The sequence below is a fragment of the Rissa tridactyla genome, chromosome 7 (genome assembly GCF_028500815.1).
Source record: "Rissa tridactyla isolate bRisTri1 chromosome 7, bRisTri1.patW.cur.20221130, whole genome shotgun sequence".
NCBI lineage: Eukaryota > Metazoa > Chordata > Aves > Charadriiformes > Laridae > Rissa > Rissa tridactyla.
In genome coordinates, this window is record NC_071472.1 from 23285371 (window position 1) to 23403599 (window position 118229).

The window sequence follows — 118229 nt, forward strand, 5'->3', positions numbered from 1 at the left end:
GCTGTTGATGTGTCGTGTCTTACCCCTTGGCCAGGGCCAGGGAAGGCAAGTCTGGTGCAAACAACTCCAACACCACAGTAACAAATTAAAACACCCTCAAGAAATTTCATTGTGGTTGGAGACATGGATGTTCAGATAATTTCTCTGAGGACAGAACATGAGACTCTCAGAATAAAGGAAAAGGGCAGATGAACCAACTCTTCTGAGCTGTCAGAAATCTCCATGGCCTACAAGGCCACCAATAAGAGACACAGAGAGGCTGACCTGGCAGCTGAGGCAGAGATCTGTGCAGCTGAAGTCCAGGTTCTTGCTTCAGGGCAGTAATGCAGTTATTTCACAGCCTATGGGATGGCTCGTGGGCTGTAGAAAACTCCTCCCCACTTGGCTGTACAACAAGTAGAGGCCAGACATGTAAATCATGTAATAAGTGTGGTTTAAGGACTATTACTCCCTGCATGGCTTGAACTGTTCAGTTGAGACAGGTTTGGACCTGACTTAGCTAATGAGCAGTTCCAGCGCAACTGTGGGTTTGCAAGAGCCACCAGTTCACAACATTTCTTTTGACATTATCAATGCTGAAAAAGATTCGATGCCGAAATAGCACTGTGACATGGAAAAATAATGAAACGTAGGTTATTTAGAGTCATGCAGCCTCTGTCCCTCAGGCACACAACTTCTTTTCTCTCCTTTCTGTACCACGGTCAATGCAATGAAATTAATTACATATCATTTTCTACATGTTTTTCTATCAGCCTTTTTATTTCTTTTTCCCACTTTACCAATGTCTGTAACTTTTTCCTTGTGTAGAGAAATACTGAGTAAGTGACAAAATGCAGTTTTCTTTCTGGCACTTGATAAATTGTCAGAAAACAAAGTATTTGAGCTTCAGAGGAGGGCAAGAAGCTCTGAGGTAAAGTGGAAAAAACAAAAACTTTTAAAATCTTATAAACAGTAAGGAAAAAAAAGTGAGTAGTAACTAAAATGTCATTATTTCCAGCTTTATATTCACCCCATTTGGTGAAGAGAGGTAAGCAGCAGTTACAGAAATGTCCTGCCCTCCTCTCCCTTCTGCAGCATGACAAATTTGATATGCAAAAGCAAGTGTAGGTCAGGTGAAGTTAATCAGTACCTTAGAGGTGTTTCTGAGCGTTTGAAAGTTTGCCAGCCACTCCCTCAGTTGGCTTGGTTATGTCGCAGGGGTTACTTGATGAGTTAAACTTTGCTGGGTTCAAGGGAGTGCGAGGTAAAGAGTTGCTTGCCTCTCACACGTGGTCACCAGTGCAAGAGCACAGTAGGAACTTTGTAATTTGGGTAAGAAGCTGCATAACTGGGGGATGCCGGGGGAGGAATGGAGAACCACAAGGGAAGAAGGGCTGTGCTGGACGGCTGCAGCGGGAAGGAGGGATGTGATGCCAGCATGACTGTTGCCTGTGGTTCTGTGGCCCCGCTGGCATGATGTACGTGATCACAGCAGACCACAGTGACGGTCAACACTGGCAGCAAGCGAGGTGCCAGCTGGGCCACTCTAAGCTTGGTGGCAGCATTAGGAAGGCAGCTGCAAACGCTTGCTTGTTCAAAGAGGGCACCAGTCTTTGATTACTGGCCAGGATCATCCTTATTTGAAATCCCAATGGTGGTACAAGCCCTGGCCTGCACTTGATGTTTTTCAAAAGGCTCCAGCAGGGCCTATCCCTAGTGGTGGCCTGAGAGGTCACGGCGGAGATGCGTTTCTGTCCTCCCCGGCCAGGGAGCTGGGCCTCCGCCAGGCCCTCAGGCTGCCGACGCAGCGCAGGCCGCGGGGTCTCCATGGCAACTCGCGCCCCCGCGGCGGGGAGGTGCCACCCGCGGGCTGACTCCCACCGTGCACCGCGGCTGGCGGGAAACTACAGCCCCCAGAAGGCTTTGCGGGGAAGCACGTCCTCCCAGCAGGCACTGCGGCTTCCCCCTGCCGTGCCACTACGATTCCCAGCAGGCTGTGCGCGCCCGCCCGCCCCGCGTTGCCGGCTTGTCTTCGGTTCGCATCGGCTCCCGCGCCCGGTGGCTCCTTCCCACCCCTTGCTCTGTGGAGCCGGGGAGCGGCTGGGGCGAGGGGACGCCGCTGTTCTCTCCCGGGGGCTTGGCCGGGTGCGTGAAGTCCCGGAGCCGTGGCGGCCTTCATGTCCCAGCGTGCTTTGCGCGGCGCCACAACAAACATGGCGTCGGCCGCGGGGCCGTGGCGGTAGGCGCCGGCCCGGCTGTAGGCGCTGGCTCTGCGCGGTGAGTCGGGCTGTGCGGTGGCGGGGGCCCGTGCCCCGACAACCCCGGCGCTGCGGGCCGGCCGGGGTGCGGGCGGTGAACGTCGGGTACCGGTCCTCGTCCTCTCCTCGGTACTGGTGAGAGCGCGTCTGGGCCCAGCTCCGTGGGGGCTCCGGGCCCGGAGCACATGGGAGGTGAAGAGAGGCAGGAGGAGCCGGGTGAGATCAGTCTGGAGAAGGGAAGGCGAGGTGGAGACCGTGCTGCTGTTGGCAGGGCATAGGTGGAGCCTGATTTTGTAGGGGGTGTACTGGGGTAAGATGAGAGGTGCCATCCCTAAGTTACAACATGGGAGGTTCCCATCAGCGATAAGGAACACGAGGCAGGGACTTCTGCGGGGTTTGGGACTTCCTTTCATGACGGTATTCCAACTTGGATAGGGCAAGGCCCTGTTAAGCAATACGATCTAAGTTGGCCCTGCTTTGTGAGGGTGTTGGACCAGAGACATCATCCAGAAATTTGTTCTAATCTATATTGTGTGATCTTTTTTTGAAGGGAGCAAAGCTGCTAGCAGCAGTGCTTTGAGGATCCAGAAATAAGGAGCGAGGGAGGATTTGGCACTGTCCTGCTCAAGTGCTTCTCTGGAGTGGTGGGTGGGTACAGCAGACTGTCAGTAAGATGATCGCTGTCTCTTAGATATGTGCCTTTTTATGGTGAACAAACCTACTAGGAGCAAGCTGCTGTGCATTTGGATGAGGAATACAGGAAGAGTCATGATCTTTGGATGGTTAAAGACTAAAGTGCAGTAGGCCTGACTGAAAAATAAGTGAAGGCTGAGAGGCAATTTAAAAACAGTGCTAAACCTGGCAAATATGTCTTGAAGCATGGGAGGTAGGACCTTTTATAGGCTTTGGGGTTTTTTGTAGGTGATCAAGGTATAAGAGCTGTAGTCAGAGAATAAAAACCTAATGCAAAGAGGTCAAAATTATTTCTTTCCTTTCCATGTTCATTAAGAAGAATCTCCAGCCACATAATTTTATTTTGTGGGGATTTATAAGGGGATATCTATATATGAATTCCTGAAGAAGCACTGTAGAGCAAGTGTAGTGAACACTGCCATGCTGCTTCACAGCCATCTGCTCTGACCATAGCTTTTTGCCTCAAAACTCCTCTACCGTGGGAAGGACTAAAGTGAGCTTGATGTAATGCTGTTTTATAAAAAGAGTTTTAGGAGATGCCTGAAGAACTATTGGTTGGTTGAATGAGGAGCAGTAAACTACATTTGGATTTTCAAAAGGCATTCAACATGGTTTGCCACCAAAGGCTTTTAAAGAAATTAATCTGACACAGGAGAAGGAAGTTGTTGCTTGATGAAATAATTGGCTAATAAGATGGGAAACAGAAGATCAGCTGTCACAGAGGGGAGTGAGGAGGAGGAGGTTTTTTTCTGTCTTTGCTAGGGCCTATGTTCAGCATATCATAAGCTGTCAGGAAAAAAAAAAGTGAAAGCTGAGCTGACTAGTTTATCTTTTCTTTACTGCAATATATCAGTTTATTATCACAGTGTTATCAGTGAAGCTTTGAAGTCTTTATGCTTGTGGATGGCTGAATGATACAATAGCAGGTAATATTAACTGTAGGTGACTGCAGAGATGCAGCATGGGGCAGAGACAATCACAACTTCACTGTTGCGTATATATGCACATATTTATGTAAAGTGTGTATATAATACTTGGGATTGAAGTGAACATACAGGAGTGAGACCTTGGGGTAATAATAAACATTTCTTAAAAAAAAAAGCAGTTTAGTGCTTAGCAGTTGTACAAAAAGAAAACAAACGTCATTATTTACAAATACAGAAATTATATATAAAACACAAATTATAAATTTTATTTATATTATATATATATTATAGATATACAGCTGTGGTTAGCACACATCTTGAATGTTGTAGGCAGATGTGATCCTCACCTCAGAAACAGGTAAAGGAGAAGTTTAAGGTGTTCAGAGAAGGCAGATAAGGATAATTGAAGGTAGGGGGGCAAGTTCAGTTTTAGGAATGAATATGTCTCTGTGGAAGCTTTTGTCTGGAAGAGATATCTAAGCAGAATCTGATAAAGATCCGCAAAATTGCATGCGGAATGAAGTTTAATTGGGAAATGATTATTCACTGCTTCAGTGTAACTCATTGATTACTCACTGCTAATGCAAGAGCTACAACTTCCCAAATGAAATTATGGAGTGACAAGTACAAAACAAAAGGGAGCTAGCTTTGGGAGTCCTGGTACATGCTAAGAGGTCGCAAGGCTTCCAAAACAGACTGAAAAAAGTTCCCTAAGTTATTTGCCAGTGAGTTTCTGGCTCAAACATCTGGAAGAACAGATAATATTTTCATAAAATATCACTGTATTTTTGACTATTACACTCTTCCTATCTGAACTGGCCAATACTGGAGGCAGGTTCCTTGTCCACATGGATTTGTTGAGAGTGCAGGGATTTTGATGAGTTTCAGCAGCCTTACATACCTTTCTTGCAGGAAACTGGGCAACTTGGGCACTAGTTAATTATGGGTGTCTTAGAAGGACCTGTTTATTTTGCTCTGTGTGGTTTTGCTTATGCAAATTTCAAATGTGATGTATTTGATTCTAGTTAAAATTCCCTTCAGATCTGTGCTAACAGAAATGCTTTTCATTCACCCTTTTTTTGTTATATTAGTGCACAGTTTTGCATGTATTGGACATTCACTTTTAGAATGAACAGAATAAGATGAAAAAGTTATAAGCAAATTCTTCACTCAGAGCTGAAACAGTTTGTCCTGTTTGTCTTGGAGGATTAGAGGTGGATGGAGTCAATTACATTTTTTTTATAGTAAATAGATTATTTTATATTTTTTTAAGGACTGTTTTGCCTTCACAATGTTTGGGGACTTATTTGAAGAGGATTTTTCCTTTCTTTCAAACAATCATTGTGGAAAAGGGAAGAAAGCAAAGCCCAGAGATTCTGAGCCTCCAGCTCCCAGGGATTTCACCAACCTAAGTGGTATTAAAAATCAGGGTGGAACCTGCTACCTCAATTCCCTTCTGCAGACTCTGCTTTTCACACCCGAATTTAGAGGTAATGTGTTTAAAGTCTTCTTAAAGTAATGTTGGAATTTATTTTTTTTTACAGTGACTTGCATTTCTAGTTGTATATTAAAGAAACACCACAAACACAGATTGTTGTCAGGAACATTTTCTTTCAGTTCACTTCAAATAAGTTATTACAGACTACTTGGAGCTATTGGTTTGTAGAATTAGTATTGCCACTTCTGCCCAAAATATAAGTGTTACAAACATTAAATTTTCTTACAGGTAGACAGTCTGCAGTTTGTGTACGTAAGAGAGGTTACTGCTGGTCATAAAGCGTCATTCATTTTTTCAATGCAACCACCACAGTTCAAAAAAAAAATTTAGGTATTTTGCTATCTGAATACTTTCATGCTTATGTATGCTTTATTGCTATAGCTTGAACCAGTTGTGTAAGGATGAATGATGCTCAGAAATGTTACTTAATGTCTTAATTTGCAAAAAGGAATAGCATCAAAATGCTTGACTGTTAAAATACAATAAATCTTTAAAGAGGAGACTTTTTTCTTTTTTTTTTTAAATAGCTGTTTTTCTTTACATTTACAGAGGCGCTGTTTGCTCTAGGACCTGAAGAACTTGGGACTCTGGATGATAGCAGTAAACCAGATGCAAAGGTATTTAAAATTTTCTTGTCATTAGTCACTGCTGAATGTTGATTTGGAAGAATATTGTTTCAATTTGCATGAAGCTTCTTAGGAGAATGAATGAAAGCCGAACTTTGATGGTAAAAGGCAGTTTGATTGGCTGATCCTTGATTTTGCCCAAAGTTTTCAGTGCCATAAGCTTTTGCTTCAAAAGTAAGATCACAGAATGTGTTGGGTTGGAAGGGACCTGTAAAGGTCATCTAGTCCAACCCCTCTGCAGTAGTCTAGTCCAACTCTGCAGTAAGCAGGGACATCTTTAAGATGTTGAGCCTATTTCTGCTGAAATTGATAGCAGAGGTCATTTTGTCTTCATGTGGTGCAGGAACAATCTCAAAGTCTGTACAGTCCTTTCTTGTAAGAGATTTTTTTTTTTCACCCTGTAATTAAAGCTACAGTGCTACAACTTACTTGTTACCGGGGGGAGCACAGGGGAAGTAAATGCGTTCAGCCTGGATAACTGCACTGATGCTGTCTTGCTGTCTGAAGGTTTAACTGCCCTCCCATGTACAAGATGGTATGGGATTGGAATTTAATCTTTGTTTAAAAAGTGCTTATAAAGTTGACTACAGAATTTAATTCTTTAGTTAAAGTGACACAACTGGGTACTTGCAAAATTTTTTTCTTGATAAGCCAAAGATAAATATAGGCAACTGATTAAGCTTGTTGACATTAACCATTCTTCTTCCCATCTTGTTCCACCCCTCCACCAAACCCCTTTACTGAGCAAGGAGTAGCCTGTGCTAAATCTGTATGTCGTGATGCCTTGTAGCTGAGTTCTTAGGGTTTAGTGTTATGAAAAAATCAGAGGAAGTTGTCCTTTTTTATTGTGGTGATGGCTTAATTTTTATCTGTATAGTTTTGCTTTATCACAAAACCTATGTTCCATGATTGTATTTGGCTGAGTAAGGTGAGGCGCTGTAGATTTTTGGGAACCAAGTCTGACTGATGTTTTGGTGTGAATTGAGTAACCTATGAAAGCCATGGAGTGGTGGTTATGACGAGTTTTGTAAGAAATTGTTTTTCTTTTATTTTTCTTTTTGTTTAAATGATTGGTTTGAAGACTTTCTGATCTGCTGGGTATATTTTGTTTTTTCTTTCTAGGTTCGAATAATTCCATTACAACTTCAACGGTTATTTGCGCAGCTTCTGCTCTTGGACCAGCAGGCTGCATCTACGACAGACCTTACCGAGAGCTTTGGGTGGAACAGTCATGAGGTACAAAGCACTAACAGTGACACCATCACTGAAAAACTTTTTCCTGAATGAAGATTTTTTTTTTTTGAAGTTTGACATTTAAGAAATATCTTAAAATACTTCAGGCTGCAGAGATAGTGTTGAACTGGGTCAACTATTGCTGTATACTCCACATGAAGTAAATGCCAATTGTTTGCAGTGAGAAACAGAAGAAAATTGTTCTGTTAGATACAATTTCAGTAGCTTTTCCTTTGTTTTTACAGGAATGTTTTTCTGGCAGTAATTAGGGTTCTTGTCCTTCAAACACTTAGATCCTTACTTAAATTGAACTGTGTAACTTGGCATTTAGTCTAAATCTACCCAAGTGAAAGTGTCTTGTGTGGGTTATAGTTTACATAGCTACTAAGACAGCATAACTAATTAAGAATTATAAATTATAGTAAAGGTAGTAATTTACAACTCAAGGTAGTAAATGGGTATTTGCTAGAAATGGGTATGGGTAAGTCATTGAAGCAGCTGTCTTTGTCACAGTTTATATGTTGTTTTTAAGCAATAAGCAAAGCAGATGGCACTACTTTATTTCTTCAAGTTTGTTTTTTTTTTGATCATGCAGGAAATGAGGCAGCATGATGTGCAAGAATTAAATCGGATTCTGTTCAGTGCTTTGGAAACTTCCCTTGTGGGGACTTCAGGTCATGACCTTATTAACCGATTGTACCATGGGATTGTTGTCAACCAGATTGTTTGTAAAGAATGCAAGAATATCAGTGAGAGACAGGTAAAGCCAGATGATTTCCCAGGGTAGATTTCTGTTGAGTTTGTTGAAGATATTTTAAATGTTCCTTTTTTTTTTTTTAAACTCCAAAAATAATTACATATTTCTTGAGTGTCACTGGTGGCCTTGTAGAATCTAGGTAGTGTGTATTGGTTAGAGCGCTGCAGACTTGAAAATGTGAAAATTATGCATGACTTTGTTGTTAAGTCTTTGCTGGCATTTTTGAAATCACCTACATCAGGCTGTGACTCAGAGATGAAAAAACAAGTGTTATTGCTTCTTCTGAGTTGGCAAGCGTTGCCTTTAGTAGATGTAGTTAGCAGAGAGCTGAACATATCTTTACAGTCTTTTATGCTCTTCATAATTTAAAAAAGTCTGTTTGTTTTTTTTTAATTAATTTCTCCTCTGTGGATGTATGGGGTTTTTTTCCCCATCAGCAATGACAGCAAAATGAATGCTTACCTCTGCTGTGGTGGATGGGATGAGCATCTTTCTACTGTACTGTGAACTTACACCACTTACTACCTTACTTTTTCTTGTACTTCTGCATAGGAAGATTTCTTAGACCTAACGGTGGCGGTAAAAGGTGTTACTGGCTTGGAGGAGGCCCTGTGGAACATGTACGTAGAAGAAGAGTACTTTGAAAATGAGAACTTGTATCAATGCGGAGCCTGTGATAAACTTGTTGAAGCTTCAAAGGTAATGCCTTGGTGATTCTCAGTGTTGTTTGCTAACAGTTAGGAACTTTGTTTACATTGCTGTGTCTACCCTCTAACTCCAGAAATCAAAAATCTGTATCTTTAATCAGGTGGTATATAACAAGAGGATGCCAAAATCTGACCTGTTCTTTAAACCTTGGCAATTATGTCAAGAAAAGCTCATGACTCGTTTCTTGACTTTAATGTTGTTGCAGTCTTTAATCTAGCTAATGGTGGATGGGGTGGCATGTAGTTTTGAGAGTATTGCCTTATTCACGCACCTCTACAGGCACCTGGCTTTGGACATTTCACAGGATAGGCTAAAAGATAAGTTAGAATATAAAAAAAGAAAAACAAACAAACAAAAAAAACAAACCAAAAAACAAACCCCATCAAAATAGCTCCATGTAATGAAGAAAACCATGGAAATTCTCTCATGAAGAACCCAAATGGGAGAGAACAATAATAAGCAAGTGTTGCTCTGCCCAGGGAAATGGGATCTGTTGATCAGGGTATCACATTGTGTCCCTGATGCAGAACAGGTTCTTGCAGTGATATATTAACACCTTAGTAAGTGTTTTCAATATGTTTTGTAGTGCTAGAGCCTTCAGGTAAGTAAGAATGTATTCATGCAAGGAACCATCTAGCTCTTCTAACATGCAAGACGCTAGGTGTGTTTTCACAGTGTGTGCCTGTGTTGTTTCCATTTGCCAGCTTGCTTCTGGTATAACCGCCAGCACTTTGTGTCCTCTCTCAGTGAGCCGTTCAGCCACATGCTAAGCCAATGTCTTCCATCTATGGGCACCACCAGGAGTTTCCCTCCATCTGAGAGGCCAGGAACGAGGAGGATAAAAATCTGGGCAGCAGGTGGACAGCAAAGCCGCAAAGGCATGTTCCTGTGGTCAGAATGTGGACTGTGAAAGTCTTCTCCTTTGGGCAGTAGCTTGAAGATGCTTTTGAAGGAAGCCGATGGGTTTGAGTTGTGCTGCTTTGTCATAATCTAGTGAATGACTTACTGCTTTGATCTCTGCTCAGCTATGGGTGAGAACTGTTGGTTTTGAGTTGTCTTTTAAAAAATTGCTTGTATAGCCAAATGCAGTGACCCTTTTCCTGTGCTGAGTCATCGGAGTTCCTCAGTGTTCAGTGGAGAACTGTTGACATTAAGCCTGTGATGTTTATTGAGAGTGGTCCCCAGGAGCTCAGGGACACCCAGACTGGAATACTCCTATGTTTGGCCTGGTTCCATGCCTTCACCCCTGGTCACATTTGGAAAGCTTCAGATGCTTGACACTTGTCTACCTCAAACCAGGACAAATGGTATCCGCCAAGGGACCTGTGTACGTGACTCTGAGTGCTTTGTTAAATGGTGGTTTGGTTGGTAACACTGGTTACTGTCTGACATTGCAGCCTGCGGCATCCTTGTGCTAACAGCCTGTCCCTGCTTGTTGGTTTATAATAGTTTGGACTGGTTTCCCCAACATAGTACTCGAATTTAAGACTTTCTATTTGTCTCCTCACCCATCCCCTTGGCCAGGGAATGGCAGCCCAATGAGAACTTTACGAGAGTTGTAGGTCTTTGAATTGCATTTTTCAAGAATGATACAAAGTTGTGTTTGGTTTTCTTCTTTCATGCTGTAAGTGGCTTGATTATAAGGGCTGATTTGTGTTAAACTTTGCTGGGTTCAAGGGAATGCGAGATAAGAGTTACCTCTCAAATGTGCTTATCCATCCAAGAAGCCAGTGGGAACTCTGATACTGGGTAAGAAGTCACACAGCTGGGAGATTCCAGGGTGTGAATGGACAACCTCAAGAGAGAGGAGCTGTAGCAGGCAAGAGGAACGTTGTTTCAGCATGACTGCTGCTTGTGGCTTTGTGGCCCTGTGGGCATGATGTGTGGGATCACAGCAGACTACAGTGAGAGTTGACACTGGCAGCAAGTGAGGTGCCAGCTGGGCCACTCCAGGCTTGGTGGCAGCATTAGGAAGGCAGCTATCTAACAATGTGACCACCTGCCCGCACGCAGCCTGTTTCAAAGATAAGATGGCCCATACCTACCCACTCCATTCCTCCCTTCCTTCAGTACTCTGTGGGTCTTCAGATGTTACTCTTCCCACTTTTTTGTTTTGGCCTTTAAAGATATTAATAGCTAAAGAATCTTGTGTTCCAGAACTTTAACAAATTTTAATCGTGCAGTCTGATTTTTTCACCCTGAACTTGGAAGAACATGCAAAATCCTTTGTGCCACTAAGCTCTGCAATGAAGTCTTTGCAATTGACACAAATGAAATACCTAATTCAGGGGGTTTCCTAAACCCTGTGTGTGCTCCTGGGAGGCTCTCCATTGTGGCTCTGCAAATGCAGAGTGGGATGAAGACACTGGAAAGGCTCGGAAGCATGTCCATTGAATTTACACTTACATTCAGAGGTGATACAAGATGGTTGGTTTTGCTTCGTGCTAGGGTTCCTGATGTGCTCATGCACCAAGTTGTTCGATCTTGATTAATATTCTTCCTTGCTAAAATGGATTGTGTTGTCTTCCCTGCCTTGAAGCCCCTCTCCTGCATAAATGAGGAAGACTTGTAACGCTTGCTTGGTTGTTCTGTGGCTGGCTGTGTAGGGTCTTCCAGGATACACCTGCCCTATGCTGCTCAGGCACAGCATTGTGCTCATTTACTGTAGCCCACAGATCTTAGTCAAGGCCCTTTTCTTCAAGCAGAATGGCAAATCTTGAGCAAAATGCCACTGTGATATATTCTGGTGGCATTTTTCAGACCGTTTCTGTTGCATTTGGAGGCAGCCCAACATTCACACAGCAGCAGGCTGCACAGTACGTGTGGGAGTGATCTCATTTTCTGGACAATATACACCTGTCAGAGATAGTTACATTACAGATAGGATCATTTCTGACTTCCACATTTGAAAACACTGTGCCTGTACGAGCTCTGACCTGTCCTTGGGGTCACACAACCCCAAAGAACTGCAAAACTCCTCAATGGTCATTGGAATAAACCTCAGGTGAAGTACAAATGTTGTGTTGGGAGGAGATGATTAGGATGGGCTGGAAAAGCCATAGCCCAAGCTTCAGTTGAGGTCCTTCCCTTGCAGCAGAAGCAAGCACGTAGGCTATGTTTGTGGGTAGAGCTTCATTCATAGGTATTTTTTCTTTAGGGGTGGCTTCAGGGCCTATGCCAGGTGCTGAGTCCCCCACTGTTCAGCTGGGACTGGGGAAGCTACCGCGTGTTGCTCTTCTGCAGCCCCTGCTGCTCAGCGGGAGTTGAATTTGTGGTTTTTCTCTGGGCTCCCAGGGTCTGCGTGGGGTTGTTGGTGGTAGGTGCTGTGCAAGGGGCTGACAGCAAAGTTCCTGGGAAGACGCTGTATAGTCTGACTTCATGCGTAAGCACAAACCCAGGGGTTTGAAGCAGTTGCTTCTTAGTATAAAATGCAAGAAAATCCTCTCACAAAGAACATTCGGGCTATGGAAATGTAATTACTGACTGGAATTTCAGCAATGCCCTTCTTCGTTTTCTGTAGGAGGATGAAGTATGGTACCGGTGATCACCATTCATGGAAGGTGTAGGGCTTTACACAGGGGAAAGATCTTGATTGCTTTCAGGATGTCAAGTTGGTAGGGAACTTGAGAATTAAGGAATACATTTTAAAAATGAAAACATTGGTTGTGTCTGCCTGTTTGTAACAAAGCTTTGTTGTGAAGTAAAGAGTTGACCATAGCAAAGTGGAAACATTATTCTCTATAACCGTGTGCTTACAGCTTTTCAAAATCATTTTACAGTCTGCTAAACTACGCAAGTTGCCACCCTTTCTCACTATTTCTCTCCTGAGATTTAACTTTGACTTCGAGAAGTGCGAACGATACAAGGAAACAAGCTGCTATACATTCCCTATCCAGATAAATCTGAGGCCTTTTTGTGAGCAGGTTTGTGCTGTTATATTTGTTAAAGTTTCTATATAATCTGCAGAGATCTGATATCTTTTATTTTGCATTTTGTCAGGGTAAAGTATTCGAGAAACTTTGGGGTTTTCTTCTGTCCCTGATGCCAAATTTTTGGAATTCCAGTTTGTTTCCAAAAGACCACCATTCTAACTGAATGGGAAAATACCTTGTAGCTATGCAAGGGGAAAGGGTATAATAATTACCTAAAACTTAATCTGACAATTTCTTGAAAGGAAGACTATCACCTGGAAATTGAAATTAAATTTGGGATTGTATTGTCATTGTCTGATAATATCATGTATAAATTTAGCTATACATTTTTTATGTGCCTGTAGTTATTTCATTTTTCTTAGGAATCTGTCTTTGCATTCATCCATAGGTATTTTGATTATAAACAGCTACACTCAATGACAATTTTTGATCCTTAAAATATATAAAGAATATACTTAATAGAGGCACTGTTATTGAAAAAGCCATTTTTCTTATTGAGATGTTGCAGAAGCTTGGAAATTTCTCAGTGTTTGCATCTGAGGAAGACTTTTTTTTTTCTTTTCAGTTGGTTTCTTTATATAAATGTGTTGCTTTTTTTTTTTTAGTCTCTTAAACAAAATAAGCCTGGTTATGAACAAACGGGGTGAACTGTTATATTATTTGCATCAATGTTTCATTATTTGAAGTTTCCAGTTTGTTCACAATCATGTCTAAAAAGTTGCTTAGTAAGCCTGTTCCTTTTGTCTGTGGTTTGTGTCAGTCCATACTTGTGTTCCCCAGCACTGAAAAGCCAGTTCAGTCTCCGCACGTGCGAATGTATACTGAGAAATATCTGAAGCTATGCTGATGGTATAAAACTCTCCTTGTGTGAAAGAGTTACTGATGTGTATTATTGTTGTTATTATTGTTTTTCTTTTTAAAGACTGAAATGGATGATTCAGAGTACATGTATGAGCTCTTCTCTGTTATTATACATAAAGGTGGCTGCTATGGAGGACACTATCATGTTTATATCAGAGATGTGGATGAATTAGGAAACTGGCAGTTACAAGTAAGTCCTAAAGGTTTTTCATCCTTGCTTGATGTGCCTCATTTTTCAGAGAAGCATTAAAAGCTAGTGGATAAAATGTACATCCAAACTAATTAATATTTTAGCGAGGCATTTGGTCTCTTACCTCATTGGGAAGGCTGGTTTTCCACAGTAGGTGGTCTCTATGAAGATTTTGTAGCAAATTTTAGCTTTTGGATCTGCTAAACTATCTCACATTACTGGGCTCACTATAAATGAATTAATATCTTTGCTCAAGACTAGCACAGTCATTTTAGTGGATGACGCTGGCTGTCTGTAAATAATGCAAATGCCTTTTCTGTTTTAAGAAAAAGCCCCCGATAGTGAATATTCTGTATGACAATATACAGTCTGTAACAGGTGTCAGAGACAGCTTATCAGAACTTCCTTCACGCTTCTAAATTGTGCATACTAATGTTAGTACAGAATAGATTAGAAAACCGCTAGTTGTGTGTGAAACAACAGTATTTGTGAGTCTATTCTGTTTCTTATACAGGAGGAAGAGGATAGGCTGATTGAAGATAAGCCTTTAAGAGTTACAGAAAATGCCAAAGAAATAGAAAATCCATTGGCAGTCTTGAAAGGGATTTTATCAGAGGTATGGTATGTAAGGAGTTTACTGCTTTGATTTTGATATTAAGAAACCTAGAAAGGGTTAGTGTATGCAACAGTGGGCAGGTTTAAGTGTACAGAACTCTTCTGAACTTATTGCGAAGCATATAAAACTTGTAACTTTACCTGACTTTAATACTAATAGTGTCTCTTCATACAGAAAACAGCCTTTTTTGAGTATTTCTTAAGTTGCTCACCTAAGCTGTTGCAAAATGTGATGTTACCTTGGCTTATTAACAAATAGGAATGATTTAAGCACTTCAGAATCGACTTTTGTAGCCTTTGTTTTATTTTTTCTGTAGGAAGAATCTAAACAAATTCCCGTGGATCAATTAGGGCAGAAATTATTGGAGAAATATGGGGTGTCCTGGAATAAGAAATACCGAAAACAATGTGGAGCGTTACGGAAGGTAATATGCGTGTATGTTAGTTTGGTTTTTACGGTTAAGATAACTTTACGTTTATATTCCTGTTGAATGGTCAGTGGATGGTAATTGAAAATACTGGCACTTGGACTAGCGAGATAGAGGATGTGTAAGAGGTTTGTAAGATAAATTAGTAAACTGGGTGACACAGAAAAGACTCTTAAGGGACTGTCTCCCTGAAGGTGCAGGGTGGTTGGTGTCTCCCCCATCTCTCAAGAGCCACGTTTTGGTTTGTGTAATTTGGACACCATGCTTGTTTGAAGTATCTGCTACAATGAAAGCAGAGAACAGAGTGGATAAGCTGGGCAAAAGTCGATGAGGTGGTTTTAATTTCTTGAGATGCCACAATGGATAGCGTTAATTTGGGTAAGGTACAGCTCAGCAGACCAGAACTGAGCTCAAGATCCCTGCCTGGCAAATAGAGAAGGGAGCACTTCTGTGGATACCGGGGAGAGGAAAGTACCAGTGTTAGAGAGCTAAACTGGTTGGGCTGGTACTCTGTGTGTCTGATAAAGCAGATGCTTTTTGATTGCCTATAGAGCATCCATAGCTCCCTATGCTACCTTTCCAGGGACAGAGTTTATGCACTTGTCAGAAGTGTTTTAAAAGCACTCTAGTGTCTCAAGCAATCTTTGAAATTCAGAAGTTAGTCTGATTTAATTCATAGTGATGCATGTATGTTAAAACCAATTCCTTCGCAATGTCTCGCATGATAGTTTGAAGTTTTATGTGAAACGAAGCTAGCAAAAGCATATAAAACATCAGGCAGATAAGTGGTGGTAGGAAAATTACGTTTTTCTGTCTAAAGTGAGGAGGAATACATGAAGAAGCATCATAAACCTAAGGTTGAAGGGATGGGGTTTGTGTATCAATTTGAGGATGAATCTGGTGAAGTAGCTAATGCAGGCTGCTATATTTAAAACTGGGTGTCGTCTTCATCTTGTCCTTGCTTTCCTTTTAGTATTTGCAGAACCATCCTCAGATATTTCAGTTCAGTCCTGATGAAAATAAGGTTGGTTTGAAGGAAAAACACAAGCTCCTGTTTAAGTCAGATTCTCAAGGACAAACTCTCCAAAGCCCTCTTCAGAAGAATGTCCAGTGGAATTCAGAAAAAAACCCTACAGGGCCAAGGGACAATTCTGCTGGTTGCCATTGGTTTGATCTGAATGATTCAAAAGTCCATCCGATCAAGGAGAAGGATATTGAGAAACAATTTCAGGGTAAAGAGAGTGCCTACATGCTGTTTTATCGAAAATCTCAGTTAAAAAGACCGGCTGAAGGTACACAAAGCTCATCTTGATATTTGGGGGGTTCCTTCATCAACAGTTTGTTTTCTGGAAGGCAAAGGCTGTTGGGCCTTTCTGTCCTTTACAAGAACTGAAGATACAGTTTTCTTTCTAGTGCCCATTTGAAAAAAGGGTAAACTAAGATACACAGAGGTTACCTCCAAGGAGGTACTGACCAGTTAATTGGCTGTGGCTGACACTAACTCTTTCCTAGTACGCTTCACAGATACTAGCAGAACATCCCCTACTAAAACAAATACAAGTTGTTGCTAACAGCATTCATGTATCAGTTTCCTGTGGGGAAAGAGTGATGGGAAGAAGTAAAAGCACTCGTTTGTTCTTTGTATCATCTTGCAGTTTCATTTTCTCTATTATGAAAGAATGCAATGTCATTGCTCTGAATTTTCAATGATTACTGTACTGTAATGTCTCATCTTGATCACTTTTCTTGTTTGCCAAAACACATGTGAAGCAGCTGAGGCCAAACTAGCCTATATTATTTGTTGCAGCGCGAGGAAATCCAAGGTACCAAATTCCTGAACACCTTCTGAATGAAATGAATGCTGCTAATACTGAGCTGCAAAAAAAGAGGTATATTCATGTAAATGTACCAATCTCTTAAAAAGCATTCTTGATCTGCAGATCTCCCAGGGGATATAAAATGAAAGAAACCTGTGTTGAGCCAACTACTAAAATGATTCAACATCATAGAGGTTAATTGAGGAATACAACTTATACGTCCAGATTCTGCCTTCTGCTGGTTCCCTGCCTCCCTGTTAGTGGCATAACTGTAGGCGTTCTACAGAATTTCAAGGGAAACTTATATACAACTTAAAATTGCACCATTTTTTTGTGAAAATCAGTGCAATTCTGGAAGGAGAATGGAATATGTTATCTTAATTATGTTTATAGAGGGAGTTCTCCATTGGGAGAAGGGTGAATGACTTGCTTTGCTGTGGAATGCCAGATAAATGGTATCTTTTGCCAGAAACGGAGCCAGGCTCTTTTCAATGGTTCCCAGTGACAGGACAAGGGGCAATGGGCACAAGCTAGAACATAGGAAGTTCCGTTCAAATACACGGAAAAACTTCTTTACAGTGAGGGTGACAGAGCACTGGAACAGGCTGCCCAGGGAGGTTGTGGAGTCCCCTTCCCTGGAGATTTTCAAGACCCGCCTGGATGCAGCCCTGAGGGATGTGGTTTAGGCAATCCTGCTCTAGCAGGGGAGTTGGACTAGATGATCTCTAGAGGTCCCTTCCAACTCTGAAGATTCCGTGATTCCGTGAAACGTGGAGGAAAAAGCTAGTGGTATTCAGGTTGGTTGAAATTTTTCCTTCTGTTGAGGAACACACAGAACCAATGATAACACCTGAATGACAGTTAAGCTATCAAAATAGACACACACATGAGACACAAGTCTTGTGTGGTATCTCTGTACTGGGCAAATGTCACTCTCTTATTTTTTTTTAAATGGTATATTTGCTGCTACGTTCAGCTAATAGAACTGGATACAGGTATGAAGTTGGAAGGCAAGGCTGTGTCTGTCCTGACTCAGTTTCCATGAAGTTTTTCTCTCTCTGCATTTCAACAGAGTACTGATCTGGAACACAGCCTGAAAAAAAAACCTTATAATTTCCACATTGCTAAAGATGAAGTTTGCCATTCTGTTTAGAAAGGTAGAAGCAAGATGTAGAAACACCCAGAATGTACCGTTATAGTGCTTATGTGGAGGATGTGTACACTAGCTCTGTGTTGTACAACATGTAAATCACTGTCATCTTTGAGCACCTCTTTGCACCCCTTAACGGAGTGGGCAATGGGACAGTGAATTTAGCCTTGAGGGTATCGGTTCCAGGACAATTTGAACAGAAGCATCTCTGAGATAAGCTATCCATGTGTTGGTGTGAAACTTTCTAGTTTATTATTGTGTTATTCTTTCGAAGAGCGGAATGTGACTCAGCAAACAATGGCATTGATTTACATCTCCATTTGAGCTCCTGTTATAAATTTCACAATGGGGCTTTGCATCCTTCACTTACTTGGAGAGAGAGTGTTGTGGATTTGACTATCGATAGAAGAAAAATGCTAGGAGACCTTCGACAATCAGTATTCCAGGTATTTCCTATATTAAATTAACTCAAACACTTCATTTTTACATGAGCTACAGCAACATTTAGTATGTATTTATCCCACAATTTTTATCTCAATGCGACATTTTCAACAGTAAATGTCATTTTAAGAGGCTAAATACTATATGGATTTACAGTGAAGGAAACATTGGTTTGAGGTCTGTTCTTGAAGTATTGAAGAAGCCATGAAATTGACGAAACTAACTATATAGACTTTAAAGTCCTCATAAGCGAATTATTTGTATTTGGGCAGCATGTCCATGCCATCATGGGTATGGATCGATGCTTTGCAAAACTCCAGGCTTATTCTTAACATTTCAAGTTTGATAGATTTGTGTTTGTATTTTCAAGGAGCTAGCTGTGTTTAACAGAAAATAATCAGAGTAGTTGAAGAAAAAAAAATTAGTTAAAAGAAATATTTAGCTAATAGAATATTTTATTATATATATATAGAATATTTTATATATATATAAATATTATTTAGAAATATTTATTGAACATGGTATCTTTGCATTTATTCTCTAGTATGATGCAGGAATATGACAATTGGTCAAATGCATTTTTGTAGATATCTAAATCAAAGCTAACTTAATGCCAGGAAATGCTGCTTTTCCTGTACCTCACAAGCTTTTGGCTAGTGTCCAGTTGAAACTTCTTTTTTTGTCTGTCTGGTGTCCAGTCTGAAAGGTCAAGTCCTAAATGCTTGACTGTTTTCTGTGTAACTAGGCTTGTTGAAGTAAATATTTGTGACTTGTTAAGTGTCAAAGTGAGCTTGGCAGCCAGGCTATAACAGCTTTAGCGAGGTTGTAATTTTGAGTGATGTGAATTGTTGAATTGTTGCTTGCCATTGTTTTTTTTATATATATATTTATTATTATTCCCAATTAGATGTTGGAATCTTGGGAAGGAGACATGATTCTCAGTATTGCCAGGCCTTTACCAGCAGGACTGCATCTTTACCAGATACTTGATGGTAAGACTACTACATACAAGGCTTCCATGTTATTTATATGTTGTATTTACTGCAGACATTAAGGATTTCATATGTAAAACATCTTGGAGATGCGTATTACTGAACACTCTTCAAACTCAAACTTACCTGCAAGTCCACTGCTGTTACTTAGGACACTTTTTATTAGTGAAATGGAGGGGTTTTGAGACCTTTATGTGTAATCTTTGCTGTGAAGTGCAGTAAGACTGCAGCTCTTATGCAGGTTAAACGCATTTGCTGACAAAAATGTACCAGTCTGTATTTTGACCTTGATTTGCTTATGAATGTTTGCTTTCGTAGTATTTACCTAATAGATATAGGATAGGATAGAAGAGAGGAGCCAGGGTGACATAAAAGAAAAACGTAGGTTAAATCTAAGCTGACGTAGGAATTTTGTAAAGGAAAATGTTTATATAAGGAGGACTTTAATTTATTAAGAGTACATTAGTATTTTAAAATCATGAGTTCTGTCTCCAGCAATTCTAGGTGTTAGTCTTCAAAAGCCTATTCAGCCGCTTTTGAATTTTATAGTCTTTGTGGCACTCACAGCTGCTGTAAATATTCTTCCACATACTAGTACCTGTTCTTTAAATGGCAATGACTTTTAAAAAGTCTGAATCTGACCTGTAGTAGGAAGGTAAAAGAAACTGCAGCAGGGGCATTAGTATTGCAAAGAATGAGCTTGGGACGTACAGTATGTAACTCGGTTATTAAATCCAAGCTTTTTATTTTAAATCTATTGATTCACTGTTAAATCTCATGTAGATAATCCTGACCAAACAGCTTTGCCAAGTGCTAACTTGGGCCTCAGTTTGCAAGGGAAATTGAGTTGAAACCTTTGTGCTGGGGCCCTCTTTGCTGTAAGGATGTGTACCCACTTGTGTTGCTCTTGCTACATGAGTGAACCCTAACTTAGCCTCTGAAAACACCGATCACACGGCGGCTTTCATAATGCTCCACTTGAGCCAGAGCAGAATGTGCCACATGTTGTTTCGTGGGGGGCAAGAACTTGATGATTTGCTCTTTTTTAGGAGATGAGCTGACGCTGGATGGCATTGGGCTGGCCGATGGAGCAGACATCTTCGTGTGGAATGGGAAAGAGGTAAAAGAACCAAATACCCTCTCTCCTTGACAATTCTGAAGTGACAAGATGCAGTCTCCAGACACAGGTTTGGAAATGTTGATCAGGTCTGCGGATATGCTGCTGACATACCAACACTGGCACTGGGGACACCGCTTCAGCCTCATCTAGGATACTATGTTTTTACAGCTTGTCAGCATACCTTGTGTGATGTACAGTGTGCTGCCTGATAAAATTATAAACGGAATTATACTCTGCAGAGTGTGATATGGTCAGATTGAGAGGTGCCCGTAGATATCCAGTGCCAGTTACATTGGGAGTGTATTCTGAAAATATCTGGTGCCTTTTGGAAGGAGATTGGTTGATAGTAATGCATGAACAAAAATTTAATGCCCTGTAAAATTAGACCTATGAATGATTACTTCTGTGTATGGTCTCCCTGATATATTGTGCTTCTTTTCTAGTGTTGCATCTTCCTTTTAATATTAAGGATTCTGTGTAACTTTCAAATGCTTGCTTCAGTGGTTATGCAACACAGCATTTTATTCCATCTCTGTAATGGAATAAAATTTTACTTTTAAAAGACTCTTGTTATAAAAGTATACACTTTCTTTCTGATTTATCACCCACCCCCAAAACCCAAAAGAAAACATCTAGTAACAGAGTTGTTCTTGTTGTGGTTATACTTTTAGTATGGTCTTCACTAATCCAGCTTCCTGACAAATTGCTTTGGTCAAGGAACTATATTTTTAGCCTAGGTTGAATATCAGAAAGGCCAGATTTTAAAATCTAACTCTTTTGATCTGCTCAGTCGTGCTTTTGGGCAGTTCTTTAATATCTTGATGGGCTAAAGTCCTCTATTCTTAACCTGATGGAGACCAAGTGTCCACTGGTTTCCCAGCTACTGTTACTGATATATTTGCTGTACATGCAGACTTGGAACAGACCTTAACGTTATTCCTTCTCTTCCCAACACCTTTGACTTGCTGTAGTTGTTTGTTCAGTAGGCATTTGGTCATTGTTTGGTCATTTCAGTAGGCATTAGGAGGCTCAGTAGGCCTCCTCCTAATGAGGAGAGAGGGGCCGTCTTTGTGTCTCAATAATTTTATTGTTGTTATTTATTAATGTCCAGTCTTTTCCGTATTTTATTGATCACCTCTGCCTCAATCTTGCATTCCTTACTTCAGGTTGGTGGCACGAAGGTAATGACGGGCCCTGATCATGAACCTGTGGTTATAAACGTTCTTCGTTTAGCGGAGCATAATGAAGGTGGGAAAGGTCAGCATTTCACAGAATCGCAGCACGTCTTTTCATGCAGCACAAGACTAGGTGATCTGCGCAGAGCCTTAGCACCGTCAGGAGGAATCATCTTAAAGAACGGCTCAGGACCAGATAAAGAAGCCAAGAACTGGGAAGTTTTTCTTGAAGAAGATATGAAGGAAACAGTCAAAAGTGTTGGTCTGACGGATGGATGCTCAGTGCTAATCTTAGACAGCCATGACCAGAGGTAACCATTTTGATAAGAAGTATAATTAAACAAAAAATAAACTTTGGCAGAATCTTTGTAATTAAATTATGCTAACTATATAGAAATTCTTTTAACTAATTGTCACTTTGAGCATTTTAATTCAAGATAACGTAATCTTAAATTTTGGGGATCAGGTACTTAGCAACTATTAGATATTTCTTCGCTCTTGAGGGACTTGGTGTGGGATGAGAGACCACAGCAGTATCAGAAGAGTATGCAGCTCTGCTGAATCTCCCAGTTGAATCTGAAGTTGCTATGGGCAAGTTTCTGGTCTCATTTCACTTCCCAGTGTTTAGCCCTGAGGTTAGGTTCCTGTTTTCAAAGACGTGTATATGTGCTTGTTACGTAAATTCTGACTTCGTAGTTGAAGCAGTATTGAAAAATTGAGATTAAATCAAGCAGTGAGGGTTCTTCACCAAAAGCTGTTTCTGTGTTTATATATGGTAGAAGAGAGACATAGAAAATCTCAAATTTTAGTTATGACTAGGTACGCTTTTACATATTTTTTTTCCAGAAGCCTTAAATCCAGCCTCAGAAAGTGACTTAGACTCTGATGTACCTTCAGGAGCTCAAGTCCTATTGAAAGGCAGTTACCAAAACATAGTCTGGAGGTGCCTGGACGCTGCCTGAGGCCTCTGACTCTTACTCTGCGACATGCCATCACTATTAATGACCTAGGCATTATCAGTTTATTTGAGAGCTTTGGTATTTAGCAATCCAGCCCAAACAACGTGTAGTTTTCCTGTCTTTGGTTACCTTTGCACTGCTCATTTTTACAGCTTCGTGGATGTGTCAGGTGGCAATTTGACTGCTTTTACATACGACATCAGCTGGCTCCAAGTTAAAAACTTCTGCAGAACAGATGATGAAGAGAAACGAGTTAAAATTACTGCCACTATTGAAACAGTAAGAAGTTTGATATAACACGGCCTGTTTCCCTGAAAAGCCCAGTGCACTTGGGCCAATTAATGAGGAGTGGGTTTAGCCCTCAGGGCTGAAGTTTTTCTGTGATCAAAATAGTGTGCAACCTGGAGTTACTGTTGCTGGAATACTTTGCTATGTAGTAAGACTGTAACGCTCGTAGCTTAAACTAGTGCAGTCTACATTAGTGTGTTTTAGTGTGAAACAATTTTCTTTTGGGACCATCCTGTAAATGTATGTTTGGTGAGGCTATGTCAGTAAACAAAAGCTAAAAGAGGAGGAAAGTATTATTTCTTGCTTTCAACATAGGATAGAAAAAATACTGGTTTTCCCCAAGGGGTGGACTTCTCTGGTACGTCTTCTGCCTTTTAAATTATTTCTTGTCACAGAAAATATGAAGTACTACTTAGTTTTGCTGACAAAATTACTATTTGTGAAATATTAGTCTTTTGATAGATCCAAAAATTAAACACCACTTTATTTTCTTTGGAAAGCTCTTTTTAAGGAAAATTTCGACAAATGTGTTATGATATCAGTACCTTTATTTATTATATATTGGTACAATAATATTAAGGAAATGTTTTCTTAGCTATGTATAGTACTAAGAGGAAAAAGAATGTAACTATGATGCATTTCTAGTGAAGGCTGCCTTTTGTGGATTGGCATTTGAACAGCAGATGTGTTACCAGCATTCGGTATTAGATAGAGGTACTAATATTGCTTTCTTCTAGGTGATGTCAGATATCAAAATGAAAGCAATACGGGAGCTTCAGCTAGAGGAAGAACTAGGTAAGTCTTCAGTTGCTTTGGGTTTAGAACTGATAATGTTAGAATTTAGCAGTTGGCTTCCTGCTTTTTGCATCAGTCTATTCAAAACAGCAAATCCGTTGCTATTAGGAGTTTTTTGAGGAAGAAAGGGTGCAAAGGACTTAAAATTCATCTGATTTTGGATGAAATTATTATTTTTCCTAGCTTAAAAAAGAAATCAGTGTAAGTCTTGATTAAAATACATTTTATGAAGCTCTTATTTTTCAGAAGCTGTTTGAGTAGGAATAATCTATTACACTAAGAATTGAAGAAGACTTTTTATTACCTTATTTCTTTTTTAAGAAACTCCAATTTTCTTTCCTTAAAGCTTTTGTGGTGTCTTTACCTTTTGAAGCACTTGGGTAGTTTCATAGCATTTTACTGATTGTGGCGAACAGCTGGCTTCGAAGAGAAAGTAATCTTTTACTGAAAGGATAAAAACTAAGACTGTTCACGAAGTCTCTAGGAATCTCTCCCCAATTGTACTTTTGATGTAATACCTCCAGAGGGAGGTCTCTAAGATAAACCTCTTGTTGTCATTAATCTTAAATATGTTATCTGTCTAAAATTCTGAGCCAAATTTCTTATTTGTATTATTTAATACATTTCTCTCTTTCCTGCCTTTTTGTTACAGCAAATGACAGCTGTCTTAGACCTGTTAATGGAAATGGGAAACTTCTTTCTCCAGGTAAATTTATTTATTTAATCATCTTTCTGTACAAAGTTTTATTGGGAGACTTTAAGCTTCCCTCTGTCCTTTCCTGGGAGAAGTACACACACACAACTCCTACTAATTTCCAGGCTTAACTGAAGCAGTTATGTGGCTTGTTTTTTTCCAGATTTACTGTTTATTAACAGTACCAATACAAAGCTAGAGGTTAAACTTCAGTGCTCAGCTGGGTTTTATTACTTGCATTCCTAATGAGTAAAACTGATTAGCTCACCTGCTGTGGTTTATTGACCAGTGGCCATGTGCTTCAAGACTGTGGGAATTAGCAGAAATTTATTTTTCTCATTTTATAAATTGAAAAGTCTCTACACAATCTGTTTTGAATCATATTTAGTACATTACAGAGCAACTTTCTAGAAGTTCCAGGAAACAAAATCTTTGCTCCATGTCTTTTTAACTTATATTTCCTGAGACAAAATGGTGTTAGTATTGGTGTTAGAGTATTGATGCACAAGGTTGGATTTCAGAACAACTTGAGCAGCAAACTTGAGTCCTGCGGTTATGGAAGAAGCGCTATTAGGTTCCTGTTTATTGGGAGAAGGCAGCTTATGTCTGTAGTTTATGAAGCACATGTGTATTTCTGCTTCCATAAGACTGGAGGAACATGCTCATGCCATAGCCTACTCTTTTATTTGGATGAGCATGTGATGCCACTTGTCACTATGTAGCTGTGCTCCTGATGGCCAGCATTCAGCAGAAAAGGACCCCCAACTTTTGCTTTTGTGGTTGTTGGGGCAGTGGTGGGAAACTGAGTGGATCAGCTTTGTGCTTGCTGGGAAGCATTTTCTGTGTCTTTGCTAATATATTGCATTAGTAAAACATGGCCAGGAAGCCAAGGAGAGATTAATTCCCCTCCGTTCAGCACTTGTCAGACAACATCTGGAATGTTGTGTCCATTTTGGGCGCTCCCCAGCATGAGAAATAAGCCTTTACAAACTAGAGCCAGTCCAGAGGAGAGCACCCAGGATGGTCTGGGAGGTGGAACATATGAGATAAGAGGGAAGTTAGGTTTTTCCAGCCTGAAGAGGAAGAAGCTTGAAGGGAGGAGGAGTAATTGCCATCTGTAACTCCCTAACGTGGATCTGTAGAGAAGGCAGAGCCAGATTCTTCTCAGAGGAGCACGTGGAAAGGATTAGAGGCAGCAAACACAAGTTTCAGCAAGGGAAATTCCAGCTGGGTATGGTGGTGGGGGGGAAAAGGAATTCACATTGGGAGTGGTCAAACAGTAGACGCGGAGCCCTGGGAAACTGGGGGATATCCATCCCTGGAGGTATTCGGAGCTTGACTGGAAAAAGCTAAGAGTGAACTGATTTGAATTCAGAGCTGGCTCTGCTTTGAGCAGAGGTTTGGACCAGACAACCTATAAAGATCCCTTCCAATCTGAATTCTCCTGTCACCCCATATACCAGAAGTGATGGGGAGAAACCTTCATACAAATATGGCTTTGCTTTAGTCATGGCAGGCTTACAGAGCTGATGTCAACACTGTGGAAGCAAAAGTTCTCTAAATGTCACCAAACATCTTTATCTTACTCTAAAGAGCAGCATGATAGAACGGATGTTTTCAGGAAGCGTCAGCTTATGATGTTCTCTATGTTTTTGTCCTCTCTGAAGTGCCTGAAGATTATACTGTCAAGGAAGCGGAACTGAAAATGGGAAGCTTGCTAGGGCTGTGTCATGGGAAAGCTCCAACTTCCACTCAGGTATAGTAGTGCTGTGTCTGAAGAGAGTCTTGTACTGCTTTTTATGCTTTGCTTACATTTCCCAGTTTTTTATCTTGTAATGGTTGCAAACGGCATGGAAAAAAATGCTCAGTAACACTGAGAATTACACGTATCAGCATGAAGGCTCACACCATTTATCTCAGTTGCAGAAGACCGAGAGCATATACATGACCAGTTAATATAGCTCATTTGACTAATGGTAAATTATTTATCATTCGTCTGTTTGTTGTTGTCCAAATTCTGTGCTCTGATGTGTGTAGGCTCTTGTAAAGAGCATAATGTAAGAAAAGGGAGATCTTGCTCTTGATATCTGCAAGTTTCAAATATTCAAGAAAAAAAGGTGTATGTTTCTAAAGATCAGAGTTCTAGCAGGTTTTATCTCTCATTTGCAGCAGGAAAGTAGATGTACAGCTGGTTAATAAAGCTCTACTGATGGCCATAACTCAATTCCACGTGCTGCTTTGTCCTGCTTGAATTGTTTGCTTTAGCCCATAGGAGTTTCAGTGCTGTTTGACTGATACAGGCTTGTTGTACTGGTGTATGTGTGCATTAGGAGCTGTTATTTCACAGTATTTCCATACTTAAATATGTATTCTGATGGCTTATATTTGCTTTTTTAGCTCTTCTTATATTTTATTGTTGGGAGTGACCAAAACACAAGCCCTGAGATGGAGATCATTGTGGAAGAGACTGCCTCTGTCAAAGAGGTAAGTCTAGCTGCTTTCGAAAGCTTTTGCAAGCTTTTGCCATGATTGGGTCAGATCTGCTGCTTCTGAAGAGCTTTGCCTTATACCCCTGTGTCACTTCAGGCCACCAAGTGACACAGAGGCAAAGGAAGTGTTTCAAGTCCAAAAGGCCAGTGGGGCAAATGCCTTGATCTTTCACCAAGTAGTAAAGAGACATCCTTGCTTTTTTGCCAAGGATGAACACGGCCCGACCGCTTCGTGCCTGGCTAGCCGCTCCTTTTTTAGCAGTCCTCAGCGTGATACTCAGTCGTGGCAGAGCCTGGCGCACTTCTGTTGTAGTTCATCAAACTCTGAATGCACAGAATCGGAGTGAGAGGAGTGAGGAAGAACTGTGCAGAGAGCGAAGGAAGCAGTTCTTGGTACTCCCAGTCCAGACTTCTGGCACAGAGTGCCAACATCTATGAGTAGTGCCTGGAAAGCGTTGAGTTTGTATGTTTGATTTTTCAAATGTGCATTTTTTTCAAAAGGTGCGTTTTCAAACACTGGGACAGAATTTGTTCAAGTAAAGCAACAAACTGACAGTATAGATTTATTTTTTTTCAACAGCATAAAAGCTGACTCACCTGACATCGTAAATTTCTTGCCTGAAAACAATCTTATACTTGAAGGGTTTAAAATATAGCTCAAACTCCCAATGTTTATATAGTTATATTGTTTTTAGGAATTGACTAGGAGTCAGTCACTCAGTTCTTACGTTAGAAAATTCTCTTATAGATTTGCAGAAAACTTTATTTCCCAGCCTATGCACTGAGACAAGTCTCACCGTATGTTTCTTTTTTTCAGTGTCTAAATTTAATGCTGGAAAAATCTGGATTGTCAGGTTAGTTGTATTATATTGTTATTTTTTTTCTTTTAAAGGAATTTCCAGATTTCTAAGATGGCTCTTGCAACGCTAAAACTTACAAGTCCTTAAGTTTGTTACAGTGATCTATGTCATTGTAATGCGAGGAGAGGAAAGAATTATAAACTTGCAGTCTTGCCCTTTTGAAAGCTGGCTGTGCAGTTGCTCTTGAAAATAAGTTTCAAGCTTTCTACGTAATCAAAATAGGGCAAAATTCACAGACAGAACAATGGTTCTATCTTTATTGCTTTGTTTTATATTACTACTTTGAAAAAATTGAATTTGGCCTTGCATAACAATTTGTGATCTGACTCCTCTCATTCAAAGAAGTGTCAGACTTCAGTGGATTTTGATGGTTTTGTTGTTTAAAAAGACTTCAAGGGATTTTTATTTTTTTTTTCCCCCACAGAATTTATTGATGAGATGCCTTCTGGGCTTGGGTTTTATTAGTTATGAAAGTAAAATTTTGTACCATGCAAAGAATAAAGTGCATTTTCATCGGTTATTTTGGTCAAATTAAAAAGTTCAATTGTATTTGTTCCTTCTGTACTTGGTGCACTTTCTGTGTAGGTGCTAAATCTAAAGTATTGTAGTTTCTGGACTACACCATCCTTTTTTTTTTCCTTTTTTTTCAAGTAGGTAGACACTTGGAGAGGGGAAGTTGGATTTTTCCGGATAGTTTTTATTTTAAGGAGCCTGTCATTGATTCAAATGTTATATTGACACAGAAATTTCATCATCAATTCACACTCAATGTTTCCAGACTTTTTTTCCATTCTGAATATTTTTTCTCCCCCCCCCTTTTTTTTTTTCTTTTTGGCCAAGTGTTGTCAACCCAACTCCTTCGCTTTCCTCTTAAACTAGGGAAGGTGAGGAAGAGACATTTGTACACGTAAAAGAAGACCATTTGCAAACAGCAAAGTGTTTCTAGGGTCTGGGGAAGGACATGAAGGTGGTATTTCATTCATGTTGTCAGATATGTGTTTAAAAAAAAACAAACAAAAACTAAGCAAAAGAACTCCTTAACACTTACTAAAAGTTTTGCAATTTTTTTTGTGGTGTTTTTGGTGTGTTGTTTTTTTTTTTTAAAACAGTGTTGTTAGCTAATTAGTTTTCCAGATGTGTGTTTTTGTGTTTTGGTAGGTGACAACTGGCATTTGAGAAGGATTGACTGGTGCTATGAAGCAGGAGAAGCGTTAAGTCAGGAAGTAAGAGGATCCTATTTTTGACTTGAATCATATGGTAGTTTATTTACTGTTTTTCTGCAGAGACTTTCCCTGAAAAGAGCTGCAGTAAAGCAAACGCGTGATGGTTTTGTGTGTGCTACATTACTATCCACCCTGTTTTACTTTCACAGGGCCTTAGGAAAACAAGTGTGGGGATACCTGTGGTTAAAATGTAAATCTTGTGCACCTGCCTTTTAATTTCAGGGACTAGGATTAAGCCGTATCTATGTAGTTTTTTCTGAAGTCTAGGCTCACAATACTTTAAAGATACATCTACAAAGATGTACGGGGAGTTCAGTTGGTGAGATGTGGAAGTGCAAAGGATGCTCTGGAAGGACTCCCTGCAGAGCAGACTCCTGTAGGTGTAATACTTGTGTGCTGCTGCGAAACGGTCTCCAAGCAAGGGATGTTAAATGGATATTTCTGTGCTCTTTGGCAAAGCAAAACACCTTGGACCTTTGGCATGCTTGGCTTAAAAACCCACCAATGTATACTTTAGGAAACAAAGCACAAGAACATGTAGACTTACAAGTATGCTGTGCTTTCTCTTCCTACAGAACGCCACTTTGAAGGAACTTAATGTCTGCAGAGGAGATACTTTGGTTATAACAGAAGGAAAGCTTCCACCAAAGGTAAAACGAGTTTGTGTTCTTTAGTCAGTTCTCAGTGTCTGGTAACTTGAATATGCCAATAGTTTCTTTTATTATGCTTATTTTAGAAAAATTTCAGTTGAAAAATTCTGGCCAGCAGTTAACGAATAAAGCTTTTTGTAGTTTTACAGCTTTTCTTGATTTCGGTCAACATTTATAATGTTCTTTGTCTGTATTTATTCTTTTTTCACCTTCTGTAGTAAAAGGCTTGTCCACTGCAGCTTCTTTCCTAGAAGTATGTTAAGGTTGACAGATCTGGAGGAAATCAGTGTTTCTGGCACACAAGGTTCTTGTGAAGGCACAACTGCTATACTTAGGAAATCATAAAAACAAAGGAACTTAAGTTTTGCCTTCAGTTCAGATTTGTACTGAGGATGGCATTTGAAAATGGAGGGCCCTGCTGGGAGACCTTGTTGTCAGGGATGATTGTACAAATAGGATGCTTTGCTAACAAACCTCAAGCAGTATCATAGGATGGTTTGGGTTGGAAGGGACCTTTAAAGATCACCTAGTTTTTATCTTTTACTAGACCAGGCTGCGCAAAGCCACATCCAACCTCACCCTGAACACCTTCAGGGATGGGGCATCCACAGCTTCTCTGGGCAACATGCTCCAGTGTGTCTCACCACCCACGTGACCAGAGGCAGATCCCTCAGCCTGCCCTCGTGCAGTGTGCCCCAGCCCCCCACCATCTCAAAGGCTGTGGGCTGGGCCCACACCCCAACCTGTACTGGGGAGACCAGGAGGAGACAGAGGAGTCCAAATGCAAAGTTCCAAATAAGAGATGAAGAAAGCATCTTTACTGTTCTTTTTTGTTGTTTATTGTTTTTTTTTAAATAAAGCAATGCCCAATCTTGGAAAGAACTCTAATGAAGCAGCTAGAAGGCACCTTAACACCGAAGGCAAGCACTTCTTCCTGGCAGACCTGTGGTCTTCTGCCTCTTCAGAGGAACAGCTGTCTCTAACTTCTTTGCTTGATCTCTTGCTCTTTGTGCACCACCACAGAGGGTCCAGCTTCATCTTCAACCATCCTCAGAGTGAAGGGACCCAACCTCCAGGCCCCAGGGACGACAGTGGTCCTCTGAGGGACAACTTCTGCCACCTTGGCTGCAGAAGCCGTGTTGTCTGGTCCTTTTTCTTGGGGCTCAAAGCTGAAAAGACTGCACCCCTTCAGGAGAAGCTGGGGAGTAGGGGAATGGGAGAGAAAGCCAACAAAGTAACTGCTGATTGCCAGGAGGTGGAATGGGTGATCCCACAGGATGGCTGGGCACGGACGCCGGGCCTCCCAGCTAATGCCAGGCACTGGTCAGGTGCTGCTGCACTGGTGTTGGTGTGGTGTCATGGAGTTGAGCCCTGGCATAGTGAAGAGATACCAGGAGAGCCATGCTGGAGATGGATCCACTTCCATTGGCTCTTCTCTGCCTTCGGCTCTTCTCTGCCTTCGGGTGGATCTACCTCCATCAGCTGCCTGATCGGCATTAATAGGCCTTGAAGCTCAATTGCCAGCTAGTTACTGGGGTCCTTATAAGGCCCAGAACAGAAGGCAGTCAGGTGCCTTTTAACATCAGGAGGCCACTGTGATGATTACATGTTGCCAAACATGGCTGTTTTGGGAGCTGTGACCTAAAAGATACCCTTAATGTGCGAGGAAAAAGAGGGGGGCACCTTTGCTGGGGATTGCTCCCCTCTGCCATTCTGCTGCCCCTTGGCCACAGGGACTGCCCACCACCTCCCCTTGTGTGGTCCAGGCTCCAGCCCCCTCCTCATCCCATGCCTTGGGTGCCCTTGACAAGATGGTGGCAAGAGTGTTCCAGGAGAGTTGGAGATCTTCAGTGACCCCCCCACCCACCTGGTTCCCTACAAGTGGTGCAGCCCACCCCCATGTCCAACAGCAGCTAAGAGGCAGCAAAGCAGACATTGCACAGGCAGGCACAACCACCCTGTTTAAGGTCGCCCAGCGCTCCCTAAAAGAATTGCCAAGTGGTGCATGAGCTGTTCTTCTCCGTCCCCTGGCCCGGTCCCTGGAGTGTGGCGAAGTACCATCTCTTCTGCACTGAGCTGTGAGGGGGCGAGGAGCAGAGGACCTCGCATCCTTGGGGCTGTGCTGCGGTGTGATGGGAGGAACCTGTTGGGAGAAATTTTTTGCAAGTGACTATCTTTGAAAATAATATCAGTCAAGTCTTAAAGCAAATTTGAACTATTAAACATTGCCAAAATATTATCTTCTAAGGGATGGCTCCAGGGGGAGTTACAGGAGGCCACCAATGTGGGTTACTCCTGTTGGCATGTTATAGGACTAGTTACAGCCCTAATTTAGTTTGACAGCTGTGGTATACCCATCTCCATTTACATCAATCCCCTCCCTCTAAACTTGTGTTTTCATATAGGTTGTGGTTTTGTGACTTATACCAAAGCTTTTTCTGCAGACCCATAGCGGTATTACAAAATTTACCACTCATCCAACAAATTTTAGAGTTCTTCACTGATACTGTCATAAAGCCTCTGATCTTTACGCCCTGTAGGAATTACTTAAAGCTCAATTTTTGCCCTGCATAGACAAAATCTCATATAAGTGACTGCCTTCACACCCTGGCATATTTTCCTCAGGCTGTGACCCAGCTATGGCTGTGGAGGGGAAGAAGACAACTAACCACACTTACTGCCTTAATGAGCAGATATAACCAGCATGGAAAAACATGGCTCTGTACCCTTATCGTGGATTAACTGATCCACTTCAGTTTTAAGACAAAAGCAGAAATATATTTATTGGTACAAAAAATCGATTTCACAATGTGCTACAGTAAATGTGACACTGATTTAACAAAATTCAATAGCATGAGAGACTCAGTTATTTACTGTGTAGAATAGCAGGAGAAACAAAACTGCCAGGGAGACCCTCCCGTTGAATCATAAGGTTCATAAAGGACTCCCTTGTTTTGTAAACTCCTTCTCAGCATCTAGGAGTGGCTGGACCTAGTCCTAGTCCCAGACTTGGTCAGTGGTTTACGTCTTAAAGATCATATATCCACAATCCACATATATCCACAGTCCACAATCAAAGTTTAGCATGCTGTTAGGCACTTACCGAGGCTCTGTTGGTGCAAGAAGTCCCCACTCCATCCCTTGGTGTCCTTCCTCAAGGAGCAGATCCTCAAGAGCAGATCAAGGTGAGATCACAAAGCCTTCCTCTGCGCAGGAAAGCTCAAGGGGCCTTGGGCTGGCCACTATTTATAGAGTAAGGATGATTGACTTGTAGTAATATTTGCATACCAGCCAGACATCTGGGTCCCTGTTCCAGACAGCATTTGGCTACCATGTTGCCATCCATCCCCCAAAGTCCCGGTGCAGCCATCGTAACTCCCACTGCTGGTTATGGAGAGTGGGAGGGGGTATATAGGGCAATGGAAGTTGAAACAGAAAGCTATAGGAGTTTCCAAGAACCAGTGGGCAGACAATGTGGATCTTAGCAAATCCATGGTGAATAAAGCTTCATAAAGTAAACCCAGGTATTTTTAATACATCTGTTCTCAGGAAAAAAGAGAAGTAGGATAAGAGCTTACAGCAGCAGTGCAGGGGGTGTTAACAGCCCAGTTCAGAACTGCATCTGAAAGAAAGCAAGCCTCTCCTGCTTGGGAAAGGGGAGGGGTACCAACTTAGTGTCCTTTTCTGGCCATGTAGAGCAGGTAAGAAAATCGGGAGTTTCTGAAGCGGCAGAGCAGCATTGCAGTTGGTGAGCTTAGACAAATACAGCTTCCTCTGGCTAGGCCATATCTGTGTCCAGATCTTCAGACAACAGAGCCACCGAGTTGCATTGCTAATGTTGGATGCCAGGACATCTGATAGAGCCAGGATGGCAATGTTAGGCTACATGAGGCTGGATTTTTTTTTTTCACTTTAGTCCCTGTAAAAGTAGGAAGTGAGAGTTGATGATGTGTGATCTTAGATGAATGTTAATGCCTTTACGAAAGTTCAGATTTGAACAAATCTTTTCCTTGTTCCTGAGATGAAGGTTGAATTTTTCATTGTCTTTGTTGAAACACGTGAGCTAGCCGGTATTTTCCATTCACTTTTCAGGGTTTCCTGAAAATACCTATCTGGTGGCTCAAGTCTTCGAGTCATATGAAACGTGGAGAGAATGCACAAGACCAAGTCAATGGGATGACCTGCAAGATGGATGCTTTGCAGGTGTCTCCTGCAGGAGGTAAGCTTGATCGGTTTTTTGAAAGGAACCGGTTTTTGAAAGTGTGGCCTGATTGTCCGTGATTACACTGAGGGCTTTGAGTCAAAATCTAGTCTAAAGTAGTAAAATCCTTCTGAAGCCTCTGAGTCACTGTATAAGTTTCAGCAAGTTTATGCTGAAAGGAGCCACTTAAGAAACAGATGCAATTTTTTACAAGGCCACGAATGCTGGGTGGTACTGTTCTGATGTTTCTTACCGATATTTGTTCAAGGGTAAGACCTCCGCTAAATTCTGAAGCAGGGCAATTTATTTGTCAGTAAATAAAATGGCTCCTCTATACCTGAACATGGTGGCAGTAGTGTAAAGCATCTACTCAGTGAGCGTGCAGGTGATTGGCTTTAAATGCCAGACTCCTGATATCCCATTTAATTCACTTCAGGCTATGTTGCTTTTTTAGAAGCTGTAAAAAGGAGCGATGAGTAGATCTTATGTAGAATGAAAGACATTACAGACAGTATTTTAACCTGCATTTATTCTTCTAAAGTTCAAATAAAACAGCTAGGGTAGGAAAATCAAGTGCAGGTTAAGAAGGAAGAAGACAATGAAGTGGGAACAACTGCAAATTGGAAAATGGGAAACAAACTGATTTTTCCTTTCTCCAGGAAGAATAATATTCTTCCTTTGCTACCGAGTCATGTTGCAGAGCAGGATCTCTCTCCTTTTAGAAGATTTATTCATATTTTTTTCCTTTTCTCTCAAATGTCTTCTGAGTTTTACTTTCTCCCCCTATGATTTCAGTAGCATAGGTAAGAGCAGATTTAACTTTCCTTGGAACACGCTCTACATTTCAGAGTCCTAACCAATAACTTAATACTATCTACAAATGTGAATGATTGATATTAGTTTTAAAATTTGCAGAATGGGTTCGGTTGGAACTCTTCCTATTTGGCAACTAACAGAATGTATTTTATCAACTACATATTATGTTTCTTGAACTGTCCTCCAAAAAGAATTGAGGTCAGGTCCCTCTTGTAAGTGAAATCTCACCTTGAAGAGACTGTTATCTCTTAGGATGATAAACAAAGTTATGTTGAGTCTTCTGCTGTTTCTTTCTTCCTCTCATCTCTTCCCCCATCTAAAGATTCACCAGAATATATCCACACAGACATGGATCTTTGTTACGCTGGCAGCATAGAAATAGCGGGAGAAGCTTCTTTGGAAGATCTGAAGATGCAGGTTAGATGTTCTCCTGTATTGGAAATGTACAGCAACGCTGTGATTAATTGAGCTCTATTAATACCTATTTTTTATTTCCTTTTCCCTTGTCTCCAGTATGTTCTGATATGGCATTTGCTTATATGCCATGTTCAGTGGTAAGTACCAAGAGGCAGTTGGAGCATGTAGCTCAGAGACTTCCTTAGTATGTCTCCTGCAGTTGCCATTCTACCTGTCATGTGTCCTGACCTGCAAAAGCCTTGTTGCACTTCATCTGGAACTTTGGCTTGCAGCCCTATCTTTATTTCACAGCGTAAAAATTATTCATGAGAAGCACACACATACAAGCACTTCCTAAAAAGCCACTTTCCATTTCCACATTGTTCCTGTATTAGTTTTCTGCGTCGGCTTCTTTTTTTTTTGTATGTTGAATCTAATGAATAAAGAATTGCATTTGATGCACAGAAGGTCATGTTTGTCATTGAGGAAGGTGTAGCTTAGTTTCTTTGGCCAGAAACTAAGGTGCCTTTATATGCTTTTTTTTAACCATAAAAGTATGATTTTAATACACTAAAACTCAAACCAAAATGGAAAAAAAAAAAACCTGCAAAAGCAAAAAAAAAAAAAATCAAAAAACAACCAAAAAGCCCACCCCAAACTCACAAAAAAAGACATAAAACAGTCCTATCATAAGGCTCTTTATTGTTTAGCCGGTTGGCTGTTCTACTTAAAGCGCATGGGGTAGGATGTCTCACCTGATTCTGATCCATACCAACACTTACTATTTTGGGTACGACTTCAGTTTAAGTCTCTGACAAACTAATGCTATGAAAAACTGACCGTTTGCATCTTGTGAACAAGGAGAGTTGTCTTAGCATGGAAAGAGTATTGTATCCTTGATAAGGGCTTAAAGGAGCTTGCTCAGCAGTTGGCTAGAGATTGGGGTCATGATTCTGTCAGCCTCATTCCCTCTCAGTTATACAAATTTTGGTTAAAAAAGAAACTCAGTACTTTTGAAACGTAAGTTAAGTTAAGAAATGTTGGGAGGGAGTCGAGTCCAAGTTGCTTTGAGATTGAAAAGCAACTATGTCGATCATAGCCGTTACCTGTAAGTCACAAACAACAGCTGGTGTGGAATAAATCCAAATACCTTGCCCTATTTCTGATTGCTTCAGTATTGCATTGAGAATTAAGAGGTTTGTTTTGTTGTGTTCCCCACCCCCACCCCCACCCCCCCCACCCCCCCCCCAAGAAGACTGGCTGCTAAAATTATTGAAGAGATGTTTCTTTTTTCAGGCTATGACGCTACCGTACTGCCAGGAGCAGATTGTCCCACTGCCCTCATTTCTCAGAGCATGGACGCTGGAAAGTAAGCACCCGGGCAAGCTTTTACGAAACAACAAGCAACAACTCAAGTAGGTTTCTTACTGACTGCTCAAGTAGCATTGCATTGGATTGTGGGGTGGACTGGTGGAGAAACAGTCAAATGTCAACGTAAAGCTCATTTCTGATTACTTCAATGTTTTACCAAGCATCTTTTTTGACTTGAGAGCTGTGGAAGGGAGAGGTGTGAGCATAAGTTGATCATACCGTGCTTATTATGCTAAGCTTCATTTTAGACATTCTTAAATGCCATTTTTGTACTTCTCTGAGTTTTTCATTTTTGTTCCAATAACTTCTTGCTTTGGTTTTCCAGATGTAAGATGCGCTTACAGGTCTACTTGACTAAAATAGTTTTTCTTCTCGGGAATTTAGAATGTGTGACTGGAAATGTGTATAATCTTTGTTTTATTTTCAGTGACTATAAGCTGGGCTCCCGAGTGGAAATCTGCATAGAAGCTTTGCAAAAAGAAGAAAATTTGGGGTAAGATCTCAAGATACTTATTTCTTACAGCGGTGCCTTTGAGATGAGACTTAATTGAGCAGCTTTAAACTGAAATGCTTTCTGTCAGGACTTCAGGTAGCGGTATGTGAGAAGACTTTAGGGGTTATTTTTTGTTTTCCACAAACAAAAATAAGGGAGTGCAGGAGGGAGTGAAAACTGGGAATTCTGGAAGCATGACTCACAAGAACGGTCTGTTTTCTCTTCCTGATGACAGCCCCCATGAACTGCTACTTCGAGTCCAGATGGGCATACCAGGGGAGAGGGACTACTATGACTCCACAGATCTGGTGTGGGATATCTCCAAAGAGTGCACGACCTGGGCGCTGAGGCAACGAGTGGCTTCTCACTATTGTCTCCCTGTAGATAAAATTGAAATAGCCAAATACTTCCCTGAAAAATTTGAGTGGCTGCCAATATCTAGCTGGGTAAGCTCTGGTATGATGGAATCCAACCCTTATTTCGAGAGACGTATGTGTTGGTTTGTGCTGCAGTTCTTAAGCAAACATATTTAAGCAGATTTCTGAAATGTGCCATGTACAATCTCCTGTTTTGATTTTATTCAGACACAGCAAATTTCAAAGAGGAAACGGAAGAAAAAGCAGGAGAGTTTACAGTTGGCGCCTTATCACCTGAAAGATGGAGATATCATTGGGGTGAAGGTAAATTAACTTGGTTTTAGTCGTTGCACAAAGATTAGATTCATCCACTGCATGCTTTGCAGTATCTGAATTTCTTTCTGCTTTTCCTGCATCCTGCTACATCTCTATGAAAGTACTGGTATGTGAATCTGGACAGTACATTGTGTGGGTAGGAAATTTGTTGCTACTGGTGGGTTTTCCTTATCAACCCGATGGAACTTTCATGCTTTTCCCCTTATATCTCGGTACTGGCACTAGAGGGCAATACTTCAGAGGCTCTTGGGCTACTCTCAGCCAGTGCAAGCAGTCACTTTTCTGTTCTACATTCGAACACTATCCGGAAGAAACTGGATCTTTTTTTCTTGCCCTCACTTTATTGACTTTTTTTTTTCTCCCAACTCTGAGTAAAATCCAAGAACAGTGCCCTTTAAAAACCATGTTGTAAATTTAAACCATTACATTGTCCAAAGAGTTATTACAGATCTGTTTCATTATTTAAATAAGAGTTACAGAGGAGCATATTGAGCTCTGAATTAGCAATAAGGCTTATGTAGGAGACTCTGAAAGAACATACTTCCTGGGGTTTAAAACAGTATGCAAAAAGGCTGATGACCTATCCTGATACATTAGGCTATGGAGAGAAATCTCTGAATGATGCAAATTTACTGTTCAATGCGAAAACTAGAGCGGAGTCTAAATATTTTTTCTGCCTTTTTGAATCTTTGCCACCTAGTTAACTTGAAGTTAGTTGCTATAAAACTAGTTTAAGGAAACGCACTGAAAGTTAATTGTGTGAACTGAGTAATGTGGGACATAGTTTTGGGAGATGAAAATTACAAGTTAATATACTCAATCCTTTTTCACAACAGAATCTTCTCCTTGATGACACTAAGGACTTCAGCACAGTGAGAGATGATGTTGGAAAAGAGAAACAAAGGCAGCTTGCATTAGAAAAAAAGAAAAGGTATTGAGTATTTACATTTATTTTTCTTTAGAAATATGCAAACTGTTCTTTGCTGCTTTTCAGACTAGCTTGACACCTGGATAGTTTTTTGGGGACAGTGCTAGCTGGGTGCTGTCAGAGCACACAACTCCAGTAGTCCTGAAGGAAGTGCTCGGGTAATTCAAATTCCTGGCTTTAAGTGCCACGTTCCTACACCGAGCCTTATTTTTTCCTCTTGCAACACACTGCAGAATTTGTCATGGCCTCTGGAGTTGAAAAATGAACCCCTTTGCTGCGCTGGCCCTGCACAGGTTGTAAGTGTGAGCTTGCAATGGCACTCTTACAACTATGTGGAAATCGGGTTCCAGTCCAGGCTCGTGCTGCTGTTGGTGCTAAGGCTCAACACTAATATTAGACACCTTAATTTTTTTTTCAATAGTCGTCAAGCCGAACGCTTACAGGACCATGTTTTCTCTGATGAGAAGCTGATTAAGCACCGTAAACCAGAAGTGGCTCTTTCTATCAATGTGGGAGTTTTCAGATAGCACCAGGAGATGATTTGCTGACCAGACCATACTAGCCATGGACTCAGTTGGAATGGAGTACCTCAACTGGACCAGCAAGAGGGTCTGCCACAAAGTGTCTTCAAGAATCACTGAGACAAACTGGATACAGGATTCAGGATAACTCTGATTTTCTTCTAATCTCTCTTGGGGAAGTGCTTTAGCATCCCTTTATCAATGTGGTACTTACTCTCAGGCTAGGTAAATGCACTTTATCCATGAGAAAACGGATTAATATATTGTATAATGTTTTGGGGACTGTTTTGTAATCACCCTAAATGCTTTTTTTTTTTGGTGTCGGTCAGATGCTGATATCTTGCACCATCACTACGCAATTTGCTGGGGTTTTTAATACAGTCATAAACATATCTTTTTAGAAATTTTTTTCCATCTCTGATCACTGAAGTTACTAGCGATATTGGAATTTGCTTCTGTCTCTATAAAAACCGAAGTCTGTAGTAGCTCAAGTCAGATTTCAGGAAAGAAGGAAATGTGGAAATCTCTGAATAAAGTGTACTAAGTCGGCTCTAAAAATGGCAAGTTTAGAATTTGTCAAGCTCTAAAACCTGAAGACTTCTTGTGATACGGAACAACAGTGCGGTAACTTTATATTGTAAAGTTTCTAGGGCTTTTTTGTTGTCCATAAGCTTCATTAACAAACAAAAGGGAAGGAAAAAATTGGCAGAGCTGATGTGAGCGACCCAGAGATTGGTCTGAAGTGGGTTTTATTGTACTCAAGAAAAAAGGCTTGTATTTATTTTCAGCACTCTTATTCATTCAAATGTATTCTGAATGATAAAGTGAAAATGGAAGATAACACCCAAGCATTTCTGGGCAGCAGTGACGTGCTGGTGGCACCTAACGTGTTTGCCTTTTGCAGCTGGGAACCTGTGCAGAGGGATTGCCGAATCGAGTGAAGTCTGGTATCAAACACACTGCAGAGCCTTGTTGAGCTACATAAATGTCCGGAAACCTGTTCCGAAATGAGCAAAGCGTGAAGTATCCTTAACTAAAACTGTCATAATGAGAGGACAAACTAACAGTCACTTTTGGGTAATATCATAAATGTTTAACCTGTTTTATATATGCGCAGTAGATTTTGTAGTAGAAAATGCCAGTACAACAGACTCCTAAAATTTTGGCTAATGTGAGAAGATCTCTCGCTTACCCTTTTAAACAATATTCTGGTATTTCAGACAGCTCCAAGACAAAAACTGACACTCTCAGCTAACAGGAAAAAAAAAAGTCAAAAGCACCTTGAAGCATATGATTAGTATTTATTTCTTTGCATATCTTTAAAGGTGAGCAGGTGCTTCTGTGCTTTCTTAGGTCGATTCATTTGAGAAGGGGATATTTAAATTTCCCCGCTGTTTCGGTTGTAGGTAGTCTTTATCTCGAAATCCTACTTTTCTGGATAGATTTTTGTGACTGAGGTGAGGGCAGCCAGCTGCTTTCCCCATCTTATTTTGCATCGCCTTCTTCCATATCAACAAGTGTTCTTGCGAGCCAGGGTTTACAGAGGTTACCGCAGACTGATTACTAAGGTAAGCAAGAACGGTTTGTGTTTGCAGATTGTTCCATTGCATTGCACTTACTTTGCTGTCCCTTTAATCCCTCCAGTTCCTTACTGGACAGCTGTTCTTGAGCTCAGCCTTCCCACCTACCTTTAATAACTCTAGTCTCTTCTTGAAAACATGAAGTTTTGAGAAATTTTAATACGGATTCCAAGAACTGACGTGGAGATTTGAGTATGTGCCTTTGTTAAAGTGTCAATGTAGCAGCGCCTGCACTGAACCAATCTTGGGTTATTTCTAATGTTGGCTCAAAGTGCATATTTTTTTTTCTTAAAACTATTGTGGGTCATTCCACAATGAGAGAGTTTATTAAAAATGGGGGCGGGGAGAGGGAACACCTTTTAAAATGGAGTCTTTGTGATTCCACACTTTATGATGGTTATATTGCAAAGCCTGGAAAAGCTTTCATCTTTATTTTTCAAGTGTTCTTCACAAAATAAAAAGTCATTTCTACATGTCTGTTGATTTGTCTTGTGCATGTCTCACCAATACACGTTATTGGATGGGCTCAACTTTCATTAAGCTTTAATTTCCAAGTCTTTTTCAAAGATCTTTGTGCAAGGAGTTTCCCCAATCCGACTGGGGTTGCGCTGTGCCAAAGACCTATGTTCATTTGGAGGACTGGGTACAGGTTACTTGATACAGGTTGAAGTGCTTTTTAGCTTGTGTTTTTTCCTCTTTTTCAGAAAGTATGGTGTAGTATCAGCTGCTTGTTATTTTTTTTTTTTTTGTGTACAAACATATTAACCTGGTCTATATTTCAAGGGAACCAGCATAAATCATTTAGAAGACGGTGGCTCTGCATGGAGTAAGAAACACAGATTGCTAAGGAATGGTTATCTTTGCGTCTGCCCTCGGTGTAGTCCCTGTAAAAGAGCAAGTGTTCAGCTCTGTGAATCTTATTATGAGAAAATTGTAGGTTTGCTTTTTCTTTTCCTCATAAATCCTTCCAGTTTGCTTAAGTGATTATGGAGCAGGCTTTCAAACTAAGAGATCTATGGCTTAAAAAAAAGGCGGGGCCGGGGGGGGGGAAGAAATTGTGCGGTGGAAAACTCACTGCAACAAGTACAAAGTCACTAGGTGCACACAAGAAAAACTCAGAAAATGTATTTATGATCTAAGTATCCTTTTCAGAATGATGCTAATTGGAGTAAAGAAGAGTTTGTACCAGCAAAGAAAATTCTTTGCTATTAATGATAATCGTAAAGTCATTGAGCTAAACCGCTACTTAAAAATCTGCGGGCAGTGCCTAGTTCGGGGTATGTATTGCGCCGTGGGGTGCACTGAGTTCTCGTGCCCATGGCTTCTCTGTGGGAGGTCCATGAGGGAAGGCGCAGGGAGGGGACGCGGGTGCTGCACTGCGTCTCTCGGCGCTCCCGGCGCTGGTGGCTCTGTCCTCAGAGCTCTGTGTGCAGAAGCAGCTTCGCTTCTCTCATGTTTTCAATCACTGCAGAGAAAGCATGAAGATACTAAACATGACGGGAAAGTTTACTACGTCTGCACAGCTTAAGGGCAGAAGCTAAGGTCACTCTGGATCAGTAGACTTCTAGCAGGCCTTTAAATTTTTTTTTCTCCAATTTTATTGAGTAGTTTTGACTAGTTATGTTGACTCGGCAACAGGTTTTGACTGCAATTAGCGATTAGCTTCTAGAAAATATTAAGCCACTGATTTGGGAGAATAATTTTTTTTCCCGTTCCTGTTTGGGTTTTTTTTTTTTAAACTCTTACTTGGACAATTTCATTAACTCCAGTTGGTGGCAGAAGCGTATATAATGCTGTGTTTTAATCGGTGCTCCAGCAACAGAGTGCAATTAGACCAGTTCATCTGATGGAGTTTATGGCACCTGCATCGGTGTCCTGCAGGTGTCCTTTGAGGTTCGAAGCTTTGTCTGTGTCCCAGGCAAAAGTCTGTGTGCTGCCAAAGTGGAAAAACTAGAAAAGAAGAGTGTGAACCCAAATAATAGGATTGGTGTTAGCCTGATTGTCTGCGGGAAGGCGTTGTTCTGTTACCCACAGCTCTTGAATCTGGCTCATCCCAACTTGCTGTGATCTGGGGATACAGTTCTCTAAATGTTATTGAAGTGGGCAGTCAGGAGAGGGGAGTGCAGAGACACCAACCCTTAGGAATTAATGCCCTTCCTCACGGAATATGTATTTTTAAACTTTGGTTACCTCTAGGGTGAGAAGTATTCTGCAGTTTGGGTTACGAAGCAGAGCAGCAGTGTGCTCAAGGCTGCAAATGCCTTGAGCCGAAGCAGGAAGGGGTTTGTTTTTCCAAACTTAGATGGCATTTGGAAACTCCACCAGCAGAGTTCAGACACTGACGACAACTCTCCCCATGCTTTTACTGCACAGTTCTTTGGAAATACTCAACAATGTTTTTTTCCCAGAAGTCATTTACACTAGATTTACTTCATTGATGTTTATAAAGGGCTTTAAGCAGAATTTACTGCTGAAATAGATACAGCATTTTTCAAGATTCTCTTATAGCCTCTTCCTTCAATGACATTTCTGTAAATTTGAGATGACTAAAAAGGGATCAGTAAAGTGCCCATTTCACTCACAGGTTGAAATACCTTCTGGTTCATAAGTGTACATCCTGTTCCTGTATTTGCCAGTTAGATCAGCTCGAACTATCATAGAAGGATCTTGAGGAGGGGAAAAAGTACAAGATATGAGCAACTCTGGCTTTGTGGAGTGAGGTGGTGGTGAATAATTTTGTGAGGATAAAAGCCTTGTAAAATGGTGTTGATTAGCCTTTTCATGGCTGGAAAGAGTCTGGAAGCACCAGACTCGCAGCACACTGTATGTTTATTAAGGAAGTCTGCTTCTGAAAACCCACGACGAGTAGGTCTCTACGTGCAAGCCTTGCCTGGTAGCTCAAGGTTATTGCCCGTTGTCCCCTTTGTACCCAGCAGTTTGATGGTAACTTTGCCTTTTGTGAAGTTGTTGGTCACAGTTTGGTGATGGGCCTTTGCTCTGCTCTTGGACAGAGCGTTTGTTATTCATCTGACGACAGGCTTGGAGCAAGAGGCTGGTATTCAGATGTTGTGGCACGGTGTCATGTAGGCAGGACCAAACTCTTAAAGGGTATATGTTAGCCATCAATAGTGGTGACATGCTGTTCATTGCTACTAGTGGAACAAGACTGTCATGGTTCTGTTTTTAAAACAATGCTAGTGGGATTGTATGCCCAACTTTAGCTCCAATTGCGAAACAACTTGTATTTTTCCAGTTAAGCCATTCCTTTTGAAAGTCTGGGTTATTCCTACAGCTTCAGTGGTCAAAAGAATAAGAGCTATTACTTGGAGCAACGTGAATTCAATGGGGGGAACACATAGAAAAAAACCCCAAAAAACACTGTCCTGATTATTCCCCTGAGCCCAGAGACAACCACAAAGAGGATCTGAGGGATGTAATGTCCATCAGGTGCCAATGTTGTTATCACTGCTGGAATGCTGTCGGAGTTAGATAGTGTCTTAGTGATGGGAAACTGAGCTTGTGATTGGCTGAGCTTGCCTCGGCTACTAACAGCTGGTTGGTATGGTCAGATACAGAGTTTCCCTGTTCTGTCTGAGTTGTCCCATGGTAGATGCTTGGGGATGAGGACAGAAACCCCAGGCAGGTAACTGGGAAAGCCTGATGACTGGCTATTTTTTCATTGTATCAGAATACTACCTGTTGTTGGAGTACATAAAATGGTATTTCCATACCAATAAGTATGTGTGTATGGAAGTGTCTCCCAGTCCCCTCTCCCAGGAGGAACTGTGATGGTGTTTTGCAAACCCTGTTGTACATCCCCAGAGAAGTGGGAGAAAAAAGGGAATTTCAAATACAACTTCAAAGCTGTTCAAAGTGAATCAATTTCTGCTTTTAATATGGCTTAATTTTTTTTTTAAATATAGCTTAACTTACCACCAGATTGAGCATGATAAAGTCCTTCTGAGCCATCTGCTGAATCTCTGGGCTAGAAGCAAATGCTTTCCGTAAAAGAAAGAGAAATACATTATTTGAGTGGGGGAAAAAATGTCTGGATCACTGCTTTTCATGGGTTTGCATCATCTTATATTAATTCTAAATACACCAGTAAATGACTGGCACTACTTTCTGACATGCGCATTTCACACAAAGTTTGGAGGACTTGATTCTTATAAAGTAAAGTGCAAAAGACGTTTAGTCCTTGAGAAACTGAAGTGCTGATGTATAGACATATTTCCTTCCCGGTGGCCGAACAGGTCATGAAAGCCTATGCCTTGGCTTTATTTGGCTGTCTGCAGCCCCGCACTACAGAGTGTAGGAGTTCTCTGCACAATTCATGCTATTTGCATTTGGGGGAACGAATACTTAGAGAAGTTTCCTAGGAAATGGTGGGTACAGGCTTCCCTGACAAACCTCACTTTGCTCTCAATATCCTAGGAGGTTATCAAGTGGTAGTGAGGGGTCTGATACACTCTTGGGCAGGAGGCCTTGTAAGAGTAAGAGGAAAGCGTGTAAAACGTATGGTAGCAGATGCTCTTGTGAGACAGAAGATGATTTGAGCTTTCTAATGCTGTAAACTATTGCACTTCTAAGGTTCTGAAAATGTGCCACTAAAGGCATGTTGCAGTCCCTGTGAATCAGTGAATATGAGGCTACAAAGATGATTTTCTCAGTGTCTGACTCTCCACGCCTGCAGGATACCTGTAACTTCAAAGCCACACTATAAAACAACAGAATGGAGACAGGGTGATGGCTGAGCTCTCTGGTTTGAACAATTCTCGTCCAAGGTCCTCAAAAAGACTAGGTCTCCAGACTAAACTTAAAGCTATCTGTTTTATGGTCTTAGGGTACTTCTTTCAATTCCAATGCCTCCCTTTAGGTCCACAGGGATTCATGGAGACTTCATGGGTTGCTAGCTTTTGACTCTTCAGTTAAATTGAGCGGTGCTTCCTCGGGGTACTACCTCTTCAGCAAAATAAGTGTGCCAAAGGCCAAATTTAACAAAACCCCTGAGATTCCTCAGGCATCTCAGACGCCTGTGGCAGAAATCCAGATAAACCACATGATTCCAAAATAAACAACCCTCTTCCCTAGAGCAGCTTCTTCCCAGTTATCTTGCCTCCTCTGAGACTTCTTCTGATGCCCTTGCATGTAGAAGCTGTCAACACCTCCTCTTCTTCCCAGGCTCACCAGATCCGATAGTCACAGCCTGTCTGGGAATTTCATCAACCCACCAGTGTGCTGGGCTGGGGGAAGACAGAAATCGCTTCCCTGCAACCACCCGTTCTCAGGAGCCCAGGTGTAATTACCCTGTCAGTGTGGTAGCCGTCCACTTCTCTTCCTCTGCTGAAAAAAATAACCTCTTTCCTTGTCTGAACTAATACCAGTTAAATGAGCTTTGGTAACTGTGGGAAAGTAACGGAAGATTGGCAAGGAGGATTGTAAATATCCTCAAGTGACTTGCATTGTGCTGGAAAACACATATCACGCTAACCATTGTTTAGTCTTATGTGCTTAACAAGTAGAACATCTGCACTTAGATAACATAGGCCTGTGATGGACTCAGAGGCACCTTAATGAACATCCCTGCCTTGCTGTAGAAGATCAAAGCACAGTGGAAAACTACACCTGCTTGAATCCCTGATATACAGGTGAGAACAGCAGGTTCTGTCTGTCTCTCTCTCTAATGAGGACTCTTTCGCTGTCAAGGACACCTTTGCTCAGTGGTGCCTCTGCCCAGGCTCATTTGGAGATCCCCTAGTCCGTGAGGCATCGAGATTAAATTTGTTCTTTGGCTTTCATCTGTGGTGGTGGTGTTGTTCCTGCATCCTGCCTGTTTCAGCTCGCACAGTAACGTGTCTCTCTTTGTTCCCAAATCCGATTCATTCTTCCAAAGTTGTATAGCAAGACAGGCAAGCTGGAACTGCAAGTCCAAGCATGACAGCACAGCCGCCATGTGGCCCTGTTGAAGTTCAGCTTTCAAACATTTAACAGTCACGACCGGCCAAGCAGAAAAAGCAGAATTTTCGTTCTCAGGTTCAGAAACCCGGTCAGGAAGATTGGCAGCGACGTGGAGGTCAGGTTTTTGCTTGTCGGTGAGGATGCAGGGGGTTGCAGGGAGGGTGTCGTATGCTGGCTGGTGGGAATGGGCCCGCAGGAGATGAGGATGGTACTGGGAGTCCTGTGCTGTTCCTTAACGGCCGTGGCCTGGCTTTCCTAGGGAGCGTGACCTGGGCTGACGTTGGCTCCTTCTCCCCCATCCCTTACTCTTACTTTTTGTAGTTCTTTATTTCAAGAAAAAAACAGACAAACAAAACAAAAACCCGACCCAAAAGATACAATCGAAGTTTCGGAGCACTGAGTATTCAGCTAAGGGGCTGGGGTGTGACTAGGTGTGCGGGATGAGAGGTTGTGGGGCTGATGCCAGGGAATCAGGTGTGTGGGGGTAGAGAGTTAGTAGAAAGAAACTAATAGACTTCATCAAGAATGTATACTTTCTTGATTTAAGAATTTGTTGCCTTTCTGCTATTATTGCAAAGCAGCATTTTGTTACAGACTGCCTAAAAATCACTTAATCACAGGTGAACTCATCACTTGCCAAACTTTTGGAATGCTATTTGTTTTGTTACGTTGCACTGTTGAGTTACTTCTTTTTTGTTTTGTGTTGTTTGTGTTTTCTTTTTATTCTTTGTTGGAGAGGGAGAGATGGACTAGGGACATGCACAAAAGTGACAAAACCCACCCTCCTTCTCATTTCACTTTCTACACGTTAAAAAAAAAAAAAAAGGAGTTTGCCTATGGCAGAGGGCTTCGAACTAGATGGTCTTTAAGGTCTCTTCCACCTCTAATCTTTCTATAATTCTATTATTCCACGGCTCCTCCCTCAGGCCCAGGGCGAGGGAGGGCAGGGCCCGACCGGGCCGCCCGGCCGGTTGCTAGGGCCGCGTTGTGCCTAGCAACCGCCCGCCCCGGCTGTGCGCCTGCGCAGTGGCGCGCCGTGCGCCGCGGGGCAGGCCGGGAATGCTCAGAGCCGCCGGTGGCGGCGGCGGCGCGGTCCCGCCGCCGCTATGAACGAGGCGGTGGTGCGTCGGACGCAGGAGTCCTTGGGCCGAGTGATCCGTAAGCCGCCGCTGACGGACCGGCTGCTGAGTAAGCCGCCCTTCCGCTACCTGCACGACGTGATCACCGAGGTGGGCCGGGAAGCGGCCTGTGGGCCCGCTCCGCTGTTGCTAGGCAACAGGGCCTCCCTGCGGGCTCGGGCGCCCCCTGGCGGGCGGGGGTGTGGCCGCCGCGGGGCCGGGGGGACACCGGCGTCCTGAGCGCTCCATCCCTGGGGAGGGGGGACCCTGTCACCCCCCGAGTCCTCCATCCATAGAGAGGGGGGACACCCGGGGCGCTGAGCGCCCCATCCCCGGGGTGGGGGGACCCTGTCACCCCCTGAGCGCTCCCTCCCCAGGGAGGGGGAACACCCGGGGCCCTGAGCACTCCCTCCCCATGGAGGGGGGGGACCCCGTCACCCTCTGAGTTCTCCCTCCCTAGGGAGGGGGGACCCTGTCGCCTTTCCGGGGCCTGCCCAGGGCTGGATTGTGCACGCAGGTTGCTGCTGGGGGGGTTACGCTCCGGGTAGCAAGTAAATCTCGGAGGGTTTGGGGTAGTGAGTAAATCTCAGGGGTTTCAGGGTGGCTGGTGGTGGTTATGGCCAGATGAGGGGCCTGACTCTTTTCCTCAGTTTTCTGTGCCTTTGATCGTTCGTGAAACCTGCTAGTAGGTTGTTTTCCACCCTCCATTTACAAAAAAACAAACCAACAAAGTCTTAATTTTTATATTGGCTGATCTGCTGCTTTTATATATAGTCATGTGTAAAGAAATCAACACAGGAATAATACAGAACCGCATTTAAAATGCATATGCTATTGTTTACCCTGTGAGTCTCCTGGATTCACCAAGCATCAAGGTTAAAGATGGAATTAAATAGGAAGGGAGGCCTGAGCCATAAGCAAGGATTAAATCTTGTTGTTCCAGAGCATGTTCAGAGACACAGCAGACCTCCAAACCCGCTCTAGAAATACTTCTAAATGAGGTATCATCTCTGAAAGCAAATAAGGCCAATATATTTCCTATTGCCACACAAGCTTTATTGAACAGAGGCCTTCAGGTGTTCTTAACTTACTCCGTTTCTTCTGTTTTGAAGGTAATTAGAGTGACAGGTTTTATGAAAGGACTTTACACGGATTTTGAATTGAAATCAGATAATGTTAAGGTGGGTATGAAACTTCCTTACTTATTTAGCTTTAATGTTAGTATTCTTTGAAACTTGCTACAGGGTACTTTGGTCTTTTCTGTGTTCAATGTCAAGTACCTGTCTTTAGTTTTGTGAGAAGAAATTGTAAAAGCTATTGCCTGGTTGGTTATATATATAAGTGTGTGTATATATATATATAAATTTGGTTATGTTATGCAATGCATGAGGTGAATACCTATAGGTTGCACTTGTGGATGTGACACAAATAAGCTGTTGTCTGCAGAGAACTATTTCTGCAGAAATCTCAAAACAGTGAGCGTTAATGTATGACCAGATCTTGGTTTACAAAATACTGTTGTATTACAGATGAAAAAAATCATTATGTATCAGGGTTTCCTTGAAGTAGTAGTTAGGCATTGATAAAAAATCACAGACACTGGAAATCCACACATAGTTATTTAAAGAGTTTTGTTATCTCTCAGTGGAATGTATGGTTTCATATTTATGGTTTTATATATGAGTGTGTATACACATGTACAGATATATATACTGTATACATATATACAGTAAATGTTCTTGCTTAATATCCCAGGCATTTGTCTAGTATATGCATTTCACAATAGTTTTACTACAGTATACAAATGGCTAATTACTGAAAGAGGAGGTTAATGTTATTACTGAAAAATGCTTTTCTTAAGCACAAGGGTGACTTTAGTCTCTGTTTGCTGCTCTTCTACTGTGCACCTCTGCTGAGCCAGGGATGCTCACTTCTCCAACTACCGACTTGACTGGAAACTTTGGTCGCTTATTCATGGCAAATAACGCAGTGTTTGTATGTTGCTAGTTAGACAGCTACATCTGTTGGTGATTGTTTAACATAGCAACTGAAAGTATGAGGTCTGTGAGCCCGGCTTGTCATCCATGCAGCCAGTTATATGGAGGTTTTATGCACTTCTTGCAGCTAATTATCTGTCTGATATGTATGTTTATTTCTGTGACTGTTCTTATTGTTGTCAGGATAACTCGAAACTAAATTAGTTATACAATGGGTTGATTGTTTTTGTTGGTACTTTCCCTGTTGAAGCTTGTCAATAGGTTCTGTGATGAAGAGCAGCTTAGCACATGCTGCCTCATCTTTGGAGAGCACAGTGCATTTTATTTGTGGATTGAAAAAGCAGATTTCCTAGCAACTCCTGAGTAGGTCTTTCTTTGTGTCTACATACTGTGATAGCTGTGAAGTTGCACCGATCTTGAGTACCCCTCTGAGAATTTCTTTCACAGTCCATGAGATAATGGTTTTCAAGAGTTCAGGCAGAGGAGATCAAAAGGCTGTAGTATGAGGGAAAATGTCTTTAGCTTGTGTTCTTTCCAAAACACTGGTCAGGAGAAAGACTTGGCTCTCCCAGGATGCTTCCTTATTGTGATTTCTGTTGGAGTTGTACAAAAACAGGAGAGTAATCTTTATGCGGAGACCAAAATGACCCACAGAGTCTGAGAGCAGCAGCCAGAGTACACATTGTGAATAGCTGTATATATTTCTGTGTGATGGTGATCTGCTTTATGTAGCACTAGGTAATGATGCTCATCTGGTGTAATGATTTGGCAGTAGATGCACAGACTTGGAACGGGCAGGATGCTTTCAGAAAAAATAAAAGGTTTGTACCCACTGTGAAATAATCCCAGTGCTGTAGTCCACAGTCTGCTTGCTGTGGACTGGGAAAAATGGACAGGTGCTCTTTGCAAGCTGGCTGTGCTGTTGCAGATCATGAGGTGCATAGACTGAAATTAGTAAAGCCCAAAGCTCATGGTCCAACCTCTGTGGTGGCTGGGGCTGGCTTCTGCTCTGGACATCCCCTTACGTGCTACACAGCATTGTGCACGCGTACATGCAGCAACCATCTTAATTTCCAGTTTCAACTCGCCTCTCCCACCGGGGACATAGCAGTGGGGTCCTAAAGTACTCGCCGTTTCTTCTGTGCTACCTTTTATGTCTCCACTGTTGGGATAACACATATTGCATGGATAGCTGGTCCCCTCCTTCTGTATAGAAAGAGGTGGGAGGCAGGCTAGAAGCTTCCGACGAGCCAAATCCGGCCCGCAGAGCATGCATGTTTATCTTGCTGAGTTCTAGTTTGTGCCAGAGATGTACAGTCAAAGCAATCAAGGAAAGAGAGATGGAAGGGAAATAAAAAGCATGAGGACAGGTACGTCGGATGGTATTGCTGTCTGCATGTTTATCAGAAAGGTTTGTCTTGTTAGGTCTAGTAAAAAGTTGTTCTCTTATAAATGGAAAGACTGGATATCAGACTTGCTCTTTTAATCTTCCACATCAGCTTTATATATACACACAGAAAAGTCTCCATATTTTTGTACGTATAAAGTCTTATCACTTGGAATAGTGGAGATATCTTTGTTTGAAAGCTACCCAATAAAAATATTTTCTTAAGCTCTCAGCACTGTTTCAGATGTTTGTTTCTATTTTGATAGAACTTTTATTTACTGATGCAGGAAGGAGCTGTAGATTTCTCATTGGGTTCATGAGGATTTTTTATATGGACAGAACACACTGATAACCTAACTGCTGAAAATGACAAGGATGTAGGAGAAAATTTTTGATCTTTATTTGAAAACTTGTTTAATTTAGAAAAGTGTCCTTTCTCCTTCCCTAAATTAACAGATTGTATACATCCTTGGAAGGATGGACAACTATTTTAATAGTTGCAGTGTTTCCTTCCTTTCCTTTTTTATTTGTGAATGCAGGAAGCGCTGGTGAGGGTGAAGTGTTCCTGATGTTAATGGAGACAATCTGAAAATCCCAGCTATGTGGAAGTTGTTTGTTTTAGTCCTTTCGGAAGAGTCAAAGACGGGAAGTACCCTGACTCTGGAGACTGTCTTCCCACGCGTTTAACTACCATTTACGTGCTTGCAGCAGAACCCAGTTCTTGTTCATGGAGAGTGGCTCTGGGATTTGAAATAACACATGAACAGCTCTCTTAAGCTCCAGTGCCACAGGACTAGACAGTGCTCCCCGATTGCCTGTAAAGAGTGTTAGCCATGCTCAGCTGAGGAAATCCTGGCTTCTGTTGCTTTCCTCTGTATCAGTATGCCTGTCAAATTAGATCCAGGTCATTCTGGATATGTGCACCTGAGATACCCAGACAGTAAGTGCAGTGCAAAATCGGGTGTTTTACCAGATAATTACATCTGCTCCTTTCCTGAATTAATTGAAATGGCAGTGGTCCACTTTTCAGTTATCAGTTTGAATGCTGTAGTTTATAATCTTTTGAACCAATGCTTATTAAAACACGCATAGAGAATTCTTCTTACATGGGCTTACTTTTGAACAGGCTAGTTAAATACTTTCTTATCTACACTTATAACCGTAAAGGATGAGTGAGTAGACTTCTGTGCTGGGCCTGATAAATATTCCTTGAAATTTATTATGTTTTATTAATAAAACCTTTTTTTTCCCCACCCCCTGAGTATTCTGCAGCTGCAGAGACTTCACACCATGATTTCATTCTCTGGGCCAGGAACCCTCCAATAAAATTTTACTTGGTGGGGATTGGTTTATTTTGTCTTTCTTTTTTTCTTATAGTTTTGCATAATCACCAAAAGCCATCATCTCTACTGAAGGGCACTTGGGGAAAGTTGTTTGTGAAGTATAATTATAAAACTAAAACACATCTGGTAATTGTTGAGATAAAAATACGTGCCTGTATCCCTTTCCCACCATCTTTTGTATGTTTTCTTTACTCACTGTTAAGTCTGGTTTGTGAAGTATGTGTACGAGTATGTAAGTCCCTCAGTTTAGACTCTCATAAGTCCCATAACTTTGTGACACTCTGTGCTGGAAAATATTGCTCTGAAGGACAATTCTTGCCCTGAATATCTAGTGTAACGGTCCTGTTATAACTCTAGTGATTCTTTTGGTAATAATTGCAATCATTTCTTAAACAAAACTTCATCTTCTTTAACATGTAATGCTTGAAAATAGAGTGCCAAGGGTCTTACAGCAATCTTAAAATGCACTGGACCTAAATGATAAACATATTAAAAAGACAAAGTTATACTTTCGCTTTGGTCATTCCAGTTCAGTGTTCATCTGTTATGAAAGCTGTCATTTCTTAATCAGAAATAAATAACTATAAATCAGGGGCAGCCTTCTTTCCTGGCCTTACAAACCATGTGCTGCTCTTGTTGTATGGCTGCCTTCTGCAACTCTTCCTCCCATCAGAGTTTTTCTAGTCTAGTGGTGTGTGGAATTATTTTGGCTTCTCAGTATTATTTCTTAATTGCTCTTTTACCAGGATAAAGATGCCAAAATCAGCTTCCTTCAGAAGGCAATTGATGCCGTTGTAATGGTAACAGGAGAGCCGCTGTCAGTAAAACCAGCACGTGTCGTGGCTGGACATGAACCTGAAAAAACCAATGAATTTCTTCAAGCAATTGGGAAGTGCTGCTTAAATAAGGTATGATGTCACATATGTATTTTATATACATGGAGATATATTATCAGAGCTTACTTGCAACAGACTTTATTCACACTCATCTGCTATTTTTAATTACACAAGATAAATCTTGGGTCACCACTTATAATAATAACAACAGAGAGATAGTATATGATTCTTAGCAGAGTTTGAGTCAGGTCCCCAGGCAAATATGTTCTGGATATTTTAGTGCTTTTAACATATGCTGGTTTTTATTTTTCACCTTATTCATTGGTCATTTAATAACATCTATTCGGTTTGAAGAAGAATGTGAAGCTTCAGAACTTTTAAAAACTTTGGATGCAGACACATTAATTATATGAACAGATGCTCCCAACTTTGACTTTATCTCCTCTAAAATTTCAGTTAAATCTCTAATTCTGTAATGAAAGTCAGTTTTCCAATGTGCGTGGAGTTCTTTTGTTTTGTTTTGTTTTTTTAAACTTGTTTGAATATGGAAGTGAGGGAAAGGAGAAAGTTGATAACCTGTTAAAAATAACTGCAGGGGCAGTTCTTAAAATCATTGTTGCATTCTTAAGGTAATTGTTTCGTTAAAAGCAATGGGAAATCTTTGCTTATAGGTGTTACAGAGATTTTTGAATTACAAAGGTATTATCTAAAACCCTTAAATTAATGAATGTGCAGAAATTGTGTATATTTAACTGTGAAATACTGCAGTGTTTATAGGCTGTCTGGAAGTCTAGTTCGGATTATCTTTTGTCTGATAATCTGCTCATTTAAATTTATGTTATTTTGTTTGAAGTAGCTGAGTGCTATGAGCTTCTTCCTTACGAATTGCTTGAGATCAGGAAGGGGGAAGCTGATAAACATATGCACAGATACTGGATAAGTTAGAAAATGTGCTTGATGAAACAGCTTTGTAGGATGTTGTGATGAGATTTAATACCCAGAAGATATAGTCTACCTATTTGAGCTAAGATAATTAGCCCCTTGGCTTTTGTTACGCCTGATGTGCATTGTGGAAAAGATTTCCTTCAGTCTCTAGCTTGATACTTTTAGTGCTGAGCTGAGCACACTGCTTGGAGTCAGGTAGTTCAGGTAAGTGTTGTTAATGTACAGAAGTTTGTGTCCAAATGTGAAAACCCACAAAAATTCATAGTTTTGCATTTACAAACCAAGAGAGAATCAGCAGTCAACCCCCAGGGCAATATCAGTTTTAGGGATCTAAAAGCTGTTCCTGTTTCAGGAAGAATTCCCTGACAATGTGATGATTTTTTTCTTTGCCACTTGGACAGGAAAACATGTCGATAACTTACTATGTAAGTGATCTAATTAATAATTGCTTGTGGTTTTAACAAATGAACTAGATGCAGAAGCTTTTTGAACAGCATAACTGCAGCTTATTGAAACTCATTCTTAATGTAGCTTTCCTTTCTTTAGAGACTGTTGCTGATTGAGCAAGTATTAGGTGAAAGTGGAGTGGCCTAAGAGTGGATGCAAATACAACATAATGTGGTTTTAAGAGCGTTTAACCAATCTAGCACTCGTAGTATAAGGATTTGATAGTCATTTACCTTACCACTTTGAAAAATATTTCAGTTGTTGCAATGAGAATTGCTATTGTGTTATAATACATAAAAAGTACCATATATTTTTGTAGCTCTGGCACATATAATGAAATTATTACAAGAATTACAAGGAGGTGTTTGACATAAAAGCACATTATTATTTCTCTGAAAGGATGTTTCCAAAAGAGCAAAAATAAAAGCTTTATTAAAAAAACCCTAACCAATCCTCCTCCAAAAAACCCAGGTCATGTTGATTACAGAGTTTGGAAGGAAGAAGATATTTAATAAAATAATTTACTCATTTCAGTGATGTTTTTCTGTTCCTTGCAGCTGTCCAGTGATGTTGCTGTGAAAAGGATCTTAGCTGGGGAAAAGGCTGATGTTAAAGGGAAGCCTCCATCCTCTAAATCTCGAGATAAAGAAAGCAGAGAAGCCAAACCAGAGGAACAAAAAAGCCATAGAGATAAAGAGGTAGGTATTTGCAACTTTTGTGGGGTACAGAGACTCCTGCTTTCTATGGTTTGGGTTGGTTTGGGTTGGGTTTTTTTTTTTAGCTTGCATTTTTGTCTGTGGAAGGTAACTGTGTGATAGAGTTGCCAAGTATTGGAATTAATTTTCAGTTTTTAATTTCTTTTTAGGGTAGAGGAGAAACTGAAATTAAAGACAGAAGCTCAAGCAGAGACAGAAAACCCAAAGGAGATTTGAACAAGAGTGAAGAAAGAGAAAAGGAAAGTGATAAACAGAAGAATAATGAAGACAGGCATAGAGACCCTGAAAGAGACACCTTTAAGGAAGGAGAAAAACAAGAAAGGGAAAGAAACAAAAGCAGAACAACCAAGCAAGGAAAAGAAACAGAAAAAAATAAGGGAAACGGAGACATAGAACGAGAAGATGATCTCAAGCGTGATAAAGGACAGGAAAGAGAGAAAAAAAATGAAGGAGGAAGAGAAAAAGACAGACTGAAAGGAAGAGACAAAGATAAGGCTAGGGACAGAGACCGAGAGAAAGACAGAGATAGAGGAAAAGATCGGGAAAGGGATAGACAAAGGGACAGAGAAAAAGATGGGGAGCATTTAAAAGAACATGGAAAGGATAAAGCAGAGAAAAAGGTAATTGAAATGTTACTTCAGAGAGCAATAACTTCTGGCATGCTGTGGTAGCGACCGAACATTTGTTATAATGACCTTGCGTGTTCGTATTCTCTGCTCATTTAACAATTAATTACTTTAACAGCAATTACTCTCATGAAGTGAAAGTGTTAGTGTGGATTTGTTCTGGTAAGAGTGTGATTGAGGCTGTATGTGTAACTTCATGTCTCTCTCATGATATATCTTGACTTGAGCCATAAGACTTTGTTGGACTGTGCTTCCTGAACACGTAATAAGTGCTTTCTTTTCTGAACTCTGCATGATTATCTTTTTTCTTTTCTTTTTTTTTTTCCCCCTGAAAGAACTGTTGGGAAAGCTATCTAGATGAAATCATTTCCCTCTTGCAATGGTGCCCTATTTGCGTCTTTGAGAATGAACACATCCACTGTTTCCCCATACTGCAGGCCTTCTCAGACTAAAGGCCTAAACTGCCTTAATAGCCATCTCTTCACTGCCTTTCATTTTGCTGTTCTTTTAATCTTCTCTCTTCCTCCTCTAAATATTTCCTGTTCTTGTTTTCTGTTGCGTGCTGGTTTGTGGTAGAAATTTGGAATTAATGGACGTCAAAGGTGCTTGTGTTAAGGAGTAGTTTAATTTTGTTAGATGTGAGAAGGCACTTCTGTCAGTACCTGTCTGCTGGCCTTAAGAATTGTTGCCTTCCTAGTATCGCTCAGAGAGAACAACGTTTAACTGTAGATTTTACTTGGTTAGTCTCCTGTGCCAGGGAGGCAAGGTGAAGAGGGCAGGTAGATGGATAAGAATACTGTTGTAATATGTTCAGTTCTACTCTATGCTAATTTCCCCTTTCACGTTATTCAGGTAAGTAGCTCACTTCTCAGCACACTAAATCTAAAGCAATTAATTTCTTTTCAGTCTGCAGATTCTGAGGAATCCACACTTAGGAAAATGCAGAGGCCAACTAAAGACAGCAAGTGCCAGCCGGATAATGAGGTTAGTAGCATAGACAATCTGGGGACTTGAATATTGAAAGCGTTGCATTTTAGAATGATTTGGGAGCCTGCATGAAAAGAATGCAGGATTGAAAGGTAGGCAGATGACAAGTTTTAGGGCTGTAAAAGAGATGCTTGTCTGGCTGTTTGGCTTTTTGGTTTTTGGGGTTTTTTTTGTATTTTTTTTTTTTTAATTTCTCTGAGCTTGGACAAAAGAAGGTCTACTCAGTTTATTTAATTTTCCAGGTTTATTTCTGTGTATTGATGTGTTGGGTACGTCAAGAAAAATATTTATTTGTTCAAAGTTTTCTGTTTATTCCTCTGAATCTTTCCTGGAAAGCTGCTGCTTTTTTTGGGGGGGTACTTCAATGTAAGTTACTGTTTTGGAAAGAAAATCAGTCCAATGTTGTGTCTGGGCCTGTGTTTTGCAGCTGGATGATGGTAGGGCAGAATAGCAACTCACTGATTGCCTCTGAACAGTAGCTGTTGCTTGTGATACCATTGTGTCTCCATCTGCTGCTTCCTGATGACCTGAGGCAATCTGGGGAATTATGGAGCCATATGGCTAAATGTTTAAAGAGTGAGACTTCAATAAATTAACCTAAAGCAGCTCAGACTAGGAAAAAATAGGCAGGATCCCAAGTCTAACAGGAGTCTCTGAGAGTCTATGGGCCACTGACATCATCCTGTCTTCTGCATGAGATGACAAATTTATAGCCGTTCATTGACTGAAATCCAAGTAAACTTTTTAAATTATTGGCACTTGGAGGGAGAGCTTATAAAATAGTTTTTAGCCTGAAGCAAGTGTTCATGGCCAAGTTAAACTTCCTGCAAACTGGGTCTCTAATGGAAATTCTGAGCCTCATCCCAAACTCTCGTAGTGCTGTTGGGCACCACAATAATACACTAGGGCAGTAAAGTTTCATTTCCCGTCTTAAGTGCTTTTGGGAGGGATTCCAAGGCATGTGGGCTTATTACCTTAAATCTAGATGACATGCTTTTCGTCTACTTGCTTGCGTAACAGTAGATGGTACTTAAGTTTTAGGTGATGAAAACACATGCTTTAGACCAGTGCATGACAAATGGTCATCTTCTTAAGGCTGTGGAAGAGAGAAATGAAATGAAAATGTTCCCAATGAATTTTTAGAGCGGGATAGCTGCGCAAAGGGATTTAGAGGAAATTCCAGCATGAAATAATTGGAAAGTGCGTCTAATGGACTGGGGCTGATCTTCTTGTCCTCACAGTAGTTTCACAGCAGGGTAATGCCTTTATTTCCAGGGATTTACCCTGATTTAAACTACTAAATCTCCATTTAAGTCACGTGGCAGTGAAACAAGTGTATTAAAAAAAGAAAAAGGAAAACAATTTATGTCTTTATGCACATGAAGAGTATTGAATCATAGTTTGTAGTCTCTGCTGCATAATTAATAAATCTTCAGGATCTGTCTTTAGCTTTTTGTAAATATAGTACAAGCGAAACAATTTGAAGCAGCCCCTCTCAAGCAGTGGCTGATATGCCAGTACCTGATGTGTCACCTTTCTGCCCTGAGGATTATCCTCTTCTTACTTCTGGTTTGTTCTTGTCGTGCTCACTTACCCTGGCTCCTAGTCCTGCTCTCTTTGTCCTCATGTTCCTAGCTACAGCTTCTCTTTCTTTCCAACCCTGCTCTTACGTGGCTTCACATCGTAATGAGTTATTTGTCATCATGTTTCTTCTGTATTTGAATTAGGCCCTTTCTTCAGACACGCTGCTTGGCAGCATAAGGACATGGAAACAGTGGGGGGAAAAAGCACTGGGGTAATGGGAACTTTATTTGACATCTCTGTGGAATATTCAGGCTGTTTGGCTTCTATGCTGCATTTACATTAGAGAACAAACTAATTTGGTTTTTGGTTTTGTTTTTTTTTTTTTTGTTTCGAGCTCTGCATGTACAGCAAAGCTATGACTTAAAGTTTAGTTCCTAGCTTTGCTCCTATGAGATTAGGAGTCTAAATAAGATTCTACCTGTATTCATAGAAGTCAATTTTTCTTACTGCCAATTATCAGAGGCTAGTTTTAAAATGCTACTTAAATTTCGACAGGTTGACTTTTTTTTCTAAAGTTTATTTTTCTGCTACTAAAGAAACTCTATACGTTATCCAGTATGTAATCGTCATCACATGGGTATCTATAATTTTCTGGAACTAAAGGAAAGCGAGTACAAGTAGGAATTAAGAGGAGACATTTGGCTTACACATGGTAATCAGGAGAAGACTGCTTGCTGTCAAGGCTAGCTGTCGCATACTACACCGTTTGTGATCAGAGCGAGTTGAGTTGTATTCTATTAGCTCTCAGTCCACCTCAGGTAAAAGTCTTGTTTAAAATGGATGCTTCATAGCATGACTGATTGACCTTCTAAATAATAAAGACAACCTTGTCTTTTGACAAGAGGTTATTCAGGTCATAGAGCTTCTGAGCGTATGGTGCTGTTTATATAAAAGCGGCTGCAGAACAGGTATGCCATTTTACCCCTAAGGCCAAACACATTGGAAAAGTCTCTTCCATTTTACAGATGTCTGCTGAAACTCTTGGCTAAAACTTTTTGTAATATCCTGTCACTTTTGGCCACTCTATAATGACTTTTATTTTTGCCCTACAAACTGTATTGCTCTGGAACTGGTCACTTGAATCAGCCTCTAAGTCATATCTAATGAACTTTGATTTCTGTTGGGACTCATCTCAACTATATAATGGAACAACTACTGAATAGAAAAAAGACATAACTCCCTAGAAGCAGTAGAGAGAATCATTCCATGGAAATCTGCTGGACGTGGCTCAACTATTTTTGTTCCAGTGCTGTGAATGACCCTTTCTTTTTGGTGTCAGTTATTCATAACTGGCTCATATAATAGAAATCCATCATTAAAACTTACATTTTAAAAAGTGGGATTTTTCTAATAGTTCTTTTTGTGTTTGAAACGTTTTAATTAGCAGATGCTAACACAAATAGAACACCATCTTGCAAGCCTTCACTTTAGGAAAAGATAATTGATCCATATTTTCCTAATAAGTTTTATCACAACAGCAGTCAAATTGACCTTAGCGAGTAGAGATTTTTCCTTGGTGCTGTTGCACACCAATAAATTCTACCTGTTAGTAATGATTGCCGTTTTAGGAATAAATACTGGAAATAGAGACAGTTTGAGGGAAAGAGCAAAGAAAGCCTTTGAAGGATACATAGCTTTCAGTAAAAGCATTAGAAGTGAGCTGTGTTTATTTGTTAAGGAATAGTCTGTTGCACAAAATAAAAAAAAAATTAATATATGCAGTTGCATTTATATATGTAGTTTTATTTATATAAACTTATACACGCACACATTTTTTACAGTATACATGAAAATATACCTCCTGGCACTGTGGATCTGATTAGAAGAAAAATATTGTGGAGGGTTAATTGAATTAGATTCCTATCCACAGACTTAATTCTTGTTTATTATTAGCGAACTATCAGTGGATCTGATGAATTAGAAGGGGAAAATCCCAGTGGCCAATCAGTATAATGTGTTGTCCCCCTCCCTTGCTTGGGTAGATGAGTTTTTCTGCCTTTGACTGTTGATGCATGGAGTGGCCATGGCTAGAGGAGGTGTTTGTAAGCATGTACAGAATTCATTGTGAGAGCAGTATAAAAGTCACTGATAGAAGCTCTTCGTGGCATCCTTTCATGAATACAGAGGTTAGTTGTTGCATGGAAAGGGGAGGAATTAAGCTTGGCAGGATGTCTTTTCAAAGCATGTTCCTCTTCTTGACCTGCTGAAACATTACAAATCATTCTTTTGTTATGTCTTAAAGTGAAAGTCAACCTATTTAAAGGTTAATAATGAGGACAAAGCAGGAGAGTGGACAGTTTACAGCAGGCTGCATTATCCTCTCCAAATAAAAACGTAATTTCTCAAAATGGGGAAGTGTGCATGCATCCATCTAGGATTCCACTTTAATATGTTTTTTCCAGGATGGTGCTAGATGAAGTGTACGATTTCTTTTTAATGGCTCCAGTGACTGCTTTTCAAAGCCTTGTAGACTCTGAATTTGTAAGAAGAAGAATGACCTATTTTATCTCCCTTTGGAAAGACTCAAATCATAAATATTGTGGGATTTATGTTTTTGTATGCTACCATAGTGATTAAATTTTAGCTTTTACTTTGCACCTGTTGCCAGTGTGCACATGTGGCTCAACAAAAATGTTAATTGGTGTTTGTAGTCACTACCTGACATAAATAAATGACTGAATCCACTCCTCCAGAAGCCTCAGCACCTATTCTCAACTTCTTCCCCACCTGTGCTAATAATTACATCACCCAAAGAGCTGCTGAAGTTTGAGTGTACCAGATGTGGCCTGTGGGCCCACAGAGCCAGACTCTGACGGTATGCGAGCTTTACTGTTGCTCCTTGCATAGTGTTGTGGTTGTGAAAGATGGTAGTAATTACAATGAAATAAGATTAAGATTAATCACTTCAATATTAGCCATGCATTTTGGACTTCTGTCTGTTTTTCTTTATAACATGCCAGCATTTTCTAAAGAGTAAAACAAAAATATTGGTAGCTGTGGTTGTGGGTCAAATAATAAGTGTAATAATCCAGTGAAGACAGTGCAGGTGAAAACTGCTTTATGTCGAAGCAGGAAAGTGTACTGTCCGTTTGGCTAGATTTTTGTGAAGCGCAGGATGTAGGTCTTTTGGCTGATTGAATACCTGAAATTCTGAGCATGGATGTTAGATTACAATCATGGAGGTGAAGGAGACGTAGTTTCTAAAGCACCTAAACTAACTATTGAAGGTGGCTTTTGCATAGACTGCTCACTTTCCTGTAAAGCACCTCCAAACAGGTCAACTTCTCAGTTTATCACAGTTGCATACTGTGATTGTCTGTTATTAAGATGCATTTCCCCTTTGTCAAGAACTTCTGTTGAGCTTGTGCTCAACAGAATTTATATGCATTTTACAGCATATTAAAAAAAAAAGCAACATTTGCCTTCAAAGCAAACTTCTCACCGTGTTCCTGACATGGCACTTTCACTCCCCTCCTTCACGTAGCAGTGTCTCTGGGGCCAGTGATTGTAATAAGCTCGTGGAGGTGGGATGTTTCTCTTGCATGGTCACCTAAAGTAGTTTGAGTAAAAATACTTACCAGTACCCTGTATTTTTAAACATCTTGTAATGTTCTTTTTGCATTATGACATGTATGGTCCATTGTCCTATATGCAAGATATTATGGAAAATGAATGATTTACATTGTGGAATTTGACAATTTTCTCTTACAGATTATTGGAACCTATAATGTTAACATTTGCATAGAAATGGAAGAATTTGTAATTCTCATTTATGTTACCAATATGGTCATTATCAGCAATAAATCTTGGATACAAACTGCATGGATACAAACTGCATGTACTGTTAATTCACACAAACTTAAAAAAGCAGTTCAGGAGGAAATCCTGTGAGGTACTAAACATATTTCAGGATTTTGAACGAAATGCAGAGATATATTGTAGGGATAGAGAACACAGAAACGTAAAATGGTATTCTATAAATCACCTGTACTTCATTAGTTGTGTTCAGAGGTGGCTACTTCCTGTTTAGCAACAAACGTTGCTAATAAAATCAGGGAGTTAGATGAAAGGACCAGAAAGTTATTAGAAGCATGTTTGTCTTGTTGGAAGCTCCTGGTTTATTAGTATGTACAGTCCTGTAAGAATTGGGACACCCTGCGTTTGGGCATTGTGGGCCAGGTCCTATTGCTGGCTCTGTTCTCTGGTCTACACGTAGGCAGAAGTCATAGAATCATTTAGATTGGAAAATCTCTAAAGATCACTGAGTGCAACCATTAACCTCATGCTACCAAGTCCGCTACTACCAAGTCTGCCCTTTCTGCCAGCCGAGATTGGTGTGAGATGGACTGCTTCCTTCCCACTCACACTCCGGAGGTTTGTTGGGCTGGCATGAGTCCTCCTTTACACCATGCAAGTGCTGTAGCTGCCTTCAGCCTCTCTAGTGCTTTCTGTGCATAGGCTCAGGTCTCCCTTTGCACCCAGGGGACCTCTCAGTCCCCCTGGCCTTGTCTCCTGGGACCGATGTTGATCTCATCCGACGAGAGGCTGCTGCTTATGCACGTCTTTTTCCCAACCTCAGCCAAGTGGACCTGCTGATTTCACTTGCTTCTTTCCAAGGAGGTACGACCATTGAAACATGTAACTTTAGTGCCTTTGAAGAAAGTATTGTCAGTCAGGTGTTCTTGACTTCAGGCAGTGCAAGCTATATCCAGAGAAAACAAATTCTCATGGATACTTGCCTGCTTTCATTTCCTGGCCTCTCTGAATCACTTTCTGACTAAGGTCAGAGTTCTTAGAAGTGTTGTGAATTTTCTTCCAGTTTGATCTTTTCCACTTTTGAACTCTTATCATCCTTCCCATACCAGTGGTGCCTTCAGATCATCCATTGCTTGTTTGCTGGACTTTCTGGCAGGACCTTAGTTTGTTCAGGGTCTTTGTCCAGGGAAGTTGCCATTTGAGTAAAGGACTATGCAAGTCTAGTCTCACAGTTTTTCTGTCTTTCCTTCTATTTGGGAATGAAATTTAAAAGACTTACCAGAAGGTTAAAGAGAAACTGTGTATTTGATGTGGATGAAACATATAGAAGCTCATTTTTGGAAGCTCATTGATATCTAAGCACTGTATCATAAGACCAATAGTGGCATCACAGGTGCTCTACAGGTTCCACAATATTGCTCTGCCTTGGATACTCTTACTTCATGTTTGGGAGTTGTCTTTTTAATAATGAAATCTAATCATATATGTTCATTTAAAAGAAAATCGCTAGCACGTATCCAGGAAAAATACCTGTGGGCTCTGAGGAAAATAGAGTTGACATATTCTTAACTTTGTATGTGTGGGTCAGTTTTGTAAGTGAATATTTTTCATGTATAATACACATAGATAAAAAAGCAATATATGTAAGCAAATTTTATATAAAAACCCCATAATTTTTATACAAAATTATATAAATTTATGGGCTTTTTTTTTTTCTTTTTCAAAGAGTGAAAGTCCTGCAGGAATATCAAGGCAGCCTTCAACAAAAGGATCAAGGCAACGCGCCAGACCCGGAGGAGAAGGTAACTAGAGGGAGGATATTATTTCTATTAAATATACTGGAGGGTTATTGAATAGGAATAGCATAAATACTTAAATGTCTGTGTTTATTATTTTCAGTGCTTGTTTTATACTCCCAGTCTGCATTTATGAATTGAATAGGCAATTTTTCTGCATGGATTTGATACATAGAAAGTGATGCACAGTTCAGTTGGCTCATGTTCCTCATGCACAATTGTAGATAGAAATTCAGCCTGCTCTTGATATTTATTGTGTTCTCTCTGAATGGGCTTTTTTAGGTCATCTATAACTATTTATTTTTTTATTAGTTTCATAAGAACTGTTTCTTTGCTTAATAATCTAGCAAGCTTAGAAAAATATGCCTTGCAAAGCTTTGGCTTCTTTTTTTTTCTGTTGCTGAGGATTAGTGGACAGTATGCCTGAGTAGATAAAATTATTGCATGTTACCTTTACATAAAGTCACATGTAAAGGTTTGTTAAATGTTTACAGCACAGCAGTATTCAGCACAGTATTTTTGTTTTAGTAAGGCTTAAGATATGTTGTTTAAGGTTGTTTTAGTAAGATGAAAGACATTTGCAAGGCAAGATGTGCTTTCCTGTAGGGATAAATCATACAGCCGCGAACCCTGAATTTGTAACTTTATCACTTATTAATATTTGGGAAGAGTGCTCTTCTGAAATTTGGCGCTAGAGAATCCAAACTTCACTTATTTTCTGATTTTTTTTTCAGTCATTTCTCAAGGATCTGAAGTCTTAGTGTTTGGTCTTTAGAAATTTTGGGTTTATAAATGAAAAGATCATATATGTAAAAAAAACCCCAACCAACAGAACAAAAAGGCATATTCCCTGAGATTTACTGAGTACTGGTGAGCACAAAAAGGAATTTCCCTGGGTATTTGTTTGATAAGCAGTACACTAAACCATCCACATCTCACTCATACTTTCTGGGGTTTCTTCAGTGAAAAGATGGTTGGGTGAAGCCAAACCTTTCTGAGTGATTTCCATAGCTTGTGGCGCTTAAAAGACTCCAGGTGTAAGCTGGAGAACAGATGAAGATAAGGTGTTAAGCAACACTTCTGGCTTGCAGCCCATTTGATGATTAGAGAAGATTCTTCTTGAGTACTGAAACAATGGCACGTTTTTGTAGATCTTTGACTTTCTCCAACATCTGTCATTACAGATGTGGTCAAATGTATTGCGCCTGGACTGGTGTCAGGCTAGGACCTTGTGATTTGAGTTGGAACAGGGAAGGTGATTTGGGTGCCGTCAGTACTGAATCCCATCCCACATCATCTTCCACAGTAGCTCAACCAGGTGTAAGGAACCAAGCCCCACTGCTTTTCTGCTGAGAGTGCTGGGGAAGGAAGGACAGGTATTTATTTGTTACAGGTGAATTATCAGCAGGAAATGAGAAGCTGTAAAAGTCCCATTTCTTTGTGCCAGCCAGGAGTTGCCCCTGGTAGTGGTGTGAAATCGCCCCTGATGGATGTGCAGAGCCAGGACTCTGGACTGAATCCTGGCTGTGCTGGTCTTGACAGCAGGCGAGGAGGTAGTTCTGTGGGCGTCTTTTCCTTGCTTCAGTGCTAAGTCTGTCAAGACTGTCACCTGTGGTAATAGATCTGTGGTATCTGTACTTGCCCGTTAGTGGATTGATGTAAACGGTAGTTGTATTGATTACAGGCCGTTTTACCAGCCTTTGGACGATAACCACTTCTGAGTCTTTGTTGACTGGAGCTATGTAACAAATGGTACAATCATCAATTAACATCTCTCCTCATCTGCCTCGCACCTGCATTGGTCATTTCTCATTGTCTCTTTGGACAAGATTTAAGTGAAGATTTTAGTCTTGAGATAGTTTTAACTGAGTAATAGACAGTTTTGCAAATAAGTAAATAATTTTATTTTATGTTTTAAGATGCTTCATTGCAATTGATTATGTCACCAGCTTTTATAGTAATTATATTAAATATTACATTTGCATAGTAATTGGAAACTAGATCCTCTTCAGAATATCCCAAGTGTTTAATACTTTCACATCAGGAAGAAAGGAATCTAAACTTGGTACTGCTAGCCCTTTGTATAAGAAAGCTAAGAGAAAGAGCCTAGAGAAACACGTAGGTAAGGAATAAAATAGACTGCAAACCAGATCTCATATAATGACTAGTCTAATTGCGATTTCTGTCTGTATTTAAGTGGCTTTTCCCCCCTACTCTTATTTCAGTGACCTACTTATCTGCTGTTGTTCGAGTTTTCTTTCTATGGTTTTGTGCCCTGGGCGCTGATATTTTATTTCTAATGAAGAAGCCACTGTACGTAAATCAGTTTAACATCTCAGTCCAGGGGATACTGTAACACCTGTGAATTGACACCTGTTAAAATAGCTAATCCTGCCTAAAGACTGGTACTGTTTAGACTAATGAAGTGTGGAGATCTTCATGCACTTAATCTGCCAATATCATTATTATTATTAATTTATGTAAAGGGAGTGTGTGTTGCTGTGTGTCTTCCTGAGCATCCACGTTTTCTTTGGGTTTCTGTTTTAGTAGGTTTCCATGTGTCAGAGGCAAAATATTGAAGTTGTATCAGAGCATGGGTAGTGTTTTCAGAACAATCAATAGCCATATTTTCAAAAGGACTTGGGGAAAAAAGTAAAAACATGTTTAGGCGCCTTAAATACCTTGGAAAAGATCTAGCACTTTGGGTATGAATGTCTGTTGACTTAGGAGCTTAATTCCAGTTGGTGCTTGAAAATTGAAAATTTTGCGTCACATCTGATGTACTTATGTGCTGTGAGATTTTAATAATTTTGCAGCTGAAAAATACCATCTGGATTCAATTAAACGTAGTCTTATTTTACTACTCAGTCATCCTTAGCTGATCCTATAACTGTTTTTATTTCCCAAGATTTGAAATTTGCTTTATAGCCTGAACTGGCACTACAGTGTCACTGTCACTACAGTGACCAGACACGCCCCATTTTATAGGATCATCCCTTCTTTAAAACCAAGATCCAGTTTTTCTGATAAATTAAATATGGTTAACCACTTATCCTGTGTTTTGGCTTTTAGGTAAATATTTTAAAATACTCCTCTTTTTATGATGCAACAGGCCAGCACACTCAAATTTCAGTTTAGCTAAGTGATAAATACTTTGGGGCATTAGCCCTCCTTTTGTTCTAATGCAGCAGAGCTGGAATAGGTGAGTAAGGCTCAGAGGTGCTTCAGTAATTTATCCAGAAGGTAGTAAAAACCTTCTGGAGCTGCGCCGATGCCTGTTGCACACCGCTCTCTGTAGTTACTGGTGATGATGATCAGAGCTTTCTATATTTTCTAATATTAACTGGAGATAAATAAATATGCAACAGGAGAACACATAAGGGCTAGTGTCATGACTAAACTTTAAATCAATAAAACGGAAGTGGTGAATGGAGGATTAGTTAAGCAAAACCAGGTATATTTGCTATCCTAGTAATTAAAACTATTTAGACCAACATTTTCTCATCTTTATTACAAACAAATTCCTAATAGTATTGGAACAAATGTTTTGGTTTTTTTTTAGGTTTTTTAATATAGTTAATGTTATGTTTATTGCTACTCAGGCAATGACTGCTTTTATCGTTGCAACATGCCTTGCAGCAAAACTTGTATCATGCAATAGAGATCATTTTTGATAATTTAAAAGTTGATTGATACATTGAACATAATTTTTTTTTTTTAACTTGCAGTTGCTCTTAATTGAGATCTTAATAGGTTTCCTTTCAGGCACTGAATTAGTTTCTAAATGAAAAAGAAGTAAAGTGCTTCACGTTCCACTGTTGGTTTGGCTTTTCTGCTAAGCTCTTAGACCTTATGGGTAACTTGAAGCACTGCTGTAAAGGTTGGTGGTGAATGTTGCTTGTTTCAGTTTTATTAAATGACAACTCATCCTGGCCTTAACCAGCACAGGTAAATGATCGTGCTGGTTGACCTTTCTCTGCTGCGTGTTAATCTCCTCCTAAACCAGTAGAACTCAGTATTTCTACTGCAATGAACTATATATCTTGTGTGTGCTTTCTGTGGCATGGGTGGAAGAGTAGATCCTCCGCTCTTGATCTGTATGTCCTGAAAGGTTCAGCTTTATGCTGCATGCAGTACTTTGATGGCCTGCTTTGGAAGTGTTGGATGTTTCAACCCAAGCATTAGGCAGGGCTCTATCTAGTAAATCTTTTCCTGTGTGCTCAAAACTGTTTGCTGACTTGTTCTGGTAGAGAAAATGTTACCTGAAGTGTCCTGGCTGTGGAGGGGGGCCCTGTGAATGGATCTGTTCTTTACCTTTGCATTACAGTTACCTGTTTGTGGATAAGGAGAGTTGGAAGTTCTGTGTTCAGTTCCTGGGCAGCGCTTTGGGTACCTCTGTTTTAAATACATGTGATTTTTCTGCATCTGTAATCTTGCCTATTTCTGAATTTGTTCTGCTGCATTTTGAGGAGTGTGAGAACTAAGCGTATCACTCCAAGTGAAGGGGTGTGTGTGTATGTATGTATCTATATATTTTTAATGGCAAGATTAAAACTAAATATTCTACCCATTCCGTACCTATCTTGGCAAACTGTATGAGTAGTTTAACTTTTCTTGACCATGTGTGTTCAATGCACAGGTATATTTTCAGGCATGATTTACAAATGATGCTGAATTGTTTCTTCTTTGCATCCCTCCGCCTTGAATGCCTCTTCTCCCTGGGCTGATAATTTAGAAATCAGATATATACCTGAATATTTCAGCTTTCTCCCACTGTGTGTTACTTTGCTTATGTCAACGTTGTCCTATTGTAACTGGGGGAATTAATTTAAGATAATTGGTAGATTAAATGGTTTTTCATTTTTTAAAAAAAATAAAACTGTTTTAGGTAGGATCAAAAGTGAGCACCATTTGTGGACTACGTTCTTCTGTGGCATTACCAGCAAATGTTGGAGTTCAGCTACCAGAAATCAGCTTTTCTCGCTTGAAATTTCTTAGTGGCTTTAGTATGAAACGTGTTTAAAGCTAAAGCCTTTGAAACAAACTGAAGTGCCTTATGCATTCTAAGTAGTATACAAACAATACCGTGTATTTTATTAATTACTTAGACTTTATTAGGTAAATTTGTATTGTTTCACCAGCTATCAGGCTAATAAGTAATATCTGTAAATCGTTTCTGAATTGAAGAAGCTGGCATTAGTTTGCAGTAACATAACAAGTCCTATCAGCAGTAATGTAAAAAGTCTTTGTGAACTTTGAATGTTATTTATTTACACTCGTTTTTTTACACACCGGTTACACGGTTTATTAAACTAGGATAGCCCTTAAAGAATTGGTAAGTGTAACAGGTAGTTAGCATGGCTTTTTATTTTAAATCTTTCTTGTATCTTTGGTTTCATTTGACTATAAACTGTTTTGTTACAGGAACCGTGGAAACAAAGAGCATGGCAGATAGGATTTCGGAGGACAATGTTGCTAAACTGCAAGAGAAGGCTGAACCAGGACTTGCAGTAAAACAGAAAGGTAGGGAGAATAAAAATTTGACTGCCTTGGAAAGTCTAACTTGAGTGCTTCGGGATCGAACTCAAATCCACACAGCTAAATGATTTAAGGAGGGCGATTTACACTTAATCCAGCTGCTGCCTTGTGTTTTAATCACATCTTGTGATTAATGTCCTGGTTTAAAAAATGTACGTTCCCTGATAAAACAGTTACTTTATATTCTCTCCTTCCTTACTCTTATGCAAGTTTTCAACGAGGCCAGTGCTTACAATGTCCCAAGGAAAATGCAAGACTGCTGCGCCTGAGTCCCTTGGTGACTTTTTCTATGCAAGAACTGAATCATCGCACGTTGCTTTTTTGTACAAGTATTTGGGAGTTTTACTTAGTGTTTGCCTTTTACAGGATTTTAGAGGAAAATTCCATTTCTGCATTCTTATTTCTCTATTTTTTTTGTTCGTATATAGCTCCCAAGATATATGTTGTTAATGAGGTATTTGTATCCAGCTACAGTATACGTGGAGCTGTAGAAGCAAAATGTAGGAGGAAGAACTGAGATTTAAGCAAAAAGCTGCATTTTTGTTTTCTCCAGATCCAGATGCCTGACCCAGTTAGGAGAGCTGATGCCATGTATGTGGGAGGTCAAAGGCTGTTTCCCAGTCCACCTGTGGCCTTTAGGGCCTCATAGCTGTGTCAGCCTAATGAAATGTAGGTGGTTGGCCAAGACATTTGTGTGACCTTGCACAACTGGGAGAGCTTCCGTGCTAAGTCCTTTCAATCTTTTGGAGCTGTTTTGTCTATTGGAATGTATCTGTTATGGAATATAACTTTCTATTCCTCTATTTCTAATTTGAAGGTATGAAAGAGGAGTACCCTCAGGTTCATTATTGATTTAGATTGGACTCTCAGCTGGTATAAAAACCAAATGTTGTATTGACTGTTCTTTGTTTTCAAATTTACTCAATAAGATAGTGTAACATAGTAGTGTGTTAGTGAACCTTAATTTTCTGTAAGTTCCCATAAATTGTCATTCACACATTTAATAGCTTTCACACTTGAAATGTAAAATCAATTGTGACAGTCAATTAGAACAGTCATTGAGATAGCAAAGTTGGATGCTATTTGGCATAATTGTAAATCAGTGATCACATGTCCCTTCTTGCTGTGTTCTTGTGTCTTTAGCTGCAAATGAAAGTTATGAAAGTTTCCAAAGGAAGAATCATTTATTGGGTTAAAAAACCTACCAATGTTAACTGACTGAAATAAACTTATTTTCCTGGATCTTTTGGAGTATTATTTCTGCATTCTACTACAGCCTTATATTCTGTTTCTGAGCACCGAGGCTCTTAACCTTTCCATTGTGTTTTGGTTTCTTTTCTTTATAAGTGAGGATTTGTCAGCATATCAATTATTCTCCCTTTGTGTTCTCCTTCAGGATCCTCACTGGCTAGTTCATAGCAGCCTCTTAAATAAGGATATGTTTAAAGCTTTCTGGCAAAAGGATGTTTTGGCCTGCCTCAGCTATTTGCGCATACACCCCTGAAGTTACTTAGGTTCTACTTTCTTAAGACATGTGCATGTAAATGCACCCACTGTGGCAAGAGGGGAGTTGGATTTCATGGTCACTCTATAAAGTGTAGGCATACGTGAGACTTTTTCAGAAGCTGGTAGTTAAGTAAGATTTTTCCGAACCTTGTGAAATTCTAAAATGAGCTTTATTGGGGGTTTCACTGGTGCGGTTTATCTTCTCACGGTTTCAGTAATTACATTGAGGTACACTTCTCTGAGAGGAGTAATGCCAGGCTCCTTTCTAAACTTTATCTCAAAGTAACCTTAAGGTGGTGTCGGTCATTCAGTTGAACCATTGTAGCCACCTGCCACCCATCTGCAGAGAACTGGTGTTATACGTAAAATACGAACGTCCTTTCTACAGTCTTGGCAGAGGGGCTGGGAGGGCAGTGTCTTAAACAGAGTTGTGCTGATCCAGTTCTTTAGGCGGTGTCTGAATGCATGTGCTAATGTGAGGGAATGGGAGGGTGAAGGCAGAAGTGCTTATTTGGTGGTAGTGCCAGTTTACAGTAGAGGGAGGGTTTAGGAAACCACTTAGTTTGCCAGTGCCCTTTGAAGCTTCCTAGAAATTGCATTTGCAAGATCATAGAATCATAGAATGGTTCGGGTTGGAAGGGACCTTAAAGATCACCTAGTTCCAACCCCCCTGCCCTGGGCAGGGACATCTCCCACTAGATCAGGTTGCTCAGAGCCCCGTCCAGCCTGGCCTTAAAAACTTCCAGGGATGGGGCTTCCACCACCTCTCTGGGCAGCCTGTTCCAGTGTCTCACCACCCTCATGGTGAAGAACTTCTTCCTAACGTCCAGTCTGAATCAACCCATCTCTAGTTTTAATCCATTCCCTCTAGTCCTACCATTACCTGACATCCTAAATGCTTAGGCACTGTCTTGTTTGCTTGTGTAGCTGGTCCATGATACCATTTGGTTGGTTAATTGCACATTAAGATTTATTCTTAAACTAACTCTAGTGGAATTAAATGGAAACTGGATGTTGAAACTGTTTGAAAATCACAGTCGCTGTTATTCCACAACTTCAAACCTACCTTTGGAGTAGCTGAGTCAGAGAGGAGATGAAGATGGTTCTTCCACAAGGTTTTTCCAGGGTTTAGGGGGGTACTTGGAACTACTCAAAAAGTAGTTTTTACTTTCTATGTACTGCTTCTGAATTTCCTCTTGGCCTTTTATTTTTATATTTGTGGATTGTGTAAACTTACTTTGAGGGGTGAGCAGTCCCTGTGCTTTAGTAGTTCAAAGTAGACTGCATGTCTCAAATCTGTTGTACCTTTTACACATCTCATTTAGCTTTCAAGAGTGTCTACTCAGATATTCTATCAAGACAAACATTTTAATCTTGCAATGTCTTTTGACTTTTAAAAAATGTTTCATTTCTGATGAGCGTGTTCATCTTGGTGACCAGAACATCAATGTCTTTAGCATGGAAGTGTGAGTTTGTTGAAAACGCTTCCTAATGGGTTTGTCCCTGTTCTCCCAGGCCCAGCAGTAGTTCCCAAGTAATAAGCTAGCTATAGTTCTTGTTGTCTGCTTCATATCTTAACCCGGTCATATTATTATTAAAGATTTTATAGAACTTCTTTGAAAAATCAACTTATTTATTATTTCCAGGTGAATTTGCCAGCAACTCAGGAATGTTATAGTGACAAAAGACCAGCACTGAACATACCAATGATAGTTATAAAAGCTCTAATAGAAAAAACAATGCTTTTTAATAAATAAAGCACTTCTCTAGTTTAGTGCCTTTTTTTTTCCCCTTTTATGCTATGTATTAAAGAATTTTTAAACTGTAACAAAGCATAATTTAGTTATGTTCGAATGGTTTGAGTAGACCTTATTCAAGTAGTTTCTATTTAAAATACCAAAAAGCTATCTATGAAAATGCTTTATGCTTGGGTTAAGTGTTTAAAAAAAAAAAAAGAAGTAATAGTTTATGAGCACTTTATGGGTTCTGACTTGAAAATAAGCAGAACCTGTGGGGAACTTTTTGCAATATATTACAGGTAGTTATTGCAACAATGAGATTAATAAAACATATATTTCCCATTTTCTTAATGACAGTACATGACATTATTTCCTTCCTTGTATTACTTGTTGTGTTTGTGGCTTCTGTTCGCTTTAAAAGTGAAAGTGATCCACAAAACGTTTCCTCAAAGAACTGGATAATTGGGCCAGTAACAGACAGTGAATCTGGAAATCTCTTGGAAATCTAATATATGTGAGGTTCCTGAAGCACCTCTTAATTTGTTCTGTGCAAGTGTCACAGTGCTGTTCTGTGATGCTGTCGCTGTCCTGGCTCCCTTGGTGCCATGGGGCTGGGATGAACCAGGGAAGTGAGATTTTAGAGATGCTCACATTTCACACAGAGTAAATGAATGCTTGCAGGACTCCTTGGTACTGCGGCCTTTCTATCTCACGAGCAGCTGTTATGTCAGTGTGATGCACGTCAGGATGTAGATCATTGAGTCCAACTGTAAACCTAACACTGTCCAACTGTAAACCTAACACTGCCAAGTCCGCCACTAAACCATGTCCCCAAGTGCCACATCTACACATCTTTTAAATACCTCCAGGGATGGTGCCTCAACCACTTCCCTGGGCAGCCTGTTCCAATGCTTAATAACACTGTCAGTGTAAAAATTTTTCCTAATATCCAGTCTAAACCTTCCCTGGTGCAACTTGTGGCCGTTTCCTCTAGTCCTATCACTCGTTACTTGGGAAAGGAGACTGACACCCACCTCGCTACACCCTCCTGTCAGGCAGTTGTAGAGAGCGAGAAGGTCTCCCCCCAGCCTCCTTTTCTCCAGGCTGAAGAACACCAGTTCCTTCAGCCGCTCCTCAAAAGACTTGTTCTCTTGTATCTTCCTTATGTTTTCCAGTAGATCATATGTAGAATTAATACACTGTATAAACACTTTTTTTTTTCCCTTCAAAATGTAGTATATGTTCTGTTAGTTAGTTTTAAAAGAGAAGGTCCTACCTGCGAGATGGCTGTTCAGAGAATATGCACAAACGCTTTAGGAAAGTGGTATGCAATAGATGCCAGGAGAGACGCTTGCATTGTTTTGCCTAAGATTACGCTGGTAAAAACCCAACTGCCTCAGCCTTTTGCTTGAAATTATTTCAGAGCAGAGGGACACTGAAGTGGACAGTAGTGTTAGACGAGTCCTTTCCGTGTGTGGCGTTATATGGAAGAAATACTTACCGATAGATTATTCATCTGAGCAAGCTTTCTAGATGGAATCCAAGAACATCAAATGCTTTTTACCTACCAAAATTATTCGTAGAAACGCTAAAGCAGAAAGTGGTGAATGATGCGCAGTTAGATCGTCAAGGCAAAGATATCATTCATCTTGTTCTCTGCAATTATAGATAATGGTCTCACCTGAGTTTGGCAGGTGGGGGTTCATGGTGTTAACTGCACTGGACTGGGCAGAGTAACTCAGTGGGAAACCTATCAACTGGGAGGGAGCGGTTAAACTGGTTCTGTCTGATTTAAATTGCAAATGGGGTCAACTGTGGTGGGATTAGAGAAGAAGCCTCATCCTCGAATCATAGAATCCTTGCTGTTGAAAGGGACGGACAGATGGAGGTAAGCCAGTCCAACCCCCTGCTCAAATCTTGGACAACTAAGAATATCAATAGAGGAAAATAATAAGTTAAGGTAAACAAAAGAAAGCTTTAAAAAAACTCCAGCATAGAGAATATAGCATTTTTAATATGTTTTTTTCCTCTTACGATTTTGTCTAATGAGCAACTTGAAATATTGCAAATATTACCATCCAACTGTGGAAGAATTGAGTGAGATGATGTCATTTGCACAGATGAGGGAATTTCACAATATTAAGAAACAAATTAAAAATAAAAGTTTAAATGTTTTTCCAGTGTCCCTTTTGAATTGTGAATGCTCTGAGATGTTTAAAAACTGGAAGTTCACAAGACACTTAACTTTTATGTAAGCTTATAGAATTTTATTTCTAATTTAAAATGTTTGTCATGTGACGTATTTCATGAGCACGCATTCAAGTGTAGTGCTGATAAGATTCAAAATACTGTTGTAAGAAAAGTTAGATTTGCCTTGCCAGCTGAGCCAAAACGTGTATGTTTGTTTCATTTAATAGAAGGAGAAGCAGAGAATGTGGCTCCTGAAAAGCAGGCAGTATCTGAAAATGGTGAAGTACCTAATGATCTTCCACCTCAGCCCATCCAAAGGTTTGTTCCTGTCCTTTACTCTGAATCAAACTATGATATGTTTGGAGGTAATACAGTCCATTTGAAAACAGCAAGGAAACTTGGAGCAGTATGTTTCTGCTAGTGGTACCAAATAATAAATGTTATCCCACGTATGGTTCCCTTTATTCACTTTCATTTCCTTCTATAAAGAAAACTTGAACATTGTGAAGTGTTTTGGACTTATTTTCTTAATCCATAAAATCCTTCGATGTAATGTTATTAAAATATGAGGGACATGTGGCGAGTCTAATGAGAAGAACATTGCATTACATACATGACTTTCATAAGTGTGATGTAACGGATAAGATGAACTTGCCTTTAAAAAGTCCAATTTACTTTTTCTTTGCCCAGTGAAGGATTATGTAATTGTATCACCTGTGAAAATTATTTTTTCCTGTTTACATTGCAGTGTGTACTGTTAATGCTAAATTTGTTGTTAGCAGTAAATAACTGTGCTATACACGGGTTATTTTTTAGTGAAACAAATCATGAGGTTTCTACACAGAATCATAATTTTTTATTTTAGGAAACGTTTTCTAGATTTTTTTTCTAGAATCCTGTGAGGATAGCAAGTAGTGTGATATTGAATTGTATACTGGGGATGTTTTTGATGTCTTTATGCATCGGCTGATTTACTTAGCTTATGTGTATTTACATGTCTGTTCCTTTGGGGAACATGTGAGGCTTCCTTTTATAGTATAAATGAAAAAGCCTCTTTGTTATTGCAGGCGTATTCCCCGTCCTAGCAGTGCAAGACCAGCACCACCCCGAGTAAAACGTCAGGAAAGCGCAGAGGTCTTACTTCCGGAAAGGTAAAGAATGTGGGAGATGCAGAGCAGATGTTTCTAACGCTCGTGCCACAGTATTCTCTGATATTCTGTGCCTCACCTGCTGCTCGACAGCTTTAGCATGGGTCACCTCACTGCTCATTGATTTAGACTGGAAAATTCAAGCCTGCTTTATTTGTTTTATAGTTTCTGCAAATCACACACAGAATCACAGAATGGCAGGGGCTGGAAGGGACCTCTGGAGATTGTCTAGTCCAACCCCCTGCCAAAGCAGGGTCACCCAGAGCAGGTTGCACAGGAACGCGTCCAGGCGTTATCTAAAAGTTATGGTTGGTAGTACCATCTGGAAGTTAAAAAAATACGATTTTTTTTTTCTGCCTTTGAGAACTCTGAAATAGATAACCCTAGAACATTAATCTAAACTACCACTAGAATGTATCTGTGAAACATGCAGTAAATGTCCCATGCTCAAAAAAAGCATGGAACAGCCATTTGTAACTATGTCCAAAATGGTTTACAGGTGATATCTGGTAAGTGCTGCTCACTAAAGCAGTGTGTTTAGAAGGAAAATAAACATCCTTTTGCAAGAGAAGGATATCTGTTTTCAGAGTTGAGCTGTGAATGGAAGCGAGAATTTGATGTGCTCTTAGTTGCTGCTGTTTTATTTTGTGGGAGAGAGGAAGCGAGGGAACGGCTCTTGCTTCTCAGATCTCAGTAGGTTTGGACAGATCTTAATAAGTTTTCATTTTGTTGTGTCTCTCTCAGGAGCGGTGGTGGTAAAGCAGTCTCTAATGTGATCGTAGACCAGCAGAATTCTGATGATGATGACCAGTTTGTGGTGGAGGCAGCACTGCCACTGCCAGAAATGCCAGAGATGGAAGCGGTCTGTTAATTTTACAAATCTTACGCACTTTGTTTGTAACTTACTTGTTTAAGTAGCTTCTAGCTGAATGTTTTTGAATAGTTGTATGTTGTAGCAGTACCAACTTATTGCAACTAAAGTTCTCTTCCTGCATATATAGGAGCCAGAAGTGGAGCTGCTTGAGGATGAAAAGCATGGTATGTTTGCTTTTACATGTTTTTTTATATATATATTTATATAAAATAAACCCATGAGTTTAAACCAAATGCTGAACACTTAAAATGCTGAATAAAGCAGCAGAATACCTTCTGATGGTAGGAGCTTGCAACCTTTGCAAGAAAACCAGAAATTATTTATCAAATGCAGTCTGGTTTAGTTGAGAAGCTGGATTTGCAACTGATGTTAAGTCAGCAGGTTTTAGAATTCTGCATAAATGTCATAAATTAAGGTTTCTTAGAATGTCAGGTACTGCTTGTCAGCTCTGAGATATAAGATGGTATTGGCTGTTCAAGGCAAGTCATAGAAGAGCTTTTAGAAAAATTGACGGACCAGTTCTTAACAACATCTATGCTTACTCCTGACCTCAGATCTCTGATTCAGGGGCTTCCATTATGGTTCCACTGGATGTGATTCAGGCAGATATATTTATCTGCATCCAAAAATTCCTTGCAAACAAATATATGTATATTTCTATCTATAGCTGTCACGTGAAATCCTTGAATTCTTCCAAAAGAGGGGTGCAAAGGAAAAGCCTTTGTGTTAATACAGCTCAAGGATCTGGTTCTGTACCAAGAGTCATTCAGTAAATGCCACTGATGATACAGTTTGATTTAGAGGACACTGGAGAAAATAGGTCGAATAACAAATACTTTGTATCTCAGTAATTAAAATACATAATAGAATGCTGTTCATGTTGCTCTAAAAATTGTTACATTAAAAAAAATTAAGCAGTTGGTTTTGTCTGAATGTTTAAAACAACATTTTAGTGCCAACTCCAACCAATGCTGAGAAATATACTGATTTTTCAACAGGTGGGCTTGTAAAAAAAATCCTAGAAACAAAGAAAGATTATGAGGCATCACAGAAATCATCAAAGATGACAGAGAGGGTAAGATGGTAATGAACTTCAAAGAACTGTGAATATTTAATATTGTAATCGCGATCTTTTTCTCTGCCTTAAATGTGTTTTTTCCATTTATGATCAAGACTTTCTCCTTGATGTGTTACGCTGCTTTTTCTCTCCATCAATATCTCTGTCAGATATTGTTACCTTCTCTGCGTAGTGCTCTCTCTTTCTTCCCTAAAGCTGTACTTTTATTCTTTAAAACTTAGCTGTCTTCCCGGTATTTGAAGAGCAGTATCCTATTGCTCAGCAATCATTATCATTGTCTAAAAAAATGGGATCTCTGGTGCCGTTAACCATAGAATGTATTTTCGTATCACCAAATGTTTCCATACTAATGTCCTAGCATAGCCCAGCATTCAGGTCTGAGTCTATGAAGTGATTTGATTTGAGTTTATCCACCATCAGTAGCTGTGAAAGGCAAAATGGTTTTTGTTTTTGCTGGGGTTTTTGTTGTTGGTTTGGTTTTTTGGTGGTTTGTTTTGTTTTGTTTTCACAGCTTATAAAGGGTCTAGAAAGGGTCTAGCAGTGACCACAGACCAAAAGCAAAAGGTTTGAAGCCTCCTGATTTCAGTGTCTTCCTGTGACAACTGGAGAGCTCTTACTTTTTCAGCCTTGCAGAGCTCATGTTACAAGAAGCAGCAAAAGGCAGAGAATTTAGATGGACTTTTCTGATCCATTGGCCATTTGGAAAGTTTCTAAATCACTGAAGTAGTTTGATGTGCTGGTGAGGAGGCACTGAGGAATGCAGTGCAGAGTGCTGTTATAAAAATACAGACAGGTACGTCATGTTTTGGAAAGGCGAGTGCTTTTCATGAACTCTTAAATCCTCAGTTTCGATCACATCTTCTCATTGTTTTCAAATGATAATTCAGTATTGTAGGCTTTTACTACCTGTATTCTTTTTCAGGAACGAGCTATATTTTGGCATACTGTTTTAAGATGCTGCAACTCAGACCTCAAAGAGTCCAGCTTTTCACAGAGCACGAAGCTCTTTCAAATAGCTGTCTGAAATCACTAATAACTTTCAAAGCCTTGACCACCTGCCTGCCTCTTTCAGCTTTATCAACTGTAGTAATTTGGCAATGAGTGATGATGTTATGATGGGTTTTGAGCAAAGTGTACAGCAGGAAAAAAAAAAAGTCCCCGAGGGACTTTGGTAGACAGTAGACTGATTTAAAAAACTGGTCTTATCTAGAACTTGTATGACTTTATAATTGCTTCAACGATCTGCAGCAAAAGTGACACAGTGTTAACTTTTAGGATTGGAATTTTGGAAGGGTAAAATCAACAATTGTTTTAAATAGAGATACTCCCATATGCTTTTGTGTCCAGTGGTAATGGGTTATGCTGCCACACAGACCAGCCTTTTCATTCCTTCCCCAGCAAGCTGAGAAAGCTGGGATGGCAGATCAGACCCTTGGGGGAGTATCTTCCTATCTGAAGTTTGGGACTATCCGAGATCTGGGCCTGCTTGGCTGGAAGAAAACTCCTTTCATGCATTGCAAGGGCTGAGATGACAGAAGGAAATGAATTTTTAAAATAGGAAAACACCTTTAGTTTTCCTGTTCATAATCAGTTATGAATAGTTACAGCTTTATCCAACTTGCTGATTTATATACCATTTATTATAAATCTGCAGCTTGTAACATATGCGTACTGATCATTGAAACACTGTTGGCCATTTCTAACGAATGCGTCTGTGAAAATTTGCCTCCTTGAATAAGTTCTGTCTTTATATAACTCTTTGGAGAAAAGAAGGGTTAAAAGTTGATATCGCTGTTTATGCAGTAGCTCTAAAGCTCATTACTGGAGAGCGTGTTGAGCTGGCACTTGTGAGAACAAGAGATACAGCTGTTCCTGTTCCTGCTTTTATAACTAGGTGGTGCTGTTGAATCATCAGTCTTGAGACTAAGTTTTGGGACAGCATTAGTATTTCATTTAATAATATCTTCCACCAGTACGTAATTGTGCTGTAAGCTGTACTGCTCGCTCTTGTGTCCTGTCAGCTTAAGCGCTGGACATAGAAAGGGACAGTGGGGGAGGGTTTACAAAACTGCATGGATTTCATGCTCGGGAAGCTACCTCCAGTGTTTGTGCTAAATTTTCTGGGTTTTTTTCTGAATAAGAGTCACTAACTAAAATGATTCCCTTTTAACCCCTTATATTTTTTTAAATGCACGTGGGCAATTGTGTCCTTCTACAATAACCATTTAGGCCCGTTGCCTGTTTTGAGTCTCTAAAACATTCATTCAGTCCTTGTTTGTCTTTTGTTGCATCTTTTGAAGCACTGATCTGCGTTAGCAGCGCTGATAATAGACAACTAATTCTAGAAAAAAAAACGTGCTGACTTCCTAGTCCATCATGTGAAAACCTGCGTACAACACTAAGCTCCTGGAATATCATCTGATCTCATATCCAAGCAGCTGGCTGCTACTGCCGTAGGTTTCTTTGCTGCTACTGTTTTTCAAATTATGTTGAAGAAGTCATTGCAATCCAGAGAGGAGAAGCGTAATTTTCCTGATAGCAGAGGAAAAAATTATTAAAAATGCTCGGAGTTAGTGACTGGGACTTGACAGATGTAGTTCATGTCGAAAACATGAGCTGGAGACATTACTGAATCCTGGGAATTTATTTTAGAGGATAGAGACACTGTGACATGGGAGACAGTAAAAGTAAAAAATACATTTCCAATGTGATGTTGCCTCTGGGAATGTTTCAGGGACCAGATATGCGGAGGGTAGCAGGTGGGGGTCCGGCCTTCTTGCGTGGCCCCAGCATCACGAGCATGCCTCATCTCTGAGGGATGTTCCTAACATCACGAGAAAGGCAGCGGTAAGATTTATTCTTGTGAAACTGCAGACCAGCAATTTTGGGAGGAATAGTTACTGGTCTGTGGAATCTCTTTGGAGAGAGGCAGCAAAAGTAATTAAAAAGAAGGAAGAGTTTCAAGTGGTTTGTTCCTGCCAAGTGGTCTAGGCAGGCAAGTGGAACCACGTCCTGTTATGTTGATGGGACTGGGAGAACGGGTCAATGAACTCTGGCCAGTGCTATGTTCAAATGGCCGTAGGTTTTGTGCCAGGTCTGGCTCTGCAGTCTGCTGGGAAGCCATATCAGTCTGGGATTTGACCATTTCTCCCCAGACTGTCAGCTCTTTCATTTAATTTATTTTCCATCAAACTCTCCAGAAGAAATATCTTCTACATCAGTATGCAACTGTATTCCAAAATGTATTATGCGTCGGAGAGTAAAATGTAATCGTACTTCTGTATTTTGGAGTAAGGGAACCAAAAATCCAGTGCAAATTTGAAAGAATACTTGCTTTGGGAAATTACGCCTGATGGAATTAAAGTTATCCTTGTGTCTGTCAGTAAGAATGTTCGTCTTCCCTTGTTTTGCTGAACTATTCAATACATACAAAATAAATGAAATATTTTCCCAGTTATATTCATAAGTCTTTAAAGCCTCGTTTTTCTGCCCATTGGGAAAATGAAGCAAGAAAAAAAAAATCCTTGTAGTCTGAGTGCTGGAACTTTTGGCTAATATATTATTAAGTCCGATATTCATCAAAAAAATGTTCGATGGGTCTACCTGATCTATTGTGGATTAATCAACTAGAAACTAGGTGAAGTTGGTGGATTAATACTTAATCCAAATGTAACACTGGTGAACTCTTGGGGAGGTTTCACACCTTTACTTCTAACTGCCGATTGCTGAGGAGTATTTATTTGGGTTAAAAGCATTCCTCTGAAACCTCTTATGTGCTGCGTTTCCCAAACATGCATTTGCTTTTTAAGAAGTTTTAATAAAGAAAAAGATGAGGAAAGAAAAGAAGACTGGGACTTTCATCATCTAGGTTTTGCATGTGCAGAAACTTAAAATAATATACACAATTTTCAGGTCAAACAAAGAGGTCATTCTGGAAATACACAAGATTTTTGCTGCCTTGATTAGCTGTGTTCAGCCTAACAAATTCCTAAAAAGACTTCCTAAATGTATTTGTTTAGAATCTAACCCTCTAATGTTAAACAGAGAAAGAAACAGATGTTACATTTTGTATTCCACTTCATTTATTTGATGTGTGGAAAATGTAGGCAGGTTATTAAATAGTTTTAAGCAAGTGGGATCACAGAATTCCCATCTTTGCACTACCAAATACAGTTCACAGGCTTCAGGAAAGAAACAGCTTTGAGGTTTGTGCTAGGAACAAGTGATATTAAATAGCTTAGCACCTGGATAATATTAACTTTAATTACAAATGTGATAAATGAAGTATGTACTTCTAAGCTTAGAACAAATACAATCATTGCTGATTCTGTTTGTTTAAAGTTCTTCAGGTCATTGATTTTTAGGTTAATACATCAGCTGCATGACATTGGGTGTCCCCTCCAGTCAATGCAATTAGTAACGTGTCATGTTAACCAGATGTATTCATACGTCCCACAATTTAAGTGTTTTGAAGAGGCTCACCATTCAAGACCACAGCTTCTCAGCATTCTGCCAGCTTAATATGTCATAAGAAATGCTGACAGTAAAATTTAATAGGACTTACCTGCAGAAGGGCTTTCATCTTTTTGTGACAGCTCTGTTTATGATGATGTGACGTTAACGCAGTGATCTGAATAAAGCTGCAGTGAGAAATTTTTGGTGCAGGCATGCAATTCCTCAAAAACAATAACTGTACCCAGCAGTCTGGTTATGGACAAGCACCATAAGAGCTTAAATTGAATGAGTGTTTGCATGAGTGTCCTTGTTACACTACTATCTGCCCTCTCAGGAAAAACACCTGTGGTCCCCAAGTAATTGTGTAACAAGCTGTGAACACAGGAACAGGTTTTTTGTCACTCTTGGCATGTTCCTGATATCATGGCTCCTTTGCATGGTCTTTGCACACAAAATGTTCTCTCCTGTGGGTACCAACATGAGACAGCAGATGGATATGTTAAACAGAAAAAAGGACACATAAAAGTGCAGTGAGCCAGCTGTGATTTCCATCCCTAGGAGACGATGCAGTTGCACCAGTTGTGTAGCAGCAGTGTGTTGTAGGACACGGTACAGGTGACTTTCATGTATTTCAAAAAGCTTATCAATGGATTTGGCCAGGATGTTCTTCTGGGGCATAGGTCGGTGTGAAAGCAGTTGGTTGACACAAGGAACATGTTTATTGCTAATTCTTTTTGAACAGGAAAGAGACTGCTCTTTCAAGAGAAAGGAGGTCATGGACCCAGAGTTTCAGAAGTGTGCGCAGAAAAGGGAAGCTGGGCAGGACTGGCCCCCAATATGCCATTATAGCTAAATTAATACTATCTGCTATCGTTAATAACCGCTAGAGCTGTCTCTTGGCATGTGTGTGGTCAGAGCCGTAGGATTCTGCTTAGCGTGCTGAATACTGCACCAAATATGTGAGGTTTTATGAACTGACTTCTCCCCAGCACGGGCTGAATGTGAAGTGAGGCAGGCTGGCTCTGGGGGCTGGGGTGGAGTATTTATGTATGTCTGAAAAATCCAGCTCTCTTTAGAAGTATCGAATGTGAACTGGGGGGAAAAAACCACACCCCTATTTTCCACCCCCCCACCCCCCCCCACCCCCCAAAAAAAAAAAAAGAAGAAAAAAAGCTCCCTTTAAAAGCTATACTTTTATTTTCTTTTGGTGCCTTCCAACTCAGAAGCAGGTCAGACTAACTCTGGTAAATCTAATGGTAAAGAACATTGTGTCTCCAATTCCTTGGCCTGTTACTGAACTTGGTACCTGGCATAAGCAGAAAAAGCATCCTGTTCATTTGAAATGATTTAACATTTACTGTTTTCCCTGTTTCTGTGAAAGAGTTTCTTACGGTGATCCCTAGTGGATAGTTACAATCTACTTAAAATGCAGACTCTGTAAAAACCAGGAAAAGAAAACACTCTTTATGATCAAAAAGTATTTTTTACAATAAAAAACCCACCTTGTTGTTTTTGCATTGAATGTATCAAAATTACTTGTCCAAAATGAAGTTTCTGTCCTGTCCTATAGAAAGAGGTAGGGGGGAAATGGTACAGCTCAATAAAACTGTGATTACTTGGGTCTGTTTTCATAATGGGACATAATATAATAGTTAAAAGGGGCTGTAGAAACTATAAAGTGCTTGATGGATGTTTGTTCTAATTTGATTTCTATTTAAAAACTGTTAATTAAAAAATGGAGACAAAGGAGAAGCTATATAAAAGTAAGCAAATACTTTTTCTAGAAATAAACTTTTCAAACAGTGTGTGTGGGGGGGAAATATTCCCTCTTTAGCTTAGTAGATGTCAGGCACTTCAAATGCCCTCAAGAGCCCAGCTATCGGAAATGGATGTCCTATGAATGATCCATTTTTACGAAGCTGTGCACACGTCAATATTTATACTAATTGCTTTAGCGAGGGTAAATTAAACACAAGTAAATTCTGGTGGTTTCTGGAGCCCTGTTGATAATTTCCCCTTTATTGATGGAAAAAAAAAAAATATTCCTGCTTTTTAATTTCTCAGGTCCCTGCATCCGAGTCCACGTTGTGTTCTGTTCACATTGAGGTAATGGGAAAGGCAGACTTTTTTCCGGGAATCCAAAATAAACATTTATCTTGGTGCCTTATGAAAAACACGAAGGAAAGGAAGCGTGTTGGGCCTACAGAAGTGATACAGCCTTTTATATGGGGATAATTTATTGATTCTTGGGCTTCTGTGAAAGGAGAGTTCATTGAGGTGTACGGCCTAATTAAATAGACTGGAACAATTCGGATTCTGGCGTTTTTCTTAAAACTGAATATATCCTGTTACATGTTTGTGCAAAATGAAGCAAGGTGGCATTCAGGACTCTTACCACCCACGTTGTCTGTTGTAATAAGCCATCTGCCATAATTCTTAGTGATTTAAAAGTGTGTCCCACATCGATTTTAACCTATAACTGTAACTATGAAACTGAGAACAGACAGTATGGCTTCCCTCCCCCATAATTACTTATAATCAGCAATAGCTGGCAAAGCTTGAGTGCTTCAGGGGGATGATTCTCTGTCCTGGGCTCAACTTTCTGTAGATTGCAGGAAATGTAACGTGGCATCTTGGTAGAACAAGTGTTAATGAAATGAAAGAAAGAATTGATGGTTACTTTTTAACGTGTGTGAGGAGGGACAACAATATGCCAGTGGAGGTACTGCACCTTCAGGTGTTGGGAAATTTTTCTTGGGAACTTGAAATTAAGCACATCTCCTTTAGAGAGATGCACTAAAACTCTTGCGTGTTCTTACACCACTTCGATATCATATCGTATGTGTTTCAAAGACACTGGGGTTTTTAACAAGCCTATTGATGTACCGGGTTAAGTCTGAATAGTATTTAATAGACTTTTAGTGGTAGTATATTTCAATACTTGAAATGACTTTGGATGGGATCATATTTTGTCCTTTTTATGTCAGTTTTGAAGAATTGAACCGCACAAAGAGTGTGCTGGAGCTACAGGGACACTAAAATTATTTTTGAATATTTACTAATACACTTTAAGGGCACCTTCCTGATTCATAGAAAATATTCCATGGTGTTTTATTTCCACTTGAGCTTTTCAATCTCAGCTGTGTATTTTAGCATGGAATATTTCAAATTGTTAGCTGGATCTGTATTTTAAAGTACACAATTCTGGTTTGCTTGTTTATGGAATTGAGGGATTTTCACTTATTATTTATTTTCATGCTATACTTGCTGGTGTTGAGCGGTGTGGTTACTTGGACTACGTAGGTATCAGGGAGGCCACACCAGCATTACAAGAATGTAAAACATTGAACTCAGCATTTGGAAAATAAAAACGAAGCATTCTTCAGGTTTTCACACACCCAACTATATCCTCAGATAATGGACTGGCTAAGTCTTCTCGCTTCTGATATAGTTGTATTTGAAACAAATTCCGTATCTCTTGTCTGTGGCTTCTTATAATGGATGGTGGGGAGGAAAGTGGTAAGCGTTTGATGCACTTAGGAGGAGAGGAAAAACAAGGCAATGGGACTTTGTCCTGGGAAGCTGTTGGATCTGGTACAGCTCTGCTCTGCTGCTGAACTGAAGGTGGTTGTCTTTATAGGTAACTTCCCGATTACATGTGGAAAGTGTGGTGCCATAGATTAAGGTTTCCCTATGGCTTTGGTGGAACACAACATGTAGCAAGGACTAGGAAAACAGTTAGAATAGAGTGCAAAGGGTTTTGAAACACTGTGAGCGTGCAGATCTGCTCGTACATCTTTACTACCTGCAGCAAGGTGGTGGGCAAAAAAATATTTCCAGAAGCGAAACTCCTGTTGACCTGAGATGTGTGCTGATGTGTGTGGCTGGTGTGTAGGACCCTGTCCTGTCATCTGTGCCTTCAGGGGCACCCAGACAAAAGCTCTCTTCTCTGGGGAGCTGCAAGATCAGGATGGGAGAGAATGCTGAGGATGTCCATGGGAACGCCAGTGAACGCCAGTGCTCAGAGGTTGGCCAACAAGGAGGCCCAGGGGAGAAGAACTGCTCAACCCTTAGCAGCTGTGCTTGGAAGGAGGGTGCTCACCAGCTCACAGGGCATGAAATGGGTCAAGAAGCAGTGCTTTCGTCTGTGTTGTAAAGGGTAGCAAACACATGGGTGGCTCCAGAAAGTATCTAAATAACGTGCTTTATGTAATGTGGTATAATGAAACACCTGCTTCTGTGAGAGAGGTATGGATCGAGTGAGAAGGAATTAAGATGAGTGTTATTTTTAACAGTTTAGCCAGCACTCATGAATTGACTTAGGAAGTGAAGGTCACAAGTTCAGCAGCATTTTTCACTTCAGCCCACTTCCTAATTAAAGAACTTTAACGTTATAAAATCGCAGTAAACTCAGAAGTCCCCCAGTTTCCAAGCGCCACGTGTGTGGTAAAACACAAGCATCAGACGTAAGTAAATCTCAGCCTTCAAATCTTTACAAGTATTTTTCTAAAAAAAAATTATATATATATATGTGTGTGTGTATATATATATATATATATATATATCTATATATATCTGAGTTCATCGGTAAGCCAAGGGCTGCTGAAATGTGTTTGGCAGTAGTCCCTGCTGCCGCCAAATGCAGCTGAACAAACAGCCCACAGCTCGCACAGGAAGACGGGCCAATTGGGTAGGAGGGCAGGAGGGGACAGGGTGGCAGATTCGGTGTCCCAGCACAAGAGAGAAGCACACTGCCACCTCTGTCTTTATGTAGCCGCTAGGAACTCCGCTTAGCAACTGGCTGATGTTGCGGTTGGGGTGGTAGAGAAAGACCTTTCTAGTTTTCTGGCATACATTAAATGACCAAAATGACTTTAAATAAACTTTACTTAAAGCTGTGTGTGTCTTAAAGGAAAAACTCGGTTTGGGAATTCGAGCTGTAGGGCTCTTGGAAAGAAAGAAAAGTTAGGTTTTTGTTCTTGATGGGGGAGAAAAAAAAAACAGCAGACTTTTCTTTAATGGTGATTGTTGTTTTCAGGGAAGGCTTTCCTGGAATAAGATTATTACAGTGTGTTAATAATGTGGCATCACTGCTTTTTTTATGGCATGCTTTTGCTCTTCGTGACTTCGCCGCTTTAGTGAGCACTTTCCCTGTATTCAACGTGCAGTAAGCTGGGAGGCTTCGGGAGGCTGACCACAGAGACTGCTGGCTGCACACGAGGGAAGCGAGCACAAGACCAAATTAGTTTCGAGCAGTGGAGTTTATTGAGGCCACATCTGCAGCCTGCATGATTTTACAGCCACTGTTAACAGAAGTACAAGGCATGGAATAACCACTGTCTCTTTTAGCTGTGCAGCATAAAGCGCTATTATTAGGACCAGCATTAGGAGCTGAAAATCCAGATACAGGCAGGGGAGGGAGAGGAGCATCTTGAAGGGAGCAATTTAGAGAACTAGAAGGAAGCTGTGCTCTTCAGCATCTGCTGTAGCTCCTAAGTAGCAGTAAAAGACTACGGCAAGCAGGTCCAATGAATGTTCACGGTGTGGTAGCCTGTAACATGATGAGTGGGGATGCTTCTGCTTCTCCAAATTACTGCCTTTCAGATTTTCTAATCGCCTTCCTTGAGAGTTTAACGTGAACCTTTTTTTCAGTGTCATTATGCCCTGTGACTTGCAGCAGTATTGAGTGAATGCCGATCCACCAAGTCCTAGTGCAGGGCTCTGGAGTGATGGCTGTGACAGTCCAGCCTCGCCGTATAGAGTCTGCGGGGGACGATGGATGGATGGATGGATGTGCCATTTACACAGTGAATGCATTGGCAGCCAGTGGCAGCAGCAGACTGATAACAACGGTGTTACGTGTCTGTTGAGAGCTTCTGTTTAATAATGCCACATTAAGCCACAGAAATTTCCCTTTCAATATATAGAAATAGGTTGAAATAAACGATGATTGAATGTGAAAGCGGTTTTCCACCCCTTACACCCGCTACTTTGGGAAAGATCATGTTGAGAATGAGAACATCAGTGAGGTAATTTATAGGATCAGATACTAATTTTACTTTTGTCCACTTGTGATCTGTGATCAAATGAAAAGCAATTTAATATTGCTGATGCTATTGCACGGTTTTGTAGCAGTGGTGACCTGGATATGGTATGCTTCCTGCTCATCTGTTGCTAGACTATGGCTTTATTTCTTCTCTTTTACTGTAGGAGGTCATAAACATTTCCTCAGATACTTCACAGTTAGCAGGCTCTAAAACGTTCTTCATTCCATACCTCGCATGCAACAAACGTTTTTCCTACTTTTGATACTTGCTCTCTTATTCATGCTTTCCATTAGGAGAAGCCCTTTGTGTCGGAGGCAGCTAGGAAGAAAGAGCGAGACTTGGTAGCCAAAGAAATTGAGAAGTTTCAGGTCTCTATCCAGACTCTGTGCCGGAGTGCCCTTACGCTTGGCAGGATCATGGATTACATTCAGGAAGACATGGATGCCATGAAGAACGAGTTGCAGATGTGGCGGCAGGAGAACAGACAGCATGCAGAAGCTCTACAGAAAGAGCAAAGGTGAGTGTGGTGAGGGAGAGTTTGATTTATGTCTCAAGACAGATTTCTGCTTTTAGGAGAAGGGAGGGTTTTGCTCACTTTTCAAAGCAAATTTATCAGTCATTTTTGTGGTTTGGGGAATTTTTTTTTGCAGTCTGAATTGGTTTTTGAAGTGTTAAAGTCTTACCATCTTTTCATCTCAATTTCGCACAATGTCCGTGACAGCAGAGATGCAAATGTTTATGTGAGGTGAGAGGGCTCGATGTTTTGTTGTCTTCTCACAAATATATAAGGAGCAATGGGGGAAGAGCTTAGTAAACAAACTAGTTGTTGAATCCAGACTGGCAGTGTGTTCCGGAATCACAACCTGCTGGCTTTGTGCCATTGAATTCAGCATGTTCTACAGTTGTTGCTGTCTATGCAAGGTTAAAAAACAATGTTGGAAAGACATGAGAGCGAAGCTGACATGCATAAGAGAAACAAGGAGGTCAAGCCTAGAAACAATTTCTTTGACCCTGCTTATCTCACCAATGTGTCTTTATGCTCCTTGAAAACACAATGTCCCTTCCAGTTGTGTGTCCTGATCTTAAACATGAGCTAGATACCAATCTTCTTGGATTCATAGTCAGCCTAGGTAGATTTGCTGCTCCCTGGATCCACGTGCTTCATTCAGGCAGGAGCAAGCATGTGTGGTATTCTTAGCTAAGTCCTATCTTGGTAGGTAGCAATGTGTTAAATGTTGGAAATTTACAGCTGCTGGCTTAGTCCACTGGCTGGGGTGGGAATTAGGGCTTTGGTTCACATATAAAGCGTAATGATGTTAATTCCTTGCACTTACATAGCACCTTCTATCCCAAAACCTTGACGAGCTTTAACACTGTGGTTGGGCTCTGAATGTACCACCTCTGCAGAGAGAAAGGAAATGCTCTTGGGCTTTATTTTACAGTCGGAGAAACTGAGGCATTGGCTCACTCGCCTTTGCATCACACCTAGCGACAGGGAGCAAGTCTTGGGCCTTTCTCCAGGCATGTGCTTACTCAGTGCATCCACTTCGGCCTTGCCAAACAAGTCATTTATCCTTCAGCTGGTTTCCCAGCACGGTGACTTTACATGCTTTGCTGGCTTTGTACGTCCCCTGAGTTCCCAGGCAAAGCATACTGAGGACAAGACTGTCTCCTTGACGTTGGTGCAGAGGGAGAGAGGGAGTGGGAAGAAGGAACTGCCTGGCTGATTTTTCCTTGCAGATTTATGTCATACCGAGCTTTACAATGGCTGGCTGTTTCGTGGGAGACTGCGGGCAGGCTAGCATCCCTTCAGCAGAGCCGCTCGCTTCCCTCTCACGGGCGTATCCCAGCACTTCACAAGGTTTTGTATGAGATCCCAATCAGATCAGTGTCGTGCTAAGTCATGTCCGATCCTTCGGGAAAGAATTACAGAGTATCAGACATGAAGAAGACAATGCTTCCCATATGTACTGGAATTTGGATGTGTGTCTGTGTTTTCTTTGCTTCTGTGGAAGACAATTGAAGGATCCCCATTGGGGAAATGTTAGTGCAGCTTCTAGCCACACTTTTTGTGATTTATGCTAATGTGGTCGAAAGGAGGGGAAAGCTAAATGATTTTGAGACGCGGACTTTAGCTAATGAGCCCTCAAAGTGACTGGGTAATTCAAAATGACAGCAGGCTAGTTCGGTCTGTCATTTCCCTGGCTGAGCAGTGTTCTTGAAGATCAGAAAAGCATTACAGAAAGGGGCACATTTGTTTTAAAGCCAAAACAGCCTCATTCACTTAAGATGTGTCAGTGTGCTTGTGGTTTATTAGCATGGGATTTATTAAATTTCCTATTAGTGTTGGATTGCCTGCCCTTGTCAGCAGCTAGCGATGGGTCCGTTTTCATATACCTGGCTTCTTCTCAGATGTCTACCTGCTGCAGCTTGGTGCTGCTGGTCGCTGCTGGTTTGCTGGTTTATTGCAAGAAATAACTGGTAGCAGGTCAGCAACCTCCACAGTAGTTGTCTTTGTCCCCCTCTGCCATGTCCTTCTCTCATCTAAGCTCTTGCGATGAGGCCCAGAGGGATGGCTGTTACCACGTGTATCATGGTAGGACCCAGGCGCCCCTGTAAAAGGTGGGTGTCCTTAGAATAATAGAAAGGTTTGGGTTGGAAGGGACCTTTAAAGATCATCTAGTCCAACCCCCCTGCCGTGGGCAGGGACATCTTTCACTAGATCAGGTTGCTTAAAGCCCCATCCAACCCAACTTTGAACCCTTCCAAAAATGGGGCATCCACTCCTGGTGGGTGGTTCTTGTTTCTCTGGTCCTTGTTGTGTTTTGTCCCACAGACTTAGGGAAATCCTGCTTCACCTCTGGGCCAGGTGGTTGCAGCTTTTGGCTGGGTAACGTGAAAGAAGTCCTTGACGTATACATAGGGTGGGGTGAAATAACTGCAAAGCAAAGAGATTTTAGCAGAAAAGCTCGATTAACCAAGAAGTGACTGTTTCCTGTTGAGTTGTGGGGGATCTCTCTTGAACAGTATTATTCTCTGTCCGTGTTGTTAGCTATGCTCTTGTGCTTCTTATTCTAAACTAACTTTCAGGAAGGGTGGGCGCAACTTAAATTCTTTGCAGACTTTCAGGTATTGAATGTACTTTCTGGGAGACAGAAGCAGCATAATGTTTCCAATAACATTACGCTCTTTGTGTCTCTTTCAGTATCACGGACAGTGCTGTAGAACCATTAAAAGCGGATCTGGCTGAACTGGAACAGTTGATTAAAGACCAGCAAGACAAGATCTGTGCTGTAAAAGCTAATATTTTAAAGAACGAAGAAAAAATCCGGAGGATGGTTCTTAACATAAACCTGTCTTCGAGAAGGTGAAGAAGAGGAATTAAAAAGAAAAAGCCTTGGGACTGACTGACATTCCTACCAAAAAAATAAACAAAATAGCAGAGAAAAACTAAGATATGCCTTGTTTAGATATAAAATGTTTAGGCACCAGAAGCCTAAAAATTGTATAAAATCCCATTATTGTGTTGATCTATAGATGTTGATATGATCCGGGATAAAATTATATTCATTTGAATGCTCAGGTTGCAGAGCTATTAAAATAACTTGTTTATTTAGATGTGGACTGCTGTTACTCACCAGGTCTTCACAGCCTTCTTTCCCTCCCAGGCCTGTTGAGCACAGTTTCTGAGCCAGTTCTCTTTGCATCTCCTTCTCATTTCCACTGAGGTTACTTTTGAATGCGTTGTCATGAAAAATGGGTATTGGATACTTGTTTGCCCCCTTAAAAAAATGTTCCAAACTTCTGCAGGTCAGAAGGTTCCTGAATCCCGTTCGTTATTAACAGGGAAAATTATCTACAAAACAATGGCACAAGATCAAGAAGTAAAGCCTTGTCTAACTTGCGGTTCCTTGCACCATTACAGAGATGATGTCATGTTTTCAGAGCTATCAGGAATCTTATTAGGAACAACTGAAAGTGCACTACGAGCATCACCATGTAAGGGAGCAGAAGTATTTTATCTGCACAGGTGTTAATTCCATTTTTATTGCATATGTTCATTTGGAAAGGATTAGCTTAAGTACCTGTTTCCTCCCAAATGCGTGTTCCTGTAACTTTTTGTACATGAATAATTCCACTGATTTTTTTTTTTTAGTTAACTGCAGATGTCTGTACTGTTTTCCTAATGACCTCTTGAGTGTACTGCACATTAGAGTCCAGCTTCACTTATTCCTAAATCTGCAAAGAGTATTAGCGTAGACACAACTGTGTGACACTGCATTGAGCGCAGAAGGCTTTAGTCCCCCGCAAGGCTCTTCTCTCAAGATTTTTATAATGCGCGAGCACATCTTCTCCTCCCATGCTGTTTGGATTGTGTGTGAAGTCCTGGTGTCCTTTTTTTTCCTTCTTTGATTGGCAAATCTGTAGGGTTTTTATTTCTTGGTTTCTTTTTCTGGTATCTGGACCTTGAAAAACCTACCAAATGGATCACTACCAAATAGCGTGAGTATTTAATATGTTAAATACAGACATTTTAAAGGGCAGGATGCTTTGCTGCATGGGGTTTTGGTGGGGGTGGAAGTAGGAGACTTGTGAAGGAATAGGAGAAATATTCTGATTTATTCTTAACAGCACATGACATTATGCTTTTGCTTTTGAATTGTCACTTAGAATTTTTTTTTATTTAAATATCTGAACTTAAATGGTGAAGCAATATTCTGGGTAGGGTCCAGCGAAGCAGGAGTCCTGCAGTGACCCAGCCCTTCATTGCCACCCTCTCCTACCGTGCATTGCTTCTCACCCGGGGTTGAAGTCTGTCCACTGCGTCCTGGGTCTCATCACGTGAAGGAAAGGGGCTCAGGGTGTCCACTAGACTCCCCAGAGCCCAGAACTGATGGTGAAAGCCTGCATGGTCAATATATAACTCCAGAGCATTTTGAATGCTCCCTCCCTTCTCCCTTTAACTAATTGCATCCAAAAATACGGGTTTGGTTGGATTGCTTAGACCCCTGCTTAGCTGGTGTGTGACCCCATGAGCACGAAGGGTGCTTCTGTTGCTACTCCTAGAAGCCACCCTTTATAACCGCAGAGAGATTTGTTACCGGTCCTCCGCCTCTCCCGCTCCCCTTCTGCATCCACAGACAAGGCCTCCCTCCAGCGCAGTGCTGCTGAGCATGGGGCTGGCAGGAAAGCAGTAAGAGGAGACCAGTAGCAGGGTGTTTCAGGTGTTCTCCAGGGACATGAAGTAACTTCACTCTGCCCTGGGTTAAACAGGATTTAAATTATGACTTTTCCTTTCCCTCGGCTACTCCATTTCACCAAGTTTCCCTTACCAGACCCCTTCTCCTTGTCTTCCAGCTGCTGATGGGTGCTGCGTGCTCTTTGTGTGGTGGCATGACCCATGCATTCATCTGTCCTTGTGTTAGGAGTGGCTGTCTCCTGAGTCGGGGTGGAAAGCCCAGGGCTCATATAAACCTGGGGCTTGGAGACACTGATTTGGTTCCTGGGAGACCTTAGGAATGGCTTCTTGCATCTTTATGCACTTACTCCTTATGCCTTCTGCATCAAATACCACTTTAAACAAGAATTGGTTAGTGTTAGGGTTTAATAATGTGTCTGAAGCCTCCCGCAGTCTTAGCTGGCTCTCTGTCTAGGATTGCCTTGTTTTCCAGGATGATGGAACAAAGCTACTGCCTTGGAGCTGAGGCTTGGTTTAAGTTTAAAGGCAGGCTGAGGATGCGGCACCGAAAACGCAAATAAACGTCTGCGCCTCGTGCAGGGGAAAGGAGCCTCTCTGAAAATGGCTCAAGAAGAATGTCTCTGTGCGCACGTTTGCCTGCACCTCTCTTGTACGCAACGCCTTGCCCGTTCCTTGGGCTTGCGGTTCAGCTTGCGGGTGGTTCATTAGCAAGGGGAGCTTTGCTGGTGCTGTGGTTTGGGGGTTAAAACCCTTACATTGTCAGGCCCCTCTGGCGCTAATGGAGCCTGACAGGTCTGGGAAGCAAGACTTGCATTTGACGACGTGCCTGACATTCCGCTCTTGCGCAGGTCAGGAGGTGGCTGCCAGCCCCTCTGGGTTAAGGCTGGGGAATGTTTCTCGACTGAAAAGGTGGAGCTGCTGGCAGGATTCCCAAACGCAGTGGCTAGCCAGCCAGGGACACCACTGGGGCAACGGGACCTCACCAGATCAGCAGGACTCAGGGCCAGGGGGAGAGGAGGCTGGAAGGGGATGGTGGGGTTGAGCTCAGAGGTGTCTCCATCTGAGGACATCAGTGAGTGCTCTGGGTGTTGGAGACTGTTCCCTAGGATGGGAATGGAAGAAGCTTAGTTCTGTGTTCAACGTTGCAGAAGAAAGGAATTCTGAAGGGTTGAAGTGTGTGGAATGGGACTCGGATGGAGTTTTAGGTACCGGAGGGCCCAACTGTGGTTGTGAGGGACCCCCTGGTCACCTGGGACCTCACCCCTCAATTCCTGAGACACCAGTGCCATGTGTCTGGAGTCCAAATACGCTGGCCATCGAAGCTGCTTCTAGATTCAGCCCATTTCTTGGGCATTCTTTAATTCACCTCATTGTCAGGCTGAGCTCAAAAACAGGGCTCCCGAGAAAACCTCATTTCTCGGCATTGCCTTCACGAGTAGCCTTGGGCCAGAAAGCTCAGGTAAAACTGTTTGCTTTGCCAATGTCTGAAGTTGTGAGATTTGTCTCACCCACCCATGAGTTTGCGAGTCCTTCGGTCTCAGATCCCACACCTTAGCTCCAAGATCAGTTAACTCTGATCTAGTTAAAGATGTCCCTGCTTACTGCAGGGGGGTTGGACTAGATGGCCTTTAAAGGTCCCTTCCAACCCAACACATTCTATGATTCTACAAGAGAGCGTCCATCTCATGGAGGCTATCTGCCAAGGTTTCTCATCCATCTCAAAGATGGATGCTCCGAGGTAGCAGGCTCTGCACACTCCTCCTTCCCCAAATTCTCCCTCCCCACTGGTACCTTCCATATGGAGACAGGTTATCTAATTCAATCAGCTGGTTCAGGGGCACAGCTCACTCTTGGTTTGGTTTCTGATGGGACGTGGTTATGCTTGGAGGCCTGTAGATGTGGAATTAATAGTTTTGCAAATGAGCAGCTCTTGCCAGAGCCAGCACTGGAGTGTTTGTATTCCAGCCTCGGAGGCTAATGTCGTGTGGTTTGTCTCTTCCCAAATTGTGTCCCCAGGCTGCCTGCTGATCAGGGAAGGCAGTTCTACCACTGTTCACATCTCATTATATTCACCAGCTTGGGCAAAGGGAAAACCAGCATCATTATTTTTACCTTGACACGTGAAAGTCCTGATCACATGTGTGCAACCCAGGACACAGTGCCTCCAATGCAGCCCTGGTGCATGTGTCCTCGCGTCAGATCTGGGTTTCTCCACCCTGTTGAGCTGGTGCCCAGTGTTGCTGTAGCTCCCTCTGGTCTGGCTCGGCGATACTGGGTTGCTGTGCTGCCGGGGATCTGAAGAGCAGATGGAAACTCCTTCTGCTCGCTGAGCCAGGAGGACTGAGAGGGACACGTTGCTTCCTTTGTAGCCTGCTCTTGCTTTCGGCTGACTCCTCGCTGCAATTTGCTGTATTGGATTTCTTCCTCCATGAAGCCAGAATAGTTCAGAGGCCTTGGAGACAGTCTCTTGCCTATTGGGTTACTTCCCACGAGCACATCTTGGAACGTAAAGGGGAAAATGCCAATTACTTTTAAATGCTTTAGAATTGCAAAGCACTGACTATATTTCTGTGTCAGTAGAGAAAAGCTTGGCATTTGTAAGCCACCCAGCCAGCCCCTTCATGATTTAGGGGATGCAGCCCATTGAAAGCTAATTGAAACTAGGCTCCCAAACAGCTTTCCTTTAAAAATTAAAAAGCCCTAATGATTTTTCTTTTATTTTTTATTTACCAAAGCACCTTGGATCTATCCACTGAGGAGACAACCACCGCGGCTTGACACTGCTTGCTGTGGTTGCAGAAGAGGGCAGGACCATGGCTGTGGAAAGCCTTCTTTGGGTGTTCCAAGGGTTTTGGGAATGCGTCCTTCTCTGACAGAAGAGTCCAAGGGGGTGGGCCAGCTTGGGGACCTTGCATATTTTAGACAGGTGGACACAGTCTCAGCTGAATTTGCCCTCTCCCTCTTCCTGGGCTCTGAATGCAGGTGTAGAAGTGAGTCAGTCTAGTTCGTGTGATGGACTCGGGAGCTGCCAGACGTGGAGTGATCTTCAGCTCTCGGAGAGCCCCAGGTATGTCCCACGACGCCCCGGAGAGCTGCCTGCGACGCCGAGGCATGCCTTTTCCAAAGCGCTTCCTGCCATGTTTTGTGAAAAAATATTAAGAAATAACATTTCCGCTTCCCAGTGAGAAATTTAATTAGAAGGAATTAAAAGCTATAGTTTATAGTTTAATTTAACGTGATGAAAAAAGGATTAGCTCCCTCCCCCTCCTACCCAAATCCCAACCTGAGATGATGGCAGCCTAGCCTCCGATTGCATCCACAGAAGGGAAACGCTTACCAAGAAGAAAAGGGAGAGAAATTCCATCCCAGATTTATGACTTGCGAAGCAGAGGTTGCATGGGTTAGCCTTATTTTATGTTGCACTGGCTCCCACAGACTTGACTTTGTTGTGTGCCCAGGAATGGGCTGAAAACTGATTTTTTTGGCTGCTTTTGCAGGTCACTTGTGTGCTCAGGTGCTATTTTGAGCCACTGAGGCTCTCAGTTGTGTGTATGTGGCAAAGTGTGTGTTCAGACGTGCGGGGAGCGTGCGCTTGTCCCTGCAAGGTGGTATTTTTCCATCCCAGGTGGTTTCACCTTTTTGGTGGGTTTTTTTTTGGCTTGTGATAGTGATTAGGAGCATCAGGCAAGACGTCCCAAGGGGTCTGGCCCCAAGGACACTGGCATTGTAGGGTTTTCCCCCTGCCATGATCAAGCCAGTTGGGCAGTAAGGTCTGGTGTGCAGGAGAAACGCTTTGCCTGGTGGTCCCTTCTCCAGCCCTTCTCTGTGGTAGACTTTCCGAAGCAGACATCCAGTGCTCAGGGGGAGAACCCACATGTGGCTTCTTCCTTCAGGATCTGTCAGGCTTGTGGCGCAGCCTGATGCGTTGTTTTTGCCCTAAAATGACCTCTGGGGAATCTTTGCACATCTCAGGACTTCAACAGAACCAGGGAGACTTATGGTAAAGGTAACAGCAGAGTCGTGCTGATTATCTTTGGTTGTGCCATTTATTTTACTCAGAGACGAGAGGTGGGGAGGGGTGCCCTGCTCTGAGGTGGTACAGGGAATCCTTCTCCTGGCAGCCTGGTCATGCCTTCCTTCTGCACCAAGGAATAAGCTGATCACCAGAGCTGGTACTGGGGTGGAGCTCGCCTCCTCCATTTACTGGAAGTTTGGGAAGCAATGTGGCAGGATCTAAATGGGTCGGCCGGGAGGCATGTGAGGCTGGACCAAATGACCCAGTGATGCTACTGTAGTATCTACACTTGGTGGCATTCTCCCCAGATGTTGCACCAGAGGCAGCCAGGACACATGGGAAGAGGGTGCCCAGCTATTGTCTGTCGCAGTACTTCACCCAAAGTGCAGCACTGGGAAACGGACCCCAGGACATGCAATGGAAGTACAGATGCTACCTTTGAAAATGCATCCAGCCCTGGAGGACAGGGACTCCACCTGCTGCGCTATTTAGACATAGACATAGAATCTTCATGGCTGGAAAGGACCTTTGGGATCGAGTCCAACCATACACACACCAAAAAAACACAACAAAACAAAACCAAAAAACCACCACAAAAAAACCCCACAACCAACCAACCTACAATCTCTGCCACTAGAGCATGCCCTGAAGTGCCAAGTCTCTCATTCTGCCCTGCAGTGGATCAGGTGGAGGAGGCAGAGGTGATGTGGAAATGCCATCTTTGGCCTTACAGGGAAAGCGGCACTTGAACACATATGGTGACAGCCTTCTTTTGACGTTTCTTTTAAAGAAAAGTGTTAGTGGACTTTTTTTTTTCTTTTTCTCTTTTTCGGACTTTTTTTCCCTTGTATGTGAGAAGGCGAGATGATTTCTGTCCTTTTTAGTTCTGGAAGTACTTCCAGGTGTGCTGGCTCTGCAGAGGGACAGGACAGGGCTGGTGCTAACTGCTGCCTGTTCCACACCCCGCAGGTGACAGGCTGCCAGAGATGGCAGAGGACGTGGTCTCCCTGTGCATGGGGCATCGCTTAGATAACTCCCTTCTTCAAAACAGCTACAAGCCCATGGGCTGGCAGTCACGTGCTGAGGCACGGTGCTTTTCCGAGGGATGTGGAGGCTTACGTGAGTCCAGGCGCTCGGCTGCTGGAGCAGGATGAGCCCGGGAACCCAAGCATGGACCCTCCCGCAGTATGTGTGGCTGGGGACGCTCCCTGCTTCTCTCCTTCCTTCCAAGAGGGTGTTGTAGAGACAACGACTGAAACAAGTCTACCACGGGGAGGCCATATGCCCATCTTTACTGCAAGGTCTGTTAAAGGTTAATAGCATAAATAATACAGAGAAGGAAAACTACACAGGAGAAACTACTTAAATACCTAAAATAACTGATATAACCCCAAACCGGAGAAAAACAGAAGGGATTTAATTTTTCGTACAGACTGCATGCCCAGGGTATTCCAGGACCTGTCTTTCTCCGTCTCCTGCCTACCCTCATTTAGGGAGGTCTCATGCTGCAATGCCGTGGAAGGGAACGGCCCTTGATTTCCATCTGGTGTAATTGCTTTTGTTTGAAAGTCTAATTATGGATGTAAATTCCTCCCTCCCCAAAAGGCCAGAATAGCCTGTTCCAGATGACCAGGATACAAACTGAAAGGGCTCCTATCGATTTAACGGAAAAGGCGTATTTTAACAGAGCTCTTTTTGTTTCAGAAGACTGACTCAGTCTAGAAGGAAATGGATGAGAAGTGGTAGAGGCGAGCAGCGTGGAGGAGCTGCACAGTATCTCTCAATTCCTGGGCTGGCAGCCTGGCCACAGGGATGGTTTTCTGTCTAGCAGCTTTACGCGTGATTAGGTTGGTGGCAAGAGGTGCTTGATTTCTTCCGTGCTTTTCAGGTTTCTCTGTTTTTTGGAACAGTGTCTGCTGATGCTGGAGACCAAGAGCTTGGTTCTCTCCAAGGACTCCGAGTGCTGGAGTCCTCTGCTTGGGAGGAGGTGGGGACACATGGCGTATTGCGGAGCCATCTGGGAAAGAGATGCTGTTTGGATAAGAAGCAGTTGCTCTGAATAGGAGGTTCCAAGCTGGTCTGGCTTTAACCTCAAGAAGGAGGGAGGAAGTCTTTCCGTCCAATACAAATAATCTCAGCAGTACTTCCAGTGCATGTTACAAAGCTGGAAACTGGAATCAACCTGAGGGAGGTCCTGGGTCAGTATCGGCGCACAGAGAGCGGGAAAGAACCAGAGGTGACACTGACGGATTGTGAATGAGCAGCCAGACCACAGAGATGCCAGGCTTTGTCTCATCCCATCCCCCTAAAGGCAGACAGGCAACCTTTAACATTTGCATGATGCTTTTTTTTTTACCGGAGAGATGGCAGTGGAAAGAGGAAGAGCCCAAGACGTTTCTCTCTACGATACCCAAGTTACTCCATTGACCATCATGGATTTCTGTGCTACAGTTCTCATTGTAAGGATAAATGGGAAAGAAATGAGAGCTGTTTTCATAGTTCTTAGCTACTATAATCTCTGACGATGCGTAGAACAAAGAATGGCTCCTCCAATATCTTGGAGTGTCTTGTGAGTCTGATGACTGGACATCCAAAAAACGGCATTAGAATCAAGTATGTTTGAAACAGACAGTGACAACAAAGCATTTATGGTTAAATGCATGTATAAAAGTGTACATAAGTTGTATCATGGGGACAAAGGCGAAAGTAAGCAGCTTGACAACAAATAGTGAATATAAAAAAGCCACGATGAACTCCTTTCTCCTGGCCTTCACTTGCACAGGTATTGAAGTCTGTAAATTTGGGCAACTGGAACAAAATGCTTGTAAAAGTGAGCATTTCAACATTTATGTTAACCTGAGAATAATCACTGTAATGGAGCAGTTTGACTTTTCATCAACACTGACAGAAATTAGCTAAAGATGTCCTCACCCCACTGGTGCTTGTATCTGGAAAGTCCCGGGAGGTACTGGGAAACGGTGGCTTTGACTTTAGAAAGCTGTAAAGCCAGGCAAGAGTGAGCCTGGGGAGCTCTCACCTGGCATATCTCACTCCAGCTTCTACTGGGACAAGCTGAGACCTCATTTCTTTTTGCACTGGTTTTATAGCCATGTTGGTTCCTGGCCACCCATGACCCCAACATCACCAATTCACTGCCTAGTGCAACACATGTGTCTGCCCTACCAAATCTCTTTGGGTTCGTCCTAACTGCAGGCTCACACCTGGCTTTTTGTGCATCGTCTCTGCAGAGATTTGGAAGAGAGAGAGGGCAAGAGAGGAGAAAAATGCATCCTTTTTACATATCACTTAAGATCTGGAATTCCTTTGTGGAGTTTGTCCGTCTTTCAAGATGACTCTTGCTGTGTTGTACTTAGCTGTAAAACCCAACTGCGCTTGGATTTTCCTCCGCAGTTCTTGCAGGAGGGATTTTCTCCCTGTCCTCTCTTTAGCATCCTCTGCAGATCTCACTCCATTGTGCTTACCTCTTGCAGGCAGGTCTCTTCACTGAGAGTTAGGCTTGGAGGTGGGAGAAGAGGAGTGCAAGGAGGGATAGATGGTATTTAAGTTGGACAGAGATGCATAGTGCTTCCTGGGGCATGCAGCTTGATGTAGCGGGAAGGTTTATTTGTTCTAGTTACACTAAGAGCTTTATTCATGCTTCTTGTTGCTCCTGGCAGGGCAGGAGCTGAACAAAAACACCTCTCTGTCCCAACAGTATGGGTCTTCAGCAAACAGCCATGGGTCCAACCAAAAACGTCCTGACAGGAAAGCAAAGGGATGCCTGTTTTGGAAGATGCACTAAGAGACCTTGATTTAAAGTGATCTGCCGGTGGTTGGGCTTTGTGGGAAAGTCACTGTAGGATGCAGGGGAGATGATGTCTCCCCAGTGGGAGAAAGGAGTGCTTAGAGAGGGAAGGAGCCCCTCCAGAAAGCCCCTCCTGAGCAACCTGGATGCAGGGAAGCTGCTGAGCAGAGAAGAGCCAGAGGAGATTTTCCAATACTGATTTTCAGTGTGATGAAGCTGTGGCTGTTGCCAGGCATGGCTGGAGTGGGACAAGGCAGAGGAGAGCAAGAAATGCCCCCTTGATGGCCTCAGCATCCCAGATGGGGTCCTTGTGGCTGTAAGGGCAGCTCGGCTGAGGAGCACCTCGTGATGGAGACCAGCCCTGGAGCCAGGAGGAATTCATGGGCCACCCAACGGCTGCGGTTCATAGGTAGCCCTGTGCCGATCAGGTAGCCTAGGAGGAAGGAAAGGTGTTCTCCTCCAGTTTTAGTGCTCCCTGGCTCTCAGCTTTCCATTCCTGTCCACAGAAGTGTCAAGAAAGGGCTGGTTTTATGTTTTAACTCTGTTAGACAGGGCTGTAAACTCAGAGCCCACGTTAATAGGATACTTGTCTTTCGGAGCCAAAATGGAGGGTGAGAGACCAGGGTCTCTCGCAGCTAAATACTGTTCTATTGTGCTGCATTTTATATCCGCTGGTAGGAGCGACCAGAAGCTGTGTGGGAATGTGCGTTAAATGTGTTATTTCGTTAAAATGTCACTTTCTCAAGTATCATGCGCTGTATTTGCATGGGGCTTGCGGGCTCTCAGTATGCGACTGCAGAGAGCAACTGGAGCAGGGGACCACCCGAAGGCATCCAGCTGCTTCCAGTGCAGTGCTGCAAAGGGGTCCCAGCCCCCGGTGGAAGGCATGTGTGAACCTTCCACTGCTGGCCTCAGCATCCGGGTCTGTTGCCACCCGGGCTGGCTCTGCCAGTGGCTGGGCTTTGTGGGAAAGTCACCGTAGGATGCAGGGGAGAGGATGTCTCCCCAGTGGGAGAAAAGTGTGCGCACAGAGTGAAGGAGTCCCTCCAGAAAGCCCCTCCAGGTGGATGGGATGGCATGGTGGCCACGCAAAGCTGAGTCCCAGTCACCTGCTGGTCCTTCTGCAGAAAAGGAGTCGGGGGAGTGCGAGCTTTCATTGCACTGTTAAAGGCAACAGCATTTTTGGAAAGTGTTGGGTTATTAAGTGCAGATTCCCATGCCCAATGAAGCCTGAAACTTGCTGAGAAGGGAGTGGGGTTTGTGTCAGGTGTCTAATGGCCACTAGAGTTCACCTCCACCTCACTCCAAGGGCCTGGACAAAAAATTTATCCTTAATTATTTTGTGCAAGGGCAAAGTGCCCTTTCTCATGTTGAAGATGTAATTTGCTTTCCTGCCACCCCTTTGGTTCTCCTGTGGTAGACTCCCACACCTTCATATACTCACAGTCTTTGCTTTGACTGTCTCCTGGAGCTCGGCTCTCTTTTTACAACCTTGCACTCGTTGTCAAGGCTGTAGACACACTTGACTGGAAAGCTACAAGGTCAGGCAGGTTTACCACTGATGCATCCACTTGGTGATGGTCCTGTTGCTCGCTCTGAAGTCCCTGGGTGGTAAAGACCACTATGGGACTGTGATGCTGCTGAAGTTGTTTAAGAAATTGATCTCTTTTGAGCTGTATCTTCTCCAAAGCTTTGGGAGATGGAACTGGAGCATCCCAAGAGTGTTCCTAGGATCAAAAGCAGAGATTAATCAACCTCGACGTGTACATTTATATGTGATTGGCTCTGACTCCTCCAGGGGTGGTTGCCTTAAAGGTCTTCACAGAATCACAGAATGGTTTGGGTTTGAAGGGACCTTCAAGATCATCTAGTTCCACCCCCCTGCCCTGGGCAGGGACACCTCCCACTAGACCAGGCTGCTCAAAGCCTCATCCAGCCCGGCCTTGAACACCTCCAGGGATGGGGCAGCCACAGCTTCTCTGGGCAACCTGTTCCAGTGCCTCACCACCCTCACAGCAAAAAATTTCTTCCTGATATCAGGATAAGAATTTCTTCCTGATATCTTGAACCCTTTTTTTTTGCTGTAATAGGAAACAAGGTGTTAGGTATGGTGCTAGACTTTATCTGGCCAAGAAGATCAACATCTCTGCAGACATCCAAAAAGAGGCAGCCAAAGTCTCAGTCTTTGGAAGAGCAACTTATTACTGGACTCACGAGGAGGGAATCCTGCAGCGGCCCTAGGCCACCCTTAGGAAAATGCAGAAGAGGCCGTTCAATGGACACTGTCTTGTTTGGCAGAAAAGGCATCCAAAACAGCAGGGTGGCTTTAAAGGGGGATGGTGACACAGGGGGGATGTTCAGTTAAAGGACTGTGTCAACACATCTTCTAGGAGAGTGGCTAAGCTGCCTCCTGATTGCTGAGAGCAGCTTTCGTGGTGAGCAGGGACCTTGTGCATCTTGTAAGCACATGGGAGGGAAGCTGCCTGCCCCAGCAAGCCTTCGGTTTGGAGGAAGGATGGTCTGACAGGATGGCCAGGGACACAAGAGCTTTGCAGTTAGCTCTTTGCTGTGCCCCAGCCTTAGTTCGTGGTCCATGAATGTTCCTGCCTTGCAGTTCTTCTGATCCAATGGTGGTACCAGGGATCTCTTTCTCCCATATCCTTTTCTCCTGTCTTCTGGCAGCTGCAAGCTGGACATCTGGGTTTCCAATCCAGAGTGAAAGACAGACTTGTGCCACCAGAAATTAATCTGTGGGGGTGATGAATGGGACAACTCTCCAGGGCAGCCCTTCCAGGGCAGGAAGAGCAAAATGACTTTGGGGTCAGGACTGTTCTTTCTGCCACGTCTGGAGACCTGGGGGTGGCTTGGGACCAGCGCGCTGCAGTAACAGGAATGAGGACAGATTCAAATCCGACAAGTGGTACGTTACCTTTAATGCTGGGGAAAACAGAAGTGGCTGAGGGAAGCTGAGACAACATTTCTGGAGCAACATAAGTTTTTTTTAAACAATTTCCTGATTACTTTGACTGCTTGATCTTACAGCCTGAGTATTGCCCTGGCGTTATTTCTTTGCATTTCATTTCCTAAGACATCCTGGAGAGCAGAGAGCGAAAAATAAAATAAAAACCTGGCACGTATTTTACAAGCTGTGCTGGCTTCTTCCACAGACCCCATCAACCTCCTGAACCACAGCTGCTCAGATAGCTGAGGTCACTGGAAAGGCTCCTACCGACTTCAGGGGGCTTTGAACCCACCTGTAATTATACTGATGCACTTGCAAGCATGACCGAAAGTCCGTTTTGGTGGAAAAGCTCCAACTGGCTCCAGGAGAGGCTGGGTCACAGCCTGGCCCTGGGCTCTGGTGATGGAGGAGCCACCTTTATAACACCATTGCTGCACCACAAGCTGGTGGAGCTGCACCAGCTCTGCACCACCCGCTGCCTGACAGCAAGGGAAGGAGAAGCGCCTCTTTTCCCAGTCTTTGGGGTGGATCAGGGTTTTCAGCTCCAGTCATCTTCCTAGAGTGTTTGTGGCAGCTCCCGAGCACCACCTTTTTCCTTTGAGCTCCACAACAAGAAGCGTGGTTAGAATTTGTTTTGAATGCCTCAGGCCAAGCACAGAAATGTGGAATGGATTTGGATCAATTTTATTTTTTTTTTCCTTTTGGAATTTTATTTAAAGAAAAAAAAAAAAGGTGCCTTGGGCAAGAACTGAAGCATGGAAAATTTTATCCCAAAAGGTGGATGCTTTGTGAAATTATGAGCGTGTGAAAACAGGTGGTTAAACTGAAATGGTTTTACAGATTTAAGTACAGAGGGTGCTACCAAAAACCTGTTATAAATCCTGGAGTGAACTCTTCTTGAAAGGCAGAGGTAGAAGAACAGGCCATCAGCAAGTAACATGAACCACTACCAAACCCACAGGCGGCTCCATACCTGGTAAAGAAGCCAAGCAAAATGAGAAGAGGCTTTCTGAAAGGTCAGCGAGAGAGCCAAGTCCAGGCCTGGGCTTCGCTATTTAAACTCAGTCTCAAAAACTACACCCTAGTGAGTGGTATCTGGCTGGGACACGTTTTACTTGCAGCACCTGATCCAAAACCTGCTCAAGTCAATGGCAAGCACTCTGCGAACTTCTCCGAGTGTTGGATCAGGGCCTTAAACGTGCAGCCGGGAGGAAAAACATGTCAGGACTGTACTGCAGCACATTGCACGGTGGAGGAAGGGCTGGTGCTACACGAGAACCAGAACCACACCGCCCTTTGCCGTGAAAACCCACAGACGTAGGGCTGAAGGTGGAAATAGGGTCCTGGGGAGAAGAAAGTCACAGTGAGTTGGAGGTCTGCAGCTGCGAGCGATCGGGAGGAAACGCTTTACAGCCATTATTGGTGTCATTGCAGCTAAAGGGGCTAATTACATCAAGGCTTTGCTGTGCGAGGTGCCGTATAAGCACACTACCGGAGAGGAACCCCGTCCTGTGCTGAGCGTGGTTGTCAGTGCAGAAAAGGGGTAGTGATGCTTTTCAGCTACCGGGATGGCTTCCAGTGAGCGCAGTGTTTAGCTGTCATTGTCCTCTTTGTGATGAACTGTGTTCCTGCGGAGCCCAGGGCCTCAGACACACGCCTTCTGGGTGGATTAAGTTAAAATAAGTAAGAAAATACATTTGCTTGTTCAATTAATGGAATGATCTGTGAAAGTCCCTTTTCTGTGGACGAACATGCCTACACGTGTATGTATATGCTGTGAAGGATGCTTGACTCCGTTTTCTATACTGGGAGACTGAATATGGTCTTCACACGTCCAGATTGTTTTCCTATGCACTGATGAGATAAAAAGAATACGTTTTTGCCCTATTGTCTTATCCCTTCTTCACATGTCCTCACAGAACCATAGGACCTCCCCAGCGTGCCTTGGGGAGCCCAGCTCATCCCAATGGTTAGCCTCAGAGCCCCACCGAGAGAACGCGCGCTGGGACGCATCCACCTTCGTGCAGACCTGACGTAGCTCAGCAATGCTCTGACAGGGAATGAGAAGCTGCTCCCAGTCCCCTGACTCCCTCGGGTTCAGCCTTGTCCCACTGAGATCCTCCCAGAGGACTACTGAGGCGGGGGGGCAAGGGTGCTCCAGCTCAATGCCTCACTCCCAGCTTCGCTATTAACGCACGCTGGCATACAGCTTTTAGGATCCCCATGTCACTCGGAATGAGCTGATTTCTGTCATGTTACTAAAATGTAAGTGTGATTATGAAGTGTTATGATATACGGTCTGCAGAGTTTTACAGCTGCGTCTTTAAAAGGCTCATAACTAGAAAAAAAGGGAGGGGGGGGGCTTAAACTGGAAGCCAGGAGTATAGTTCCATTTAGGAGTACAATGGCAATACTAATTAAAACCCCTTGGAGAGAAGAGGGGGAAGGAAATGACCTAACTCCCAGTGCTGTCCCAGGATGGTTATTGCCCGGGGACAAAACAAGGGAGAGGCCAACCAGAGGCTGGAGAGATGAGCTTGGGCCATGGGAGGTAAAGCTTTAGCTTCTCCCCTCCCCCCGGCTGCAGAGCAGGTGGGTGTCCTTGCCTTGTCAGGAGAGCCAGGAGGGGCGTACCAGGCATGGAGAATTTGCCTGTTGCCTGAACACTTTGGTGCATGGAAGCCATTAAAGATGACCTCAACTAAGGCGAAGAGTTGCAGCCTGCAGCACTTTGTCCTAAGCATTTCCACTCTTTCTTTTCACATTAGACAATAAATCTTTTAATCGTCCACAGAGTAAGTTGGTTAAAAGTGTTTCTCTGTAGTTCTTACCTCATGAGAGTATGGGTGCGGGCTCTGTGCTCTCTGCCTTGGTAAAGAACTGTGTGCTGGCATCTTCCTGGAAATTCCAGTGACCAAGAAGTGGTGGGCTCCATGAGAAGGGTTCCTCCACGTCCTGGGTGTAGGTTGGGTAACCTACCCTACCCTACCACTACCCTACCCACTAGATTGAGTAACCAAGTGTCTGGGCTGTAAAGTACAGTTTGCATGGTTGAGTAGCAGTGGAAAGAGGGCTTGAGATTTAGGGGCTCTTTTGGACCCCTCACAGTCAAACCATGAAAAAATTAATAAACGAGCTTTTGTCCTCATCAGGAGAGAAGCTGGAACCTTACTAGTAAGAAAGAAGTTGTAAGTCTGCTGTTTTCCTGCAAAAGCAGATTGTTTTCCGGTGCGCTCAGGAGATAAAAATAATCTGTTTTTTTCCCTATTGTCTTACTCTTTCTTCACATGTCCCTGACTGAAATGCAGGACCCCACCACCGTGCTTTGGTCCCTCACAGCTTTGTCTTCAGTCCCTGTGAGGCAGGATGGGTCTTGAGGTTTCTCCACCAGCCTCTCCAAGGAGGGCCTTGTTCTGCCACCTACTTTTGACTCGGAGTAGCATCTCTCATTCCAAGCCCAGACAGACATAGCACAGCATCCAAAGGGCCCATAACTGTCCAACCGCTTGGGATTTCTCTTTGTACACCCAAGCCTGGCAAAAAAAAAATTCCCAGAAAGTGTGAGCCTGAAGTATCCCCCTGAGGTCAGTGTGAAACCTGCTGCAGGGGGATGGGATGCTCCATTTCAGCCTCAGAGCTCACATCCCTCTGGAGAACTCCAGGCCATTTATTCCTGCCTTAGCTCTAAGCTTGGCTTTCTCCTTCCAACCTATCCAACTGGGAAGTGTTTAGGAACTGCTAGCCTTGCTGGTCCACATTTCATCTGTTCAACACAGTATTTTCCATTCTCTTTGAGTTTTGGGCATTGATGAGGTGAGTCGATACTTTCTGATCACTTGTGGTGGTGAAGGTGCAGCCTTTTGAGATGACTTCAAGTCCACCACCCAGGTTTTCTCAGAGGTAAGTAGGAGTGGATGGGACTTTCTTGCATCATGCCACTCAGCTGGGCTGCTGGATTATGCAGCTTGATCCAGGCCAGTCCAAGACCCAGATAAATTTAGATCAGACATCAAGCCCTGCCAAAGACTTGTAGATCAAAGCAATACTGGCATGGGAATGAAATAACATTCACGACATTGGCTTCCTCTCCAGCTGTGCAACAGATCTCTGTTAGTCTGTGGCAGGCATCTCCCTTCCATCCCTTTGATTTAAGCACCATCTCTGTGCTTTTTTTTTTTTTCAGCAGTGGAGCTGGGGCTTGAAATAGTGCCAGTAGAGATCAATAGTAATGACAGAGAAGAATTAGTACAGGCTAATAATGACTATTTCTCCATCTTGGAGACTTGCTTTCTTATGTGATCAGGTACAAGTGTCTTTCTCCGCCTGTGTTATTGGCCTGCAGCACTTTCTGCATAAATGTATTTGGCAGCGTGAAATGCCACGCCACATTTTGTGGCATTGAAAACCTCACTTTCTTGGAGTTAAAGAATGGTCCTTACAGACTAGTTCATGGTACTGCTAATGCACTACCTCAAGTGAACAGTGAAAATATCCTGTCACCACAATAAGTAACCAGGATAGGTTTTTATAGCTGGCAAAGCTGATCCACCATGCTCTGCAGATGGGAAAGCTAATTTCTCTGTATTTTATTTTATTTTTCCTATGTCTAAAATAACTCAAACCCTTTCCTCTGTGTTCTGGAAGGATGTAATTTTCAAGGTGGTGAAACCTCACAGCAGCAGGAGCTGAGTAAGTTCACAGAGAGCTGATCACACCTACTTGCAAGAACCCACGGAGAGGAAAAGGAAGGAAGGGGACGTTCCTGACAAAGGCTCTGGCAGCACAGCATGTAAGGTGGGGAAGATTTGAAGGCAGTGCCCAATCAGCCCAAGGCAATTAGCACCAAAGATGCAGCAGAACATAACTAATCTTGAAGACACTGTCTTCGCCTAAGCTGAAGGACTATCTTGTTTTAGAACAACTGTTACCATCAGAAACTTCCAACCATGTGGGCCTTCAAGGACCATGCACAAACCCGGACTATGTTTCTAGCCGTAGAGCTGGCCACTCTTCTGGAGCCCAGAGTCTGGGAAGGACAATCAGGTCTTCCCTTGTTTAACCTGAGCCTATTTGCATTCCACCTGTCACTGTCCCACATCCTAATTAATTTGCTTTGCTGCAGCACTGGGATCTGAGTGCCCAGCAGCAGCCCTTGTTTCAGCCTCCGAGAAGAAAACCAAGTGCAAAATTTGAAGGTCAGAGAGGGTCACACATGTTCTGTGCTAGAAATCCAGAAATCCCTCGCCGGCACGGGGCCACTCTGGAGTGTCCCAATTCCTTGTCATTACCTAGAGGAAAAGCTGCTTTTCCTTTGGCTTTCTTAGATGCTGGGCCCTTTTCCTCAGGTAAGGAAAGATGCTCTTCTCTCCGAGGTGACCTGGTGCAACTCCCCAGGCCAGCTCCCAGCAGATGTAAGGCAGAGAAAGGCTTTCCAAGCAGGACAGCACAGTGCTGGTACATCACAGCGTCTTTTCAGCGGGGTGCTGGGGGGTATGCCTGCTTTTCCATGATGATGAGGTATAGGGCAAAATCTGAGCAGGATGAGCTAAGTGCTATAGAGTAAGTTCTCAGAGTAGAAAAAGCTGATTTGCAGGAGGGAGCTAACAGCTTTTCCATCGCTTTTGTTAGAAGTCAAAGCTGCTGAAGATCCATCCATGACCAGAACCGCAAGCAGAACCCAAGCAAAGTCTCCAGAGAGAGACAGACTTGTGCCAAATGGGGAGCAGCCTGTGTTCTGCAAAGAAGAGACAGGCAGGGCCAAGGACTCAGCACGTGGCTGTCACCATAGTCTGTGTCCAGTTGCCCAGAGGAACACGAACTCTTTCTTGGTGGAGGTATGAAATGTCACTAATTGCTAACTCTCCAAGGTCAGGATGAAGTTAGAAGGTGAAATGATTGGTGCAAGCCCCAGAAATGAGGAGTTTAAGGGTGACAAAGTGGCCGTGGGCTGGAATTTCCAGCTGTCTTTATCGCTTCCTAGGGAAAAGAAATAAACGCTCACGCCTGACCAGAGCCCCTCCTGGAGGATACGTTTCCTGGGAACTCTCACTTTGATGGCTGTGAAACCCATAAAGTTTTTCTTCTTATATCTGGGAAACTACAGTCAAGCTCCGGTGGGGCTGTCCTTGGTTAAATAAGTGACAGTAAAAATAACTCACAAATGCAACACCGACGTGGGCACGTAAATCAACGCCTGGAGTGCCTGTTAAGGTAAGATGCCTCCTTTTGCGGGGGTGTGTGTGTGTGTGTGTGAGGGAGTCATCCTGCAAATGAAATCCATTCGAGAGCGAGGAGGCAAAGTCCCATCACGATATGACTCGCAACTCCATCAGCAATTTCATTTCAGAAGAGATAGAAGGATTTAACGCGGCTGTCAGCAGCATTCTTCAGGTCGCACTGCTGCATAAAAGAGAGTGTTAGAACCTGGGACTTAAACTAAACAGATTTCCTATAGGAAACACACACAAAATTACATTGCTTCTAAAGTTACTTTTATAGACGTTTTCCCTGAGAAATATTTCTCCCTGGAAAAATAAATTCACAGGATGTAATTAAAACAGTTATATGTGTACACTGGAATGGCACCCTTTAAGTGCTTCACCAAATGCACCACTAAATAAAGGAATGAAAGCCAGCTTTGTTTAAATCTATTAATAACAATATGTATTAATTATAAAATGAGACATTGTTCTGCTGGTTTATGGTTATGAAAATAGCCTTTAATAAGGCTGAGACTGGAATACTCAGCTTTGCAGTTGTCTGCGCTGTTAAAAGGGCTTTGAAAATCTACCATAATCTGCTTCTTTTACTTGTCAAACCCTGACCCGATAAAGGCGATGGGTATCAGATTCCATACCCCATGGATTCTGGTAATAACCAGGTGCTGATGACTGTATTATTTTTTTTCTGCTTTTCTTGCCATTTTCTTTGTTTTTAGCTTTTGTTTAAATTGAAAAAGAAAGAGGCAACTGCATTGCATTAGAGTTTAACTTTCACACTTTGGGGACCAAAGCCTTAAGAGTCCTGTATCGATCCATTTCTGCATTGAGCGGGGTGCATCGGTGCTCCCAAATCTCCTCAGATAATTAGGGATAATAATTATCTCTGGGGCCCTGCCTGCACCCCCTAGGGCCCACTGGCTCAGTCTGGCAACGTGTAGGAAATCTACTCACCCAGCTTTGCAAAGCGCCTGGGCCACAGCACCCCTTTTCTGCCTGGAAAAGCATCCTCAGGGGTGCGGAGATGTTGCAGCCTGAAACCAAGGGGCTGTGTGGGGAGTGTCCCTTTTTCCTCGTGTGTTTTCCTGCATTTGGAGAAGCTTGGCGAAGCAGGGGAAGGGAAGGCAGCCCACTTCAGCAGTATTTATAGCCCAGCTAAAATCTTCTTGAGAGGCTATTCTGTCTTTCCTTCACACCTCTTGCACCAGAAGGATTGTGTAACGCGATACTCCTGACCTGAGAAAGGGACGCAGGCTGAGATAGCCCAATGTGCTAGAGATGCTGTCCACATTGGGGCATCTTGCGATGTTTCTGTGTTGGGGCACCTTGTGCCGTTGTCTGCCAGCTCCTGCAGCCCTCACGGGCTCGGTGGGGCTGGGCAGAGGCTCATCGCTCTGTCATTTCAGGGAGTAATTTTGGAGGGCCCAGGGGAAGCGTCTGATGGGCTCTCACAGGAGAGAATCAGTGCAGCAGCAAAGAAACATCCCCGCCTGCATCTTCTCCGCCTGCTCCCTACACGGGCCATCTCCATCACTTGCTTTATAATTTATTATACCTGACTGGGTACCTTTTAGTTTTTCTTTGATTACTTCACCTTTTACTCTTTCTTAGTAGGGATATAAGATAAAAGCCAAAATTACACCTTTATACCAGTATAACTACAAAATGTTTTTTATTGCTGTTATTGCTATATTGCTATTCTGATCACTAATAAAAAAATGTCCATGTCCTTCAGGCATGGCTGGCCATATTTTCTGTGTCTCTCTCAAGCACAGCAGGGCGACGTTTCTAATGCATCTCCAGTCCAGGACCTCTTTTTGAGGGGAGAAGGAAGAATTCGGGGTCACTTGTTAAAAGAAACGTTGCATTGCTGTTAGCGCTTGAGGGAGATACTGTAAGGATTGACAGAACATTCATTGTTATTTCTTTACTAGAAGCTGAATTTTGGTAACCAAACCATTTTAAATAGCCTCTCTGGAGCCCCTTCCAATACCAAAAGTAAAAAAAGAGACAAAAGAAACAGAAAAAAATGAACCGGCGTTGATCTGAAATACCTTGAAACAGAAACCCCTTCCCTGGGAAGGACTGGGAGCAAGGGGAGGTGGTTAAACGTGTGGAGTCGAGAGTCAATTTTCATTTCTTAATTAGCCCTAAACCCCCACGCTCTGCCACCGCCGGGAAAGCCAGGCCAGGGACCGCTGCCCACGCGTCGCTTCGCAGCTGCTCAGCATCGCTGCATCTCAACGGGGAAAACAATTGGGGAAATGTTTTATGTTCACACTCCACCTCGGAGGTGGGCCGGCGTCCAGAGTGTGCCATAAACCAGGCCGGAATGCCGCTGGTTGGAAACACGCTCGTAATTCTTGTACCCCTCTTTCCAAAAGACACCTTTCTTCATTTAATTGTTCTAAAACCGCAGCATGTTCACGTTACCCTCTGCAGAAATCGAGCCTGAAAAAGACTTTGTAGTTTCTTTTTTTAGTGTTGGGGTTTGAATAGGGGGGGGATAACTCTTGCTTTGTTTAGTTTCCTTAAATCCCCCCTCCCCATAACAGCTGGGGGCTTCTTTCCCCCTTTTATTCTCCTAGGGCTCAATTCAATAAATATACATCCGGCTCCTTTGCAGTCCTAGTCTGGCTTAATGAAATTGTGCTAGGCGCTTCCAAGAGAAGGATGTTTATTTTTCTCCGCTGATTCGGTTAGGCTGGTCCAGGCCTCGTGTGCCCGGAGACCTGCTCTATAAAGAGACCCTTGTGGTCGCAGCGTGGACACTGTGTCAGCTGGTAAGTGCCTGCACTCACTCAACACTGGGATTCCCTTACTGCAGAGCTGGGGCCGGGGGGAGGCGGGTGGGAGGCTGTATTTTCTATATACAACGCACAGGGTGAAAAAAAGCACGCTAAGAGCACAGTGTTAAGGTGGGAAAGTCAAGCACTCGCAAGGCAGATAGAGCTACAGCTGTCTGGAGAGCAGGCTTAATTCATCTGTTTATGTGAGCACATTATGAAACGGTCTCCTATTTTTGCATAGCCCTGTGCTTTTTTTTTGTTTTAGTTAATGGCATTTTCTAGCTTTTGTCAGAACTCGCCACCTTCACAATGTGCTTTCTCTCCGTAGATGTGCAACACCATGGAGATCCTGGTGCCTGTTCCTAGCTGGATGCAGCGGTGAGGTCTGGCATCTCCAAAAGCACAGGGTCTGAAAGGAGGTGGAGGTGTAGCTGCTGCCACGAGGGACTCGGTGAGCCTTTCATCACTAATACAGGTGTATGAGTTTGTTGCTTAGTGCTGGTGAGACCAAATTTCACTGCAGACCTCATCTGAGACAGCAGGCCTATTCCAAGTCACTGGGAGATGCACCCATGGACTTGGATCTGCACTGCCTGAAATGTCCTGATGGGTCGGACTAGTTGATCTTTAAAGGTCCGTTACAACCCAAACCGTTCTACGATTTCTATGAAATATTCACTGTTTGACTTCTCGGTGTGTCAGGAGACAAATGCTGGTTTGGGACATTTTGCATCTTTGCAGTGAAGTATGAGAGCCTGGCAATGTGCAGTGTAGATAGACTCATGCAGAAAACCCAGATGCATCCAAATGCCAGTAGTTCAGGGTGATTCCTGTTCCCTTTGGGTCTAGCACTGAACCTTCACAGAACAAACCATGTTCTGTGCCTGAGAGACCTTCAGCCAAAGCCACAAGGCCAAGGAAGTGTCATGCCAGCATTGCCAGCAATAGGCATTGGGAAATCAGGAGTCAGGTCTCTCCTGACCCTAATTCCTGATCTGAAATTGATTTTGCAGAGCATCAGATTAAAAACAACCCATGTATTTAGTTCTTTCATTTTTGCCTTTCCGTTCACACTTTCAAAGTTTTCTACCCAGGGATGAAGGCCACAATATATTTTTGAATGAAAGCTGAGTGCCCTTTTCAGCATCTCTAGCTCTGCTTTCCATGACATGGGGATTAGAAAATCTCCATCCTCCCATTAACGGCAGGGGAGTTGCTCAGGAAGTATCAGAGACCTGCCAAAGATCAAAAAGCTAGAGGCAGCGATGGGAACCCAGATCCTACGAATGGTAGTCTGCTTTCTTCTGACTTGTGTTGCCCTCAGCTTCTTAAACTGCAGCCTTGCTTTGAGACGAGTTAGGTCTTGCTGCTTTGAGTTAGATTTGCTTCCCACTTTGCTCCTGATGGAAATGTTTGATGGTTATAAAAAAAAATGGAAGTGATTCTTTTCAGATATTGTTCTCCTCCTTTTTGATCTGCAAGACCCAACCCAGTCTTTCCATTATGGCAGCTGCTTCTGCCTTCAGGCAAGGATGGAGATGGTATGCTGAAGGCTGGAAAGGGTGTTCATCCATTGACAGATTGCCATCAGCTGTTGGGAAAGCTGGTGTTAGCTCTCTGGTGGGTACACCTCGATGTACGGGAGATTCTGGGCCAGAAAAAGAGAGGATGAAACCAATTGACTGACTATAACTTTGAAGAAAGATTCTGATCCTGTCCGTTGCTGTTTATCATTTTAATAACAGGAAAGGTTTTCAGATGAGATTTGTCTCCTCTGCATTAACACTCATCTTCTGATACAGAAAGCCCCAGGGCTGTACTGGACTTTTCCTTTGCTGGAGATGGAGTCTACAGTGTTGCTGTAGCTTATATGAAAGCATTGGAGTTGTCTTGCTTTTGATATTTTTGCCTAGGAGCTTACATTTCCAATGTCCTCAGCAATGCTGCTAGCAAAGTGAAGGACAAACATTCCCATATTATTATGTCACAGTCTCTTTTTTTTCTCTGTTTGGGGATTAATTTTGGTTCCACTAGAGCCAGCATCTTCTCTAAGCCTAACTGAAGTACCCACTTAAAAAAATTGTTCCTAAGAGTACAAATAGTTGATTTGGTTTGTTGAAGGAAATGTATGAAACAGGGAAGGATTTCAATTGTCCAGTTTACACAGGGATGCATCTCCTTGGTGAAAGGAATCAGAGCTGTGGGTCCAACAGGTGAGGGGGAAAAACACCAGAGGCTGGGCACCAGGCACTTGATGGAGCTGGGTCTCCCCTATGTCATGGTTTAACCCCAGCTGGCACTTAGGACACACAGCCGGTGTGTCCTCACCACCCCCCGGTGGGATGGGTGAGAGAATCAGAAGAGTAAAAGTGAGAAAACTCGTGGGTTGAGATAAAGATAAAGATAATTTAATAAGTAAAGCAAAGGTTGCTCATGCAAGCGAAGCAAAACGAGAAATTCATTCACTACTTCCCTCTTTCAGTTTTAAACCGTTACCCCTCGTCCTATCTCTCCACTCCCTGGTAAAGAGTCCCTCCCCATCTCTCCTGTAGGCCGCTTTTAGGTACTGGAAGGCCACTATAAGGTCTCCCCGGAACCTTCTCTTCTCCAGGCTGAACAACCCCAACTGTCTCAGCCTGTCTTCATAGGAGAGGTGCTCCAGTCCTCTGATCATCTTCGTGGCCCTCCTCTGGACTTGCTCCAACAGGTCCATGTCCTTCTTGTGCTGAGGACTCCGGGGCTGGATGGAGTACTCCCGGTGGGGTCTCACCAGAGCAGAGCAGAGGGGCAGAATCACCTCCCTCGACCTGCTGGCCATGCTTCCTGTGATGCAGCCCAGGATGCGGTTGGCTTTCTGCGCTCTGAGCACACATTGCCGGCTCATGTTGAGATTCTTATCCACCACTACCCCCAAGTCCTTCTCAGGGCTGCTGTCAAGCCATTCTCCGCTCAGCCTGTATCTGTGCTTGGGATTGCCATGACCCAGGTGCAGGACCTTGCACTTGGCCTGGTTGAACTTCATGAGGTTCGCACGGGCCCACCTCTCCAGTCTGTCCAGGTCCCTCTGAATGGCATCGTACTATACAGGGGCTGAAGATGGCTTTGCTCAGGGCAGCAGGATGCAGTGGACAATGGCCAGACTCAGAGGAAGAGGGAGGGACAGGGAAGGCTGCAGAGAAGCGTTTTGCACATGCATTGTGTATATTGGAAATGAACTTTCTCCTCCCCAGCTTTTTTCTTTTTTCATGCTCTTGCTTTTCTTTGAGGTATTTCTTCTGACAATTCCACACAAGTGGTGAAAGAAATTGTTCAAAGGGCAAAAACGAAGGGGAAAAAAGCTTTCCAGTTTTATTTTCCCATCAAAATCTGAATATTTTTCTGAAGAGAAAAAATAGCAAAAAATAGAAATAAATCCCTTTTGTCTGCAAATCCCCTGGTGGGAGTGGGGGAGGTTTGACTGAAATGTTCCTGAGTGACTCATTTCTGGGCAGCTCTTTGCTGTCAAATGGAAACTTGTCCTCAGCAGATTTTATGTTATTTTCTAACCTGCCTGCAAGGAGGTGTTTCGTTTGTTGACTGAGGTAAAGGAGGCGCCTGCTTCTCCTTTGATATTCCCACATCTGCCGTCACAAGGCGGCTCCAGATGGCTATTTCTCCTGGAAAATGCCGATAAAAACTCCATTGGCGTTTTGCTCCCCTGCCCCATGCTGGGGATGTCTCTGATGGCTGCCTCAAACTGTTGATGATAATGGTCCGATCACAGTAATGCGCCCAGGAGAGTAAATACCCACAAGCACGCTTGCTCCATGAACTGAGAGCCTATGGCCAAGGTATGGGCTGCATCTTCTCTCACGTGCTGGGTATGTCTGAGAGACTAGACTGAGGAGTTCCCGCAGGACAGTACTGGGCTACTGAGAAAGGATTTCCAGAGCCAGAGCCTTTCACGCCCTTAACAAAAGTAAATGCTAGGAAAAGAATGAGAAAAAAAGTATGAAACCCTGCTCTTTCTCAGGTGGTCCCATAATTTTATTTGGTGAAATGAAAGGGGCATGTAGGACAATTATTGTCCTCTTTCCTTATAAACAGCCATCCTCTGGTCAAGTATGAAATACAACCTTTTCTTTTTTTGGCCATTTTTCCTTAATGGTGTAATTGTGTGCTGAAGCCAGTGAAAACTTTCCTTTGGGACCAATTTGGGGCTGGCATTGCCCATGCAGGTGAGATGTTCATGACCTGCCAGCACCCACATCCGGGCTACTGATTTTACCTGTGTTTATCCTGGTGGTTCTTCACTCAATTTTAACCCTCTTTCTCACTTGCCGGACTGATTGTACCAGTCTTCTGGGAGCAGCAGGGTTAATGTTCATCTCTTGTTTCATTTTGTGCCATGGTGAAGAGGACGGATGGGTGGGATTTTCTAGCCTCTGTCTTTCTGTGGTGTTGCAGTATAATCTCCCTTCCAGGTCCTCCACTTTTTCATGGTCAGGATTGAAGGAGCGAAGTCCTCGACACGTGATGGAAGGTCAAAATACAGCTAGACAATACATCAGTCCTGCCTCTTTTCCCAAAAGACAATCATATTTAGGCATGTCAAGCACATTTGCAGCATAATTAACTTACTGGACTCCAGGCAACCTGTCTGTTGTCATCTTTGTGATTACAGACCCAGTCCTAATGACAGTGCCGGATGCTGGAATTAAGTTCTCCTCCCATCTCTCATTCCTGTTTTCTGTTGCAGGCTGTTGTTAATGTATGTCTTCATGTCCACTTTAGAAACTACACAAATTCTACAGAAAAATGTTGAGCTGTGCTAA

The 118229-nt window shown here is 42.2% G+C and overlaps 2 protein-coding genes across 22 annotated transcripts; both read left to right on the top strand.

The window, feature by feature from the left end:
- The first annotated feature begins 1985 nt into the window (after nt 1-1985).
- USP40 (ubiquitin specific peptidase 40) lies at nt 1986-40828 on the top strand. 16 transcript variants are annotated; one of them, XR_008467678.1, is made up of 33 exons: nt 3172-3856; nt 5130-5346; nt 5904-5971; nt 7103-7216; nt 7809-7973; nt 8523-8669; nt 12437-12601; nt 13533-13661; nt 14176-14277; nt 14594-14701; nt 15678-15996; nt 16512-16593; nt 17946-18117; nt 19020-19104; nt 20154-20224; nt 21391-21710; nt 22511-22637; nt 23384-23441; nt 24094-24147; nt 25803-25891; nt 26533-26619; nt 27442-27478; nt 28619-28707; nt 29283-29357; nt 33450-33576; nt 34697-34791; nt 36067-36185; nt 36569-36634; nt 36870-37080; nt 37219-37314; nt 38163-38257; nt 38676-39000; nt 39680-40828. XR_008467678.1 is itself a non-coding variant. In XM_054208684.1 (32 exons), exons 2-32 carry the CDS (start codon nt 5148-5150, stop codon nt 38779-38781), a joined length of 3777 nt encoding a protein of 1258 aa, XP_054064659.1. In that variant the 5' UTR covers nt 1986-2256; nt 5130-5147; the 3' UTR covers nt 38782-40828. The 16 variants fall into 16 exon arrangements, 14 of the variants coding, with proteins under 14 accessions (XP_054064659.1, XP_054064660.1, XP_054064650.1 ...); XM_054208684.1 differs by lacking the exon at nt 3172-3856 and adding an exon at nt 1986-2256 and having other exon boundaries at nt 38676-40828; XM_054208685.1 differs by lacking the exon at nt 3172-3856 and adding an exon at nt 1988-2256 and having other exon boundaries at nt 12458-12601; nt 28643-28707; nt 38676-40828.
- Nucleotides 40829-47361: 6533 nt separating this feature from the next.
- On the top strand, nt 47362-92042 carry TRAF3IP1 (TRAF3 interacting protein 1). 6 transcript variants are annotated; one of them, XM_054209600.1, is made up of 15 exons: nt 47362-47542; nt 48544-48612; nt 52905-53066; nt 54944-55084; nt 55252-55722; nt 56635-56712; nt 63782-63857; nt 69276-69374; nt 75052-75142; nt 75892-75975; nt 76717-76834; nt 76974-77010; nt 77845-77921; nt 88720-88943; nt 91632-92042. In XM_054209600.1, exons 1-15 carry the CDS (start codon nt 47420-47422, stop codon nt 91795-91797), a joined length of 2016 nt encoding a protein of 671 aa, XP_054065575.1. In that variant the 5' UTR covers nt 47362-47419; the 3' UTR covers nt 91798-92042. The 6 variants fall into 6 exon arrangements, 4 of the variants coding, with proteins under 4 accessions (XP_054065575.1, XP_054065577.1, XP_054065576.1 ...); XM_054209602.1 differs by having other exon boundaries at nt 47366-47501; XR_008467785.1 differs by lacking the exon at nt 91632-92042 and adding an exon at nt 78550-78717 and having other exon boundaries at nt 47371-47542; nt 77845-77929; nt 88720-88771.
- Nucleotides 92043-118229: the final 26187 nt, after the last annotated feature.

Excerpts from the sequence above, each read along its gene's own strand:
- TRAF3IP1 (XM_054209600.1), top strand. The coding sequence starts at position 47,420 with ATGAACGAGGCGGTGGTGCGTCGGACGCAGGAGTCCTTGGGCCGAGTG. Across the intron at positions 53,067-54,943 it reads GGAAGTGCTGCTTAAATAAG|CTGTCCAGTGATGTTGCTGT; the intron begins GTATGATGTCAC and ends TGTTCCTTGCAG. Across the intron at positions 56,713-63,781 it reads AGTGCCAGCCGGATAATGAG|AGTGAAAGTCCTGCAGGAAT; the intron begins GTTAGTAGCATA and ends TCTTTTTCAAAG.
- USP40 (XM_054208684.1), top strand. The coding sequence starts at position 5,148 with ATGTTTGGGGACTTATTTGAAGAGGATTTTTCCTTTCTTTCAAACAAT. Across the intron at positions 33,577-34,696 it reads GCAGGTGTCTCCTGCAGGAG|ATTCACCAGAATATATCCAC; the intron begins GTAAGCTTGATC and ends CCCCATCTAAAG. Across the intron at positions 37,081-37,218 it reads GGCTGCCAATATCTAGCTGG|ACACAGCAAATTTCAAAGAG; the intron begins GTAAGCTCTGGT and ends GATTTTATTCAG.